General features: G+C 34.1%; 2 protein-coding genes across 2 annotated transcripts; one reads left to right on the forward strand and one right to left on the reverse strand.

Moving 5' to 3' along the window:
- Positions 1-41,960: 41,960 nt before the first annotated feature.
- Positions 41,961-42,794, forward strand: LOC149419684 (uncharacterized). Its single transcript, XM_089637519.1, has one exon. It carries the CDS (start codon positions 41,961-41,963, stop codon positions 42,792-42,794), a length of 834 nt encoding a protein of 277 aa, XP_089493645.1.
- Positions 42,795-55,069: 12,275 nt separating this feature from the next.
- Positions 55,070-118,015, reverse strand: LOC149419685 (uncharacterized). The gene is made up of 5 exons (XM_089637520.1): positions 117,945-118,015; positions 77,551-77,671; positions 72,159-72,282; positions 61,558-61,700; positions 55,070-55,182 (listed from the first exon to the last, which is right to left on the reverse strand). The coding sequence occupies exons 2-5, from the start codon at positions 77,576-77,578 to the stop codon at positions 55,070-55,072; spliced, it is 408 nt and encodes a 135-aa protein (XP_089493646.1). The 5' UTR covers positions 77,579-77,671; positions 117,945-118,015.
- Between the last annotated feature and the right edge of the window lie 9,808 nt (positions 118,016-127,823).

A 127,823-nucleotide genomic window follows, 5' to 3' on the forward strand; every position in this document is an offset into this window, starting at 1 on the left:
CTCTTGTCATTAGTTTATCCAGGAAATTAAATGGTACATGAGAATTGCTAACCCACAATGCTCACATTCCATGGGCGTTTGTAATAAAGTCGCTTAGAATTACCGGAATTAGGTCAGGTCAACAATGAGAAAATCTACTTTTGAGATCGCAGTATAGTTTTCTGGATAAATACAATGATAAAATGGAGAAATATATTTTTTGTAGGACATTTGCCTTGGGTCCGTGTGGTTTTGTGGTTTTGACACTAATGTTATTTGTATTCGCACGCAATCGCCGCTAGATGATGTATATGCGAGTCAATTTGTATAGCGCCGTTTGGTTGAAAAATCAACTCAAGGGCGCAACGATAATTGTGAATCAACAGATCAATTGTTTGCCTCGATGGAACAGGCGTTCGATTAGCGGAAGTTCTCGAAGTTTGAAAGTCGAACGCGACCATTCTCCCTTACAATTTGACCAGCATTTTTTTACACAAAAGTTTTTATTTTTATTCTAGTTACCATATATGTTAACTGTTTTGAAGACAATTGCGACTTAAATAAAGCGTGGTTTATACAAAGGCAGAGTTTTCAATTTACTGCACTTGTTTTTCTTACCAACATACATCCACAGTGCGTTGCGTATACGATAGCCTGTGTCCTTGTTGACTGGTTTCATGCACTGCGTCTTGGAAATAACCGTTGCACCGGTCCCAGTCTCTGCTTACCCCGCCGAAACAATCTGTGTGGTTCAGGTACTCTGTAACAATTAAAAAAAGCAATTATTTTAGGGTATTCAAACATTAAATGTTGAACTCCGCTACCTGTTGAACACACATTGTGAAACCAGGTGACATAGTTGAATATCCAATGTCAACCCTGGTGAAATTTATCAAAGAGAATTGTTTATTGTCAAAGGAATGAGGTAAAATGGGAGAGATCAAAAAAGGCCCATGGCCCCAGTGCTCACAATATAAACCATCTCGATTCAATTAAATGAAAAACAATGCAAAAGCTCGGCTGGGCGTAAAATCAAATAAAATAAAAAAAATAATTTTTATGTTCTAAAAAAAACAAAAAATAACTCGAACCATGGACTTAAAAGTCATGGACAGAGTATTAGTGCGATTTTGGCCATCTTGTATGACTATCTTTTAAACTGATTTGTATGCAAAGTAGTGCATAATGAACTATTATAAATTTTTAATGTTGTTAATGCAGTTGTAACGGCAAATATTTTTTTGCTTATTTGATTAGACTAGGAAAGGGGTACGTCTTTAAAAAATCTGAAAAAACCCTTGACTCTGTGCAGAAACGGGCGGTCCGTTTGATATATCTTAACAGGCGGATTGCAATATTTAGAGCACAGGCGTCAGGTAGGCATGCTGTCCTTGTTCTACCGGTATAACAATGGAAGATGCTCCGAGGAACTAGCGTCATTGATCCCTTTGGCACCGGTGTGCAATCGGGAAACAAACCAAACGTGCACCCAACATTTGTACACGGTTGACATTTGTCACATGATAATTGGTAGCTTCTACGACTTGTTCTTGAGTTCAACAGCTCGGAAGTGGAACGATTTGCTCGCCTCTGTGTTTCCTCCCTCCTACAACATGGGTCCCATCAAGACCCTTGTTAACTCCTTCCTCTGCTCAAAAGGACCCTCCACACAGCACCCCTTGAGATGACATAGGCCCCAAGGAAAATGTTTTTCCTCAGGGTCTTCTGTGTAAAGTTAATGTAAAAAAGAAGTAGGTTTTCTTTTGTGTAGAGTTAATGTAAAAACAAGGAGAAGGTTTTGGTATTTTTTGTACATCTTCCCCTTCACCCCGCTGCTTCAAATTGTTCACGAATTATTCCGTCTATTTTGAAAAAAGTAAATTTTTTGTAGGTACCCATGAGATCTTCTTTTTGTTTATTTTACCACTGAAGTTATTAGCATGTGGACCCGAAGTAATCTCAATTTTCCTTACGTTTGGTGAAATTGTTAAAAAATTTCAATTTCGATATTCTTTGTGACCTTATCTACAAACGTAATTGACTGGTATTTTTTATTTCTTAAAATACTCGGCTTTTTATATCTTAAAAGCAATTATTATTGTTCAGAAAATTTAAACGGATTGTCAAGGAAAATAGCAAGCCAAAGGGGAAAAGAAAAGCAAAGTAATTGGATTAACTATTGGGAAATGTTGACATTAAAATATTTATTTATTTTATCTCGTCTTTTCATACGCCCATGGGTCTTTTAAATTAGGTACATTGTGAAATGATTACAATTTTGTGAATTAGAATTATAAACAACGGTTGCATAAAAGATTTTTTCCATTACAGTGGTTTACAAATGGATAAAATAAAAATTATTGTTATAAACTGAAAATTATCAGAAATGATATCTTAACATAAAAAAGTCTATGTTTGTTTTAAATATCGAATTTGTATCATTAAAAATGTCGATGTCATTGATATATTCATTTGCTTAACTACGTAGGCGAAGAATTGGCGATTTTGCTATATATTTTGTTTGTGAATGGTGACTTTAAAATAGGTCGTTATGCCTAATGTGTCGAGTAGGTACTCTTAAATTGACCTGGCTCAGAGGTTCACAACAGCCGAGCTGTGAATTAACTATTTTGAAAAAGATATATAAGTCGCTTATCCTACGCTGAACCTCAAGTGTGTGTATTTTTAAGGTATTTGATTTAAGGTTTATTTGTTCTGAGGGGATTTTTAACATAAAAGTAATAAATTGGAAGAACTTTCACTGAATTTCCTAAATTTTTTGTGACGTGACCAAATAACGAAATCATACTCTAATTGGCTACGAGCTAATGAGACAAATACATTTTTCATGTGAGGAAGTGAATTAAAGTTTTGTAAATCAAAGTGTTTTTAAAAGTTTCTGAGCATGTAAATAAATGTTTTCAAACTAATGTCTGTAATGTGACTTATGTGGTGTACAAATTCTAGCTTCATCAAATATAACTCAAAAATCTCTATTTTTAGTTAATATCTCTAGATGTATATTATGGTCTATCGCATAATTGAATAGTATTGGAGATTTTGATTAAAGTTATTGATTTAGATTTGTTAATTTTTAGAAATAGATTGTTTGTTACACACCACTTATGCAATTTATTTAAATTTGATTGTAGCTCTCGACAATCATTAACATCGGTAATTTCTTTGTAATTCTTTTTTTATATCATCAGCCAAAAAAATTAATTTTCAAATTAGGGAAGAATCTGCTGAATTAGAGAAGCCAAATTCAGCAGATTTAATTCTCGAGTTGAGCCATGTTTCGGATAAAAAGAAAATATCACTGCTGATGATTGCTGCCGATGTCACTTAATTATTTGCTGTCGTAGTTTTTTGGTACACAGTTTGTAATTTTTGGGACTGAGTTCACGTATTTGATTGTGATATTTGTTTCACCGTTTTTCTTCCTCGTGTCTAGTTTGTTTCATAAATCCTGAAGTTGAGCCCTCTGCAAAATAGTTTGATCATTACTGGCCTTGATACCATTTTTAATTCTTGCACTTCTTTTTTTATCTCATCAGCAAATAGTATAAATTAAACATTGTTGAAGCAGTATGATATGTCGTTAATAAAAAGTAGGAAGAGTACAGAACCTAAGTGGCTTCCTTGCGGTAGGCCACTAGATGCGGAAAATTCTTTAGATTTGGTTGTTTTCACTTTTACAAACTGTTTTCTTTCACTCAGATAGTTAGCAAATCAAATCATCAATTTTGCCTGAATCCCTAAAGCCTTTAGTTGGCGAATTAGTAATTAATATGATATTTTAACAAGTGCCTTGGTGTATTTGGTCGAGAACTAGTTATTCAAATAGTTTGCATATACCTGTTTGAATGCATACTGGATTATACATAGTTTGTACTATCGGTGTCAAAAAAGAGTTAAAAAAGGTCAATAGATAATGTGCCTTACGTACTTGCCCACTCAAATAACAAGAACAGTCAAGTGAAGGAATGGCCATCATTCCTTCATCCAGGAATAGCAACTACAGCATATCTGTTGGTAGGTTGAATTTTGTAAGAAGCAATTCTTCCTAGCATTATTCTCAGTTCATTCTATTCAAAATCCTACAATGAGATTCTTTTCGACAATATGTACTCTATGTATCATGTATCTTTCATACGATTTCAAAATGCTTTAAATCTACGCGTTGCAATTCAAATTATGAAGGAAAATCACCATAAAGATCAATGGTTTGAATTCGTTTTGCAAAATCAATTACTTATTACTGAACTGATGCAGACTAACGAAACTCGTAGAATTGAAAGACGTCATATACGCAATCAATTGAATTCGTTTGATTAATTGATCAATTCTCAATGATCAATTAAGTCGGCTTTGAGTGTCAAAAAATACATGCGGACTGCCAATGTATATTAAAGTTAGTGTATTAAACTCGACACTGTCAATTAAGTCATATTTTACGTAGCCGTTTGACGTTTAGTTCACCAGTGTTGTCATTGCAAGGAGATCTCTAATTAATTTCACTATCAATATCGACTTTGCTGTCGACACGCCTATCGAGCGCAACCGTCTTCGGGAAATAAATATAAAATCATAGTTAGTTAAGCCTATCAACACAACATTTATCGATGTAACCGTGCTAGAACCCCCGACGGAAATAATTATTTCTTTTGGGCGTGTCATCTTTGGAATAATATGTGATGTTAGGACTCTAAACATATGACCGGTCGGTGGCCGAGTTGACATCGCGCTTGTGTCCCACTCGGGCGTAGTATGTTCAATTCCTCGGCTGGCTAAGTCCTCCATCACAACACAAGCAAAATTTTCAGCTTACTGTGGTGGTAGTAGGAGATTTTCAAATAATGTCTGTGTTGTTGTATTGTTGTTGTTATTCGTAACTCGGGAAAGTTTGTTTGTCTTTCTTTAAAAAAATAAATAATAATAATTGTCATGATTATACATAATATATAAAGATCAAACATGTTATTGTAGTATATATAAAAATTCATTCATGTGAAATTCATTAGTTTCCATTTCAAACCTTTATAAATAAAAGTGAAGTATCAACTGATCGCCAAAACAGATGGTATATTTTATTAGGGTCCGAGTGCTTACCGCGGACCTCCATCTGTCCAAATCAGTACGATAAAAAGCGTCGTATAACAGATGGGTCCTAAAACTTGGTTCCTCCTTACCTTACTTTGAAAACAACATAAATTTCAACGCGAGTTCTGCTATTGAAATCAATTACGTTTTGAGATTGAAAAGGAATTCAATACTTCGATACTAAATTGTGAACTAGTAATTCACAGTAGTTTGATTGTAGCAATAGACTTCGGGTCCACAAAAACATGTATCCAGTTTTATCTTAAGGCGATGCACTACGTCATGTAATATTTTGAATCTAACCGCTATCAATAACACACCTTACGTAGATGATGATAAGGCTTAAATTCCCGCTTAACACAATCCATCTTTTTTGATTTATGCAAGAAAAAAAAGTGCCTTTTATTTTATTTTGTGGATTTTCAGGCACAAATATTTAAATGTTTTTCGATCATTTTATAAATAACTTAATTTGCCAAATTACACAATAAAACCATAACCGAAAATGTGTTCGTAAGTAGGAGATTTTGAACTTTAAACAGTTTTCATAGGCCTTTTACATAATTTTTTTCTGTTCTTATAAAAAGACTTAAGTAAAAAATACTCTAAAATTTTAAAGGCTAAGATGTATTCTACTCGCAGTATTTAATTAAAGCATCTGAAACATTTCTAGGCGACCAAATTTTCAAACCAAAATCACGTGATTTTGAATTACTACGTAGTGCATTGCCTTAAATCAAAATTATAGCCAACATTCTGACGAAAAAGTGTTGAAATTTACTAAAAGTAAAAGTGAACTTCTGGACAGTAAAACAATTACTTTATCAAACAATACATCTCTTTCTGAAGCACCCTGAGTCTGAATTTTTTATTGTACGTTCAGACCCGCATTTCATTCGCAAAGAAAATAATACTCCTTGTTCCTAGAAGTAGAAGAAAATAATGACTCGGCGAAAGCAAAAGGATTTATCGACCACCTCCGTCGTAAACACCGAACCTTGATGGAAAATAAGATACGAAATATAACGCTTTATTTCTCATATCGGATATAAGTAGGTTGCCTACCAAACATCATGCGCCATTTATCACACTGAGTTTGTTTGTGAGAGTAACAATGTGAAATTGGATGTCTATAGTCATTCTCGATTATATATAAATGCCTATTGTTTATTTTTTAGTGTATCCACCTACGACACCTACGTGTAAAGAAATTGCCATTAAAATGCGTATATTGCTTGACAATTTTTAATGTATTCATTCGTTAAAATAATTATTAGTTTTGTGAACAGTAGACCTCACGTCCAAAACAGTATATCTCTAATTGTATCTTATTTTATAAATCAAAACCTTAAGGCGATGCACTACGTCGTGTAATATTTTAAATCGAGTCGCTATCAATAACAACACTTACGTAGATGGCGATAAGGTTTAAATTCCCGCTTAACAACATACCCCAGTTTTGATTTATGCAAGAAAAAATCATGGCCAAAAAGTGCTTTTTAATTTATTTTGTGGATGTTAAGGCATAAATATTTAATTTTTTTCCGATAATTTTAAAAATAACTTATTTTGCCACATTATACAATAAAATCGTAATCGAAAATGGGTTCGTAAGTGGGAGATGTTGAATTTTAAAGCAGCTTTCAAAGGCCTTATAAATTATTTTTTTCTGGGCTTTTAAAAAGATTTATGTAAAAAATACTCGATTATTTCAAAGGCCAAGATGTATTCTACTCGCAATATTTAATTAAAGCATCTGAAAAATTTCTAGGCGACCAAATTTTCAAACCAAAAACATGATTTTGCATCCTACTACGTTGTGCGTCGCCTTAATTTTCTTTCAAAGATTCCTAAGTAGGTACTTAAATACGTACCTAATTAATTGTAAACCATGTCAATACTTTATGTAACATGTTTTTAAAATTTCAAATAATGAATTTTATAACTTGTCCAATGAAAGATCACTATCTAAACGAAAATTATTTTTCCAAACATTCTTTAGGCAATTAGGTACAATAATATTGAAAGTTTGGGGATCATGGTGAGGCACGAAATGAAAGGCGTGTTGTGAAGTTCACAGTGTTTATTGAGTCAGTTGCCGTGATGAGGAGATGATGTAGGACAGATGTAGAATATTCCGGTTGCTGCGATGATGTGCTGGTCAGGCGCGGGTCAGTGAGTCGACGCCGGGCGCTGGTAACCGGGACTCGATGACTGTCAGGCACTGGCGATCTGGGGAATCAATACTCCAGTGCTGACGGAGGCCGAAGGTGCGGCGGACCTTGTAGGCAGTTGAACAGGAGCGGCGTAGACCAGTGAGGATGCTGCGTGTCCTCGTGGTGGTCATGGTAGCGTGGAAGAAACGTTGGTCAGAGACACTGGAACCAGGGCGCTTGTAATCTGAGTAGCGCTTGCCAGGAACGGCGATCTGGACAAGGCCCTATGATGATGTCCCGATGGAGTCCATGATGGTACGGGCGAAGCCGGGAATAATGTCACACGCGGGGGCGCGGGGGCGCACCGTCACTCGTGAGATTAGTAAATCGTTGGCGACTGACTGACTCGCTGCGTCGGGCATATTTATACTACACGGCCGACGGCAGCAGTAGGTAGATGGATGGCAACTAAATCCTAGGCACTCGCACAGACTGTATGTTTCAGGAACCTTCGACAGCGCGGCAATTATGCATAGGCCGTAGACTCGAACCTTCTGGCGAGTTCTCGTAATGTGAAAGACGGACTTGCGATGTTATTGTCGTCGATAGACAAGTAGGTGCTTGAAGTACGTAGGTTGCTCTGTTTACGATGCGATTTCGACTGCAGGTACATAATTCGGGAGTAGGTACTAAGTAGGTCAAGCGGTTTATTATTAATTAGTTAATCTAGATTTTTCTCGACGCCACAAAAGAAATTCTAAATAAACACAAAAAATTTTCATTTTTTTTAAATGCATCTCTACTGACTTGACTGACCAAGATGACCATTTTTTTTAAATAGGTACTTAAATTTACTCTTTATTATTAAACTACGAAATTTAAATTTCCATTATTTATTTTGAATTACCTTACGACTGAACTCGGACAGTAAAGTGGCCGTTAACATCTCTTTGTAATCTCTTAATTCAAGTAATACCCCAAACTAGCGGAGACATCAAGAATATCAAATATCAAAAGACATAAAACAAATAAAAAAATATTCTTTTGAATACAGTCAAAATGAAGATGCTAATCTACATAAAAAAAAATAATGCCAATGCAGGGAATCGGACCCCGATCAACTGCTTGGAAGTGAATTTCCTGATGATTAAACCATCGACTGTTCTAAAAATGACTGCATATATTCATTTTAAAATGTTTAGGTATCTACTGGAAATAATAACAATGAGGTTTTTTAATGTTACTTACATCACATTGGTAAATATGCTTTTAAATTTATGAATAACAATCTCTACCCCACCACGCATTTCTGTGGCTCAGTCTGTCTGTGCAGATAGATAAACAATAGCGCGTGTTGCTTTTACGTCCAAAAGATGGTGATGTTTAAAAAAAAACTTGTTTTTACATGTCACAATTGACATCTATATAACATAGGTATATAAAACACACGCGTATTCGAAAGGAAAGTTATGTCAAATTTTCCAAACAATCATTCAAAAACGATGGGAATTGAACCCGCAGCCTTCTGATTGCCAGGTAGTCACCTCGTAGGAGTTTTCGTATTTAACAATGCCTTTCCTACAAAAATAAATTTGATTGTTTCCAAGTGAAAAAATAAAATAAGCAAAAATTGATGAATAAAATACCTATATTTTGTTTAAATTGATACTCTCTCAACGCTTTAACTAAAACTACCAAATCCGTTATACGCGTACCGCTTTTGTCGATCTAATAGTGGAACAAGTTTCGAAGAGATATTAATTAGTACGCAGTAGCGCCTCGAATTGTAGCTATATTTGTTCATTATGGTGTTTGGGATGTTTATTTTGTCACAGTTGATGCAATAAAGGCATAAACTGAATGTCATTACGTGTACTGTTGGTCAATTTACTATTTGCTGAGTTTCCATGTGCAATTTTATGTTCGTTCGATATTTGAACCAATAAAGACGGAACGACTTCATAAATTTATACAACCCTATAACCTTGGAACCAAACTTGTATCGGAGTTCACAGTAGTGTCTTACTATACCTATATCAAGTACAATTTGGCTAGGAGCCAAGATTGACGTTACTGTGGACATCTAACCCAAAGGGTTCACAAAGTCGTAATTTTTAAATTAAATTTAAAGAAAGCCATTATTTTATTGATTATACAAATATTTTTTGTGCGCAAGTTAAAGGTATTTCATTTGATTCATATCACTTGAATTTTATTTCAACTTTGTGGATTATATATACTCCATGAGCTTGAATAATATCATGGTGGTATGATTTGAGATTTTCACGGCCAAAAGAATAATTTTATGGAGATATATTTTCGGGGTGTTATGCCGTGTTACGCTACCTCCTTCTTTAGCCAATTTTTCGGACAGCATTACAGCGTCCATCATCAGGGCAAATGTGTGATGATGGACACAGTAATGCTGTCCGAAATGTTGGCTAAAGAAGGAGGTAGCGCAACACGGCGTAATACCCCAAAAATAAATTTTCAAATACAATGAAACTCATATTGTCGCATTCCGTCATGATATTTATTAGGAAAAGAACACGCGTTCTCGATATATTCTATGACCAATATTTTATCAGGAAATTGCCAGTTTCACATTTTTAACAGGCTCAATTTTCTCCGTGCTCATTCAAAATTTACCGGTCGCGCACCCAGGTCTGTAATCTAGTCTACCTTTATAATGATTATCAATATTATGACCTAACTGTTCCTAAGTATACCTACAGCGAAAAGCTATGCTAGAAAATCTTGTTAAACATTCTATACCCTTGAAGCTAAGAGTCTAGGAGGTAATTCCAATGTGTTCAATTATGTAACACAACTTGAAAACGTATTCTTGATTAGGTGTTACGTGCACATGTACGCTGTTCACGAATGTCTGTTCATAAATTTGCTAAGGACGCATCGAGAGAAGATAGTGTCGGGGATTCTCCGTAAACCACAAAGGGATTGTAATGTTTCATATTTGGGACCTGAGCCCCAACTTAGTTACACAACAGTTTCGTTAGGATAGATTAATTATGATTAGTCTAGTTAGTCATTTTGTGTTAAATGTTAAACTTTGCGTTTTCAGTCAATCGTTACCTCAGTTGGACAAGGTTCTAACTGACATTTTATCAAAAATTACCTATTAATGCAAAACATACAGGCAAAGTCTCAGGGCTGCCACGATCCCGTTGAGTAACTGCCGATTGGCGGGTATCGAGGTAAGCCTAACTTCCGAAACTTTATGCATTTTCACCTTGTACATGCCGACTTGCACAGCAGATCACTTTGAAGAGTACGTTGACTGTCTCGCCACCGTGCAAGCAGTTGCTTATTAAAAAAAATAGTTATTAACGAAAAGGATTACACCAACTCCATAATTATCGGAGATTTTAATGCAAATCCAGATTCACTTTTCGGAATAGAACTTAAATCCTTCTGCCAAGAATATGATCTTATATGTGCTGATACCGAAATGTTACCAGAAAATTCATATACATATATTAGTGACGCACACCACACCACTAGGTGGCTGGACCACTGCTTGGTGACAAAAAATATCTTCAACCAGATTCTAGACATGAAAATATATTACGACGTGGACTGGACAGACCATAGGCCTCTCGAACTTACCATACAAACGGAAGGAATACCAACTACCGAAATATATACATGTATGAAAACTGACCGAGCAACTTGGAATCCAAAGAATGAACGTGACATTCAGAGTTATAATATAACCTCACAAGTTTTTCTACAAAATATTCAACAAGATTTTATATCGAATGAGAGAATTGGCAACCCTGCAATTGCGAACATCGAGGCACTATATACCCACATAGTGGACGCACTACGACACGCTGCGATTGAAGCATTTGACAATCGTAAACAAAGATCACAACGGCATAAACAAATATGTGGTTGGAATGACTTCGTCGCGCAAAAATACGCAGAATCGAGACGCGCTATGATGATCTGGATCGAAAATGGTAGGCCCCATGAGGGCTCCATCGCGGTGGAAAGAAAGTTAAAGCGTGCAGCGTTCAAACTAGCATTGAAAAAATGTCAAAACGACTCCGAACAAATTCAAATGGACAAAATAGCTGGAGCTTTACATAGCCGTGACTTTAAACAGTTTTGGAATAAGACAAACAAACACTGCAACATACGATGTAAAATTCCGTGCAATATAAATGGAGAAACGAACACTAAAGCTATTGCTAACATTTTCGCAGAACACTTCGCCACCTCTTCTCCGACCTCTCCAATCCCCGCAAGCAAACCACCACTGAGTCGTTTAACAAATGAAGACAGCGGCTTATTGATCACAGCAGACATGGTCATTACCGCCCTGAGACAAATGAAAACTGGGAAATCAGCGGGTCATGACGGACTGAGTACCGAACACATCAAACACGCTGAAGGACCGATTTTTCTACTGCTGGCGAGTTTATTTACCGACATCTTGAAGAACGGATACTTACCAACTAATATGACAAGAACTATTATAACACCTGTTCTCAAATCTAAATCGTACCTATCTCAATTGCCACCACCATCGCACGATTATTCGAACGTCTATTATTAAACAGTATCGGACCCAGTCTGGAAACCCATGACAACCAAATGGGATTCAAAAAGCAAACTGCTACCGATACTGCTATTTTTACGGTAAAAAGAACCCTGGAATACTACAGGAATAAAAAGACTACCTCATATGCATGTTTCTTAGACCTGAGCAAGGCCTTCGACAGGGTTTCTCACCCTCTGCTATGGGCTAAACTCAGAGAAAGAGGCATATCATCGGAGGTCATACATATCCTCGACTCGTGGCATAGACAGCAGGAAAACTTAGTAAGATGGAGGGATGATTTTTCCGAACCTTTCCTCCTAAAGAGTGGCGTCAGACAGGGAGGATGCATGTCACCGATATTGTTCAATCTGTACATGGACGAACTCACCGAAAGGCTAAACAATGCAGGAGTAGGCTGCCACATCGGAGGACAGTGTCTGAATAACGTCAGTTATGCGGACGATATGGTCCTGATGGCACCATCTATAAGGGGACTGCGCATTCTTCTGAAAATCTGTGAAGAGTATGCTGAAGAAACAAATATGTTATATAACCCTGCTAAAACGGCTCTATTGGTCATAAGACATGGGCAAGGCCCGAAAAATATTCCTCCAGCTACCTTGAACGGTGTGAACTTAAAGGTGACCGAAGGAACTAAATACCTTGGGCACATAATCACCAGTAATCTGATGGACGATGATGATATTGATAGACAAAGGAGAGCTCTCAGCGTTAAAGCAAACATGCTCAGCAGAAGATTTCGCCTTTGTAGTACCGCAGTAAAAAGGACGCTCTTCTTTTCCTTCTGCGCAACGTTGTACACGTGCGAACTTTGGGCAAACCACAAAAAGAGTAGTATAGAAAGACTACGGGTCCAGTACAACAACGCCTTCCGCACAATGTTTTGTCTCCCCAGATACTGCAGCGCTTCCCGTATGTTCACAGAGGGGCGAGTTCCCGGATATACAGCCCTTATTAGATCCAGGGTGGCAGGAATGAGGGAAAGGATAAGAAGCTCTGGAAATATCCTCACTATGGAAGCCCGCCTCACTCCATCCTCCAGCATTGATGCACACTGGAGAAAAATACTAGCTCCTAATATAGTCACGGCTCCCTAAAGGCTTCAACTTTCTATTATTCTATTATTTTATCATTTTATTCTATTTTATTCTCAATTTATTCTGTTTTCTTTTCTTTGGTTTTCTGTTCTATCTTTTTGTTTTTGATTATATATCTTATTGTATCTCTATATGGAATGTGTGGGACTGCACTAACCTCCCCACATACCGGAATAAACACTTTATTATTATTATTATTATTATTTAAAACGATTTCTTTTGCTCACTTCTAAAAAATAATGTTCATACCATCTGTGTTATATTTTTGTATATGGGTATTAGTATGATAAAGTTCTAACACCAAGTTTTTATAGTTTCCATTTATTTTTCTAACATCACTTTGAACTTTTTGCAATTGCCAGTTTGACACATCCTTATCTAGCCTAACCTAACCTCACCAAAACTGACAATAATGACAATTTATTATTTACGAGTAGGTTAATTTTTTAACCATACTACATCTCAACTGACTTTTGAATGTTAAAAAAATATATAAAATTTATTTATCGGATTGGACTTTCTTTCCCTGCGACCAGAGTCAACCACGCTACCGACCTTTCATATGCCAATCATCTAGGAATGGCATTTATTTCGTATATAAATTAATTGCTGTAATTTCGTCCGATTTCCGAGAAATGAGAATACGTCCGCGTGTGTGTATGTGATTGAAATCGTTGGTGGAATGCATTGTCATCGACAACGCGTCTATCTGCCAAATTTTAGCTCAATCAGATTTCGGAAAGTGGGTTAATTTCCGCTTACAAGATTTGCATTTATTCATCACTGAAAATAAGAGTGAAATTCAAATAGAGATATTTAAAATTACCAAATTTTGCTGTTCGTTCCACTTAAATGCGTATTTATTTTCATCTACTTAACAAAATACCTTAAGAATTATATATTTTGTGTATTTATTATCTGTCCTTTTTAATTTTTGTGACAGTTGAATCATTATTATTTTGTAAGAGCATTGAGTAAGCCTTTTATACAATTTTCAAAGTCAGTATTTTTCTCAACGTAGAAAGTATAAGTCCTTAAAAATAATGTATTTCTAGGATTAAGGTCTAAAGTAGACAATACAATTAATTTTTGATTTCTGTAGAATGGATGAAATCACAGCGAAGTAAATTAAAATTGTATGCTGGGGTAGGCAGAGAGTACGGACAAGACAAATCGGTCTTGGCACATACTCCTCACTTCACTCACATTCATAAATCGTCGAATGAATACATTTCTGCTATTCCTCTTATTAATTTTGACCTGACCCGACTCAAAAATCTGATTCACTTTTTATTATTTTATTTTTATTTTGTGCATCTATATAAAAAGGTTTACATATATTTGTTTGGCTTTACCTGTCTCACTAGGAAATCCGTTGTCGAGACTGATTAGTTTACAAATATTTTATAATATTAAAATAAACTACAATTTTCAATAAAGCAAAAATATTTTACCAAAATTTTCAGGTTGGTAGGTAGTGGTAACAATAATGAGATAGAGGATTATATTTGGGTGAGGTGACTAAGCACGACCTTTTTCGATGATCCATTGTTTGATCAGGATTTTGTATTTGTTAATATTATTCGATTTTCTTGTTTTTTCAGGTAGGTTACTGTGTATTTTAGACGCAATGTATTTGAAATTTCTTTGACCAAATGTTGTGTTTGTTTTAGGTGTTTGTATAAGTTATTTTTGATTTTGTGCCTCGTGTTTATAAATTTTGGGTATTTTCATAAAATGTATGTGTTTTATTTTTAGACAGATGAGTTAAGATAGTCTTTGTCTAAATTAGTCGAATATCTAATACATGGAATTTGTAGAATATATCTGCAGTACCTACTTCTTATTAAGGGAACTTTAAGAATAACTTTCATAATTAATTTTTGTGCCTTCGATAATGAATCTATAGCTGATGGTGTTGCACCTCCCCATGCGATTATTCCATACTCAATGATAGATAGAAAAAGAGAGTAATAAACCATTTTCATAGATTTGGAGTCTAGTATGTTTCTAATGTTTTTGAAGAAATAAATATGTTTTCTAAGTTTATTCGTGATAAATAGGCAATGTGTATTCCTTTTTTTTATTTTTTGGAATAAATTTATTGAGTAAAACCTCAAATTGTAATATTTATTTATTGAAGACAATATTAGCAATTTCTAAACGAAAATCTGAAACAGAAAAATCAGAAAAGGATACGGTCACATCTACGACCGTTGCCTTGCCGGGGCAGCGCTCTACCACTGAGCTAATGGGACCCTATCCCCTTCGGAGATGTAACCGTATCTTTTTCTGATTTTTCTGTTTCAGATTTTTGTTTAGAAATTGCTAATATTGTCTTCAATAATTAAATGTGTATTCCATTTAAGATATTGATTAAATGTAAGACCAAGGCATCGAGCCATGTCTTCCTCAAACGTCCCCGACTTCTTCTCCCATTTACATCGCGTCATATATTCTTCTTATACTCCTTTCTTCGTCCATTTGTTCTACATGTCCAAATCATCTGAGCGTCCCTATCTTAATCTTACTCATTACGCTTACAACAGCCTTGGATTCTTTGGGAATCTCCTCATTTCTCACACAATCATACATGGTTTTACCACACATACGCCACAGAGATCTAATTTATACAGCATTCAGTATACGTTTTTCCTTTCTCTGTCAGTTCCATGGTTCACTGCCATACATCAGGATAGGTATCAGCACTCTGTTGTGGACTTCGCTTCGTTTCACTTCATTGAAATATTTTTGTTAGCGCCAACCGCGTCAAGTCCTCGATTAATGTAGTGACTTGTGATATTGACCTACGTAATATGAATACACCTATTTTTAATTAATTTCTCAAAAGTTATAAACAATTGAAAATAAATATTCTGACTTCTTCAGCAAACTTGATTTGTGGCACAATTTAAAAATATATATTAATCAATACATAAAAGTTTTAAGTAAACATTGAAGAAGTTAGCAATGCTTGCGAAACATGTTGGTTTTTTAAACAATAAAGTGGTTAAAACGAAGTGTTGATTATTTTTAGTAAAAATGTTCTCCGTTAGTGAAATTCGTATTTATCGAGTTCGGTTCGGATTGCCCACAAATGAAGACAAATAGTACACAAATTCTGAAATGAACAACTAAATGTTCTGTTGTTGAAATTTAGAAGTTAGAACAAAAATTAGACAGTTATATAGAATAACTTTCTGGGACTTTAATTAACCAATTAACCACCACGAATTTATCCCGCAGGGGTGGGCAGATATGTTGGAACACCACACAACTTTCTTCTACCACACATTCCTTGTTTCATTACCTAAATTAATCCTAATTGGTATAACTTTTGAAGGTAATACCCATCAATATCAAAGATCATTGAAGAATAAGATAATAACAATAAATCTAAGCGAAACGTAGAAATAAAAGTTTATCCGAGACACTATCTATATTATAAATACATTCGTAAGAATCATTCAAAAATGCTGCAGCCAAAAATATGGGAAAAATTATTTAAGAGTAAGCTACAAGCCAAAAATATGTTTATTCTTGGTACACCTTAAATTGTGGGTAATAGACATTAAAATCGCTTGACAAACGGAGTCTAGAAACGTTCGATTTCAAGCACAAAACTGGTTTTTATTTATTTTGTAAATCATTTTATAAGAAAGCGAAAAAGTCAATCAAGTGAAACTGTCACAGTTAATCTTAGCTATAATACTGTATTTTTTAAAGTTGTTTTCTTTACGCGTTCATGCAATTCAATTGAAAAAAAAATTTGTAGTTTATATTTATATTTTTTATTGAGTATTTTTTTATTTATTTGTATTTTACTCAAGCGAAACGATAGGAAAACCTTCAATTTATCCAAACGCTCATTTTTGGTATTCATAATGTACACCAATTCGTTATAAAGATTAATCAAAATAGTGATTAAGCACTAAGCCTTGCCTGATATAATTGTTGATGCTGAATTTGAAATATGTGATCGAAAAAAACTACTTAAATTAATTTGGTCCCAATAACCGAGCTGGTTGAGACGTTGTCCTGTTAAGACAGATATTCTGGGTTTGATTCTCAGTTGCAATGTTTACCTTTTTATTTTCCGTGTCTTGTTCTGTTTCATGTTTCATTAGGATTTATTTTTATAATATTTTGTTCAATGATATATTATATTTATTACAGAGTAATGTAGGTAATAACACGTAGTATATACAGGTATACTACGTATACATGAGGATATCTGCATTGTGATACATTAGGCACAAAATAAGTATTTGAATATAAATCAAAATAATAAAGCTCATGTGATACACATGAAATAAGAAGTACAATCAGAATACTATAAAAAAATTGAAATACTGATGTGGTAAAAGTAAAAACAAAGTATCTTCCTTGAGGATCGAGAAAATGTTTATCAGTTGTATAATTTCAAACACGATGGCGCTAGTAAGGGGATAGGCTTATAATAGTACCCATCTCAGTAAGATTGTGATAATTATTATTCATTTTAATTAGAATAAAAATCTGGCGGAATGAGATTAATGAAAAAATTTCGGAGGATTGTTAATTATCGCCAATTTAAATGGATTATTGGCTGGATGACTCTTGATTGACTCTTGCTGGTTCTCCAATCCGCAGAATCCAGAGTTGCGTGGTTCAATCCAGTGTGTAACATCAGAGTTTGATTATTTAAAATTTAGTTTTATTTTTAAAAACCCACGTTACAATAGTTTTATAAACAAAAGTAGATCGCGTACGTTAGAGGGGATGTAGTCCTAAACCGGCGGCTGAGACCACTGGAGAGAGAATGAAATATTTGCAGAGCTTACAATGATACCAGTCTCACATAAATGTAGGGAAAAGTAAACGTTGTTATTATTTTCGCGAGATGTAAACTCCCTATAATTCACAATACAAAACTCTGAAAAAAAACATTAAAAACGACATAGAAAACCAATAAAACAGAAATTAATAACTTTAGTCCGCCTCAGCACATATCACCCTAGTGAGGCGTACTAGCAAATACAATTTACTATATATATTATCATATTTTGTATGTACAATGTTTAAGAAGTCGCTATAGTAAAAAAAATATATGTATACCTGCGCTACCTGCGATGGCATGTTGTGTTATAATTGTGTTTTGCATACCCAAATAATATTAATAAATAAATAGTACAGCACAATTTTCAACTGCTCCTGAAGGGCCTAGATCCAGTGAGACTATGGCATCCCTGAATTGGGAGATTTTGTGAGGTTGAAGGTAGTGGGCAGGGAAAGGAGATGAGTTATAGGAAGGTTGGGTTGTAATTTGCAAACTGAGATCTGGCCACCAAACACGGCTAAACCAATTTCCAGCAACATTTCGATTCTGCTTGGTTGTCTTTCACCAGGGCGATACTGAGAGTATCTACCGCTATGAATAAATTGTGAAATAACAAAACTTAATCAGATGTAATTTGCTTGCGCACGCTGAGAATTGAATTGCTAGGATCATATCATTTATATTTGTTAGAACTATTAGCTGGGACTCCGGGGCAATTATAAATCTTTCACAGCCCATATGCTCTGTGTACTAGTAATAAACCGGGGTAATTTATGTCTTACGTGAATTCTAACAATAAAATAATTCATAAATCTTATAATATTCGTTTCGATTTATGGCCATAGATGGCAGGAGTATCTTTATTATTCACATCGAGTTAAATTAATGCTTTATTTTGTTTCGATGGAAAATAATACATTTATCATTTTATTACCATTTATTTATTCATATTATTTTAGAAACAAAAAGTACATACATAGATACAATGCTTTTAAAAAAGTTAACAAGGTATTATTACAAGGATTGGTACCAATAATATTTCTCTTTGAAATATCTGGTAAGTGATTATACATTATAGCACATACTGTGAAAACTACGTAGTTCAATATTAATGTTTTTCCATTTCATTAAAATGACCAAAAATTTGATATTAATAAAGAGATGAAAATGTTGCACAGAGCTTAGTAGGCATCATAATTTAGAAATAGTATTACGTACATAAGTCAAATATAATTAATAATAATCAGAAGAAAATGTAAACAACCCGATTTCTAATATTTTCCTACTTAACCATTTTTCTTTATAACTACCATGTAATTCCTAATTAACTCTCCTCACTCCTATCCCTTATGCTGCTTCATCAATTTTTCTGCCAACTTTAGTTTGCCCCTCCCCCCGCCTTTTAACCTCTCTCTCAATGTTAGTCTATGTATATTTAAGTCAAGTTTATGACTCATCTTGGATAACAACGTTCTAGAAACGTGTAAATTTTCTATTTGATAAAGTGGTGTAAACAAAGTAATTTAACTTTAATTTATTAATTATTCGATTACAATGTAAAAAAACTATCTTTGAAAAAATATTTTTCACAAAATATATAAATATCACCTGTAAATAAGTTTTTTAAATGTAAAATATGTTAATAATGTAGTGAAACAGATTCGACACTCCGAATGGCACAACCTGCTTTCGACATCATATAATTCAATGCTACGAAAAGTTGATAGAATGCATTGTCATCAAGTCATCGAGTCTAAAAAAAAGTCTGGCGAGTTTTAAATCAATCGGATTCATGAAATAATGGAAAGTGGGTTAATTTCCACTTCCAAGATATTGCATTCAAGAAGAAATTTAAAAAATCCACTTTAATGTACTCAAAATTTGAAATATTCAATTTAAAATATTCGAAATTTGGTTGACAATTTGAACAATTCTTAAAACTTCAAAGTTAATTTTCAAGTTCGTTGATTGTTTTTTTCAAGTTCTGTTATTATTTCTGTCTATCAAGCAACTATCTTATAATGATATAATAATAGAACTTAAATAGGACTTTCACAGACCCGAAAATGAACGTTGAAATTTAATGAATTGTTCAAATTCTCCGAAACAACCCGTCCTAAGTAAACGATACTGCACACTTCAAACAAATCATACTGGCAAACGTAACATAATTTCGTTGGTGATTGGACGGGTTGAAAGTTGATTTGTAAGTTCTTTGAAAGTTCTATTTTTGTATCACTGAAATCACAAGAGACAAATAAACTTTGAAATTTGACGAATTGTTCAAATTCTCTGAAACAACCCGTCCTGAGTGTTCTGATAATATAGTTAACTTAACACCCTCCATTAAAACTTCCGTTGCGCTGCTGGAGTTCAGAAACCGGAAGAGCTGGTGATAGGTTTATAATATTATGTACTAAAATTACAGACTGTGTAGTGTGTATTATATGTATCTTTGTTTTGTACCACTGGGAAGCGTGTATGATAGCCCTTCCGCAGTTCTGGGGAATAGACAACCGTGCAAAATACTATGAATTGAATTGTTTTGAAATTTGTGCTGTGAAATTGTTGCTCTTCTCTTTGTCTGTCCGTATCTTCAATGCACTAAAGGCTTTCCAAAGGTATTTTTTCCCTTGTATTTTGCTTGAATCATTTCTTTATCTTTTTCCATAAAAATACTGGTATGAGTTCGGTGTTTGAAACGATTTTTAATTAATTTTGTCAACCCCTCAGCAACGTAAGTAGATATATGCGTTAAAAATACGACAGCAGTCAAGTACAATAAGCGTGTTTACACGTCAACGCGTGTCTCTCCATAGAAATCGTTCTTACTCCGTTATTATTTTAGTTACATCCCTCAAACAAAAACTAAAAGGTCGATTATAGATCAAGCTACACATCACTACCAAGTTGTCTATGGAAATACAAAACAGGAATCTGCTGACAGTCGCATAATTGACACAACATTTTTACCCGCGCAAAATGTCTGCCGGTAGCGCCGCGCGCTTCACATATTAAATTTTTATAAAATATTTTTATATGAAATGATAAAAAAATGAGGTGATAAAAGTGTTTATTACACATATATACAATAGAATAAATATTTTTGTTTACATAATCTGTGATTTTAGTACCATTTTCACCTAAAAACATGACGTGAGTCATTTTTAACCTATTTTTAATGTTTGCGTTCTAAATTTTAATATTACAAATGCTAATATTTATTTGTAATATAATAATTTGAAAGCTTATTTTGTAACTTTTCTAAAACAGTTTTTACTATTCGGCTACGTTCAGAAATGTTTCATTTATAGAGCTTTAATTGTGAAGCGGTAATAACAAAAAGTTTTCGTAAAATGTCATTTCGTTAAAGACAGTTAAAGTGCTTACATGGCGATTTTCGGAGGGGTTAAGGAATTCTATCTTTAATAATGGAATTACTTTAATTTTAAGTAAAACTTCAAATTGTAACATTTAATCATTGACGATTGCCAACATTATCTTCATTTATTAAAGCATATTTTTGGCAGCTATCTTTATTTCCGAATTAAATTGCATTCTGGATGGTGTCTTGAACGTAGACATTCAAATTGATCGATAAGCCAATCAGGGAAAGGGGAATAAACCAAGTCGAAATGCTGCGTGTCTCTCACTTTCTGTGATTTGTCAATTAACGAATCAGACAGTATACAGGCAGTTCGCATTGCAATATCACTATTCAGTGCTCGAAAATAAAATCTGTTCACGATTTACTGGTCCTGTTTAACTAACTAACTAACTAACCATCACGTCGTTTCCATGCAGGGGTAGGCAAATAGGACGTACCGCCAAACAACTCGGTCTTGGCACACACTTCTTGCCTCATTCACATTCATACATCGTCTCATACATACTCTTCTATTATTCTGACTCTTGACATGGCCTGACTCGAGTATCTGATTCACTTGATCGTGCCATGTCTTCCTCGGGCGTCCCCGACTTCTGCTACCATTCGGATTTGCATCATATATCCTCCTTACACTCCTATCTTCGCTCATTTGCTCTATATCTATATGCTCTTTACAACTGAAAAAAATTACAAAACTTTCAAATCACAAATCAAACAAATTTTAGATAAACCCAACAGTAATCACAAGTTTTAATTTCATTGGATACATTTTTCAAATAATTGTTTATATGAACTCATTTGTAATTTTTATTGATTAAATTTTCCTAAATTCACGTTATGAATTTAGGAAAATTGATTAATGATTAATAAAAAAAATAAATATAAATAAACAAATTTTAATATTTAAAAAAAAAATACATATCCTCTAAAGTTATATTATCCGCTTCCTAATATGTGCTAATATGCGTTTATTGTTGTTGCATTTTATTAAGTACCCATTTCATACAAGATTGCCAGCTCGGTCTTTGAACAATTTACTACCAGTACTGTACCTACCTACTATTATTTCGTACCTAATAAGTACATTTTTATTTTTATGTCTTATTTTTTCTAAGTTTAATAACTATTATATTATTTAAGTTATATTTTTTATTTTTTAGTTTGTAATTAAATTTCTTATTTTCTTAATTAGGTATATAGTGTTATCAAATTTATCATCTAGTTTTATAGCTATTTGTTAATTTTTAGCTACATCAACTAGTGAAATTTTACAACCTATAAACCATAATGACTCACAACACTCCCCAACTCAAACACGAGAAATAATTTCTCAATTGAGTTGGGCAATTTTTTGTTAAAAATTTCAAATTTTTTCGCAATCAGCCTCAAAATATCTACATTTGTAAATTATTGTAATGTGTTTGTATATTCAATAAAAAAAATTAAAAAAAATATATGCCCAAGCCATCTAAGCGTCCCTTTCTTAATCTTACTCATTACGCTTACATCAGCCTTGCACTCTTTGCGGATCTCCACATTCCTCACACGATCAAACATGGTCTTACCACACATACGCCTCAGGGATCTCATTTCAACAGCATTTAATCTACTTTCATCCTTTCTTTGCCAGTTCCATGCCTCACTTCCATACATTAGTGTAGGTACCAGCACTCCGTTGTGGACTGCTAACTTCGCTTCTTTGGACATTTTTTGTGTTAGTTAACAAAGGTTAGGGCTTATTTAAAATTTGGTTACACTATTTAATAAGACACTTAGCATCGCCGCGCCAGGTGGTTCAAATAAAAATGAACATGTCAAAAAGTCCCACAATGGACTGTGCTGCAAACCTTTGCCTTACTTCAGCGAACTGTACTTTTCTGCGCAGTGGATGGTTATTTCAATGCGCTCTCTTCGGCAGTCAATGTACGACTGATGTGATAGTTTATTCAAAGCATACTTGAACCCTTTTGCTTATTATGTTAAGTATTATGACGTAGTTTGTCTCCAGCTCATCGAACTGATACCTTGATTTCATGTAAGGGAAAGTCAATTAATTTGATTGACTTGTCTTGAATAAATATATTTATTTTGCCTCGGCTAGGTCAGAATCATTAATTTCCCAGTAGCGACCAATTTTTTCTATTAATAATGATTATAAATTCCAGAGTAATTTTCTTTTGGAATCATTTTCTGCCCATCCTTTCCTTTTATTGTGATTGTTTTTACAGAAGAGATAAAGCGATGTAAGTGTTTTGTTGGCATGTCTTTTGTACCCGAAGAAGCTTTTTTTGTCATTCCGAGAAATTTAATAAAAATTTTCAATCATAATTTTTCTTTTTCAACAGATTCTGATTATCAACTTCATTGGCCTGTATGATACCGAGTCGATATATATGTAGATAACATTTCTAAGGATTTGAGTGATTGTTACAGTAGTCATAAAGTAACTCAATATATTTAGTAAAATCATTACCACTTTGTCACGTAACGAATCGGACACGTTCAAAACTCCCGCGAATTCAAATTAGTCAGCGGTGAGTTGTTACCATTGTCGCTGTGCGCGCGCGCCTGCCTTGTGCACGGCCAAGTTGGTAAAACTGCTCTACGCTCGACACGCCGGCATTCAAATCACCAACGGCCGCCCACACTCACAATCTAGCCTTGGCCCTGTCAACATGTCTGTTTTGCTATCAACCAGGACGCCATGATTAAGCGCCTAAATTAACGGCCGCTTTATACAAGTATTTTCGAAGCCTGTACCTAATTGCTGTGCCTACTCACCATGGAGAAATGTACGCGTAATAGCGCGTACAGTACGGAAGATAACCCTCCTTTTGTGGTTCAACATGTACGCGAAACCTACTACAAATTCATGTAAGCGGATTAACTATCTTTACCTTTTATGTGCCTTTTGTGACTTGAATTATGCCTACATACACGCTTGCCAGCCAGAACCTAAATTATCAAGAGAGATTGTTCCTAACGAAACGCTAGGAATATTTAGGATGTAAATGACCCATCTCATTTGTGTATCTGTTTGTAATTGTGCTTTGTGAATATACTATCATACCCCATTAATGCGTTTCCTTTGACGAATTCGAAGTGGTTTGTTTGGCAATCAGTTCCCCGTGTAAAAGCCGTAGCTGACCTGACGCCTGATGATCATGACCTCAACCTCTACCACCTGAGCTAACGCCGATATGTACTAAGGCACCCTTTTTGCAATGGACCTCTCACAGGGAAATTGCGCCCTTTACAACTTACATAAACTCATTTGTTCTAAGAACGAACAGGGGTTGGAATAGCCGCACTTTAAAGGGCTATTCCACACAGATAAAGTATAAATGAATTATATGGCTTGTGACAGGCGATGCAAAAACACAATACATAACGTTAATTCACAATCAACTTACCGGGAGGAGATGGTGAAATCTGCATAGTGAGCATCATCTGTCAGCACTGGGACGTTTAGCGTGGTTGTTAGTACTCGTTATTTTAGATTAAATTTCGATAAAAATACGTCTTATGATTATTCCGATTAGACAACCGGCGATCGAGAGTTGACAGGACGAACCGTTTTTGTGCAACTGCTCGGCCCACGGCCTCCGTGGATCCAGCTGACATGTGCGAAATTTAAACTATACAGTTTAAATTCTGACGGTACGATTGACTAGTACACAGCCCGTCAAAAGCAATCAGCGTTACGGAACACTCATTCATATCACATTATGCCATTAATAACCTTTCGTGATCTCGGAATAACCCTTGATAGTAAACTACAATATAACCTTCATATACATCAAATCACAAATAAAGCTGCTAAAATGTTAGGCTTCATCATAAGAAACACAAAACTTTTTAATAGCATCGATATCATTAAGCAACTCTACTTTGCCTATGTACGAAGTCATTTGGAGTTTGTATCAGTTGTTTGGTCTCCATTTTACAAAATCAAAGCAATTCAAAACAAATTCCCATAATATCTTTTGAAATTGACCGGTCAGTGGTTGAGTGGGCATAGCGCTTGGGTCTCACCCGAGCGTCGCGTGTTCGATTCCTCGGCTGGCTAAGTCCTCCATCACAACACAAGCAACATTTTTGGCTTTCTGTGGTGGTAGTAGGAGATTTTCAAACATTGTTGGGTTATTCGTAACCCGGGAATGTTTGTCTTTCTTTATAAAAAATTAAAAAATATATACATATATATATCTTTGTTACAAGTCATTTGTAAGATTTAATAATTATACAGGGGCAGCTTCATACAGAGATGGTGAAATCTGCATAGTGAGCATCATCTGTCAACACTAGGACGTTTAGCGTGGTTGTTAGTACTCGTTATTTTAGATTAAATTTCGATAAAAATACGTCTTATGATTATTCCGATTAGACAACCGGCGATCGAGAGTTGACAGGACGAACCGTTTTTGTGCAACTGCTCGGCCCACGGCCTCCGTGGATCCAGCTGACATGTGCGAAATTTAAACTATACAGTTTAAATTCTGACGGTACGATTGGCTAGTACACAGCCCGTCAAAAGCAATCAGCGTTACGGAACATTCCGCCCACCAAAATACAACAACGTGTATTTTAAAGAAAATTTAGAAACCAAACGGGCAATGCTGTGGAACGTTGCGTGAATGAAGAACAGTGAAAAGAAATAAGAAAAAAGAAAAAAAAATATATATTAATAATAATAATGAAAATGATAAGAAAGAATGCGCCGCGGAAGCGAAGATGATTAGTCACATTGACTAGGCAATGGACATAATTTGGTTAATGTAGAGCGATGTAGAGCGTCTATCACAAGAGAAGTAAGCTTAGATTCGCGAGGAAGTAGGGCAGGATGTTTATACTCGAATTCGAGCCCAGATCGAGATAACCTGCCACCCACCCTGAGCACACCGTGGTCGTCAATGAAGGGATTAAGCTTCCGCATTTGTTTCGACATAAGGTTGCCCTCTTTCAAGCGCGTGATATCATCATTAAAATGTACATGTTGAGTGCGTTTACGTTTATCGAACTCGTTCCTCAGAGTGAAGTTCAATTTCGTCGACATTGCCATCGAAAGACGGCCAAGAATCGAATGACTGGATCCGCCACGAAGGCCCCGCCCACCATAACGTGTGATCGATCAGATCGGCTAGGGATTGACCACAAGAAGCGACATCCGCTGGATTATCTCCAGATGACACGTGATGCCAGGAAGTCCCTTCGAGAGCATCTTGAATGTGACTGACACGGTTAGCCACGAAAGTCTTCCAGCGACACGAAAAAGAACGTAACCAGGCGAGCACGATGGTTGAATCCGACCAAGCAAAGGTATTGAAGATCGGAAGCAATGGTACGTATAAATCTTTGACGAATTTTAATAGATCTGCTAGAAGAACTGCCGCACACAGTTCAAGGCGAGGCAATGAAATCTTTTTTGTGGGGGCGACTCGAGACTTGGCGCAAACCAAATATATTTGGACTTTATCGTCAACATCCATGATTCGCAAGTAAACTACCGCGCCATATCCAAGTTCCGAACTATCTGAGAAGCCATGAAGTTGACACGACTCCATGTGAGGGAATGACACCCATCGAGGGATTTTGAACGACTTCAAGAGCGGTAATTGTTTAGTATAACGATCCCATTGACGAACAATGTCAACAGAGGGGGTGTCATCCCACCCAACCTTTAGAACCCACAACTTTGGTACTAGGGATTTGGCGAAAAACGTCAAAGGGCATAGAAAAACGAGAGGGTCAAAAACCCGAGCGACTTCACTGAGGATAGTGCGTTTAGTAAACTCGCGATCGAGGCATAAGACTTCGAATGAAAATGTATCATATCGTGGCTCCCACTTTAATCCCAATACCTTGAGAATGTGAGAGTTATCAACATCCATGGACACCAAGTCATTGAGGCAGTATTCCGGAGGCAGATCGGCGAGTAATTCTGGTTTGTTACTAGCCCACTTCCGCAATTCGAATTGACCTCGTTTGAACAGCTCGATAACTTCGGTTTTCGTTTGTTGAGCTTGTTCTAAGCTGTTACAACCGGTGACGATGTCATCTATGTAAATATCCGAAGTTAGCACACGACGCGCTAGCAGTAAATCATAACCTTCATATTTGGTCAACTGTTTGACAGTACGACAGGCTAAAAATGGGGCGGAGGATACACCATAGGTTACAGTGTTTAGTTGGTACTCTTGGATGGGTTCCGACGAATGAAAACGCCAAAATATTCTTTGGAAAGCACGATCTGGTTCTTGAACCAATATTTGGCGATACATTTGTCGTACATCAACAGTAAACACTACCGATGGTATACGGAATTTTAGCAAAAGCTCCAGCAGGTTCTTTTGAAGCTTTGGACCGATAAGCAAGGTATCATTTAACGAGGATCCGTTCACATCCGTCGCTGAGGCGTCGAAAACCACTCTTAACTTAGTGCTAGCGCTGCTTGGACGAAGAGTGCAATGATGAGGTATGTGATACTTTCCCTTGTGCAAATCTTTTCCAGGAACACGAGTCATGGAACCACTGTGTAAATAATCAGTCATGAAAGCAGAATATTGTTCACGTAAGGTTGGATTTGCTATGAGTTCGCGCTCGAGGGAATGGAATCTACGTAAAGCGATCTCACGCGACCCTGGAAAAGAGATATCCCTTCCCCTTTCTCGGAAAGGCAAGGATACGATGTATCTTCCCGAAGTGTCCCGTGAGTGGTCAGTGTAGTACATTTGTTCACAAAGTTGTTCCTCAGGAGTGAGGTGTGAAGACTGGGGAATGGTGTCTAACTCCCACAGTGGCTGAACCTCTTCGTGGAGCCGGTCTTCGTTAGTAACGATGAAAGAATTCGTTTCATGAGCAGTGTTCGAACCAACTGAACCTAGAAGAAGCCAACCAAATGCATAATTGAAAGCTGATGGCTGACGTGGACCACCATTCAAATTACCAGGTCTCAGAAGAGAAGAGAAAACCTCAGCACCCAAAAGAAGATCAATCGGTCCCGGTTTGTGACAGTCAGGATCGGCAAGAGGCAAGTCTCTCAACTGATGCCACGATGACTTATCTAGACGAACAGTTGGCATGTTGCCACAGATACTAGGCAGCGTAAGTGCCTTGATTTTGAAGAGAACCCGTCCCTTAACACCGATCTCTAATTGAATGATTCCTGACGTGGTTGCGGAAGATTGGCCTAAGCCGCTAACTCTCTGAGAACTGGCTTGACGAGGGATGCCTACGAGCTCCGCAGCACGATCGGTGATGAAGTGAGCTTGACTGCCCGAATCGATCAATGCGCGAAAGGTTTGGAAACGGCCGGACGAATCGCGAATGCCAACATTGGCGGTTGACAATAGTACTATGGACTTGTCTCCTAAGTTGGTGAGGACCTGAATTTTAGAGTTGGAAGAAGGCTCCTGGTCCGTAGACGTCGTGGAGTGTTGATACTGATCTTCCAAAGAAGCGTTTTCGTCTCGATGGAGCAAAGTATGATGTTTTTGCTGACATTTTTGACATGTAAACAAAGATTTACAATCTTTAAGATAATGAGAAGAATGAAGACAATTGAAACACCAACGGTGTGATTGAACAAACTGTAGGCGATTCTGAACTGACTTGAGTGCAAATACCTTGCACTTGGAAATGGAGTGGTCTTCCCCGCAACAGGAGCATTTCAGGTAAGTGGTGGAGTTCGAGGACCTATTTGTTTTAGGCTGTCCTTTCTTAAGATCGCAAAGAAGCGCTGAAGTGCGTTTTTTGGCAGCCTGATTAAAGTTCCGTGCAAGAGGTTTGTCAATAGTACTGCTATCGCGAGTCGAAAAATGTAAGTCTCGTACAAGAGCTTCGCATTTGTTATAAAAAAACTCTTTGAGTTTCAAATATGAAGGCAGGTCGGTAGGAGACTGCAGTTGTTCGAATGCGCATCTTGTAGGTGAATCTAATTTCGACAGAATTAAATAACAAAGCACGAAGTCCCAATTATCTATTGGGAGATCCAATTCTTTTAAAATTGTTAAATCCTCATTAAATACATCGAACACGCGACGAAATTCAAAAGGATCGGTAGACGGAAAATTTAAATTTAGCATTTCCCGCCAACACGTAAATGCGAGTTCACGCGCGTTACGATAGCGCGCGATTAATCTTTGATATGCTTCAACGTAGTGAGCTCCTTGTACTGGAAATGTCCGAATTAACCCTAAAGCTTCTCCAGATAAACATGAGAACAAATACTGCATGCGTTCGATGTTGGATAAAGATTTGTTTTCATGAATCAGAGCGTTAAACATGTCGTAAAATTCGGGCCATTGCTTGACATTTCCAGAAAATATTGGAATGTTTATTTTTGGTAATTTAACGTTTGTGCACGCATTCGCGGTTTTACAATCGACAGGCTGACTGGTTAACTCCTGGTAAATTTCGACAATTTGATAATACATCTCGTCAAAGGTTTCGCGAATTTTATCCTCATCAATTTCGTTTGTGTCATCTAAAGCTAATATTTCCGCGTGAGACGTTTCAAATTCAAGAACTATCTTTTCCAGAGTAGTATAATGCGCTAACAGTAAGTTGCACTTAGTTGCATCGTGCAAAGCGCTTTTTGCTATTTCATGTGTCTTGACTAACCTATTATTCGCTAATGTCCGTTTCCGGCGCAATGTTTGAATGGCTGGGGCCATGTTGAATAAACACGATTGGAAACGTACCCAAAAACGAAACAAAATAAATGATAATAATTTAATCTATTATAATTATATGCGCGGTAGGTCGTAAATACTCAAGCGCTAGGTACCTACCTAATTACTGTTCGAATTGATTATTATTCAAAATTTAAGAAACATTCCACAGCATTATCCGTTTTGGCATAGATAGATTATAATCTTAAAGTTCCCTGGTTTCGGCACCAAAAATGTTCTAAGAACGAACAGGGGTTGGAATAGCCGCACTTTAAAGGGCTATTCCACACAGATAAAGTATAAATGAATTATATGGCTTGTGACAGGCGATGCAAAAACACAATACATAACGTTAATTCACAATCAACTTACCGGGAGGAGATGGTGAAATCTGCATAGTGAGCATCATCTGTCAGCACTGGGACGTTTAGCGTGGTTGTTAGTACTCGTTATTTTAGATTAAATTTCGATAAAAATACGTCTTATGATTATTCCGATTAGACAACCGGCGATCGAGAGTTGACAGGACGAACCGTTTTTGTGCAACTGCTCGGCCCACGGCCTCCGTGGATCCAGCTGACATTTGCGAAATTTAAACTATACAGTTTAAATTCTGACGGTACGATTGACTAGTACACAGCCCGTCAAAAGCAATCAGCGTTACGGAACACTCATTCATATCACATTATGCCATTAATAACCTTTCGTGATCTCGGAATAACCCTTGATAGTAAACTACAATATAACCTTCATATACATCAAATCACAAATAAAGCTGCTAAAATGTTAGGCTTCATCATAAGAAACACAAAACTTTTTAATAGCATCGATATCATTAAGCAACTCTACTTTGCCTATGTACGAAGTCATTTGGAGTTTGTATCAGTTGTTTGGTCTCCATTTTACAAAATCAAAGCAATTCAAAACAAATTCCCATAATATCTTTTGAAATTGACCGGTCAGTGGTTGAGTGGGCATAGCGCTTGGGTCTCATCCGAGCGTCGCGTGTTCGATTCCTCGGCTGGCTAAGTCCTCCATCACAACACAAGCAACATTTTTGGCTTTCTGTGGTGGTAGTAGGAGATTTTCAAACATTGTTGGGTTATTCGTAACCCGGGAATGTTTGTCTTTCTTTATAAAAAATTAAAAAAAATATACATATATATATATCTTTGTTACAAGTCATTTGTAAGATTTAATAATTATACAGGGGCAGCTTCATACTTTAAAATTAATTCACTGAGTGTACGGAGGCATCATAAGGATGCACTATTCCTGTATAAAGTAGTTAACGATAATATTCAATGCCCAGAGTTGCTAAACAAGATTCCATTCAATGTCCCTCCGCATTCAACACGCTCTTGTGTTATGTTCAGGGTTGATCAAAGCAAAACTCTAAGCAGAATTTTTTCCTGAACAGACTACGCAATAATTACAACAGCGTATTATCCAAGGTTGAAATTTTCAGTTGCGAACTTATCAAATACAAGAGGTCCATAATAAAACCTAACCTAACCTAACCTAACCTAACCTGCAGACAAGCAGCCATGTGGCAGCTTCGTTGGACTATCTATACATTGTCTAAAAAAAAAGTAAAATTTTCAGTCAATAAAGGTCAGCTTAAGAAAAAAAATATATATAAATATATTTATTTCTCCGATGGTTTGTGAATAATGTTTATGTCTCTATTGTTTATATCTCTATTATGATTATATCTACAACCTCTCTCCATGGCTATAAATGTATTGTTTTGTAAATTTTTCTTTTTATATAATCTTTGTTTTGTATAAATTTTTTAATTCATATTCCTTTCTAGCTAATTTAAATAACTTATTCCATATAATGCTGTCTCAGTTTAAGTCACAAGGAGGAAATCCATGATTCGTTTTATTTTACTAGGTATATAATACTTATGTACAAACTGATTTGATGTAAACTGTCGATTTCCCGAAAATAAATACATAAAAAATAAAAATATATAACACTTAAATATCAATCTAAATCACGAGACATAGATTCGCTACTGTCTGCTAATATATTGTCGAAACATGTTCCATTATTATCACGTAAACAGCAGTGCACAGGGACCGGATTCTGTACTTGAACGGCGTTCTGTGTTAGAGTCTCAAGTTGGACTAATTGAAGGTAAACGGAGTGGAACCAATTTTTTCGCTTCGTGTCTTATCGAAATATAATTCATCAATTTTGAAATATTATACCAATTTTTAAAATAGCTATGCAATAACTTTATGTTATATTACATGTAGGTACTTTACCGCTCGTCTGGATTATCAAAACAGTAGTAGCTGAGTGAATAAATGCATTGTTTTCCACCCAGGCATCGTGGGTTCATTTCGTCTGTTCAGACCTCCATTGCATAAGCAAAGTTTTACTCGGTTGCCTGGTTATTCGGCAATGTATATGATTTTGATTAAACTGCTGGATTCATTTATTGACCAGTCATTGAAAAGGTGACGCCCACATCACTTCCCGGCACCTCGCAACGTAGTTTGTTTCTCGTAACCCTATCATTCTGTCTACTTTTTCTCATGTCTATGATTTTATTTCATGAAACCTAAACGCTTCCAAACTAACTCCACAGAAGAGGAAGCCGGTTCAAATTATTTTTTTGATATGCTGGGCGGACGTGAACAGTGCGTGGTCGCATTCACAAAATTACGAGAAGATATTATAATATTGTTCAATGTCCTCAATTTCATCGCCCGTTTTGACAATAAATCCAACTGCTATAATGTATTATTTGGATTTGAAGTAAAAAATACGACTGTTGGAAGGTGTCGAGTTACTTAGGAATGTAGAGAAGTACAACTTTATCGCCTGTCCTGGATTACTCTATCTAATAAACTTTAAAATACTATCCAGAACGACTAGGCTTAACGACTAATTCCATATTAGCCGGACGCGCACAAATGCTGGTGTCAGGGTTCCTATTAAAAAAATTGATAATTTTATAATAAAAATCAAAACCTGAAGAAATCCGGCATATTTTTTGATACATATGGTACTTTTGGTAGGAAATTGAAGTCTGTTTTCCAATAAAAAAATTAAATTTGTACATTCATCATTCACTATACTCTTTAAGTACTTTTTTATGATTTATCTCTAAATTTGTATAAAAAAATATTTGAACACTTTAATTTGACATTGAGCATTGTCTATATACAAAATAATTTTCTTTTATACTTTTTCCTTATTTACATGTAAAAAATATTTAAAATTGTTATCTACCAGTCAATCTGTGAGAAATAGTTAAGATGCAGGCGAATACTCAAGTTATTATTTTATTAAATTATCTTTTAATTACTGTCTGTATCTATGTAATCTCCTTTAATAAATAAAATTAAAAAAATCATAAATATTTCTATAGATTTTATCCCATATTCCTCGGACAAAAGTGTTCACCGAACTTAATACAAATGAATTGTAGACTTGTTACAAGTATTTCGCAATTTTACGAAAGTGTTACAAGGTTCAAAATCTCGTGGAAACCCAACTTAAGAAAGCTTAATAAAAACCAATTAGTTAATATAATACCCTCTATGTTCAATGATAAAAGTTTTCTAATTCAATATAAATTATATATTTAATTATATTTGCGGCACGTTACAGAGTGTAAGATACTCTCAGTATCGCCCTGGTGTACGACGTCCATTCATAATTGAAAAATTGCTCAAAATGAAAATTGTCGTGTTTGGTGAAAAAATCTGAATACCCAGGCACTTCCCCACCTTTCTCTCCCCCATCTCCTTTCTATACCCACTTTATTCAGCCTTAAAACATACCCCTATTGGAGATGCCATAGTCTCACTAGTTCCAGAAGATTAAGAGCAGTTGACACTCTTCTGCGGTGTTATATTTCAAAATATAGTAATCAATAACCAAGCAATTTTTCTACAGAAAGAAATATTATTTCTGATATAATATCAATCTGTACCACATTTAACTGTAACTCTAATTGCTCTTTTACAATATTGGTTATATTCTATTTCATCATTTTGTTTCCCCTGTTTAAAATGCACTGTGTTTTGTTGTCATGACAATTTACCGAAAATAATTTGAAAAAAAAAGCAAAGAAACAGAAACTTTAGAGGTAAAACTAAAAACAGACGACCTCATAAAACACCACTAAACTAACCACTTTTTGAGTAAACTACCCCCTTATAAGAGCCTTAACTATTATGTAGAGATTAAAAAGTTGATGGCCCATCATGTGGCGTCCCTTTTAAATAGTTACGACGACCCCTGAGGGATGCATTTAACGTATTATTTCAGGGTTGAAAAATAAGCTGGTTTCAGACCAAGGGTGTTATTAGCCCGAGGTGCTGCCAAGGCGTAGGAGAAAGAAAAACACAAAGATAACATCAAATTTCGCCGTCTTCTTTGAATTTGTTCAAGACATTACTTAATTACTGTCATCATTCTACTGGTTAATTACGGAAGTGTTGTAAATAATATATTCAGATAAAATGATCTTTATTAAGAAGTGAATCAACATTATTCACGAGCGGTTTGATGTCATTTTATATTTTTTTCTGGGAAAGCTTGTCGTTAAAACTTAATTTCACGTCTGAAATAACAGTAATTAGGTCAGAATTCTAAACATGATTATGTTAACTTACATAATATCATAATTTTGCTTATTTTACATCATTTATAAAATTTTCAGTTACTCAATGGAAGATACTCGTAATTTTTTAATGTAGATACATGTCTTGAATTCATCTAGTGGGAAACTCAGCACTAACTCTCACTATCTACAAAAATAAATTCGGTTGTTTTCAGGTGATAAAATATAATAAGTAATTATTGTTGATTGAAATATTAGTACATATTGAATTATTTGGCTGGTTGGGAATAAGCCGACGAAGCTTAGTGGTTCAGAGCACTTGACCGTACATCAGAATGTGTGGGTTCAATTCCCGTTGGTGGCATTTATTTACACTCTAGAGATATTTTTATTTGAATGGATATTCCAGGCGAGTAATTATTGATTATAATAATTAGTTATTATTGTTTTTAGTGATAAACTAAGGTTTAAGAGACAAGGTTTTTTATGCAAAGCACAAAGGATAACGTATTATTTTTAAACAATAATTATTAGCCTGAAACACCTACACAAATTGAAAAAATATTCCGTCCACGGGAATTTAACCCGCAGCCTTATGACTGCCGGTCAGGTGCTCTCTGACGTAGCGCAATTGGTAAAGCACTTGAACTGCAATCTGAAGGCTACGGGTTCAATTCCAGTGCCTGTATTTTTCTCGGAAGATTTTTTTCAATTTATTTAGGTGTTTCCGGCTACTAATTGGTCAGTTAAATATTATTAGAAACTATTTTTTAAAACCACCTATTAAATTTATTTTCACACTGATACTTAAATTGATAATAATTTTTTTTCATTATTTTGAAATCATAGGTACTGTGATGGACTCGCCCTGGGATAAATTTTTTTATTGTTGATTTATTATGGTGGGAAAGAAATTTTCAGTTGGTCTCATGACATAGGAAATTACCAGATGTTGGACAACTGATTTTAAAACAAGTGTTTAGATTTATTATGGTACTAGAGAAAAAAATAGGAACATGCACTGTATCGCCAGAGACCTCCGTGTTGGCAATTGTAAGCCGAGCTAAAATGCTGGTGGGCCAACACGCCACTGGACTGAGGGGAGTCGTGTTTCACCCTTTGAACAAAGAGTTGGACATTTTACTTGAGAAGTAACAATTTATTGGTTTTGAAACGATTTAAATTAATGTGACGGGTCCTAGGGCCGATAATTGATGTGTTCCTTTAGTGCATTTCTGTCTTTTGAATACAAAAAGCATTCAGAATTCAAAAGAACATAAATTAGAAATCGCATATGGCGGTTTGGGGGGGTTGGTTTGGGGAGGGGGAGTCTGGATTTGAAAGCGCGGGGAGACGGTCGGGACAGTTAGCGTTGAAGATCGGAAAGAGGAAGTCGATAGTCGTGGTTAAGGAGCCCGGGCGGATAGGCAGTCAGCGTTGAAGAACGGAAGAAGAAAGTCGATAGTCGAGGGTGAAAAAAGCGGTTCAAGAGAGTCAGGTTTTGAAAACGTTGGGAGGCGGGAAATAGAGTCAAGGGGGTCAGAATTTCAAGGTCTGGGAGACGGTCAGGAATAATCAGGATCGGTCAGCGTTTTAGGATAGTCGAGTCGGTAAAAACTAGGAAGCGCGTCAACAAGAATTAATCGTCGGGACGCGAACGCAGCTAAAGTCATTTAGTGTAGAAGGTGTGGTTTTCTAACAGCATGAGTATTTTACTGCATGTGACTGTGTTTGTTCTTTATAATTATTTGGATTGTTGACACTAAGATGTATCGGTAAGTCTATTATAATCTAATTACTAACACTTATTTCCCTAATGTAAACCAAATAATCCAATTGTATTTTGAAGTAAGGGTATTTAACTTGAGTACTATAGGTAATTATGTTGAAGTCTTGAACGGAAGAACTTGGGACAATGGTCCGGACCTGTTAGCAAGGGAGGCCATAAATCACCTATTGCATTGAAGTGACCGGGTCTTGGCTATTAAAAAAGGGACGAAGAGCGGTTACCCTGAAGCCGCTTTAGATCATTCGACAATAGACATTGTTTATGAGTTAGACAATTTTTTTCTGCAATTTAAAATGATTTAAAAATTCTCCAGTAATAATATTTAACGATTAGGTTATACGGAATTTATAAAATATATTTAATTTAATATAACTTATTCAAACATCACTCTTTTCATTCATTTTTCAATCGGGATAACGCAGCGGATTGAAACTAGCCGCCGAGAGAATGCATCTGTCTGGCATTCCTATTCTATCAAGTGAGATTTTCATTTTTCATAAGTTTGGCGGGGACGAGGTGTACGAATCTTCCGTAGGCTGTCCTATCTTATCAAAGCGACAAAAGCGAAGGGAACGAAATTTGTAATTGGCTTGCCTAATAGGGACTTTTGTGTTAGCAAAGTCGATAACCCTGGATACCGAGATAAAGTCTATTTTCAGTAGAGTAGCGCCGGTTTTTACCCTGCTCAGGTGTGGTTGAGTTATTCCCGTAAAAAGCACCGGTTTCTGTCGAAGGTGTTGGCGGACCAGCCTTAGATAGTCACCCTGAATAGACCCCTGTTTCGAGTATTTTCAGCTGGTGAGAGGACGCTTTCACGGAGTTCAAATCGAAGGGAACGAAAATTGCTGATGGGCTTTCCTACTTGAGTTAGCTGGTAGACGAAGGAACAAAGCGGATAAGGGCTATGCTATTCTTGTCTGGCGTGTGGGGAGGATTTTCTCGCTGACAGAACGAAGGGATCATGACGAATATGAAGTTGTCTCGGCGCTTTCTGACGTCCTTCCTGTCAAATTCAATAAGTACCCACTATAGGAGGAGAAGTCATCCAGAATTAGGTTGGAAATTGACTCCGACTGAAACCGTTTGAGCTGACGGAGATCGGATGATTTCAGATTCACGACCTGATGATTCCAGTATCCCTGATCCTTAGCGCCGGAAGTCGAGGATATCAATTTCTACCATTCTTTGATATTTGAAGCGAACGGAGGGTAACAAACGATAGAGCGAATGACCATGACTTTGAAGTGGGGTAAAATCTCCCGTCTAGGAAACATTCGTTATGTCGGATGGACGCCCTCATCCAAATTAAATATTGACATGACTATTTTGAGTGTGGACGAAAGACTTGAAGTATGTTCTGTATTGTACATATGATAAATATGTGTCATTACCTCTACTGGAACGAGAAGCTGTATAGACTGGAGCCAGGAGCTATTTGGAGTAGCGTGACTGCAGAGGCGAAGTCGAACAAACTGAAGCTGAATTCATCATTATTTTTACGAGCGTAAACCAGAGGGGTGTTCACGGGACTCCCGAACTCCTGACGTTGCTGATGCAAACCACTTCAGTATATGTTTATGTTTGAGGTTAGTAGAGTGGACTCCTAACTTTCGGCATACTGGCGAAGCTCAACTCATCATCGATTTGGGGGAGGTTGACGCGACCTAAACCTCGCGCTACCCACGTGGCCCAAATGGTTCCTGACACCAGGCTATCATGCCACCGGACCGGAGCAGCTTCTTATACCTAACGGTATAAGATGAATCTTCTTCAATCATCATCATCATCAACATCATCATTCACCAACAAGGACCCACATCCCACTTTCATCACCCTCCGGCAGGAGGCAAAACATGTCATTATATCATCTGTCGCTGAGCGATATTCAATTCATTTCTGGAGGTGTTGGGATTGGACCATCAACTTGGCTGCTCTCGAGCTGGTCACGTTGATGGATGGGATTTGGACGGAGACCAATCGAAAGCAACACATGTTTTGTCTCTAGCTATTCCCGAAAATACCTACTCATAGAAATAACTCACAAACTAACAATCCCTAGTCAAATCATTAACTTAGAATTTTGTGCATCTTGAATTGAATTGTCTATAGCGAATTTCATGTACTTGTAATTAATTGTCTCATTATATTAGCACTTTATCGACTGCAGCATCCGGAAACGTTTGGACGAGCAAACAAGGTAGGAAAAGGTAGTTAAAATCAGGGTAGTCGGTCATTGTCTTATTTTCAAACCATACAGAATGTAACACGCCTCATCTAAAAAGAACCAAAGTTACCACAACCAATTAAAAGGATCCTTCAATGAATTAATCCCTGTCGAAACAAAAAATTGACACAACTTGACACATTAATTCGTTAAGATTGAAGGGTTGATAAACCGCGAGAAGTTGCAAATCAAACGTGACGAAAATATTAATGCGTTAAGAACCTGAGGGGAGACGGTGAAAACATTACAGTACTCCTCCATTCCTTTGTTTTATTTTGTAAAAGTTTTTGTTATTTACATAAATATAATAATCACTTATTTTATTATAATTTTATTTTACTGTTTTTTTAATCATCGCTCATTGTAATATTTTTTTTCCTTTAGTACTTATTTTAGCCTATTAATTTGTAAATGTTCATTATATATTTCTACAGACGAAAGGAACAACTGGTTTTCAAATTTTGATGGATACATTTTAAATAGTGTTGTATATAATATGGTAAATGTATATATACCCGAATCGCTTGAGTTTACATATGGGTATTTATTTTATTTAAATTAAAATGGTGCCTCATAGTTATGCAATTATTGAAGAAGATATTAATTTCTGGATTCTGGAATATTTAGGTGTGTTGAGTAAAATTCAATCGTAAAAATAGCTTTCCCGATATCGTTCACTAAATATAGTATAGAATTTCATCTTTTAATACTATATTTTATTTTGTTTCTAAGTAGAAAATTAATTAAATAATTTACATAACGAAAACCTACCTATTTTTGAACATAATTGAAGCTCTAACTTTCTATCCAATTATATTAAATTTATATCCGGAAATAAAACAAAACTTATTTTTAACCTTTTTGATGGGATTAAATTCCAAAAATTTTCTCACCCACTGCTTTGTGTATTTATAGGTTAGAGGAAATTGAGGAGAGATTGGTGTCACAATAAGCCCTTAAACCCAAAAGTCGTCATTGTAAATGTCTTTGTTTTTTTTAAGGGTAACCCTTGATATTTTCATAAATAACCAGCATCCTGTTGAAGGAACTGAAATAATCAAAATTAATATTTTTTTGTTGTTGAAGTCTCAATTATAAATACTGGATATCGGCGTTTGAAGGTGACAGTATCAACAGAAAAATTGTTATTTTCTTCGAATTATTCTATCGCCTTTAAGTATAAATAATTGAGTTTCAAAAAAACATGTTTATCACAAGAAATGTAACCTGGAAAACGTAATCAGTTTTTTTAATCGTAGAGTGGGCGCGTCTTTCCGTAAAACGTTAGTGGGGAGCATTTCGCCGCTCGTTTTCGTAGACAATTTTAAGTAGGTGTAACGGACGTACTGCTCCGGGCTCGGCCACAGCCGCCCCATTTTAAATTTGTTCTTTGTAAAAGTTACATGTTAAAGTTAAATGTATGAAAAGCTTAATTGTTATAACCCCCTGTATGTAAATGTATGTAAAATGTTGTAAAAAGTATTTGAGATCTTGCAATAAATAAAACATCAGAGCTTGGCTATAGGGATACGGGCAGAAAATTACAGAGTGTGAGAGCTGGTGAAATAAAATGATATTCAATTCGGGCACGATTATGAGAATCGTGCCTAAACGTAGTGGTAAAGTTTGGCCACGGCCCGAAGCAAGCGGCCGTGCGCCGTCATAGCGTTACAAATGACCGGTGGTACGCCGTCATTACGTCCCACGGGCACGGTTCTGAGGATCGTGCCCAAACAAAGGAAAGCCGTGGTCACGTTCGACCACGGCCCGAAATTACCGGCCAAGCGGCGGTAAACGGACCGGCGGGGCGCCGCCATCGCGTCTTAACACGGCTCTCGGTTCTGAGAATTTAAGAGGAAGCGGGACCCGTGGGAGCGCGGGGCCACCGCCGGCGTCCTATAAAACGGGCACAAACCCCTTAGAAAGACAGACAGTAATTCTCTCATAAGACGTTTGCAAAGCATTCGATAAAATCTAGCACAACGGCCTCATTTATAAAATGTTGTCTCTTGGTTACCCGTTACGACTCATTCAATTAATAAATAGTTATTTAAGAGACCGTTCTTTTCAAGTAAAATTAAATAATAATTTCTCCACAAAACGCCCCCTTTCAGCCGGGGTCCCTCAAGGCAGCCAACTCTCTCCATCACTTTACAACATTTACTCTAGCGACATACCGAAACCCATGAATCATAACGTTAAAATCACTCAATTTGTCGACGATACTAACATCATGTCAAGTTCTACTGTCGAGGCCACTGCTACACGCCACGTACAGATGCAAACTCTTCTAACCGAAGAGTGGTGCAAAAAGTGGAGAATATCAATCAATCCTACAAAATCCTGCGGCCCCCGAACATAAAACTGTTGGGGGCAAATGTTCCAATGAAAAAATCTTTCAAATACCTCGGGGTAACCCTAGACTCAAAATTAACTCGGAAAAAACATATAGAAGGTAAAGTAAAATCAGCCAATAAATGCTTATCAGCACTCTACCCGATGCTTGGCTAGAAAAGTCGTTTATCAACGGACAATAAATTACTTTTGTATAAAACAACAATTAGACCAATATTTACATACGCCTGCCCCATTTGGGGGTACGCTGCTGTCAGTCACATTGATAAACTTCAAAAGTTCCAATACAAAGTCATTAGACTCGCGCTTAACGCATCCAAATGGTGTAAAATCAAAACAAACCATAAAGACTCCAACATCAAGAACCAGTAAGAACTTTCCAACAGAACGCACGTCAAAAAACTGCTCTTCAAAAATCACCTGAATTCAGATTCCACAATACATAATAATTAATCAATTTATCGGTAAATGATTTCCTGCAGAACAGTAAAGCGAACAAGCTACGTTAGCTAAGGACGGGTTGTTTCGGAGTATTTGAACAATTCATCAAATTTCAACGTTCATTTTCAAGTTCTGTGAAAGATTTTTTCAAGTTCTGTTTTTATTTCAGTTTTGTCAAGCAACTAGCCTATAATGATATAATAACAGAACTTGAATTGGACTTTCACAGAACCCAAAAATGATCGTTGAAATTTGATGAATTGTTCAAATTCTCCGAAACAACCCGTCCTAAGTCTAAACCGTCGCATTTATTCTTATTTGAAGTGATTAGTTCAAGTTCTGTGAAGTGACAGTTTAGTGTTGTCGCCGAAATAAACATTCACTTAACAAAAATAAAAACATACCTGTGCTAAGTCGATTAATATACAAATATTTCACGGTATCTCACAGGCGGAGTTTGGCCCAGTGGTTAGAACGCCCGCTAAATCCGCACCGAGATTGGAAGAACATCAGTTCGAATCCCACACAGATTCCAAAAATTAACTTTTTTTTTTCTCTACGCCATTCTAAATAATCCTAGTGCTAACGCTATTATTACTAAAATATTTCACCCCAATACAAATTGAGCTCGCCATTTCTTTGTTGAGTTTCAGAGAACCTCAGTTCGAATCCTACTGGCATTAAAAAAAAATATATATATATATATTTTTATTTTTTTTTATTTGCACATTTTGGCTTTAGAAAAACATTAACTAACCAAAATGTCTAAATCTCGCAGCAAGGTTTGCAGTTTGAAGAAAACACCATCATCACCTCTATTGACTGAATCTGGCCCCATGGACTCACCGTCGGCAACGCACCAGTCAATAATAAACATTGACACAGACTCCCTTATCAACTTCTTTGAGTTGAAACTCGAAACGATGCGTACTGAAAGTAAACTCGCAGTTGAGGCCATTCATCAAAAATTGGACGCGCTGTCAAATGAGTGGAAGGACCAGTACACCAAAATTATGGGATGTGTAACTGTTCTCCAGGAAGAAAATGCCAGCCTAAGACAGGAAATGGAATCAATCAGAGACGCTCAGGATGAAATGGAGCAGCGTAGCAGAGTGTGTAACCTAGACATTCACGGCATTCCCGAGGCAAAAGGTGAAAATCTTTTAACATTACTGGAGAGAATGGGGTCCATTATTAACGTCCCGCTTCCAAGTGGCGCTGTGGTGGCGGTGCACCGCGTCGCTCGCGGTTACTCGTCGCCTTCCAACCGTCCACGCAACATAGTCGTCCAGCTTACGACAAAGCGTCTCCGTGATGACGTCATCGCTGCGGTAAGGACTCGCCGCGGCCTCACAACAGACCTACTAGGACTTGGCGCTCCCACCACTAATTTTTATGTTAACGAGCACCTGAAAATAAAAAATAAAATACTTTTTGGAAAAACACGTGCCGCCGGAAAAGAAAATGGCTACAAATACGTATGGATGCGGAATGGCAGTATCCTGGCAAAAAGGAATGATCTCTCTCGAGTGATCACCATTCGTCGTGAGGGAGACCTTAACAGAATTAGGACTCAAGATCAACAGAATATGTGACTTCTACAACACACTCGTTACTGCTGCTATCGATGCCAACTCTCTCTCACTATCCTGTACTCTTTTTCACTCGTTTGTTTCATAGAAATTTACTTAATATTTTTGTTTACAGCGCAATACCTCCATTATTATATAGCACTATCATGTCTCTTTTATATTCATTCACATTTTACAATTTTAACATATTTTACACTAAGTAATCTTTTTTTCATAAATAATTTTGATGTTTCATATGTCCTACTCAATGTACCGCTCTCGCGAATGTGGAATAAGTCGAAGGACACACTTACACTAATAAAATGACCTCATCATCTTTATCTGTTTATTACCAGAACTGCGGTGGTATTAAGACCAAAACTCAGGAGCTACTTATTAACATTTCATCGAATAACTATGATGTTATAGTTCTAGTTGAAACGTGGCTAGTAGCAAGTGTTAATACGGCTGAATTCATAGATTCACGGTACACGGTGTTCCGACGAGATAGGGACCGTATACTTACTGGTAAGATGGACGGAGGCGGTGTGCTAGTAGCAGTGCGCAAGGAGCTCTCAGCTTCCCGTCTCGATGACTGGGAAAAAAATCAAATTGAACAAATCTTCGTATCTATTCCGGTAAGGTCTCTCAATCTCATCATATGTGCTGTATACATACCTCCTGTCTCGCCAACAACGTTTTATGATATTTTCTCCAAAAACCTAGAATCCGTTTTTTCATCAGAACCAAATAATATTTTTTGTGTTCTAGGAGATCTGAATCTACCTACTCTAACATGGTCATTTTCTGAAGGCTACAATCATGGTCTTGCCTCCTCGAACACGGCTACATCGCATACCTTGCTTCAAACAATGGCATTGATGAGCTTACTCCAATATAATAGTATACCAAACCACAACGATAAATTCTTAGATCTTATATTTTATAGTTGCGAAACAAAAGTTACACATAGCGACGACCCTCTCCTTTCAGAGGATAGACACCATCCAGCCCTGAAATTTGAAATATCCTCCGCGATTCAATCAAAAATTAAAAACAACAAAGAGCGTAGGCGAAATTTCAGGAAAGCTGATTACGCGCAAATTAATAATGACATTGACTGTATTGATTGGAAGTCTGAAATCGCAAATTTATCAGCAGAAGAAGCAGTAGACCAATTCTATGTAATAATAAACAATGTAATTGATAAGTTTATTCCATTACTGGCACGACGAAATGAAAAATTTCCCATATGGTTTACCCCCGAACTTATTAGGCTATCACGGAAAAAGGACAAAGTCTGGCTCAAATGGAAGACATACAAAGGTCTTTCTGACTATCGTGAATTTTCCTTCTTACGTGCAACATACAAGAAGTTGTCTATTGAATCTCGAAAGATATTTTTTGACAACGTTGAAAGTTCATTGCAAAACAATATCAAAAGTTTTTGGTCATACATATCCTCATTAAAGTCGTCCGACGGATATCCTGCTGCTATGTCCTTTGACGGACGTGAATCTAATAATGCCCAGAAAATCTGTAATATGTTCTCTGAATTCTTCAAGTCAACATTTGAACCCTCCTCCGTCAATGACACAATAGACATTGATCAACTTGAATCAGTTCACGACTCAGGACTTGCACATATTCACACGATTAAACTAACGAAACAAGAAGTGAAATCAAGTTTAAAGTCGCTAGACATAAACAAAGGTGCAGGTCACGATGGAATTCCGGCGTTTTTCCTTAGATCTGCTGCGTCGTCACTGTGTGTGCCGCTTACTATAATATTCAATAAATGTCTGAGTGATGGGGTTTTCCCTGGCAGGTGGAAGCTGGCCTACATCATACCGGTCTACAAGGGTGATTCGCGTCAACGAGTGGAAAACTACAGGCCAATATCCATTCTCTCAGCGATCCCTAAACTGTTGGAAAGACTTGTCCATACTAATATATATCCTCAGCTTGCTGCCAAAATTACAGACCAACAACACGGGTTTGTCAAAGGCAAATCTACCGTGAGTAATCTACTTATTTACTCTAATTTTTTGTTTACTAGCATGGATCGAGGCCATCAGGTAGATGCAATTTACTGCGATTTCAAAAAGGCTTTTGACAAGGTTGATCACCTTATTCTTATCAAAAAAATTATGTATAACGGAATTAGGGGAAACTTATTACGTTGGTTCATCTCATATTTAACAAAAAGACAGCAAGCTGTATCGTTACGAGGACATACTTCCGTATGGGAACCAGTTACTTCTGGCGTACCACAGGGATCAATCCTAGGACCGCTTTTATTTATACTTTTTATTAATACAGTTTCTGAATGTTTCATGCATTGTTTATTTCTCTTGTACGCCGATGACATAAAAATATTTGCTATTGTTAGAAATTTAAATGATTGTCTGCTCATCCAACGAGACTTAGTAAGGTTCGAAGCGTTTTGCAATGAAAACAAAATTTACCTAAGTTACAATAAATGTAAACAAATAAGCTTCACTAAAAATCATAACGCTATTATACACAATTATTATATAGGCAACTATTCACTAGATCGTGTATACTGTATAAGGGATCTTGGCGTACTTTTTGATTCCAAACTTCATTTCGATGCGCACATTAAAAACATTGTGAATAAAGCTTACTGCATGCTAGGCTTTGTTATCAGAAATAGCCGCGTATTTCGAAAGCCTGAAACCTACCTTCTGCTTTACTATACGCTGGTCCGTTCTCAACTTGAATACTGCACCTCAATATGGACTCCACTTTACGATATCTATAAAGAAAATATTGAAAGTATCCAGAAGAAATTTCTGCGTTACCTCAACCACAGAATGAGCGCACCTAAACGGGGATACACAAATATGCTCTCGAAATATAACGTCTCCACTCTTACTAACCGGCGAACTTACCTTGACCTAATGACCTTGTTCAAAATCTGTAACAACTTTATCGACTGTCCTGGCTTACTCAATCTAATAAACTTTAAAATACCACTCAGAACGACGAGGCTTAACGACTTATTCCATATTAGCCGGACGCGCACAAATGCTGGTGTCAGAGATCCAATCAGAAGAATGTGCGAATTGTATAATAAAAACCAAAACCTGAAGGACTCCGACATATTTTTTGATACATATAGTACTTTTGGCAGGAAATTGAAGTCTGTTTTACTATAAAAAAAAGAAAATGTGTACTTACTTCATTCACTATACTCTTTAAGTACTTTTTATGATCTATCTCTAAACTTGTTTACAAAATATGTGTACACTTTTATTTGATACTGAGCATTAACTATATACAAAATTTTTACCTTATTTACATGTAAAAAAATATTTAAAATTGCTATCTACCAGTCAATCAGTGAGAAATAGTTAGGATACAGGCGAATTCTCAAGTTATTGTTTTACAAAATTATCTTTTAATTACTGTCTGTATCTGTGTTTTCTCCTTAAATAAATAAATAAATAAATAAAAAAATAAACATTCCGTTGATAAAAGATTTTATTGTCACTCAGGCAACTAAGTTCTATTTTTATTTTTTTTTTATTTTTATTTTTTTTATATTTTTTTTTTTTTTTTTTTAAACTTCCGATTTAGTTGTCCGGGTTAAGTCTTCCCCAAAGGAAAAACTTAACCCTTCCACTCACTTTTCCACAAATGATCAGCTAGTCAATCAACACTATGTAAGTGCATTATATAAGTAAAATAAATACAAAACAATACAAGAACAACAACACGTCAAATCACCAGATATCAAATGGGAAAAAAAATTCACCGTCTCCAGATATTTTCATATCAGAGGGTTCGGCTCGGTAGAACTTCTAACAGGGCCTATAAATCCTACTGATCCCTCAACATAAATATTTAAAAAATCTTTTGTTATCCTACATGTATTCAAAATGACCGACTTTTGCATCTTTATATATAAATTTTTTGATAGATCTAATACGCCTAAATTTTTAATTAGAGAGCTAGGTATAATGCCAGTAGCCGAAATAACGAATGGTAATATTTTTATAGTCTGAGAATGCCAAATTCTTTTTATTTCATTTCCTAAATCTGTGTATTTTCTTATTTTTTCACTAACAGATTTTTGAATATTACAGGAATTTGGAATAGCAACATCAATGATATAAGTTATTTTTTTAATTTTGTCATGTAAAACTATATCGGGTCTATTATGACTAATCGCTCGGTCTGTTAGTATAGTTTTATCATAATATATTTTATAAAATTCGTTTTCTAAAAATGAATTTGGTTCGTATTCATAATATGGTACTACATTACGGCAGTCAATCAAGTTATGTTTAATTACCAAATTTTGGTGAATTATTTTTAAAACTTGATTGTGCCTAAATGTATACTCGGACGGTGCTAATATAGAACATCCCGATATAATATGTTCTATAGTTTCCGGAAAAGCCAAACATTTTCTACACAAATCATCAATTTGATTTGTATCTTTGATTATATGCTTTCTATAATTTTTAGTATTAATGACTCTATCCTGAATTGCAAGCATAAATCCTTCTATTTCTGCGCTCAACTCTCCAATACTCAACCATTTGTTTGACTTAATTTTGTCAACATACGTTTGGTTGAGATAATTGAAGTGTTTTGCGTATAATATTATTATTGGGTTTATAAAAACAGTTTATTTTTAAACAAGTTCTGCTGTGTAATTATTATTACGCGTGACAGCTGTTTCGCCCTCTGAAGGCATTATCAAACTGTTTTTATAAACCCAATAATAATATTATTGTATATATAAAAAAATAAAATGGAGTTCTACAAATTAAACTTAATAACAATAAAAAAAAAAACTAAGTTCTACGCCGGACTATCCGGCCACTCTAATCCTACGATTACATCGCTCGCGAAATATAGCGAACACGAAAAATTTAAATTTAATAAGCCAAAACAAATACTCCGAAAGGAATAATAAACCTGCGCACATAAGCAGTATTGTATTAAGTAACAATTAAAAAAAAACAATTGCAATAATAAATAAAAGTAAAGTATCTAAAGATAATCCTTAATAAACAATTACGCTAGAGTCAGTAAACTCATGTTTAGGAACTCTTTAAAATAAATAAAGACAAAGTCAAAGTCAAAGTCAAAGTTAAAGTCAAGTAGAAAGACAGATAGCCAGCAACCATCACCAGCTCTACAACTCTCTCTCTGCCCAGCCTTCTACCTCGCTCCAACTTCTGCCTCTACTCGCCTTCTTTACTTCTGCCCCTCGCCTCACCCCGGAGTACGGACCAGACCCGGACTCAGCGACAAGGACAAAAAGCAGCAATTGGACCAGGGGCTCTATTCCTGAATCGAGGGCGCTCGTAATCGCCGTCGAAAGTACGTACGTTGGTCGTCGTTGCTATTCCCGAAATTGGTCGAAGGTACATACTTTGACGCCAAACGTCAAAAGTCATTCCACACAACATCTACTGGGTGCAACCAGTAGAAACAGGGCAGCGAGTGGTAGGTTGTTGGCGTTTCTATGGAATTGGCTGTCAAAATCTAGTCTAGCTGTCAATTTTTGTTTTACCGCGCGGATTCCGCAAATGTAAAAGTGGGTGAAAATTTCCCACTTACTAAGTCTTTATCGGAGCTTACAAGCTTAATTAAGAGTTGCTTTTGGCAATTTGTAATATGTCCCGCAGCCATTTCTGTTTTGTATAACGAATAACTGTTGTCTGTTTGACAGTCACACCATAGAAATCCCAAAAACATCAGGAACATAGACAATATTCACAGGGGTGCCAATATAATCATCTCTTCTACCAACTTCGACCGTTCGACGCTCAAGAATACGTAAAATTGAAACATTCGAAAAAGTTAGTCGCGGCGACTAGTAGTTTTTCACTCGAAGACGGCGCATACGAAAACGATTGATCGTTTAACTCCAGAATCGCAGGCCAGCTCTACAACGGTTACAGAGACGGCCCGTTCTACTCCTCCACGCCACTGAAGGACCACATCTTCCGCCTCCACGGATTGGGATCACCGGCCCATTCACAGTCTTGTGTATCTCACTTCTGTCTGATACAGTAGGAATACTGCAATTCAATTAATTTATTTTCTCAGGATTTAAGTAAAACACAAATAAAGAATTACAAATCTACATATTTATTGAACTCTGCACTTTGGTTTTCAGTCGACTTTATAAAATTTAACATTTTAATTTACCTTTTATGGTATCCTACATTATCCGTCTATAATATTTATAAAAATGGAAAAAAATAACAACATCAAATATTTTTTAAATCTACACGATATGCTTTGGCGAAAAAGTCTTCACATAAGTATGTGCAAATGTTCACTGCACAGCAATTTTGAGCATCTGCAACACCCTTTTTTCGTGCACCTTTTTTTCTTTGATAGACATATTATACTACATTTGCCTTCATTATTTGAAGATGATGCTTGTTCTATACGAACAAAGCGAGCAATTTGGTTCCTCAGAGGAATATTTATAGTGTCTACAAAAGACCTTGCGGTCATATATGGCTTAACCAGTACCACCGCAATCTCTTTCTAGTACTGTCAGCGTAGAATCAAGTGTTCAGTATTGGCTTTGTAAATTATTTGGCTTTTTATACCCGCAGTATTCATAATTTAAAAAAACAACCTCATTGGCCTCATATATCAATGCATTATCCGGCTGGATAATGCATTGATCCACTTGGCCCTCAAGCGGGGCCAACGGACTCCCCTGTTGGCTCTTTCGGGCGCATATAGGACTGTGGCTAATGATGCATTACCGGTTCTGGCTGGTACACTGCCGATTGACTTGGAAATAAGGGAAGTTTTGACAAAAAAGGCATTGACAAGAGGTAAGGCCGCTGTCCACCTGGGAGTCGAACTGACACCCGGTGGAGCGGTGTCCCTTCCTGACTTATTGAAAGCCATGCGAGATAGAACGCTGAGTGTATGGCAAGAGCGATGGGATAGGTCGACGAAGGGTAGATGGACTTTCTCTTTCTTCCCTTCAGTTAAAAGCAGAATGGAAGGGGCGCACATAAAACTGGATCACTATATGACGCAATTGGTGTCCGGTCATGGGGAGTTCAGGGGGCGGCTACATAGTCTCGCCTTGTCTCCTCATCCGAACTGTTCATGTGGTGACACTAACCAGACAGCCGAGCACATTCTGTGGCACTGCGAGTTGATGAAGGATGCCCGAGAGGAAATGTTGGATGGCTTGAGAGGGATTACAAGACCGGCATGGAATGCCGATCTCGTGTTGAACAGAGAAAATTTTGAATGCTTCAAAAAGTTTGTAAAGTCCTGGGTAGAGAGATGGCCTGTGCTTAGAGTTGCTGATTTAGATTAAAATCATCTTTGTTTCAGGTGCCAAGCGTATTGTTCCTGTCACTCCACGGTTACTCCTCTTATAACAAATTTAATATTGTTTATGCGCGATTGCTTTATGTTTTATTTTTATTTTTATATACTCATTGGTTTTACTTTCTTTGTCTTATGGCATGATCGCAATGCATTTATTATTTTATTTGTTTGTTTTATTATTTCTTATTCATTTATTGTGTATACTGGCTTTTTACACCGTTTTTGCCAATTCTTTACACTGTTTTTTTTTAATGCACATTCTTCCTTTTATTTTTGAATTTAGGCCTTATTTATTTATTAGGAACGCGTTGATAATGATAATACTGTTTCTTTTTGTGTTTTAGCTCTTTATTACTATGTTAATCTTTTTTTCCCTTCTTTTTTTTTCTATTATGAACGGTCAATTTGTTGTTGATCACAACTTATTTTCTACGTTTGTTATTTGCCTTTTTATTTGTTACTAACAAATTGGTTTATGAATAGGTTGTCGAACTGAACTCTATCGTACTGTATTGTTCATTTCCCCACCACGGGGGCGGATAGACCCTGTTCCTGCATCCAGTAAGGTGACATTAATCCGGGGCGGCTGTCCCACGAACCACGGGTGCCTCCCCCGGCATCATGAGCGGGCCTGGGGAATGTTTGCGCGAGCCCGGTCCCCTTCCGTCCTGCCTCCGGTGACCTGAGGCTCACTTCATTCCCTAGGGTCTTTGGGAGTATCTCCCCCCCCCTCCCCCCATTTACATTTCTTCGAGGGTACTCTCGGAAAACTGGCTAAGGGACGCGGGTGCTTGGGATCGTTGTGGCCAGGCCGCTTGCCACGCTCATTCTTGCCGGGACCGCCCCGTGATAGTGGGGTAAACTGCCCTCGATACGCGGCTTGTATATTTTTATGTTTCAATCATACTTCCACTTATAAAATTTGTGCTCCTTATTTATTATTTAATTTTAGATGCCAAACCACCAGGCGAACACATTTCATATGTGTTCTTATTTTGTGTTACTATTAATGTAAGTATGCATACATTATTTCGTACTAACAATCATGCATGCAGGGACATTGGAGGGTCTAGATTCATTTTAAAATAAATGTAGCTTCTTTTTACAAAATTAGAGTCCTGACGTGTGCGGCTAAGGAGGTTAAACAATCAGTTTCCTCACACAGCCGTCGGGAAAGGGTGGGTCCCCCTCCAATGGCCTCATATACGTAAATATGAATTTTGTTGAAAATTCTCGCATGGTTCTGGACACGTATGCTACACTGAAATAAAAGGGCTTTTTTAGTTTTTACAATAAATGTGTCATAAGATAAAGTCTACATTTCAACTTTGTAAATAAACAACTCTTATTTACTCAAAGCATAATAGAATGTCCAATTGCTGTAGACTTGCGATTATAATTATACGTAATAAAACGTTTACCTTTCCATTCTACCCACAATACTGTAATTTATTGGAGAACTAAGAGTGTCCGACTACTTATTAGTTTCTTTATTTAGGAGTTACTACTATAATACCCATAAGTAATTTTTATATTTAGTTTTAAGTATCACTTGTATTTTTCATAATAAGTGAATAGTTTTCATTTTGAGAAAATAAATGTATTAAACCGTTAATAATATAGAGCACAATTTTTACTTGCGTGAGTAGGCGCGTAGTGAGCAAATCGCCGCCGGACGACACTTGATAGTAACAACCTCTTTCTCAAGCAGCCCCCTGAATACCGATGGCGTCCAATCTTTCGGCACGGGTTGCGAACGATAGTAGGGGCAGCTACTAAAAAGCGCAAAGTTTACGCGCAATAGATTTAAAAATTATCAACGTTTTTATGCAGATGGCGGCAAAATGCTCATAGCGCGCCCACTCTAGGGTTAATAATATATTTACTAATTGACGCTAACCCGGCGTTGCTGGCTTTTCTCTAGTTTTAATAAATGTCCATGTACTAAATATATACAAGCCTTCCGCAAGAAATTTCATAATTGATTGTGAAAACCCTATCAAACAGACAGACGCGGATAGTGAATTTGTTTAATGCTATTTAGAGCTAACAATGTATTGTCGCCATTACGAATTTACAAAAAGTTTATCAGGAAACGGCCTGTAATCCATTTTTTAGATCATTATGATCTGGGATGTTCTCGAACGTTTCCAAACATTCCACAATATTCTTGAATGTTCCGGGATGTTCTGGAATGTTGTGAAATGCTTTCGTATACTTCTATCTCTACTATTTCAAAATTGTCTAAAACAAAGTTGCTATCCGCGTGCGTCATTTTGTGCTCTTACGTCTTTTAAACTATGCAACGGATTTTAATAATAATTTCACTATCATCTAGAAAATTTCTTCCCAAAGGTTTACATATATAATACAGAAATAACGGACCATGTCCAATCACAACACATTACATATTTCGCAAAGTTAATACAAGAGAAATGTTACAATACAGCACAATAACAAAAAGGATAACGTTAAGTAAAGACAGGAACAAGGTTTTGACGGAGTTTTTCCACATCAATACAAAGTATTACTTCGTGATGAATGAATGACTGACAAAAACCGTTAAATCTTACAGTAAAAAATTCAAGGTCCTCACTTGAGTTGACATTGAAAAAAACAACTTACTTATAAACAAGTTCTATTTTGTTATTATTTTACGCGTAATAACTGTTTCGCCTTCTATATTTAAATCGAATAATCACATTACTGAATACATAAAAGAAAATCATAAAATAGAAAATTGAGCCCTTCAAATTATACTTGATAACAATAAATATCTAGTTCGTTGTTCAAATTTTACCAATATATTAAATTTGTGTTCATTTTCTCACTCTATCATGTTATAAATAATCCCCTGTAGCTGTTGCTCCGAAATAATTTCTGTCTGAGAACTCATTGTCCCGTACGGCTTTATGAAACTACCTACGGGTGAACCTTTAAGCACATAAATATCATTAAGTATTCCAGATTATAAATACAATTTCTGACGATAAAATAATTACTATTACGAGAGTTGCCTTATTAAAGAGGTCAAAGTAGGCAACTAGTTCAAATGGTGGAGATTTATAAAATAATTGTTTTCACGGGATATATTCATTGCCTTTTACAGAGATATATATATATTTTTTAAATTTAATGTTGTTTTTCTGATTCTTTTAATTAAACAGTAATTTCAAGAAAGTTGTTTATTTTATTAAATAAACAATAAATTTCTTTAATATAGTAGACTAAAACAAAGTTTTTTCTTTGTAATCAATAATCTATGCAAAAATGATTACATTAGAATATAAATTTGACAGTGATGAAGAGTGACAATTTTCGACGTCATACCCAATTTTCAACTTGGCGAAATCTTAATCGGTCAATCATTTGAAAACAATATCACATTTCTAGCGAACTTCATCAATCTTTCTCAGTATTTTTAAGATATTATAGATTAATTTTGGAAGAGACTGAGTGAACAAACAACAAATGAACAATTTTGTTGTTTAGGCATTTTAATCGTTAATCAAAATTTAACATATTTTAATCGGGAATAAAATTAGGATTATATAATATACAATAAAAAATAATTGCATGGTCGCAATCAACTTTAGATGACATCAGAAAGTGTAAAATTAATATAAGCTGTGAAAATCTGATATAGAAGAATTACAAGTACAAACAAAACATATAAGTAGACATTGTTTCAATTAATATTTATTGTAGCGATAGTATAGCCTCCTTTTACCTACCTTGCTCGAGGTTAAATAAAAGATTCGTCACCTCTGCGTTTGTATTAACTTCGTGTATCTAGGTACAAGCGAGTGTTTGAAAATGCTCAGTCCTGGTATTACATTTGGAACGAGTAGCTCTTGTTTAGTAAATCATGGTTGTCTGTGCTAACATTTGAAATTGTGAAGATATACTGATTAAAGGAGACAGAAAATTTTCTACGAAATCGGGGTTACCTTTTGTTCCATTCGAATACGCGTGTGTTTTTATACACTTATATTATCGACCGGTCGGTGGCTGAGTTGACACCGCGTTTTGGTCCCACCCAGGCGTACGTAGGGTGGATCGCCATTGTATGGAATTTTTTATTTTTTATAATTTAGTTTTCGCGGGGTGCGGAAAAGATGCTCTAGGTACATACAATTAAGCATACAAAATATCAATTTAAAATTTTGATAGCAAGTACTGCCCCAAAGCAGTTGAATTATTTAAAATCTGGTAAAAAATTGTCCTTTGTAAAACAGTTTTGTGTCAATATTAATACTTTAATTTTTACTTTTACATTTCACAATGATTAAAAATATTTGCGCCTTAAATAATCATATTAAAAAAATGTGATAATATTTATTTTCCCGCGAAAATTTGACAAATTGCCGAGTCCACTTTCTCGCGCCTCGCTCGCGCACCGCGCATCTTTAGATCAACCGTCCATATCTCGCAGTACAGTTTCTTTGAAACGTTTTAACTCACGTTGATCTTCCAACTGACCAACATTACTTTGTTTCATCTACTCCTTCTTCTTATGTAATAAATCCAACAGACAGTGGACTATCTGTTGTATCCAGAACATTGGATCGATACAGTATTTCTGATAAGGCAGGTGCTGCTATCGTCTGCGCTACATTGCAAGATATTGGATTAGTGACAACAGACAATCTAACAAACGTGATCTATCGTTATAAGATTCGACGTGCTCGTGCCAAAATTAGGACCACATTGACTGCCATCAACCAGACCCATTTTGATTTGTGCATTTGCATATCGTTTGACGGTCAAAGGATAAAACATTAATCATGGAGGATGGACGCAGAAAAGTTGTGATAGAAGAACATATCAGTCTTTTGAAAGATCCTAGCTCACAATACATTGGCCACATGGGCGTTAAGTTCGGCGATGGTAAAATAATAGCTCACAAATTGTTTGCATATTTTGTGGCAAAATCCATTGATTTAGCGTGCATCGTGGCTATCGGATGTGACGGAACAGCAGTTGATACTGGAACTAAGTCTGACATTATTCGACTTCTTGAAGGAAAGCTCCATCATCCACTTCAGTGGTTGGTCTGTCAGTTACATGCTAAAGAGTTAAGTTTGAGACACCTTTTCGAATACCTTGATGGATTGACAACAGGTCCTAGAAGCTTTAGCGGCCAACTAGGAAAGTTACTCAAGAACTGTGAACATCTTCCTGTTATAGAATTTCAAGCAATAGAATGCAACTTACCTATGAACCTTACTTATGAAATTACAAAATCTCGTGACGACATTAGCACAGACCAGCTTTATTTATTGGAAATGTGCCGAGCAATCGCCGAAGGACAATGTAATGAAAACTTAGCGAAAAGAAACCCGGGTAAAATCTGTCATTCGCGTTGGTTAACAACAGCCAATACTATTCTCCGACTTTACACATCAACCAAGAATCCGACAGAAATCATGTGATATTGACTGAATTTGTGCTTAGAGTGAATGCTACGATATGGTTTAAAATAAAAAACACAACCTTCGAGACAACCAAGAGCAGACTTTAACCAGCGAAACACCTCCACGAAACCATAAAATTGTCTCGTTACCTTCCAGAGCATTTGAAAAAGGTGGTAGATCCCGTAATTCAACGCAACGGGTATTTAGGCTAAGCAAAAATATACTTATTAGTATGTTAAACGACGAAGGAAGACAGATTAGAGAGTTGGCTCTCAGACGGATTCTAAGTATCCGAAAACTTACGTTGGGGTTCTCTCCAATAAGAGTATTTAAGCTACCTACTTTTAATTTCAACGCAGAAGACTATATTGACTTGATCTACTGGGAAAAACCATCAGAAGCACCTCTTACAAAACTGATATCTAGCGAGACAATAATTGATGCCATTGCAGACCACGAAATTATCGAATCCAACATTTTGTTTAAGTTCCGATCGATGCCCTGTCACACGCAAGCCACGGAAAGATGCATCAAAGTGGTAACGGCATCATGCTCTGCTGCTTGCGGCCCTGAAAGAAGTGAAGGATGGATACAAAACAAGATAGAATCTTGTCGTATAATGCCAGTATCGAATTCAAAGAAGGACTATAAAATACTATAACTTTTATGATTTTTGACTATATTTTTTACCAGTGTTTGTGATTTTTTGTGTAGCAATGATACTTTAATTGTTTCTTGATTAGTAGATAATGTTATTAGTAAATGAAAAGTTAATTTTTTTTATATTTTAACTACTTTTATTGAGCAAAGATTAAAACCTTCTTTTTCTAGTTTCACGCTGTTTTTTTAAAATTTGAATTGACTTGGGGCAGTACTTGCACTCGAAATATCTTAATGCTGTCATAATTACTTTTAAAAGTATCCCCATAGAGCATCCATTCCACACCCCGCTGCTAAGAAAAACATAAAAACAAAAAATCGATCCACCCTAACTGGCGTAGTGTGTTCAATTCATCGGTTGGCTAAGTTGGCTAAGTCCTCCATCACAACACAAGCAACATTTTCCGCTTACTGTGGTAGTAGGAGATTTTCAAATATTGTCAGGTTATTCGAAACCCGAAAATGTTTGTCTTTTAAAAAAATAATAATTTGTAAATAGCGCTCTCTGTTGGACGTTAAAAGAAATACGGGGTGGGGTGCAGCTAGTACAAAATATATCGATTTTTTGCTCACAATCGAACAAATGGTCAACAAGGAGCTTATCGAGCTCCATACGTGGCTTTATTTTAAAACGGCAACGGTTTTGAACGGCATTATTTGCAAACAACAAACACAAAACCCAAAATTGAAATGGATTCGAATGTTCAGGTTTTATTTATCTAACTGTAACTACCACAGGAATATGCGTTTTGATGTATCAATGTCGTAACTTCAAAACTTCTTCAATGAAGGTGTTAATATTTCAAGGAACATTTCAAAGTTCTGCTAGGCAATTAAATTATTCTACGTAGCTGTGTGTATTTTCAATTACAATTTACTGAGACACCTGGCGAGAATATTAAGTACTGGAAGGTATATTGAATAAAACAACACTGGAGAAATCCCACAAAGTGTCTGAAATTCAATATCTACATTCAAAAAGCGTTGTTTCTAAATACAATGAAAGACCGAGGTCCTGTCCACATTTCTAAAGTTTTTGTATTTCATATCAATAAAAACCACAATAAAACTGTTGTTTTCCTCAATCTTTTTGTACAGTAGGTTACAAAACAAAATATACTTATGAAAGAAATTATATGGTTTTCTCGTGTAATATCGGGTGAAGCCAAAGATATTAGAAGAACAATATCTTTGGGTGAAGCCATTGAAGCCATCAAAACGACTTGCTGATATTTATCTTGCGATGAAATGTGGTTTTACGAACCGGATAAACCGAACAGATATCAAATTATTTTGGAAACTTCGGAAGACACATTTTCAACATAATTATGATGGGGCATTATTAGTGATGAAGAATATGTTTGATTTGATATGATAGTTAAAATATAGTTTTTATTGTCATCTAGGCAGTTAATTAAAATTAGTAATTTCGGTTGTCCTTAACTCCGGTTTAATGAAATATGGGCTTTGAATTTAAATGTCATTTTCACAATTGGAACTGATTGTGGAAACAATAAATTCAGACTCGGATAAGTACGAACTTTATTTTACTTTAATTAATTAATTTAGTTCGGGTTGAATCTTGCGATCATACATGAAGATGTAACCAATAAAAATGTGCGGTGAAAAATGAAGACAATGTTGGTAGTTCTTATTCGAAGTATGATACAGTTAAAAGTGACCGAGGAGGATAGGGTCCCATTAGCGCAGTTGGTAGAGCATTGTCCCGGAAAGACAAGGGTCCTGGGTTCGAGTCCCAGATGTGACCGTTTCCTTTTCTGATTTTTCTGTTTCAGATTTTCGTTTAAAAATCACTAATATTGTCTTCAATATTTAAATTAATTTATACTTTTAAATTTAAAATGTGTATTTCATTTGATACATTTTTTGAGTTGTGTCGTATTTTTTCAAGTTTACTAACGGAGTTTTATCGAAAGAAAATTTTCTAAGGTTTCTAAAATTGCCCATGTTTGTTTTTGAAAAGCAACGATTCTAAGGCAAATATGTTTTTTTTTTAAATAATTTTGCACAAATCCTACAATTTTCATTTCGCATGATTTTCACTGGTCTACGCAATATTTTTATGTTGTTTGTTATCTGATAGAAGTCATGGTTTACACCAAAGTCTAATATTGAAAAAAAAATCTTTGTTATCTCAATAATATAATGAATTTTCTCCCAGAATAAACTGCTTAAAAATCGTAAAATAAGTAACGTAAAAATCTTTCAAATGGCTTTATTCACTATACATGAATCAATAAACAATAAAATAAAGAAGATTGCTGTAAAGATTTCGATTATTTTTTGTAGCTCTATTTTTTCTTTCCTTTCAAAATTTCCCAGCAGAAATATCCCAAAACAAATGTGGAAAGAGCAGACTCAAGCTTTGGAACGCGATATCGCATTAATGTCAGTTCTTTTTGTATATTTAAGTCACATTTCAGAGAAATTTTAAAAACAAATATACCCAAGGGAATTTTGTTATTGTCGTAATTTAAAGTAATATTTATTTTTGGATTAGTAACTATATTTTAGATGTTTCTCGTCCGTTCATTGTGTAATAACATTTATTAAATGCTATGTTTATATTTACAAACTCTGATGACCTCCATGGTTGAGCGGTTTTGTTCTTCGGCTACAAATCTAGGAGGATTCGAGACGCACTCTGTGAGGTCCTCAAACGACGTCTGTGAAAATTCGGGAAAGGGAGGGACACCAGTGTACAATTAAATAAGTTTATCTAGGATCACTACATAAATAAAATAGCACTTTATGAGGCTCAATAAAGGACAATTAATTATTCTTCTCTATTTATTGTTACTCAGCTGAGGATTGTGACCCCCCACTCTAAATACCCTGCTGAACCGGTCTCCATCCATACTCACGGTCCTGCTCTGCAGGCCGGCCATACACCTTCTAGTATTCTTGTTGAGTATACCTGGGCAGAATTTTGCGCTAGTATACTTGTCGAGTATTCATGAGCAGAATCTTGCGCTGGTATACTTGTTGAATATACCTGAGCAGAATCTTGGGCTAGAATACTTATCTAGTATACCTGAGCAGAATCTTGGGCTGAAATACTTGTCGAGTATACCTGAGCAGAATCTTGCGCTGGTATACTTGAGCATGAGTAGGACGAATATTGCACAAGTTTCCTAATGTGTACATTTGAGGGAGAAGAAATTTTTGGAACGCGTCAAGAAGTTTTTACTTATTATATGGAGCGAATGTCTGTTCACTGATTAAATTTATTAATAAATATATTTGTAAATATAGTTATTCTTATTTTTAATAGCATAACGGCCAAAGCATCATCAGTGTATGCCGTGGATAAAATTAATGGCCCACACAGCACAACCGCACAGTGACCGGTCTAGAACAAGACAGCATGAAAAAATTACTCTTGTCTTCTATAGCATATTAAATGATATTTTATGAAGTGTCGTAATTAAAAAAAATTATCTACAGGCACTGACATTTCGGCTGTAATAGAATTACTTTTCTGAGGGCACTTTGACTGGGGAATTATTATAAAAACTATTTAACTGAAATTATTCCAAGCTGTACATTAATTATCTAGATGATTGTACCCATGTGAGTAGGCAGAAATTGATTTGAAAAGGTATTTCAATAAACGCTTATATTTTTTAATTTACCTAATCACAATTTTTAATTTTTTCAAAGGTTTCACTATCGAACTAAATAAATGCATATGCGTTCTCATACATGCGAACTACTTTAATTCATTTGTAAAGTATAAATATGAAATATTCAAAACTTATATATAATTTGTACTAAATACTATCTTTTTTAAAAAGAAAAACCAATAGTAAAATACCAATACTATCTTTTTTAAAAAGAAAGACAAGCATTCTCGGGTTACAAATAATCTGACAATATTTGAAAAACTTCTACACACAGTGAGTGGGTAATGTGTTGTGATGCAGAACTAAGCCAGCCTAGGAATTGAACACACCAAGCCTGGGTGGTACCTTAACCCCAGTAATAAATTTCCACAAATAACATTTGAAAATTATTTGAAAGTACTTAAAACATAAAACCGAAGAATTTGAACATTTCAAATACTTAAAATATAAAATTACCTTTACAAAATACGTTTCCAAAAAATAAAAAAAGCGTACTGGGATGCAGTCGGGTGCAAATCGCGCAATATGAATAATAAATAAAAATAAGATATTCTTTCATTTGTACACCAAATTCGTCTGGGATAAATATAGTAAATGTCTATTTCAATCAGAGTTTTTTTAAATTTTCAAATTAAATACCACGTTCGCTTATAAAATTGATTTTTTGTATATACTTTTGATAATACGATTATCCTTAAAAAGTAGATACATACTCGTAATAAAATCCTTCACAACATTTGAATCCACAGCAATATATGTTGAAAATTGAAGCACAACGGTAGGAAATTGTTATTTATATACATCTCACTACCTCCATTTTGGTGACTCGCCATTGCTCCTGGGTTATGACTAATTATGTAATCTTTAGTATTTTTCTATCCGGCTATCCCTTAACGTGATCCAATAATCGATTTAATAATATCGTGTATGACTTTTGTGGAGCTGGCTTGTTCTACACGGTCTTCTGCGAACCACCTTCGTATGTTGTTCATCAGAACTGACACCTGAACATTTAAATGGCCACAATAGTATAAAAACAAAATAATTTCCAAATAAAAATTGAATAAATGTAGATAAAGAATAAAAACGTAAGGTTTTTGTTATGATAGATGTATATGTTGGGTAAGGTCGAATCCACGTAGAGCACACTTTTTATTGTTTTAGCATATGTACATTATGTTAAACAAGTAAGAGTTGCACAACGCATAAATGAAGTCTAAGCAGAGCTATTAGATTTTTCATTCTTCTGGGCGAAATAAATTATTAAAATTAATTACGAAATAAATTATTACATTTAGTGATTGATGTGTTTAATACTTCAATAACATCATGAAGATCTTTTCCCAGATTCTTTATTTGGCAAACGGAAGTGTAAATACAACAATTATGATTCCGTGCTGGAGTTATCGCAATAATACGGTAGATTTTGCTTCTAATTTCCCAAGTCTTCCACTCCAGTATACTTGACAACAAAATTTAAAGGTGTATGGCCGATCTATAAAGAGCCGCGGAAACCGTGACCGTGCCGTGATCAGTACAAGTATCGGTGATATTCCTCTGTTTCTCCTACTTTCTACTTTGTCAGCGATCATTAACGAGGTACGAGTAAGTTGTGTCAAAGTTTCCAAAGTGTCCAGGTTTGTTTAAATATGAATGCAGTTATATCAAAAATAAGATATAAATGTGCTAAGTAAGCAAAAGACTGACCTTTCTTGAAGTCTCCCTCAGAGCACAGCAGACCCATGAAGAGCTTGGCGCTGGCCATGGCTTTCTCCGCCCTCAGCCGTACCTCCGTTGTCAGACAGGCACGGTTCCACTTGTCAACGCACTCCATGCCCATCTTGTAACTTCTGCAAAATAAATATACACTAGGCATTAAGTACCACCCGTAATAATGACGTTCTGTTTATATATTAACCCCACACATGAGGCCCCGATGAAAAGAGTTTCCCTCAAAGCCTCCGTGTCTTTTTTGGAGATGAAACACAGAGTAATGAGTAATAAGTATTTGTATATTTTATATCAATAATAATTGAATGTCACAGGTAAGAAAAAACTAATAAAAATCAAATAGTAAAACCAGAAACCAGAAACTGGAGTTGAAAACTCTACCTACCCAGTTAAATGCCGATTGGATGAGATCGACATTTATTGCGTATATTAACTGCTGTAATGTCATCGAATTTCAAAGAAATGCTTATTTCGTAATTGTAAAAAGCATTCACTTTGTGGCTCATCATAATTTATAATAAAAACACATAAATTTGTTTTTGACCACGATAGTTTTATTTTCACTCTACCGGTTTCGGAAGATCCCTTCCTTCGTCAGGAGAATATTTAAAACTAATCTACTACACAAAATATTGACACATAAATACAAAAATGTTAAGTGTTTGAGAGAGATGTCGACAAAGTGGAAGGGGTAATTACGGGAATTCCAGGAAGAACAGAGCGGTTAACTGGAAATATGTCAAGAATAGGACTATAAGACAGATTAATTTGGTTATTTATTATACTGGAGTTATTATTGATGGCTTTTCTGATTTCAAGTGCTTCTAAATTATCTAATTTTTTGCCTTTATTACTACGGTGAAGAATTTTAACCCCTGTATCTTTACTAAAAGTATGATCGGTGGAAATGAGATGATTGGCAAACTCTGAAAAATTATTGTTATTTAAACATCTTAAATGTTCGGTGATTCTAATATTTATATTTCTAGTTGTCTTACCTATGTAGAACGATTGACAATCATTGCAACATAGTTGGTAAATGCCTGAGTGGCTAAATTTGTGATCTTTATCTTTAGTATTTTTAAGTAATTTTCCCAAGTTGTTATCAGTATAGAACGCGGGTTTAATGTGGGTAGGCAAATTTTTTGTACTAAGTGAAGAAAAATTGGATATGTATAAGATTTTACGCCATTGAAAGGGATTTATGATTTTATTATTAGTTTCAGGTGTACCAAATAAAAATGTATTCGTCGAAATGAGTTTAAGTTTCTTATTCAGGATTTTATCAATTAAGTGTGTCGAGTAACCATTATTTAGAGCAATTTGTTTTATTTTTGACAGTTCAATTTCGAAATTAACAGCTGATAGTGGGATTTTTACTAAGCGGTGTACCATTGAATGATAGGCAGAATGTTTGTGTGATATCGGGTGGTTTGACGTGTTATGTATAGTTATATCCGTGAATGTCGGTTTACGATAGATGTTAAATTCAATTGTATTATTTATTGAAGTTAGTGTTAAATCTAGAAAATTAATCGATGCATTACTGCCTACCTCTACAGTGAATTGAATTTTTTTATGAAATGAATTTATAAGAAGAAGGAATTTAGTTAGTTGCCGCTCTGTTCCCGTCCAGATACAAAAAATATCGTCTACATATCGTTTCCAAGTGAGAACATTATTTAAGAGTGATGACTTACAATTAAAAATCTTATTTTCTAAGTTATTCATAAAAATATCTGCCAAAAGTGGGCTAGTAGGAGCTCCTGACGAAGGAAGGGATCTTCCGAAACCGGTAGAGTGAAAATAAAACTATCGTGGTCAAAAACAAAATTATGTGTTTTTATTATAAATGCTTATTTGTCCGCGTGTGTGCTCGTGATTGCCACCACGAGTTCTAAAATACAAATAAGTTTTCTGCCTTTTAATTCTTTAGACAGAAGTTCTGGTAAGTGGAATTGTTTTAAAATTAATTTATGCGCCATGTTATGTTCGAACCCATCACCACATTGTATTACCAATTGGCAGAAGGCAAAGAACGTCATTCTAAGTAAATTCTTATTAAGAATATGTCTATAATGTATTGTTATGATTTTGATAATTATAAGTTTCGTTGATTTATCTTTGAGAAAGTTAATGTGAATTAATTATTTTGTATATCTTTTGCCTTCCCTATCTGCGCACTTTGAATTGATTACCAAAAGCCCCCTTGAAGGGTGAAAGACAAATACAATTAGAAAAAACTGAAATAAAGTGCTTGGGACGTTGGCCTCCAGCCAGATGCTTTGTAATTACAGGTTTAAACTCGACTGCATCTGCGTCCTCATTTTTGTAATGAGTTTTGTCACATTTTGTGACGTCGCAAAAAAAATAAGTAACTCTGACAATCTTCTCAGACTCCAATTATTCTCTTTTCTACTGTAGGTAAATTTTACTGTAACATATAGGTAATGATAGTTTGTGTAAAGCACACAGTTTCTGATCAAAGCATGTATCTTCAATAAAAAAAAAAAAAAATCTATATATGAATACCGCACAAGAGTCCCAACTGCTTCCAACCGTCCTGAGCCAGTGAGACTATGGAATCTCCAATTGGAATATGTTGTGTGGCTTAAGGCAGTGGTGAAGGAAAAGAGATGGGAAAGAGGAAGGTGGAGGAGTGCCTGGCTATTTAGATCTAGTCACCAAACTAAGCAAAGCAATTTCAAGCAACGTTTCAATTCTGAATGGTGGTCTTACACCAGAGTGGTATTGAGAATATCTTCCACCCTGGAACATGCCACAAGTATAATTTATTATTTTTATTGAATAAATTGCGCAAAAACACGATTTTAAATTTTTTAACACATGAAAATACCAACGCATATCGTATATTAATTTAATATTATAAATAAAACTTTGGTACCAAATTTATTGATTGTCTGAATTGTTCCCATAATCGGTTAAAATTTTAAAACAAATTTAAAAGTAATCGGAGTTGTTGTTTTTTTTTTTTTTTTTTTTTTTTTTTTTTTTTTTTTTTTTTTTTTTTTTTTTTTTTTTTTTGGGAAAATCAACAGATTATTTACATATATAAGAATAAACTAAATAAAAAAGATAAAATCCAATAACAGATTTTCACTTAAAATTATAATAATAATAAAAAATATTAAAACAAGAAACTAAGGGTTCTGTACCCGTGGCCTGAGAAATTTACAAAAAATACAAAATTGTAAATAATAAATAAAAAATAATAACAGATCTAGGAACACAAATAAATTAAAATTTAAAGTTAACTGATATACTAATATACTAATAACCAGATAAATTACAAAAATTTAAATTTAACTGATATACTAATAACCAACTAAAATTCAAAACAAAATGTATTGTAAAATTTCAACACAGCAGCAATCAATAAAAGCACTACACAATAGCAATAATAACAATATAATAAATGTATACCTACAACTAAATTGAACATAAATTGGAAGGTAAGTAACTGGAAAGGATTCAAAGCAATAACATGATAACTTCAAGTAGAATATTTAAAATTATTTAATGTTAGTTATTACATATCTTTTAAAGGTTCCTAAATTACTTGAGAATATGTCCATATCATTAAAATTCTTATTAAATATACTACAGGCTCTGAATATAAACGCATTTTTTCTTATATTAGTAGAACATTTATGGAGATGAAAAAGTGATTTTTCTCTAGTTCTAACGCTCGGGACTCTAAAATTAATTTCAGACAGAAGGGGAGAACAATCAATAAAGCCATTGATAATTTTATGGAGATATATTATATCTGCGGAGTCTCTTCTAGTTTTTAATGGCTTAAGTCCATAAAGGTCCATCGAGCTGTTTACGTCAAGGTTTGAATTTAGTTTGAAATTTAAATGATGGACAAATTTTCTTTGGATGGCTTCAATGCGATTTATGTAAATATTATATTGAGGATTCCATATGGGAGAAGCGAATTCAAGATGACTGCGAACATCAGAAAAATACAATATTTTAAGTGTTATGATATTATTAAATTCTTTTCCAATACGGAATAAGAATCCTAGCATTCTAAGGGCTTTCTTAACAATCATATCAATATGAGCCTCAAATGTAAGTTTACTGTCAAGTATAACACCTAGATCACGAATTTGTGTAACTTTTTTGAGTAGTTGGCCAGCTATATGATAATTATGGTCAAACTTAATTTTATTTCTAGTGAAGGTAATTACATAACATTTAGAAGTGTTCATGTTGAGACGATTGCGGATACAATAATCATTAAGCCTATACAGATCTTCTTGTACTTTAAAGCAGTCAATTATAGAATTAATAGGCAGGAATATTTTCATATCATCAGCGAAAAGTAGAACATTTGCATAATTAAAGCATTTTATAATGTCGTTGATGAAAATTGTAAACAGTAACGGTCCCAGGTGAGATCCTTGGGGCACACCTGAGGGTATATTTACAATCTCAGAGATGAAGCCATTTATTGTTACTCCCTGAGTGCGCCCATTAAGATAGGAGACTAACCATCTATATAAATCCCCATGAATTCCCAAAGCTAGTAATTTGGACAAAAGAAGACTGTGGTCAATTTTATCAAACGCTTTTGAGAAGTCTGTATAGATTACGTCAACTTGGATTTGATCATCCATTGATTTAGTAATATTTTCAATGAAAATGGCAAGATTAGATACAACCGATCTTTTTTTCATAAAGCCATGTTGGTTCACGAGTATTACAGACTCGATGCAGTTATATAGTTGTTCATGAACAATTTTTTCAAAAATTTTACTAAAGATTGGTAATTTAGATATCGGTCGATAGTTCTGGACATCATTTTTAGCCCCAGACTTAAAAACAGGTGTGATGAGAGCACTCTTCCAACGATCAGGAAAGATACCTTCTTTCAATGAGGATTGAAAGAGCAATAATAGGGGCTTCGAGATTACCTTGCTACACATTTTGATAAAGAAAGCCGGAATTTTATCACTACCCGCACCCAGTGAGCTAGAAATAGTATCGATTATTTTTTCTATTTTTTGTTTTGAAACTGATACCGAGGAGATATTAACTTGATTGTCAAAATGATAGTTGGTAGAGTGTACATCGGAAATAATGTTGTAATTAAAGGTGGAGACGAAATGCTGTGAGAACAGGTTACATATTGCGAAAGGATTTTCAGCAGTCACTTCGCCCAGTTTCATAACATGAGGCAAACCAGAATTATTTCTTTTTCCTTTAACATAAGACCAAAAGTTTTTAGGGTCACGAGATATATTAAGTTCAGCGTTTGTTATAAATTGTTTAAGATATTCTCTAGACAATTTCTTTTGCCTTGATCGAAGGATACAGAATTCATGGTAGTCTAAAGGATTGGACCACCTTTTCCACATTTTAAACACTTTATATTTTTCCTTAGTCAGTTTTATTAGGGCTGGACTAAACCAATAGGGATAAGAATTATTAATATGAACTTCCTTTGACGGGACGTTTAATCGAATGATTTCATATAAAATTGTATAAAAGCGGTCAATAGCAGTATTGGTTGATAGGTTTAAAAATTCTGCATCCCAATCAATACTACTAAGGACGTTATTTATTGTTTCATAGTTAGCTTTCCTAAAAAGATTGATTGTTCGTTTGTTGTCCACCATAGGAGTTTCCAGAGATATGTTAATGTCAACAAGAATGCTTTTATGATGTTTACATTCAGGGATGAGATACTGGTCAGTATTTGATACAATTACAGGGATCGAGCTAAAAACAAGGTCTAGGTATGTATGATTATTATTTGGAAAGGTGCAGTACTGTGATAGATCAGTAAATGAAAGGGTGTCAGATAGTTTGGAAATAATTTCAGATTTAGAGCCATTCGTAATTTGCATACTATTACCATTACTTAAAGACCAGTTAATTTGAGGTAAGTTGAAATCACCCGATATGACAAAATGATCATCGTGATGTAGTCCTCGAAGTTCACATAATTTATCCATGAATTCATTTATATTTTGTGAGTGATTGACTCCTGGAGGTATGTAAACACAGCATAAATGAATTTTTATGAAATTATTAATCGTAACAGTCACCCAGATGTCTTCAGCATTCGTGTTAAAATCCTTACGTTCATGAGCTATGAGGTGCTTCTTCAACGCAATCATTACTCCACCTCCTCTTTTTTGCTCATTGCGATCGCGCCTAAATACCAGGTAACGGTTGTCAAATAGCTCTTCACTAGCAATACTGTCTACAAGCCAAGTTTCAGTTATCATAATAATATCATAGTTGTTATTGGTAACATTAAAATAAAATCTATCAGTCTTAGAACGCAGTCCAGTCACATTTTGATAATATACATTCAACATTTTAGTACATTTAGTTGATAAAATATATAAAATATAAGACTGATAAAATAGTTGTAAGCATGTTCTAGTAAATTATAAATATTAGAGTGGTGTTGTAGTAACGCAAGCAGAGTAATTGTAGGATAATTTGGATTAAAGTTGGTAGTATTAAAAGAGTTAGTTGTTAATATTATACAAATAAAGAAAAACCAGTACAAAGGATGATATTTTAAAGTAGGAAAAAAGATAAGGTAGATAGGAAAAATAAATTGATAATAGCTTATAGTCACACGAGACGATGCTAAATCTAAGAAGATTATCAGCAAAAAACCTGAGTCACGTCAGATTCCAATGTCACCTGAATAATGGGACTAGTTTCATTTTTGCGTATAAATATTTTTCCGTATTTGATCCATCTGAATTTAAAGTTTTTATCCTTGCTTAAGTCTCTCACTGTCTTGAAGAGCGCACGGGTTGCAGCAGTCAGATGCTCGTTGACATAAATTTTGGAGTCCCCGGGAAGCTTCAAATCACTTGAGTTGAGACTGCCTTTCTTCCTTATAGCAGCAAGAAAGTTATCTCTACTGCGGCTGGCTGTGAACTTTACTACAATTGGACGAGTAAATTTAGGATTTTCTCTGGGTAATTCCTTGACCCTTGTACGAGAGATTCCATCAATATCATTTGGGAGAACATCAACACCTGCCTTGGCTCCTAGCAATTTTATGATATCTATTAAATTTTCATTTCTTTTTTCCGGTATGCCAATAATTTCCACGTTATTTTTTAATGAGGTTTGCTCAAGACGGTTTAATTTGGACAATACCAGATTATAATTAGTTTGAAGTTCATTGTTTTTGACTTCGAGGTTATTAATTTTGGAGTGACACTCTCTTAGCGCATCATTCATTGTTTTTAATTGCATAAACACTTTATTAATTTCTTCTTTAATTTCGTCCTTAAACAAAATTAGTAAATTACCAAAGTCTGGCTCTGAACCAGCCTCAGCAGCGGGGCTCTCTACGGCAACATTACGTTTTGACTTAGTACCCGCTTTAGTAGGTAGAACAGACATTATGAATAGGTACTGAACTGTCAAGGTTATGAAACAATGAATTGTAGCACTCTGTAGAGTCAACGAAATCACACGATCACTTACGATGTACAATATACAAGTGGAATAATTAATTACGCAACAACTTTTTGTGGAATTGATCACTTTTATAAGCCCAAATAAACATTAAATTAACAACGATTTTACAGTCGACCACTTGGTTCAAGAGTATTGTTAAGAGTTCATTGAATCGTAGTTACAGACAAAGGCGCTTGCAGGCAACTAATGGGTAAAAATGTGGTGCGTGGTGAAGTGTTTGAATGAAGATGAGGCGAGGGTGTGGAACTACAAATTTAAAAAAAAGAAATGAATATTTTGAGTAAAAAATGTGCCAAGGAGCTTACTGATCATTTTTTCACCGAGCCGTTCGGGTTGTGTAGGTCAAGACGCGTAATTTGATACCCATATCGTATGTACGGTTTTTGCCACCGACATTCTTCAAAAGTTCCAGCGAGTTTTATTTTGGAAAAAGAATTGCTCAATTAACACGCAAAATTTAAAAACTTTTAAAAATGTAATATGTATGTTTGCATATGAATGAAACAATGAGCGTGTGACCACAAATGTATTAAAATGTATGTATGTTTAGAAAGAAATGGATATTTTGAGAAAAAAATGTGCCAAGGAGCTTACTGATCATTTTTTCACCGAGCCGTTCGGGTTGTGTAGGTCAAGACGCGTAATTTGATACCCATATCGTATGTACGGTTTTTGTCACCAACACTCTTGAAAAGTCCAAGGGAGTTTCATTTTGGAAAAAAAACATTTCTGTGCTCCTGGTAGATTACAGCGTCCTCGAGGTAATTTTTTGACAATTGTATCTTCTTTAATTAAAAGTAAATTAGAAGTTTTCACACAAATACAACTACAAAGAAAGCTTTAGACAACGCTTGAGAATTATATTTATATTTTTATTTTACATAACTCTTGGCTTATTATGAACTCTCTCTGAGTGAATTGAAAAAAGCATTTTATTTACACGATAAAAATAAGTATAAATGAAAAGGATTTTGACATATCAAAGAAGCAAATTATTATTTTTATTTTTCAATATAGTCTACGAAAGGGTATTGCACAACAGATTTTAAACAAAATAATAATAAATAAGTAGCGACAAATCATTTTTAAATAAAAAGAGAATAAGCTGGTACATACAAATATAAAGTCCATTTTATTAAAAATCCTACAGAACAATATCTCAGAATTTTCTTTGAAAGATAAAACTACTTCCAGTGGAAATAATTATTCTCTTGTAAACTTCTCGCAGAGCAGAGGCTGCGAGAACAATATTTACTGTAAAATGATATATTTTCTTTTAATGAAACTAACGTTGGTTAGTTCTTGAAATGAAAAGATATTTAAAAAATTCACATGTTAATAATTTCAAATAGTTTTTTTTTAAATATACTAATGATATTTTTCACATTAATTGTTATTTAATGTTTTTCGGTCTGGTAATTCACAATGTCATTTACAACGTAGCATGAAAGCTTTATGATGCTTTTACTGGAAAATGGAAGATGGAGTTTGTCGAATAAAATGCAAATAATCTTTGTCTGTAAGTAATCGCATTAGCCTGCCATTACCCTGACATGTAAACACGTTTCAAAGCCATATTTTTAAAGACAGTTCCTTGTGAGGGGTAATCATGATAATTAAATAAGGGTATCTTAAATCAAAATGAGTGAATATAATTAAAATGACGACTGTTTAATAAGAGAGACTGTGTTGAAGTAGACATTTTTGTCGACTTTTTGTTGTTTTTATCTAAAAATGTATAACTTTTTTATTCTATGTATCATGTACTACACCATGCAAAATGTAAAAATTGTGCAAAAGCTCATCAGGGCGTTGATAACACATAAATAAAAATACGTAACTCTGGTTGGGCTAATAATATGATGTATCACTTATTTCTTCAATTGTTTAACATGTGACTATTGCCTCCCTTTGTTTTATTTGTAACTAGCTGTACCCCCCCCCCCCCCCCCCCACGCGTTGCTGTGGCTCATTTTGTCTGTGAGAGATAGAGAAACAATAGCGCGTGTTGCTTTTACGTCTGTAGATGGCGCTGTTTAAAAAAAAACATGTGTTTACCTCACAGGTGACATCTTTATAATAAAGGTATATAAAAACACACGCGTATTCGAATACAAAGTTGTGTCAAAATTTCAAAGCAATCTTTTTTCAAGAAAACTTTTTGAGATTTAGGATTTTAAACAAACTTACATTTATTTATTTATATACATTTAATTGAGTTTTTATATACTTATATAACTTTTTAAATTTATGCATTCATTTACAGATTTTTGGAATTTGATGTAGGTACATATTTGTATAAATACTAACTTTTTAAATAATTGAATTATTCTCACGTATGTGAGAACATCTATAAGAAGTCTGCATAAATAAATTTAACTACATACCGGTATGTAGTTTTAACAGACTTTTTAATCTGAGCTTAAAGTGGGATAGCAAAATTTGACAGCGTCATTTTTCCAATTTAATAATAAATCAGTACATACAAACACGTATATATATATTTAAAACAATATTCGTCTACCGAGTAAGTTACTTTTTCAAAAATATTGATCGCCTTGTCTTTGGTTTTGAAATGAGAATACGCTTAGCTCCTACCGGGATGTGATTTATCCAGTTCTTACCTCTTCCCATCTGCTGGAAAAGTATTTGAAATATAAAACAATGGCAAGAAAATATTGCAAATTAGAGTGCACTTGTTTTGAAAATAGTAGAAGGATTTGGAACTATCTTGGAAGCAAGTTATTGGTGTTTTTCGTGTACATAATCTCGTTGAAAAGTAAAAAAAAGAGTGTTGGCTATCTTGTAAGTGTATAATATTGTTTTAAGTAATCATTCGTATTGTTGTGGCGATTAATTACCTCGAGGTATTGTGGTGGAACTCACTATATTGTGATTGTGTTGTGTATTCCTTTGCAGAGATACCGTGGTAAGTGATTGGTCATCTCGTGTTCCTTTCTTCCATAACTTGTTTATTCCTATACATGCTATCACCCAATTCCAGCAAATACCAATTCAATTCAATTAGTTTCGTTTGAATTATTTACAGTCCAACAATGGACAGCAATTTACAACAGTAATGGACCAACCTGCACAGTTTATTGACTTGTTCGAGGGACGTGGGCAGACCCGTGTTGCCTTCTAGTGGCATTGCTGCCAAACACGCTTTCAGCTCTCCCTTGCATTTCTCTTCTGCGCCCGTCGAAGAGAAAACTGAAAAAAGAAAAAATTATAGTATTTTATTATTTTCAAAGACAATAAATTTATGATTTAATACTAGTGCAGACCATATGCAAAATCATGGGTAAGTCATAGACGCGCTATTGCGTACTAATATTTCATCGTAACTTGTTTTACTATTATCACGCAAGCAGCAGTGCGTGATGACCGGATTCGGTACTAGGCCTTAGGGCGTTGGGAACGTTGATGTTCAAATAGAGCTAATTAAGGTAAAAAACGTAGAATTTTTGTTTTCATCAGTTCCAATTATGTTGATATTAAGTATTTTATGGCTTATCTGAATTCTCCAAACAAAGACTAATTTATAATTTTCAAAATTAAAGTTGTTCAAAACAAAAATTGTAGAGTTTGCTGAACCGAAGCTACAGACGGTGGCGCAACTAAAATTAGTATCGTTTGGAGAACGACAAATTAACAAAACTTAACTGAAATTCAAATAGGTACTATATTTTTAGGAGTGTATGCGTGAAATTTTAGATAACAGTTATTATATACATTTTCTAGGTTGGTTTGTAATATATTTACAATTGCATAACTTTTGACACAAATGCAATCATATTATAACTTTTTTTTTAAATTTTTCTTTAGTGTCGAATCGCACACAGTACTGTATGTACAATTAAACGCACAATTCATTCTGTTCCTGACTGCGGATTTTATCAAACCCCTAGAGGTCCTTCCGTGTTCGCTCACCACCTTCAGGTTTAAATTTCAATATTATTAATGTGCGTTGATTGATTTTACATATACTTGTATACTTTATTGGCATCCTTATTTGATCCACAATACAACCCATATTACTTTTTCAAAAATCAATTTCCAACGTCGTTATTTTGAGGTTTATCTCTTTTTATTTTACTAATGACCACGTATGTATTCCTTACGTTTGATGTTTATTTAAAGAAATCCCCTAGACCTAGATCATTAATTTTATCGCGTAGTTGACTATTTCGAATAAATGTTGCCACCCTTCTCCAAAATCTCTAAGGCTTGTTTTGTCAGCAAAACGAAGGTTATTGATCATTTGGTTACTTGTCACTTTTCAATAACGCCTGATATTATTAGCAAAGGACCCTTATTTTATCCCTCAGAACTTTGATATCCAGCTTCGCACCATCCCAAGTTTATTCATAGATTCGGAATTAAATTATACCAAGTACAACATAGATTTTGATTTATTACGTTGTTTATTCCGTTAACGCTTCCCCAGACTAAAATTTATAAAGTCATAATTTTTGGGTCTTGACGCTTTTCGCCACGTTAATAACGTCACGTAGCCAAATGGAGAATTAATTATAACAAAGTGTAAATTTTTATGGCGAAGCTCTGCTAAAATTCACGTTGAATATTATTATGTGTACGACTAATTCTAGAAGAAGAAGATAATAGTAGTTAATTATAACCAATAACTTTTAGAAAACTTCAATAGGTATCCCATTTAAAAATCGGACATGTTTATCGTAGACACTATCTAGGTTACAAACCAACTCTTTATAACTTTGAAATCATTCAAAAAGATTGCTGCCAAAAATATGGGAAAAATAAGTTGTGAGATAATATTATCAATTTTGTATTTTAAAAATGAGATCGACAAAAACGGCCTATAATAATTAGATCCCAATGGTTTAAAACGTTCTCCCGGTAAGACAGATATCCTGGGTTCGATTCCCAGATGAGACTGTTATATTTTTATTTTTCTGTCTTGTTCTATTTCATGTCTCGTTAAGATTTATTAGTATTATCTTCTTATTCAATGATATATTACGTTGATGGGCATAACCTTCAAATTTTTTAAAGAAAAGTTCAAAAAAAAATTTAATGTGTAATTTTATTAACTTGAAAATAAGCAATATTGGAATTTAGACAGTACAGAATCGGCAATGGGATGTCAATTTGAAACTTAAATATAAATGTTAAATATATTACATACATAAAAAACAAGTATATATAACATGTTTATAACTAAATTCCAATATTTATTAATTATCAAGTTAATAAAAGTTTGTTCTCGAACGCGCGTTTAAAAATGCCCTTATTGTTTGTTTTATTTGATTTTAAATATATACCAGTGTATTAGTAATTGAATAATTTATCCATTTGTCGTGTTTTCTACTCATGTGATTAAAAATAGCGTCGATTTTCAATTTTTTCCAAACCAATTGCTAGCGTCTTCTAGATGTATGATTTATTGAACAAAATAGAGCAAGAATCGAGATTATTCTTATTGATAAATATATATAGTGAATGTATCTTTATAGTATACCAGTTCTTTGAAAACATTTTGATAAAATTGGAGTTAAAGTATTATTTAAGATTTCTACTAACGGAAACTGTAGATCGCGAGAAGGCTTGAAAAAATGTTTTACCAAGGACAGATAACTTTGGCACATTTTATTAAAATATGCCAAAACTTCATAATTTTTATTTTATTATGCATTTTTTTATATTAGCTCCACACAGGAGGGCCTGAGGTAAATAATTCCCCTCAGGGCCTATATAGTCTTTGGTGATGCTGTGTTGAGGGTATCTTTAGGAAAGGAAGGGGAATAGGTTCAAGAGGAAAGGTATGAAGTTGAGTAGGAATCTGGGGGTCCAGGAGTGACGGATTTTTTAATTCATCCATTCCACTGCGGTGCAGGAGATGTTCTGAGGTCATAAGGTCTCCTTCAACCGGCCTCTCTCGATTCGGCCTATCACGCAGTTGGTGGGCAGACCCATTTGTCACCAGTACCCGGACAAACCTCACCCCATGAACCCGGGCAACCCGTCACCAAGTCACCAATCGTAGCGAACTACAAAATGTTGACTTCAAAAATAAAAGGAAAATATTACTTATTATTTTTTTTTGGTAAGCTAATGTTTAAGACAAGATTTTTTATGCATAGCACAAAGGGTAACAATTTTTTATAAGCAATAATTATTCGCCTGAAACACTCATCCACATTGAAAAATCTCCTGATAAAAGATACATGTTGGCGTCTTGTATCTTTTATCAGGAGATTTTTCAATGTGGATGAGTGTTTCAGGCGAATAATTATTGCTTGTAAAAAGAAAATATTACTGTTTACATCTGGCGTCGAAAAAATCTGCAAATTAGCTAGTTATTTAAAAAGAATAATTTAATTCTTATACAAATCTACAGTTTTATTTTAAGTTTTATGAAATATTGCACCCTTGACTTTCAAAACAAGAAAAAGTTCACTGTCTATACGATATATCTAAAAACCTGTTCCATGATAACTCAACACAGTGACAATTCAATAACACTTTTAAAAAGTGATATAAAGTCATTAGAAACGATGAAAAAAAATTAAACCTAACCTAACCTACTTAACCCAGTTAATAAAGTTTTTGTTTCATCACTTTCCATAACTTTATATATAACTTTTAAATGAATTATCATTGTGACGATTTATCCTGTCACCGGTTTTTGGGGTGATAATAAAGTCATATAAAGTCATGGAAAGTGATGAAACAAAAACTTTATTAACTGGGTTAAGTAGGTTAGGTTAGGTCTTAAATTTTTTTTTCATCGTTTTTTATGAGTTTATATCACTTTTTAAAAGTGTGTTGAATTGTCACTGTGTTGAGTTATCATGGAACCCTAAAAACCACCTCAAACCCCTTTGACAACCAGTGGCGGCTAATGACTTATGAGTAAGTAGTTACTAGATTGCTAATATTCCAAAAAATGGTGTTATTTATGTTGTTGAAGTTGAAAACGATTTTTTTTCGAAAAATAGATTTTTGTGTGGATATTTTCAGGAAATCCGTGCAGCTCACAGGTAATCTGAAATTTCCTGAAAATCTTCATACAAAAAATCGTTTTCAGCTACAACAACATCAGAAATGCCATTTTTAATAATATTAGCACCCTAGTACACCCAAAAGTCACGAGCCGCCACTGTTTACAACCCCAAAAAAAAACTTTGATACTTCATGATGAAATTTTGACATAACATAACATGACGTCCAAATTGGTAGAAATTTACTTTCTTTTTCCAAAATCGAAAAATTCTCTACTTTAGCTAGTTATTATAAAAAATTCAACCATCTCTGAAATCGTTTTAACAATTTGAAGCCTTCTGTCAGTACAAATTCGATATAAGGGAGACTTATTTTTTTCTTATAACAATGCTTTTATATCATCTACCTCATTTTTCACTTAAAATGTTATTTTCTTAAGTAAAATTAAACTATTTTCATGATTTTATTTACTCATTTATGTAATACTTCCGTATTAATTTTGAACGAGACTACTTGAACTGCTTTATCTTATATTTAATATCACAAATTATTATTGACATCTATTTATATACTTTGAAGACAAAACAGTAGTTATTAATATATCAAAGCAATGAAAAGGCAAATTAACCAGTATTCTCAATAAAATCATTACTCATAAATTCGCTACGCTTATTCCTGAATAGAAAAATAAGAATCAATAGTGGAGTCAAACACAATCAATTCACAATGGTGACTCTTCGATAAAATTACACACGTTACATTCCTTTTTAATACAGTTGAACGAAATGATAAATATTATTTTCGTATTAGTTTTCGGGACAAAGAAAATATTTCATTATTATGAGTTAATACCGTAAGACTAAGTTAATTTTAATAGATTTTCACGACAAATACATTTTTGCTTAGAATAATAAAATGTTTCTTTATGGTAGTGTCAAAAAATGTTGCCATTACAGGAAGCTAGCTTTCCGCTCTTAATTTAGGAATGCATTTCATTTTATTTAAGTAAGTACCTACAGTTTTAAGAGGTGCAGACTAGGTCAAGTAGGTCAAACGTGATTATTTCGTAATCACAAAAATAACGTCGGGTTTTAGTGGAAAATTCATGTCTTTGATTAACCACTTCAAGAATAAAATCCGTCATTGGATATCAGTTTGGTTGGAACTGAGAAAATATTCGCATTTAACATCTATTTTATTGCAGTTTTCAAAATGCAATTTTGTTGATATTTACTTAATTAAGTGGGTCGAACCACTCGTTGTTACAGTGGAATGATTTGGTCGAAAATCGAGGACCTGGTCTGACATAATCAGTCATAAAGCATTATTATGATGCAAATTGAGTCTGAAGAATTTAAAAAGGTTAATTGATGAAATAATATGATCAATACATGAAAGAATTCTTTATTATTCTTATGTATTGTATGTATATACTTGAATAAATATGGATGAAACAAACCTATAAAAATTATATTTAATAAACAATGTATTTACCTGTTAGGAGTGATATCAGGAGCAGCATTGTTGATTTGTTGAAGGCTCACTTTTAATACTTTTATCGCAGTCAAAAAATAAAACACTTTACATTGAACTTTTAAAAATATTATTTACATCACTGTAGAAAGAATACACAAAGTGTTAGATTTACAGCCTTAATAAAAAAAAACAACTTCATTAAAGTGTGTATATTACATATTGTGTAAACACTGTGAAAATTTAGATTCTAGTTGGTACTAATAAAAATATCTTAAGCTGGGCTCCGAAAGAACTGGAAATGTTTTTGACAATTTTCCGCAGACTGACGCGTGTAATTTCGGTCTTGAAAAAGTTATGTTATTTTGGACACATTATTCTGCAATTGACTGTTACTGCGGGAATGTATTTAGAATTCTATGAAAGCGATGTTTTTTTTTAGTAATGTGGGTATATTTTTTTAAGAATGTGTAGATAATTATAAATAATAGAAATTAACGTTTATATTGCGTTATCAATGAATTTAATATCTCAATTATGTTGTGGTTGTTCTATGGGAATTATTATAATATTTTTTATTCTATAAACGAGATTAAAATTGAGATGACAGTTTTCTCAAATATTTTCTATTTAAAAGGAACGTGTTTCCAGTTTTTCACTCAATTTTTCAACGTATGAAGAAAGAATATGCGTCTGTTTTTCAACTTTTTTCATGTTTGACATTGAAATATTCCAATTGATAAATATCAAATTCGAATTCAAAAGCTTAAATCTAAAAGGTACTTTCATCTAGTTTCTTAAAATGGTATTTTTTACGACGTCTTCTAACAGAAGAAATATATGGCACATTTAAAATACATTTGAAATATTCCGAAATTCAATGAGAAATTTCAAGTATATACAACAGATAAACAACCCTCTTTGTGTTTGTAAACAATACGTCTTTCCATTACCTATTTTAAAATTTTCCATATTAGTAATTTTTTTACATAATTGGTCGTTAATCAATTAAACAAAATTTTCACCACGTTTTTCAATGACAATGTCAGTATCTATTAACTAAATAGAAAAATAAGTGTGAAGATTTTATCCGTTAAACAATACAGATTTCGATACCTACCACATTTTGAAAATTTTAGTGTAATACGTTTATTTCGATGTTCTCGGTATTTCAAAAAAGGTTTAATATATTACACTCATTGTGATAACTAATCGTAAAAACGAACATAATTGTGTTAAATGTTTGAAATTTCAGCTCTATTGTGATAATGACCAGTAAGCTACATAATCATAAATTTAAAATCGCGAGATATTTTCGTTCCAATTTTGAAAAAGGCAATAAAAATAATTTTCTGTGAAAATATTATACTATAGGTAAGAACCAACTTTATCGCTTGTCTGAATCATTCTTCACACAAGCAGTTCTAATTTTGAAAATGACCATTAAATTCAAAATAAATTTGAGTTCATTGAATATTACACATTTCACTAACCACCGACATCCGAAAAAAGTTTGTTCGAGGCGCGCATATTTCAAATACTTCTTTAATATGCTGGTGAATGTTATAATGAAATATTTACAATCAATCAAATGTTAGATTTCGTATCTATTAAATGGTTCAAAAGAGGATCGCATGAGTCTCTTCAAGACCCATAATCACTCATTTCTCTCCCTTCAAGACCCTCCACACAACATCCCCAAAGATGGCAAAGGCCCCGATGGAAATTATTTTCCTAAGGGTTTCCTCTTTGGGGTTAAAGATAAAAAAAGAAAATGTATACGACAATTTTCCTTTTCGAAATTATGACGAAAATTCGAAGATAACATTATTTTTTTATCGAAGGGAAAGTTAGATTTTATTTTAAACTTCTGAAACAGACAGAAGCTTGTTCTTTATATCCAGCCCTCACCTCACAAACTAAAAACAAAAAATGATTCTTAAATAATTTAGGAAAGAAGAGTTTGATGTTGAAAACAATGTAATCATTTTTCCCGCCACTCTTTTTTCTTACAGAGACTTCGAATGCATTGAGTTGAGCTGGATTTTTTTCGACACGTTGTTAGTCCGTATAAGGATTTAGTAAGTAATTGGTCTGACCGACTAACCACGCAAAAGCATTAAATCCCTTTGAAGATTTTTCACGTAAAAGATTCAGGAGAATTCTGTTGTCGGCAAAAAATATGCCCTTTGCGGAAAAAACGCAGAGAAATACGGCAGGTCAAAAATTTGACGCGATAGTTCAGCATTTGGATATGAAATCAGTTGTTACGCTCTATTCGTTTCTTAGGTATGCTTGTTTTTTATAATTTTTTTTATTTATTTGTATCTAGTGCAAACATATCAAATTTATTTTTTAATAATTCGACAACATTATTTTTTTGTAATTTGGAATCATTTGTAGACAGTTTCATTTTTCTGAAGTAATTAGTTAACTTTGTATTTCTAGCATTTTCCGCCAGATCAAGGTCGATATGACAAGCTCTCAATAATTTTGTCTTCGGAGAAAATGTGCTTTACTTTTATTTTTTTACTGCAAAACCAATGATTGTCAAAAGAGTCACTATCGTAGGGAAGCGGATTCATTCAATTTTCCGACTCACTAAAGTATTGAAAGAGGTTACCTTCATTTCTAATAATAATAATAACATGGCATTTATATAGCGCAGTTTAGTGTCATTTCACTAATCTTATTAATCCAATCAACTTAAAATATAAGTGAAAAATTACTAACTATGACGTTCTAAATTTAGCGCCTTTTCGTAAAAAAATGACCTCAAGGGCGCTCTACATATATATTTATTGAATAATAAATACAGCTGGCTTACCACTAAAATTCATAATAACTAGTGACTTACACCTAATACTTATTTCTAGTGACTTACGACTAAGGCCCATAACTGTTCAATAATAACAGTTTATTTACAAATAAATTCTGCAGTACAATTATTATTACGCTTGACATTTTAATTTCTCCTTCTGAAAGCATTTTCAAACTGTCTTATTGCCTTCAGAATGCAAATCAGCCGTCACGCGTAATAATAATTACACAACAGAACTTGTTTAAAAAAACAGTTCATTTTTTTAACAAATTTAATAATAATGATTTTGAATATATAAAAAAAAACATTTAATTAAAATGGAGTTCTATAAATTAAAGTTGATAACAGTAAACAAAAAAAATATATAAATCTCTAGCATTATTATGACTGAATCGCAACATTTTAGCAGGTTTCTGATAGTAATAATGACATTTGGATGATTTATATAGCGCCGTTTTTGTGTAAAATCGGCAATGAAGAAAAAAATCAGAAAAAGATTCACTTAGTAACTAAACACAGGACCTTAGCCTTGCCGGGACTTTGCTCTACCACTGAGCTAACTCGACTCTAACCCCCTCCGTCATAGATACTTAACTGTATCCTACTTCGACTCAAAACTACCAACATTATTCTTATATTTATTGACTCCTATCTTTATGTATGATTGCAAGATTCTTCCTGAACTAAGTGCAATCTAGATAGTGTCTTCGATAAATACATGTAATTTTATTTTAATGTGCGACATCTATTTATTTTTCCACAAGTGTGAACAAAATGAACATATATATAAATATTTTGATTTTTTTTGAGTAACCACATGAGTAAAACCTCAAATTTTAATATTTAATCATTGAAGACAATATTAACGGATCTCAAGTGACCGAAGTAATATTTCTGGTTTTTGCGTTATTTGTTCGACTATTGCTTAATACTTGCTCGCATTCTTCTAGGGTCTGCGTCTAGGCCATGCGTCGCATGTTTTGCGGTTTCAGGACCGAGCCATTGAAATACGTCAATATTAGAAATATATTAAGTTCACTGTTGTCTTGCAAAACACCACGAGCTCTTGCATAAACCTATTTCTAAACATACAACATAATTGCTTACAGTGTGGGGTATCATCAATAATTCATGTGACAATATCTACAATCCCAAGAGAAATTTCGTTTGCAAAATTCTATAATCTAAACCACGCCAAAGAGCAGTGGTTCCAAAATACAATATATAAAGGACTTGCGGGATATGAATTGTGTGTGTGAGGTGTGGCGTAGTTGGGGAGGGAAAAGAACTATTCACAATACACTGAGGGTTCTTTGAAAGGCTAAGTAAACACGCTCGTTCATGTTCGATGGTTTTACGCTGACTCGAACATGTCTCAACGTGTGTACCATCTTGCTCGATGATTTTTTGTTCAATATCGAGCTAACGCCAGTTCGTTGCGAAAAAGATTCAAGGGCCGTAATTCTTGCTCGATGTTCGACAGAAATTTAAGATTTGACATGAATTTGACTGTCTTGTGTTTAGCTGCTCGATCGTGTGAACGCTACGACGAGCTTGCTTCCAAGTCAACATGTTCGATCGAGTATAGGATGTTTCCTATTAAGCTGGTTAAAGAAAACATTACTTACTTGATAAATGCTCTACAATTTATTTCTGCGATGTTTTATGAGGTTTTTATCGACTAGCCTCTTAATTTCCCAAGCCTATGCTCGATCTTACGTTGTCTGTTTCTTGTTCAATCAGTGTTTCAAGATGCGTGGTTTTACATTGGTTTCACAGTATTTACGGTCATTTATCCCTCTATTTTTTCACTGGTATACCGGTCAAAAAAATGTACCTTTGAATGAAATACGCCTTTGAAATATGGATCGCGTGAGAGTAATCCCAAATTGAGGAAAGTATTTCAGTGTGGGCTTACAATGTCTCTTCAACTAATTATTATATTTGTCAATTAAAATAATTTTTATTTGTAGAAAATAAAAAAAATCATGTGAATTTAATTAGGTACATACTTTAAATCCTGTAAAGTATAAAAAAAAATACTCTAACATATAAAAGTTATGGGACAGTTTATCATCCTTTTATTTTTTGCAATAATATCTACAGACATAGAAAAAATACCGTGGTCTACAAAGAATTGTTTGGTCAAAAACTTCTTTAAATAAATTATCTCATTTCAGTTTCAACAGAGTCACAATTTTCACATCAGCGCCACGTTTAGCAACGAGATGTCTTCGGCAACTTGCACTTGATACGCAAGAATCCTCTCCAGAAGTAAGCAAGAGCGTCGTGCATGGCTTCTACGTAGACGATCTACTTACAGGAAGTAATGACCATGACGCAACAACTCAAGTATAGTAAAAATTAAATAGTAAAATCTGCATGCATGTTTAACTCTAATCATGACACACTTAAATTTCAAAATGCTACATCATCTAATCATCTCTTACTAAAATAAATCTTTTGTAACATATCACAAAACAATTTGACCGCCTAGTTGTTCCAATAAACAACACTGCGAAATTATTCATTCAGAATCTGTGCAATTGAAAATCAACTGGGACTCCGACGTTCCAATTCACTTCACTGACTTGTCTCAAAACGAAACCAACCAACCTGATTATGTTTACAGAGAGACAGCTCCGTTCAATGGTTTGTTAGAATCTTGGAATAAATACAGAATTCTTTTTGTTGTTGTTTGTACATGTATGTGTCTTGTTATTTTGTTAATTGTTCAAAATCCTGATTATTGGAAGAACAATTTATTATTATTTTCTAAAATATTATCGCAAAAGGGTAATTTGATAAAATAGAAGAGTGAAAAAATAGAACATGATAAAATAATAGGTTAGATGTGTATGCGTGTGTGTGTGTGTATAAACTGCATATGTCACTCAACTGTGCTGAGTCAGCGGGAGCCAGTTGGCTGCCGCCTCAGCGTTTCGAGGAGTGAAAAGTGCGAGAAGAGAGAGAGAGAAACGTGACGTCACGTATCCCCAATAATTAAGTAAAAGTTAAAAAAAATGATTCGTTAATGCTACGTTTGGTATCCAGGTGTATCTGTATTTCTTTTGTACCACGTTTGTATAGTGAAGGTGAATCTGATTAGCAAGTTTTAATGCTATTAATATTTTGAAGTAATTTTTCATACGTCTAGCTACCGGTACTCTGAAATTTACTCACAGTTTGGTGAACAATGTCAAAGAAGAGAAGAATCAACCTAATTTTCCGGAAAGCAGTCAAGTTGTCATAGGAACACACGGACTAACTGGCCACTGGAGTGGATGAATCAGTGAAGTGATTTTATTAGAAACCTTTCAAGCAAAATGTGTTCATAGATCTGACATACTTAAAATATATTTATTTGATGTTTTCAAATCATCTGAAATTCATTTTAAAATTATTAGTGAACCAATTAATTATACATTTAATTTACTTGAATTTGTGTCGTAGTCTCAATGGACTTTTTGTACTCTGCGTGTAAAAATGTTTTTATAAAATATTTTTACACGCAGAAATTTTATTAACATGAAATACTAAAAATCTGGTCAAATTGTTCGTTTTACTGTTAAAAACAGGACTGCAGGCCTTGAACATTACAGGTTCTTAACAAAGTAGAAGTTAAAAGCGAATGTTTTATGAGGACGGCGGAATACAAATATTGATATCGATATTGACATACTGATGCTGTCGCATTCCGTCATAAAATTTATTAGGAAAAGAACACGTGTTCTCCGTATATTCTGAATGCCTAATATGTTAACCGAGAGTTGTCATGCTGTCATTTTTTTATAGGATCATTTTTCTATGTTTATAAACTTATAAATGATTAATGCTAAAATTGAGAGAATTATGGCAAAAATGCTACGATTTACTATTTGCGAGGCGGGTATGGATACCGCTACTCCGGGAACCATTTATTGGATAACCAACACCTCTGCCATATGTCACGCCAGTAGTGGTTCGCTACGTTTGGTGATTTGGTCAGAAGTGGTGCCCCGGTTCATGGGGTTAGGTTAGTCCAGTTCTTGGCGGCATATGCATCTGCCCTTAATATTAACGGAATAAATTAGCAAATAATTATAAGAAATAATTAGTCGCCTGAAATATCAATACAAATTGAAAATATCTCCCGAGTAAAAATAAATGCCGCCAACGGGAATTGAACCCGTACCTTCTGATGTCCGGTCAGGTGCTCTGAACCACTAAGCTATGTCCATATCAGATATTTCAGGCGACTAATTATTGCTAATAATTATTTGGTATCCTTTATGCTATGCATAAAACCTTATCTTATAAACATTACTTTATCACTTAAAATTATATTATATCATTGGTGTGTGGAAAAGTTCTGAGTCTGCGATCTGATCAGCTGCCGACTAAGAATCACGATAAATAAAAAAATTACAAACATTATCTTTCTAAAGATGGTTAGTTTGTCTTTAAAAAAAGTTATTTCACATCTACAAAAATATTTTCAGACTCGTGCTGGATGCCAGCTGTTATGTACCAATCAACATGATTAAAAAATAATATTGCGTTCCTAATTCATCAAAGGAATTATTCATTTTACTATCGTAAACACAAAGCCGTCATAAGTTTTTTTTTATTTCTTAAAAGAGACACACTGAAAAAGAGAATTGAATTATTTGTCCCAAGTTGCCATTGTAGGTAGGGTAGCAATTTGAATTTATAAGTTGGTTCGACCGAACGTAATGTTCCCGGTGGGTCTCGCGTCCTCGGAGTGTCGTAAATATGTTGGCTATAAGAGCTTCCTTCATTTGAATAAATAGTTAAATTCTTTGAAATCTACCTTTTCCACGAATAAAGAAAACATTGGCATTCGCTGTTGGCTTTTGTATGTGAAAACTGAATAAATATACTCCATGGCTGGATGATTAATGAATATAAATTTTTTTTTTGGGGTTAGGTCAGAACTTGGTTAGAAAGATGGATTTGCCTAGTTGCAGATGTCTAAAGGTCGAATTTTGATTTATCTGTTTCCTCTGGGTGTTGGCCAATTATTTTATTTATTTATTGAAAACTTTGAGGGATCAGTTAGAAACATTACAAAAATAATAGACGAATCGTAAAATTACAGAAATACAAATCAGATACATTCAGAACTCTTTGGTTTGATGCAAGATGGAGAGGTTTTGAACATGTCGGAAGGTTATGTATTGGCAGCTATTACTATGCCGAGTAGGGCTACCTCCCGCTTTAGTTAACGTTTCGGACAGCTTTGTAGTGTCCATCGCCATGGCAGATGTGTAATGATTTACAGATGTGATTTCATATTTTTACTGATGCTAGACTCTTAAAGAAAGAGGTAGCGTAACACGGCATAATACCCTACAAATAAATCACTATAATACTTCTGTCAGTGAATATTTTAAATCATGACTAAATTTCGGTTTGTTAAGTTATGTGATAAGTCACGCAATCAGAATCAATTGATTACCGAAATTTATGATTGCGTGTATTGGTGCATATTTAAATACTTCCGACCTTGATTTATTACCGAACATCACCGAGAAATCGCCATCTGTTTTGCCAACGCCTAGTGAGATACTGTCAACAATTGAATACGATCATCGAAAATATATATTCGCAAAGTTTTCACCATTCTTTTTATAATTAAAAAATGCAGCATTTATTATTTTCACGTTTAATTTGTAGAAATAAATTTTAATGGTGATGGAGGGGTTGAAGATTAGTGGGGGGGGTATATAAGACGATGACACCTCAATGTGACATGCAGCGTTCAGTACTAATTGGTTACAGTCATTCATTCACATTACGTCTCACCTCTCGCCTCACACTTCATACTTTAACATCTCACTTGAGGTGAGACACCTTAACACCTCATTTTAGTATGTGAGTACCTCGTACAAACTAATTCTGAAATTACGTTCTGCCCAACACTAATCAAAATAACAGAGGAGTATGTATGATACGACGTATGAATATGAATGAGGCAAGGAGTGTGTGCCAAGTCCGAGCAATTTTGCCATCCGTTCTTCTGCCTAAACCTGTGGGGAAACGGCGTGATCGTTAGTTAGTTAAAAATTGTTTATATTTATGTTAATTGTAGATTTGAAAACACCTGAATCACGAGCTCTGGCTTCGACGCACAGTTTTTTCCGCATGAAAATTCAAGTTAAAGGAGATTTGTTTTTGTGCAATCCGCCAATTATTAATGTAAATTTATTAGTCAAATACACTAATAATTAATGTTTATTTTTTAGCCCAATACATTATATTTTAGTGCAATCCGCCACTTAAGTTGGTGCAGGTGTAATCCTTCGGTGTATAAAAGCATTAGCTCTTTAAATACAGCAATTACGAAGACGCGGGAATTTTCAAAATAATTTTTTTATTTATTTTTATCTTCAAATTGGCCACATTTCGACTAGCGCGCGTTTTGCAAATTAGCCAAGATGTGGCCAAATTAGCTCCAGTAGTTAGTGCATTCAGCATAGTCGAATAATGGTACAATATCTTTTTTCCCACATTTCGTTATTGTTATTGCTCAATAATAAAGGTTTAGAGATAAGTGTGTTGAATGATTGGGTGTAGCCAGGTAGAAACTGCAGATTAATTGTAAATTCGATGCACTTTGCAAAATCGTTCCTAATACGTTTTACATTTCAGTTACAGCCTCTTTCCCACATAAATTGCTATCGGCATGTACGAGTATACTGCCCATATAGTCTAATCTAACTGTGAAAAGACATAAGCGCATTACACATATAAGAATAGAAGAAAATAACCATGTTTTTTCACAAATCATATTTCATGGACTGTCAGGATAGTTGTCCACGGAGACCTACCCAAAGCACGTTTAAGTGAATTAATGATTTGTGACGTAATTTACAAAATAGTGTTATTATGAGATGATGAAATCGCAAGAGTATTTGCCAGGGCAGAAATGATGTGATGTTAGTGACGTAATTCAAAAGATATTAATCCCCGAGGACTTACGAGATTTTCGTCGAGTTACTAAGTTTTATCGTCATGTTAATAAGATTTATCAGATTCATGATTTAATTAGAAATATTTCCCTTTCGTTTAATTACAAATTCAAAAATTCATTATAGAGTAATTTGTCACGACATTTTTTCGGTTTAAACCACAAAAATACCACTTTGTACAAAACTGTTTTACATGAATGTTTTGTAAAGGTTACTGTGACTTAATTTTTAATTCGTTTCATATAAAAAATAATCAATTAAAAATGACAAACCTTGACAAATCGAAGGCAACGGTGGTCGATGACTTTTTAGAAATTTCTATTGTTAACTTTATGAACATCCTAATATACCTCATGGTAAAAACATTACGCAAAATTACACAAAAAGACACAAGTAGTGAAAGGTGTTTTATAATATGTGATTATATGTTTTGTGGAAAAATGTTGAACTGTTCCTTGTGAAACATGATGACTATGATCAGTCCAGTGCCTCGAAGACCTCCCTTTAATTTTCCAATCACTATTTTGGTCAGCGACCAAGTGCGAAATTCGTGTGAATGAATTATTATAATATCCCCAGATATGTCAATAGCCTACTTTTGAATGCCTGACTCCACCAGAATAGATAAATTCATACCAAAGCCGTCTATGGAATGCAGAACATTCTTTGCTAACGCCTCATGTTTGAGGGATCTAGCATTTTCATTTCACTGACTCTTCAAAATTTCATTATAAGATGCTAATCGATTTCTTTTATTCCTTTCCCGCATATTTGAATAGACATTCGAGATTTGAAAATTAAAAGAATATATTTTTTCGAAGGAAAAAGAGGGTGCTTTAAAATATCATTCACAAAAGTGTCCGGGGTAAAGTACGCTTACTTCGGGGGAATGATTCTACACAATATTACAAGCAAAAAAGATCGGTAACTTTTTTCGATATTCAAACGTTTTAAGGTAGTTTTTAGGTCAAAATTTTGTATGGGAAAACGAATATTCTTCTACAGAAAAATATTTTTGTGTGGGAAAAATAAGCTGGATTTTCGTAAAAAGTTATTTAACTTTTTACTTCTACAATCGTGTAGAATCACCTACCGAATTATGCCCACTCATTGCGTGGCTGGGCGGATTGGGAGATACTGGTTGAAGGAGACCATTTTACCTCTCCAGGACTCTCTCAGGACTATATCGATCCATCTCTTGAACCGCTGTGGGTGGAATGGATTCATACGTGCATCACTCCTGGATACATTAATCCCCAGATTCCACCCTCATCCCTTTTTCCTTCTCTGGACTACCTTTACTACCCTTACTTGAAAAAACCCTAGGCATCCCCAAATATGTAATCTAGCTGTTTAAAAAAAAGTGTGTTTATATATATATATTTCTGCGGTCTACATTAATTCTGTTATCGTCCCTTCCCTGTCAATTCCACGCATCTCTCGGCAGACATCAAATTAGCGTTTTAGGTAATAACATATTATATATCTTACAATATTCACAATTTTCTATCATTAGAATTTATTTCATATTTCCTTTACGTATCGTAACGTTCCGACGATGAACCCGGCAATCAAATCTCTGATTTAGGTACTCCCATTCATAAAACACGAATAATTTCTTCTGTAGAAAAGCAACTTAATACGACATCCTCTGAGATAAATTTTTGGCGCAATTTTACTGTAATAATTATAACAAGTTGTTTATCATTCCCTTACCTTTATGACAAAATCCTCGCAGTTTCCATCAGCGTTAATTTCAGAAAGCGCACGCTAATTACATTCATATCCGATTAACAATGTCACGAAAGACAGGGAGTGCTCATTACGCGACTAACAAGGTACCTTACAAGACCTAAGTACCTGACAAGCCGCACAATAGAGGTAGATCTTTTCAATGAGCCATATTCGTAAGACTCCCGGTAAACCGTACCGCGTCCCAATTGACCTGTTACTCTTTTTTATCAGGAGATATTTAAGAAAAATAGCGCTTTTAAAATTATCCAAGTATTAATTGATATTACACAGTCAAAGACGTGAACGGAGTCTGACAGTCCGACATCTTGACTTGGACGTATGTACCTATACCTACTAACAACCCAGCATATTTTTTCACGTGATACGAGGTGGCATATCGATACTATGAGTCCTACAAACATTCATTTGCTGGGAGCTGGGAGCTGAAAGCTGAGAGCCGTAACAGGAAAGCAGTACAAAGAAGCCGCATCGAGCGAACACAGTATCGCTCATGCCCTCTTTGCTCACAGCTCCCGTTTAAGGCGAAGCTTAATGCTAAATCACTATTTTGATTAATCTTTATAACGAATTGATGTACAATATGAATACCAAAAAATATACTTAAAATATAGATAAATTGGAGGTTTTTCTATCGTTTCGCTTCAGTAGAACACAAATAAAATAATAAATTACTCAATAAAAAATATTAATGTAAATTACTAAAAAAAATATTTTTTCAATAGAAATGTATGAACGCGTAAAGGAAACAACTTTAAGAAAATACAGGATTACAGCTAAGATTATCTGTGACAGTTTCACTTGATTAAATTTTTTGCTTTCGTATAAAATTATTTACAAAATAAATAAAAACCAGTTTTGTGCTTGAAATCGAACGTTTCTAGTCTCCGTTTGTCCAGCGATTTTAATGCATATTACCTACAATTTAAGGTATACCAAGAATATATAAATTTTTGGCTTCTAGCTTCCTCTTAATTGAGCCGTTGTTCAATTGAGTCGACTCTTTGAGGCGTTCGAAAAGATAGAGCTGATACCGTGGCTCCCGCTCTTAATAAAATGAGTCATTACCCATCGCTACAGTACACGTGTGTCTACATAATTAGATAAACGCCTAGAGATAACACTATTTTACCGAATTACACAGTTCTTCTGGATAAAAAGGTGTTTAAAAATCACATTTTCATGGTCTCTGTAGTCTTGGCAAGATCCTACTTAATTTTTTGATTCACTAAATCATGCCATGCTTCGTTTACCAACCATTTATAACTATCGCGTCATTTATTAGATTATGTTCGGTAAATTCCTTGGGGAAGAATGTTCTTAAATGTGTTTTTATTACATCTATTAATTAAATATATGTTTCATATTAAAAATCTTTGATATTTCCCGGTTGATTTTTTTCACCAGAAGTATCAACACTGTTTATCAGCGGTACCGGTGCTCTACGAGCTAGTTGCAAGTGTTTCGCGAAATGATGAAATTTAAATTTAATGCTATTTCATCTTCGTATTTATGGAGGATTAAATTCAATGCTGTATATTCAAACCTCACAGTGCATGATTATTATTGTGAGTTGAACAAATGATGGCTAGATGGTAGCACTAGCGTTCGCAAGGAACATACGGAAGCAGCTCGGAAGGAAACAGTTGCTGTGACCAGATTGCTGTCGAATGTTCATACAATTCTCCTTTGAATAGAGATTAATGAGAAAAGTACCAATAATACAGAAATAGAAAATAAGTAAATTACTTATTAGCATATTTTCATAGAAATATTAATTAAGCACCATCCTTTTATCATATTCCAGCAATTAAAATCTGAACCGTTGTTGAGAGGTTAAGTTTGACAAAGGAAATCATTTTCTTTTCTTTATTAGGTACGCTTTAACAAATCACTCTTTTCCAGATTATCGTTGAAAGTTCCTACCCACGTTGCGTTACGATTCATTTTGTTTATTACCTACCTTACATTTGCATAAGTCTATTTATAACATGTTTGTGATATAAGTCCACTTTTCAGGTTATCAACTGGTGCCTGAACTAGTGCCTGGTGACTTGAGGGTTGGAAGTCAACCAAGAACTCTTCTAGGTTCAAAAAATTTTGAAAAACGTTTCGGCAACACAACATCATGCGTAAGTTTATTGTGTTAATTAAATTATGGAGCTAAAAAATACAGATCATGAGACATTTTGAAAATTTGTTATTATATCCTTGATATTTACTACAGACCTAGAAAATTTAATATATTTAAATACAGTATTGTACAAACAAAAACGTGTTTAATTTAAATGGAATAGATTACAATATGTGAGAAAAAAATGTTGTTGCTCCAAATGTCGAGCCACTGAATAATAACCATGGAACGGGTCTGGCGTTGCCACCATCTTGGCAGCCATTTTTGTGCCACCATTTGGACAGAATATTTTTTTTGTATGCTAAGTCCTCTCTTAAGTATTTTATTTAGTAAGGAAACCCGGAAGAAATGCCATTCAAGACAAAGAATTGAGAGTTTTTATTTCAAATAATAGACCGAATGTCGGTGAAATCTATAAGGGCCGAAAAGATCAGGTATCATTGTATAACCTAAAAATTTTTTCTGAATTTGGAGAAAAAATCAAATTGATGTAAATTTCGTTTTCTTTGGGTGTATAAATTCATGAAAACATAAACCTAATGCTCAGGCAATATTTCAGACCATGAATAAGCAAGTATGCAACATATAAAATATTACCCTCAAAAGGCTCATTGTTAGTCACCGATCTGCGTATAAACTATTTATCATCGCACCTTAGGATATGACACCATTTTGAAATGACACGTCGTAATTTTTCAAACGCTTTATGCTAAAATTCTGGAATATTTTCGCAAAATAAAAACAAGATAAATTGACGAAATTTTAAATTGTGTACACAGGTAATAGGGGCGCTTAACAAACACTCTCTAGAAGTGTGATCCATGTTGATTAGATAGAAAACTGATGTCACCTATTTACATAAATAAAAAAGAATTCTAAGCCCTAGACTAGCTAATGACATTGATAATCTGTTCCGGAAAGGATTTTGATATTTTAAAATAGTTGTTTGACAATTTCATCATAAGAAAGGTCAAATTGAAACGCTCACAAGTATCTTTTCTATACGTTTATTTCTTCGGTGTGTAAAGGTATAGAATTTAATGACACTTATGAGGATTTTCATTATCGCCAATTTAGCCGGGTTGTTGGCTGAATGATTCTGTGGTTCTCCGATCCCCAGAATCCAACGTTGCGTGATTACTCTCGGTGTGCAATAATGAGAATTCGGATATTTCCAATTTACTTTTTATTTTAACAAAACTCACATTCCAATAATTTTATAAACAAAAACAGATCACGTACACTAGAGGAGATTTAGGGCTAAGCCCACGGCTAGACCGCTGGAGACAGAATTAATTATTTGCCGCGCGAGGTATCACGCGCAGGTTTACAATGATACCAGCCTCACAAGAATGTGGGTAAAAGTAATGTTGTCATTATTTTCGGGATATGTAAACTCTCTATAATTTACCCTACGGAAGGTCGGCATAGTGAAATTTGACTTATTATCACGGGGAACAGTGTAGTTAGAACGGCCTTAGACCGTGTTTAAGACCGGCATAATTATAACCACTCTGAAACGGCACATACTAATTTATTTATTTATTTATTTTGCTTTTACTTTATTAATATGTATTTACTAAACTAGGTTTTTTTGCAAGTTATACTTGACATAAATAAATTTGTATTACATTTTTACCTACTCAATGTGATATTATTCCTTAAACTATAACTATTAATTGTATCTTTTTAAATAGATTTATTTTAATTTCACTTTTGTTTTCGTAAATGAATGCAAATCTTGGAAGTGTAAACCAACCCACTTCTCGACACATCATCGACATCCAATCCAACATTCGATGACAATGCATTCTATTTACTTCGGTGGCAATCATGTATACACGCGGAAACACACGCATTTCTCTGAAATCGAATGAGATTACAGCAGTTAATTTATCTGCGAAATAAATATCATGATTCGTCGACTCTAGTTCCCGTGTAGAAAGGTTCAATCCTAAATAAAAATAAAAAAAATTTAAATATTTTTTTAAAAAGATGAATTTTAGTAAAAAAAATAAGTTTTTAGCGGGTTTATTTATCTTAATTCTATATTTTAAATGTGTTTATCTATTGTTTACATGTTTCACAGAATTTGAACAATGCATCATTATTTGCCAGTTGATTCACAAAACTGATCTTTGCAGATACAGTTAAAATGTCTAAAAATATATACAAATGATTTTATAATTTCTAATTACTTTACCAAAATAGCATTTTAAGGGTGTGATGAGACAACAATGCCTACTTAGTTACGGTAAGTATAATCAAATTTTACCCATCGGTAGATTTGTGTACCTCCTTGTACGTTTAGTAAAGCATGAGGCTTAAAATATTACATTTTGTTGGTTCCTTACCTTTGTCTGCGGTGCGTGGTTTGAAGGACAATGAAAGCTCAATAAAGCTCTAGCTTCTTCACAAAGGTATTGTGGTTGTACTTTAAGGGTAGAAAATCTCTGAACCTTCAGGTCGGGATCGGTCAAGAACCGGTCACATGACAAGCATGAAAACCCCCCACGTAATTATTCTTGACATTTCAAACATGTCTTGTGAAATTGACAATACTGTCAAGAAAACTCAGTCCTTCCTATTCATTTTCCTATTGCTTCTGAAAACTGTATTTTTTCATAACACATTTCTAGCGTTTTTCAAACGGAATTTTTTTTTAATTCTCCGCTTTGCTTAATTTTGCTATTCGTTATTTAGTGTGCCTATTTCCTCTTTCATATTTATACTTCAAACACTTTAAGTTGTCCAGTCCCGAGAAGTGGTCGGAGCCAAAAGGTATGTACATTATATATCAATTTTTCAAAGGAAAATTATATTTTCACTATAAAGTTTTTTTTTTTTATATATCAGATATTTGTTTATGTGTTTAGAATTGAATGAGACACAAATCGGATTGCTCGAAAAAAATATTATAAAAAGTTCTGAAGGTAAAATAACACCAACTGAAAAATTTTTTAAAGAAAATTTCCAAATTAAAAAAAACAGATTATGTTCTTTTGTACGTTAACGTCCCTTCTTCCCTTTTCAATTTCATTTTTGGCTCATAAAATACTACATTAAGAGTGGTAAAGTTTTGTTTGCTTCATGCTGCCATTCCTGGATTACGAATAATCTGACTATATATTTGAAAATCTCCTACTACCATCAGGAGCGGAATGGTTTTTGTGTAATGATTGAGAAATTAGCCAGCTGAAAAATTGAACTCACGACGCGGTGCTCGAATGGGAACCCAACACGATACCATCTCAGCCACTGACCGGTCACAGAAAAAAAAATAATCAACTCTGTGCATATGGATAGACATTTTTGTCAACATATTTAATCGACTCTGTGCCTATTGATGTCCATTTTAATCGACATATTTAATCTACTCTGTGCCTATTGATGTCCATTTTAATCGACATATTTAATCTACTCTGTGCCTATAGTCCAGTCAGTGGGGGATAAAAAAGGGCTCCACCTTGCAAAAGGTTAGGTAGTAGCGATTTTCACATATGTTGTTAAGATTGGGACTCTAAAGAAAAAAAAAAGTTTTCGACCTTGGGGGGGTCGAGCTCGACCCGCCATCTTGGATTGAAGGTGCCAAAATTTGGTTTTTTCAAAATAATTATGAAGTGGTTGATTTTACAACCAAATTGTTCAAAGCAAACTTAAAGACAACTAAATTACCTACATTTTTTGTAGAAAGTTTTTTTTGTAAATCTAATTAGGTAACGAGTTACAGCGGTTGAAAGAAGAAAATTTTGACAAAAAATTGTAAAACTCCAGTTTTCTTGATAAATTTTGTACGAACATATTACACAACATCATTTTAACGTATTTTTACATTACAATATACTTATATAGCATCATCCGTGTGCTCGATGACGTTGATTTGTTATAGTGGGATCCTAGTCTAAAGCTTCCTTAAATTCGAACTCGCCCCATTTCCTTTGTCGCTTTTCACTGAAGAAGGAATGCGCAAAGGTACGAAATCATCATTTTATGGTGTTTTCGAACAACTTCCAGAAGGCGAGCAACTTGGAGGTAGCAAAATTAATGTTGTGGATGGAGGATATCTTTTACATAAAGTTGTATGGAATCGGAATGATTATTTTGGGTCAATTTGCGAGAAATACGTTCACTATGTAAGAAATCACTATGGATCACATGCAGTCATTGTTTTCGATGGATATCCGCTTGATGATGGTGAAAAAAATACGAAAACCGCAGAAAGACTTCGCCGATCGAAGAAGCACATGTCTGCAGATGTTCTTTTCGATGAAACAATGCCAGTTCAAGTTTCACAAGAACGATTTTTAGCCAATGAAAATAACAAAGTCCGTCTGATTTCGATGCTTACAAATCAATTTATACAGGATGATTTTACAGTTAAGCAGGCTGAAGAAGATGCTGATGAGTTGATTGTCAATACTGCGATTTCCTTGTGTTCATCATATGACGCTGTTTTCATTATTGGCGAAGACGTTGATCTCCTAGTTCTGCTGACAGCATTAGCACCACCCAAAAGTAGTATATATCTTCGCAAACCCGGGAGAGGTAAAACTTTTGAAAGACTGTATTCCGCGAATAGTGTGAAATACAAAGAGGCGGCTGAGAATATTCTGTTTCTTCATGCCTTTAGCGGCTGCGATACAACATCGTCCTTCTTCAACCAAGGAAAAACAAAATTTTGTTCGTTTGTGCAAAACGAAACAAGACTCAATGCCATGATAGGAATCTTCAAACAACATGATGCAACACCAGAAGACATAGCAGTTGCAGGAACACTCTGTCTTGTTGCTTTGTACGGGGGTGACATGGATAAGGAAACCTTGGAAGAAGTCCGCTACAAACGTTTCGCAAATTCGACAACAAAAAGCAAATTCAATCTTGCCTCTTTGCCACCAACGAACGACGCTGCACGGTACCATGCATTTAGAACGTACCATCAAGTCCAAAAATGGTATGGAATCCGAAAAAATCAGAAAACTGGGGCTGGAAACGTGACACCAACGGGCTTGTTCCAGTAAGAATGACAAAGAAACCAGCACCCGAGACTTTATTAAAATTTATTTCATGCAATTGTAAAAAAGGATGCGGCGTTGCATGTAGCTGCAGGAAAGCTGGATTGAAGTGTTCTATTGTATGTGGGTGCTGTAATGATCAAACATGCCGAAATTCGCCAGAGGTTCACATCGATGTCGAGGACGAAGAAGAAGAGATTTTGTCAATGGAAGCCCAGAATCTCAGTATCACAGGAAATGAGTTAGATGATGACATTGATGACGAAGACTGTTATTAAGTAACATAATTTATAGTAACATAATTCATAGTAATGTAACATAATTTCGAAATCTACCATCGCTGGTATATCTGTGGAGTAGACCTACTGGGGATACCACAATAAAAAATGCACCATGTTCTCGACCTCATAGTGGTATGGAAATGAGTTATCAAAATTATTATAATTATGTAATGAATAACCCGAAAAAATTACAAAGTTGGGAATTTCATCATTTTTTAGAAAAATATTCACATTTCCGCCACTGTAACTCGTTACCTATTAGATTTACAAAAAAAAACTTTCCACAACAAATGTAGGTAATTTAGTTGTCTTTAAGTTTGCCCTCAACAATTTGGTTGTAAAAACGACCACTTCACAATTATTTTGAAAAAAACAAATTTTGGCACCTTCAATCAAAGATGGCGGGTCGAGCTCGACCCTCCCAAGGTCGAAAACTTTTTTTTTTCCTTAGAGTCCCAATCTTAACAACATATATCAAAATCGCTACTACCTAACCTTTTGCAAGGTAAAACTCCCCACTGACTGGACTACTATGGATAGCCACTTTTGTCATCATATTTAATAGATTCTGTAACAATGAATGGCCACTTATGTCTATATATTTAATCGACTCTGTGTCTATGGATGGCTACTTAAGTCAATAAAAGGTAAGCATTTATATGAATAACATCATATATAGTTCAAAATGGAAATGAAAATACTCAGAAGCGTTCTCGAAAATTCCGATATTATAAAAGAGAAAGGGTTTTTTTCTGAAATAATGTCCTGATTATTTATTTCTGTCCATTGTTACGATTCCACGAAATGCAGAGTAATTTCGTTATTCATGATCCAGAACGCTCTTTAACAAGAAAATAATATTCACACCGACTTAAAATACTGTCTTTTGAAAAAAACACGTCTTTTAGATTTTATGCTTAGTATTTAATAAAAAAAAGTGGCTGTGAGTAGAGTAATATGAGAAAGCCTTTGCCCAACTTCCGCTGAAATTTGGTTCACTGGATGAAAAACATTTCAACATCCTGTGAACAACACGTAAATGTGCTCTCTCTTGTGGTTATAAAATGGAATATATTAAAATATGAATGTCTCAGGGGAAAAGGGTTTGCAAAATCTTTTCTCTATTGATTTAAAAAAAATAAAATGTAATAATGTGAAATTACTTTCATTGAAAAATTCTCTTTTCGTATTTAATTTCATATTTTTTACAGTTCCATGATAACTCAACACAGTGACAATTCAACACACTTTTAAAAAGTGATATAAAGTCATTAGAAACGATGATTTTTTTAAAATTTAAACCTAACCTAACGTAACCTACTTAACCCAGTTAATAAAGTTTTTGTTTCATCACTTTCCATGACTTTATATAACTTTTTAATGATGTGATGAATTATCATTTTGATGATTTATCCGGTCATCATTTTTTACATACCTAAATATATAAGTATTTATTTTACAAATAAAAATGGCATTATTATAACATATTTAACACAGTGCAATATTAATTGAATATAATTACTGCTCCTCACCATAAAAATACAAGGTTCTTTCTTGTGTTTGGTGTAATATAAAGTATTTTATTTTTGAAATAACATTTAATATTTAATTATTGAAGATGATATTAGCGATTCCTAGTTTGTCGATATGGCAAGGGTCCTGGGTTCGTTTTCGTTTAGGAATCGATAATATTGTCTTCAATAATTAAATAACATAAACTAAACAAAATAGTTACTCCCCACCGTAAGGATACAAGGTTCATGTGTTTGGAGTAATATAAAGTCAACACAGTGTAACTTAAAATAAACGCAATAGTCCCTCCTCTCCATAAATATTATTTATTATCAGAGATGTGCTTTATTTCAAATAAATCCATTTCAAATGGAAATGCAAAATGCAAAATGGGTATTTTCCATTTTGCATTTTAAATGCATTTCTAAAAACCATTTTGCATTTTGCATTTTAAATGCTTTTCTCAATGCATTTTCCATTTTAAATGCTTTTTTGCAACATTCTTCCTACTATCTCCACCCATCTTTTTTTCATAAGCCCAAAATATCAGTCGGTCCTCAACCTCGCTATGAAAGATAATTTCCATTTGTAAAGTTGCTCCCCGGTAAGAGCCCTGGAAATTGAGTGATACCATTACAAAAAATACCGATTCAAATACTGAACATGGGGCCATGACGCTGTAATATTAAACGTTAGATAGCAGTTTCTATGTTTTTACGTTGGCAACATTAGTCCCGCGCAAATTTTTTGTGGTTTCATAATATGTAGTGGTGTTTTTGGATTTATCATCATGTATAATGTTTGTTCTACATTGATGTCCATTATTATGACAAAATTGTTTAAAAATTCTATAATTATTTTAATTGTTTGACCTGAGAAACCATTTTGCATTTTCAATGCATTTTGAAAATGGGTATTTTGCATTTTGCATTTGAAATGCTTTTCTAAAAACCATTTTGTATTTTGCATTTTCAAATGGAAAAGTTTTGACCCATTTCCATTTTGCATTTCAAATGGTTTTGGGTACCCATTTTGCACATCTCTGTTTATTATCCTGTGTTTGGTGTAATATAACCTGTTAATTGTTTTAATATAAATACTTCCTGGAGTTTGAAGCTTTGTTTATTACTACCGGTTTTGCAGTGTTTTGTTGGTGTTGCAGTAACTTATGTAAAAGATACTTAAGTTAGGTATATAATTATCAATACAAAACTAACCCAAAAGATCTCGGTAAATCTCATCCATTTCCAAAATATTATTATTTCTTGTCATGTCCCTATCGGTAACCCGGCTTTCTCAATCAGAATAATACTATTTTATCCGTAACGTGTTTTTTGATATCGTTCGAACGTGTTAAAAAACATATTCTTTATCTATTAACCATTCAGAAGGCGAATGGCGAACGAGAAAGCAGATTGATATTTTTAAGTTTTTAAGACTTTTTAGAAGATAGTGAGAATGGTTCATCGTATTTGAACTTGCTCCATGTTTGCACGAATTTTGTAGTTTCATGTCAAACCACATGGGAACGTATGCTCTCATGAAAAACATGGTCAAAATGAACAATTTATCTGATGGCATTACGCTTCCAATACAAATTTGCAAGATACAACTAGATGGAGTAAGCCACCGTGCTTGTGACACCACTCCTGGACTACCGGGTTTCTTTTGGCAAGATCAGTGTTGTACCATCCAACTTAATAATCAAATGTCATAGAAGCACTTCGTTGCAATGAAATATAAAGAACAACCACTGTACTGGACAATGTTTCTTCATCATTTGAATCACACCATCGGTTAGATATTCTTGTATTAAACTTTACAACCAATTGCAATTGTTCAAGTGAAATGTTTTGAATTTCAAAATATTTTTATTATTGCCTTGGTTATGTTACCGACAGTGCCTGACCTAGGGGTAACATGCGTCAAGAAATGAGAACCCGGTTATACAATTAATGAAAGATACGGGTTCATCAATAAATATGTCTTTTTTATATAAACCAAAGTCATATCCTTTTGACCTTAAAAAAATCCACTTTATCCAAAGTCTTTGATATCATGAATTTAAATCTGGTACGTAGTTGTGCGTCACGCAATCTATTACTTTATTCGTTTTATTCTTAATGATTATTTTAAAGTTATAAGATGGCAGGAGCGATTGCTAGACCAGATCAAACCGATAACCGAGAACTGTAGAAGACGGAGATTTTCTGATGGAGAGGCAGAGTCTTAACGGCCTTGGTCGACAACAAATACAGAGGGGCACGCGGCCCAGGCGTAGGCGGGGTTGGGGAGTACCGGCGGACTTGTCATATAAATAAAAGCTTTAGATTTTATTAAACACGATCGTATAAATAAACATCATTTAACTGTACCAAAATATTTTATATAAAGACTGAAAACATCGAATATTTAGCGTGTTTTCTCAAACTTCAAAGGACCCTGAAGATAAAGGGAGCCCAAAGATTTAATTTTTTTTTAATTTTAAAACTATATTATTTTAATGCTTTAGATACAAGGACAGCTTTTCGTTTCGTTCAAAGGAATTCCGAAGAAAACAAATCGGCCCACATTAACCTACAAAAATATATTTAATATGATGCTGAAATAAAAATTCTATTTACGCCAATGAAATTCGAGATGACAAAGAAAAGTATAGGTAATGTAATTCCAGTCAGGTGCTTCACAGAAATGAAATGTGGGCCGAAAAATTCCCAGGTAAGAACTTATTCTACGTGAAATACAGCCCCTAGATAGATTTCTAAGCTGTGTTTTATAGTTTTCCTCGGAACTTAAATAATTTGTATTGAACATAAAAGGAAACACCGAAAATATAAATCTATATCTACAAAAATTCTTTAGCTTGTGTATATGGAAACATTGTTTTTTTTCAATTGAAAAAAGAAGAAAACTTGAATTGCCTTCCATAAAAATTTGAATGGAAACAAATATTCCATTGAACCCAACAGACTTGCGCTCTACCTCACTTACATATGCCTGACATCGTAGATCTCCATTTGAATTTCGTAAAGGTTGTTTTGTTTTGAAAACTCAAGCCTCGATTGGGCAAATATTTTGATCACGAAACATGCACATTATTGTAACTGGAATTTCAATATTCAGAAAAAATGCCTGTTATTGAAAAGGTACAATTCTCCGTTTTATGAAAAATTAAACATGCCAACGTGTGAATATAAATTGATTATGAGATGTACGACCATTTCAAAGTTTTTTTTATTTTGTTCCAATCAAATTTTCATTATTGCAGTTGTGAGAAAAAGCTGGCGTATAGTGACATATTTAACAAAATTTGAATAAAACCTTCACAGACCTGAAAATTAACTTCGAAATTGTTCAAATTCTATAAAACAACTCGTCCTCAATGCCACAAGGTTGAAGGATTTTTAAAAATATTTGACGTACGTTACAATAAATGGAATTGACATATTAAAATAATATCTGTCTTTTCTTTCGTGTGTGGCGCTGACAAACAATTTCTAAAATACTCGAAGCGTGCAATTAATATGAAAACGGCTCTAAATAATTCAGAATTTACTTACTATGAAGATATTCCTCTATTTCCAATATTTGCAGGCGGAAGTATGTAGGTAAGCGATTGTATTTCATCTTCTGACAAATCAAACCAAAATACATACACAAGGAAGTAAAACAATCGGAGCGTACATTTAATTCAGAGAGAGCTGTTAAAATATAGAATTTACTTACTACGACGTTCCCATTTTTTGCCAATAATTTTGGGGAAGGTATGTAAGTGATAGTGTTTCGTATTCTGACAAATGTTCTGATGTCTGAACCCAAAATAGACAAGGAAGTAAATGTCAATGCTCAAGAAAGGTATATAAGTGATCATGTTTCGTATTCCGACAAATGTTCTGACTTCTCAACCCAAAATAGACAAGGAAGTAAATGTCAATGCTGAAGGAAAGTATATAAGTGATCATGTTTCGTATTCCGACAAATGTTCTGACGTTTCAACCCAAAATAGACAAGGAAGTAAATGTCAACGCTCAATGAAGGTATATAAGTGATCATGTTTCGTATTCCGACAAATGTTCTGACGTCTCAACCCAAAATAGACAAGGAAGTAAATGTCAATGCTCAAGAAAGGTATATAAGTGATCATGTTTCGTATTCCGACAAATTTTCTGACGTCTCAACCCAAAATAGACAAGGAAGTAAATGTCAATGCTCAAGAAAGGTATATAAGTGATCATGAATCGTATTCCGACAAATGTTCTGACGTCTCAACCCAAAATAGACAAGGAAATAAATCTCAATGATCAAGAAAGGTATATAAGTGATCATGTTTGGTATTCCGACAAATGTTCTGACGTCTCAACCCAAAATAGACAAGGAAGTAAATGTCAATGCTCAAGGAAGGTATATAAGTGATCATGTTTCGTATTCCGACAAATGTTCTGACGTCTCAACCCAAAATAGACAAGGAAGTAAATGTCAATGCTGAAGGAAGGTATATAAGTGATCATGTTTCGTATTCCGACAAATGTTCTGACGTTTCAACCCAAAATAGACAAGGAAGTAAATGTCAATGCTCAATGAAGGTATATAAGTGATCATGTTTCGTATTCCGACATTGTTCTGACGTCTCAACCCAAAATAGACAAGGAAGTAAATGTCAATGCTCAAGGAAGGTATATAAGTGATCGTGTTTCGTATTCCGACAAATGTTCGGACATCTTATGCCAAGGAAGTAAACTTTAATGGCCAAGGAAATTTACATAAAAACCTACATAAAATTCCGATACTAATGGGATAGTCATACAATGTTTAGGGTAAGCATTTTTTCGCCGGGCATAACCTTAGTTTGAAAATAGGTGTAAGTAGAAATACCAAAACCACTGTTACGGTAAAATGGATCTTATCAAAAATTTCTAACTAGTAATTCTATTGACAGTAGAACTCGTGTTAAAAAAGCATATATTCTCTTATTTAATAAATCAAAAACCAAGAAAGTATTTAAGTACCAAGTGGGTTCTTAAATACCGAACTTCTTAATTATAAACCATAAATATTTCATTTAACTTTTTTTTGTTCATTTCAAACAAGGAATTATACAATTTGTCCGAAGAAATGTTGTCAAAGACCATAATTATTTTTTCACATTTTCTTCAGGCCGGTAGGTACCATAATATTGATTAATCCCAAGGTTCTTAGAACATGTAAGAATACAATATTTTTCATTGAACCTTGGATTATTCTGATTTACCAGTTCGTACTAGAAACCACGATCATGCGAACTCTGGCGGGATAAAAGATAATATCCAAGACGGTCACAACGTTGAACTGGATCCGGAACGTAACAAACAAATTAACAGATAGATGAAACGCCAAATGGTCGATTTAAAATAAGACTCCGCAACCAATAACCCAAAATCAATAACATTTATTGAAAATGATTTCAATTTAAAATGTTAAAAAAATACCTCGTTTTTCATAAACTAAACACAAAAAACAACACGTAAATAAAATTTCGTGTTCAGCTTACGTTTGTGGTGTGACATTATATTATATCAGTGTGTACTTAATTGTTCATGTAGGTGTTAAAGTGTGATAAACTGTTTTTATAAACTGACATTTATCGTGCTTAGGCTGAGACAATATGATATGTTATTGTTGTCTTTATGATAACAATTGTATAGTGGGTTGAGGAATATTGTACTATAATTTGTAATGCGTAGTAATGTAATAAAAAAGTATAATGTCGTATTTCACGTCACAATATGTTTAGGTGTTAATTCAAAAGGTAAATTTCTAGTTGTCTCTCTAATTTGTTAACAAAAATATACCTAATTATATTACAAAGAAAATTGGCAATATTTGTTTTTGAAAGGCAATAATCACGAGGCAACTTTTGTAAATATTTTCTACTTCACAAATACCACTATATAATATTCATTAGCACAGACTCGTGATTTTTCATGGGTCTGTGCTAGAGAATAACAATAGTTTTAAATCTATTTGAATTAATAAATACTAAAAAAAATACGTAGACGGAAAATGTAAATAACTTATTATTGTAGAAAGCAATCACTTTGTTGTTTGACATATTTAATAAAATAAAATACTTTTAGTTTTAAAGCCACTAGCTTTAATAATTTTTAGAACCGACCGGTTTCGCTTTACTCAAGCATCTTCAGGGTCCAAAGTATTACTAGCAATAATATTCTAGTAATAATTTGTACCATGAAGATGCTTGAGTAAAGCGAAACCGGTCGGTTTTAAAATTATTAAAAACTCGTGGTTTTAAAACAAAAAGTATTTTATTTTATTTTATGTAAATAACTTATTCAAAATCTCTCTATGAATGATTCATGTCCGAAATTAAGTAATTTAGGTACTTAAAAAAATTACCTACAATCCTAACCTAATGTAACCTATATCCTAGTTTTTTCATCACTTTATATCACTTTTCAAGAGTGTGTTGAATTACTAGTAGCCTGAGTTGCCCGATTACCATCATATAAATATTTTATAAAAAAATTACATTAGTAATCCAGTTAAAAACGGGATGGCAGGCAAATTCCTGGTAAACTTTTAGTAAATTCTTAATATGAACACGTCATGCACCTGTATTTGCCTTGATAATACACGCACAATGACAAAATGCGGAAATAATAGGATTTTATGGACTCGTGTTCCGACGTGGTTCAAAATTATGCTTTGATTTGAGCCGATATTGTTTATTTACACGTGTCAATTTTATCTCTTATCTTCTACCTGGGTCACACATGCTGAACCAAAGATAGGTATTATCTTTTTCAAAAGTAGGCACAACAATAAAGTATTTACTTTGAAAAAAATTAAGACGAAATACTGACGTCTTACTAGTCTTAGCACTTTACTGTGCGTTGAAATGTGAGGAAAATACATTTATTATATTAAACAAAATACACTAAACAAACTTTATCTGAGGGTAAATACTAAGGGTAGAAGAATTATTCCCAATAAACGGAATAAAATTTCGCTCTCTTTGTTACGTGAGAAAAACTATTATTTTCGTTTTGATTTAGGTGCTAGTAACTAGAATCAAGCTTTTATTGTTGAGAATGGGAAGTGTTTCATTAGTAGAGATAGTATATTAAAATACCGAAAAACCATGGCGTGCCTTGACATGATAATTAATTGGTAATCGACAATAATTAACAATTAATTACCATGTCAAGGCACGCCTTGGTTTTTCGTGCCACGAAAAACCAGAGCGTGCCTTGACATGATAATTAATTGATAATCGACAATAATTAACGATTAATTATCATGTCAAAGGACGAAAAACCAGAGCGTGCCTTGATATGATAATTAATTGATAATCGACAATAATGAACTTCTGTTTCCACTAAGAGTTAGGTTAATGTCTCTATTTCACGCAAGCTTATAATTACGTTGTCTTTCAAAAGACGATTGTGATTTTTTAAAAACTTTCATGCAAAACCGCACATACCCAACTGCTCCCAACCGTCAGGAAACAGTGAGACTATGGCATCCCCTATTTGGCTATGTTGTAAGGCTGAAGATAGTGAAGAGGAGAAAGAGCTATACGATATGGGAATTGAAAGGATAGGAAGTACCTGGTTATTTAGATCTATTCGCCACGCACGGCCAAAGCCATTTTAATCAACTTATCAATTCTAAAAGGTGATCTTACACCAGGGCTATACTGAGAGTATCTTCCACTCTGGAATGTGCCGAAAATATGCTGTTTATTATTTTAAATGAGTAAATTGTGAAATAACACAAAAAATAAAATAAAATTTACTCGGCACACCGGGATTTGAATCCGCGATCTCCGGCTTGCAAGTCGAGAGTCTTACCCCTCGACCATTTAAGCAGTTGATTTTTTAAATTTTATTTTCAAAAAAATATTAGTTAACGTTTTTACCACTAATATTATGAACCTTGTTTTTATATTTTTTTATATATATATTTCATGTCTGTTCTAAATTAACGTTACTTTTGTTTATTTAAAAACTCTGATAATATAAATAAAACAATATTTTTTTACCCGCCGAATTTCAGTGGGTGTAATTTAAGTAGGTGTAATTGTTTTCGTGTGCAATTTCATTTCTTGTGTAGTTCTGGCAATGGTATGTGAAATTTCGTTCTTACATCTCAATATCAGTAGATCCGGCGCTGGTTCTTGAACGCGTAAAATCGCTAGTTTTCTTTAAACAGTAATAGAGCAATGTAGCTTTGAAAATGACTCCGTCCCACAGGGACTAACCGTATTTAGATAAGATGTGATGATATTAATATCTGCTTCGTTTAGCATCCAGCTTTCCTCTAGCCACTTATTACAGCCCTTTTGTTAGAAAATATCAATGAATATAGTTAATATTGATGACTATTCTGTCGACGGCGTCACCAAATAGATTTAGCTTAAAAACCAGACGTTATGCAAACATGGCATTACTTAGTTTCAATATAATTCATCACTCTATCGATAGCCCGTTCCTCTTGTAGTGCTACGGCGTATACGTGCTTGAAACTTTACAAATAGTCGTCACCATAACATGTTCAAGATACTACAAGGCAGAACGGATGTTCTAGAACAGCGTAAAATGACACGAGGAATGGTGCTGTGGAATGAAATTTCTGAAACAGTGAATGTAATTAATTCCTCTTTGAGACTAGACAATACCCTAAAATATTGACAGAATTTTAACGACGTAAGTGAAGCAGCCCAAAACAGATAAGTGATGAAGTGGTGTAAAAATAAAATACGGCGTGCGGCTCTGCGTAATGGACGCACCTACGGTCGACTTTGCCCTAGCAGGTCTAGAAAATCGACCTCTCCGTGGAGATTCCTCGAAAAGTTACTTATTCATCGCCAAAAAAAAATTTATTGGTAAGGTCCTGTTTTTATTAATCTTAAATATAAATAACTTACGCCTGTAGATCCCTCTAGAACCATTTAAAATTTTAGTAATGCGTTTATCAGAAAAATTAAAATGTGAACCTCGAGCGAATCCTCGGCATTACAGTCTTATATCGCCATAACACTAGAACGACCGGGTGCTGCTCCATATCAATAAATACCGCGACCGTCATTTTGACGGCTGGCCATATAAGTGAAATTTTTTGTTTAGTATAAAATAAGTAAATCAATAATTAATAATTAATTGCTTTATGTAATTAGGTAAAAATTTGTATTTTTTTTAAATAATCACTCGGAAATAATTGGCGACTTGAAATACGTGCGCAGAAATCTACATGAGATAGAAAACAAAATAAAAAAAACATTTGCCAATCAACGTACAGATTGATATCGAATAATATGCGATACCGAAAAAAGAGAGAGACAGATTAGTACTATAATTTTGCTAGGTGGAGTGGATATATATTGTAAGCTCTGATAAAAAAAGTTGTAAACCAACCAAGTCTTCAGCAGGCAAGCTCAGTCTTTTTAGGAATAAATCATTATATTTCCCATATAAATAAGATACGTAAGTACATGTTTTTTCACCATTTAACAAGAATCATAAAAAAATAATAATACAGTATTGTCACATTACATCGGGCAGCCGTCCGAATGACGGCTACGGTCCTTCTAGTGTTAAGTAGCCTTAAGAATTTTTTCGTATAATTATCCCAGATCTTATGTGTGTCAGAATGAGAAAATTGTGCTGTAAATGGATCAATAATCATTTCCAAAGATAAACGAATGTTTAAGAGACAAGGTATTGTATGCATAGCACAAAGGATAACATATTATTTTTATTCAATTCCCGTCGGCAACATGTACTTTTGCTTGGAAGATTTTTTCAATTTATACAGGTGTTTCAGAATAGTAATTACTGTTTCAAAAAATAATATGGATTAATAATCTGTCGTACAATGGTAAAAAATATATTAACAAAAAAACGATGGATTTTATTCTTTGAAGTAATGATAATAGAATTAATTTTCAGCATTATGTCCAATCTGCCAATGCCTCCAGTATCAGCATTATGTTCCACGTATATTTCATGTTAAAGGAACGAACCAACCGCAAACGCCGCGAGCCTCAAAGGGTTAATTCCTTTCCCATGATTTGTGGTTCGGCTAACAAGTGTATACGTAAACTAATACAGCTAGAGCATTATTATTAAAGTTGATAAACAATCCGAAAATTTCACTGATCTTAGAATAGCCTTTGTAGCATGCAAAGTAAAACTTTCCCTCACTAAATGAGTTGAGATATAAAGAACTTTTTACTGTTTTCTTTTCATTTTATTCGAAAATGCGAAAATACGAAAATCTCACCCGGAATATTTTATAATACGGTTCAAAGTTTTTACAAAGTTAAGGTCTTTGAACAGTCAAAACAAAAGTTGGTAAAAAAAGTGAAGTTCTAAAGTGTTTTAGCACTCTGAAAATATTAAAGTTAAGGCGATGCACTACGTCGTGCAATATTTTTAATTGAGCCGCTATCAATAACAACCCTTGATGGCGATAAGGTTTAAATTCTCGCTTAACACCATCAGCCTGTTTTGAATTACGCAAAAAAAAAAACATGGCCAAAAAGTGCCTTTTATTTTATTTTGTGGATGTTCAGGCATAATATTTAATTTTTTTTCAATCATTTTATCAATAACTTAATTTTTTACACTATACAATAAAATCATAACCGAAAATGGGTTCGTAAGTAGGAGATTTTGAACTATAAAGCAGTTTTCATAGGCCTTATACATTATTTTTTTTCTGGGCTTATTAAAAGATTTATCTAAAAAATACTAGGATTATTTCAAAGGCCAAGATGTATTCTACTCGCAGTATTTAATTAAAGCATCTGAAACATTTTTAGGCGACCAAATTTTCAAACCAAAAACACATGATTTTGAATTACTACGTATTGCATCGCCTTAATTTATTTGTATATAATTAATGCCTTTTGGCTTTTACATACGATACTTAGAATATAAAAAAACATGAATAAATAATTAAGCAAAATTGAGAACCTGTATAATTAAAATGAAAAAAAAAAAAAATTTACGGAGTTATTTTTATAGAACACTGGCATGGAACATTATAATGTGGAAAATAATTATGACTTTGTAACATTCGAAACCTGGAAATGCTTGTAAGTTCATAAATTTTTTAAATACTTTTACCACTATTTACCACAAACTTTTTTTAAATCGACAAATAGGTTCAAATCAGAAAACTTAGAAGCAACTGAAATCAGAAAATCCTTAAATAGTAATTCCAGTACTAATTACCTCTCTAGCATTTATTTTTCCCCCGTAATCACCCTAATTATCCCTTCATATTTGTTTCGCCCGTAATCCCAATAATCACCCCTTCACATTTGTTGACCTCTCTGAATAGTTATGTTTATCGGTCATTATTTTGTATTCTATGTTAGTTTTAATAATCTCTCGATAAAAGAAGGTCCCTATTATCAGATCAGTAGTGCAATAATTATTAAAATAGAGTTATTTTAAAGATATTTATCCATTTTGCTCCCAACCATCTGAAGCCAGTGAGACTACGGCATCCCCAACTGAGGTATGTTGTGAGGAAAGAGATGGAGAAGAGGAAAGTAGAGAAGTATCTGACTATTCAGATCTGGTCACCAAACACGACCAAAGCTATTTCAAGCAACGTTTGAGTTCTGAATGGTGGTCTTACACCAGGGCAATACTGAAAATAACTTTAACTCTGAAAAGTGCCGCAAATATACGATATATATTATTTTTAATAAATTTTACTTGCGCATGCCGGAATTTGAACTCTCGACTTCTATCTTGCTAGTCGGGAGCTTTCCTCTCAACCACGGAGGCCGTCAAAATGTGTTGTTATTGTAGAAATAATTTTGTTTGTCTTAGTCACCAAATACCCTCGAACGGTGAGATATCATGAAAGGGGCGAACCATTTTTTAAAATGAACTTAACGCAACTGTTTTCAGTACACAGATTAAGCGATATAGCTTTTAAATTTTCTTTAAAAAACACAAAAGTTATAATTTTTAATTTGATTAACCCTAAAAAGATAAAAAGTATGGTTGTCTCTTTTATTATTTTAATTACAAAACGTAGCATCTTGTCTGTCTCAGTCAATTCAGTCGTCATGCAGTCGTCGGTTGGAGTTAGCTTACGTGAGACAGCTATGTCGCAACGGCAAGTACTCTGAATACCTAGATATGGCTATGATATACGTCCGCGAGACGTATGATTATTTATTGTGAAATTTTGCTAGTCACATATTTTGTGTAGTAAAAAAAAGACTGGTAAGCATTTAGTAATAGTAAAAAGTGTCAAAAAGACAAACTATTTAATAAAATGGTCTAATTTTAGAAGAATTTTTTTTTTTTGATTTACAAATATTTATATATTTTTTTTAGGGTAAAATTATCTAACTAAAAATGTTATTAAAAAATATGAGCTAAATTAATTACAATAAAGTAATGCGTAAAACATAAAATTTTCTAAAAAGAACGTATATATTTTATATTACTTAAGAATGCAGTTGAATACGTCTCTGGGACGTATGATTTTTTAAATGCGAAAATTATTATCATTCTAGTGTTAATACGATAAAATAGTTAACAAAAATGTTTGGTGAAGCCGAGTAATAAACCAGTAAATACTCTAAATAACAGATGAAATTGTACAAGTTTTGCAAGGATTAATTATGAACACTTTCCAACAAAGTGCGCATTTTATTTTGTTTTAGTTTTTGTCGCATAACTTTATTCTGCAGAATGACCGAATTGCTTTTCTTGGCAGATATCCAAACCGCTGAAAACGCAAGAAATCGTTATTGATATCGTTAGGATATTCACAGCAGTGTTTTCAGTTTCAATAAACGTTCCCAACACTCGCTTGCAGAGCATTAAGTCAATAATCACGAGCATTAATGTGATGATTATTGTATTTACTTCGAGAAATTGAGCACATGGCTCAGATGTTCGTGAAACTTGTGTAAATTGAAGAACATGAAAGTAAACAAAACGCAGAGGTATGAGATTGATGAATTGGTGAAAAATTATGCGATTAAAATTAAACAAAGTGAAATGAATTAATGTGTGGCAACGCAACTCGTGTGGTTCTTCTTAATTACTCCTCTAAATATAATAATAATAATTGGATAATTTGTAGAGCGCCGTTTTTGTGAAAAATCACCTCAAGGGCGCTATATCATATATTTTTAAGGGTAGTTTTAACAAAATGGCGCAAAAAAAAATAATATTGCTGAAAGTATGCGTTACACACGTTTATATATTATTTTTGTTAAGAGATGAGGGTTGTCTAGGAATTTAGGGATCTAGATATATATTAAGATATGAGGGTTGAGTAGGAGTCTAGAGATAAGTGTATCAGGAGTGACGGAATGAGGGATATATATCACTCCCACTGCGGCGCAAGGCGATGGAATGAGAAACCAGTTGGAGAGGACAAAGTGTCCCCCCAAACCAGTCTCTCTCTCGATTTAGCATGCCAGCCGGTAGGCAGGCAGCTGCATTGAACCCGGACACCCCTGCTAAATCACAAAACGTAGCGAACCACTTGCGGTGACCTACGGCAGAGGCGTTATCAAATAAACGGTTTCCGGGCGGCGGTACCCAAATCCGTTTCCAAATATATGGACGATTAGTTGTATTGTACCGAGCTTTTCATACTCTAAATAATATTTGCCTTAACTCTAACATTGACTTTTTTTCAGATTCACTGCCCAAATTCAAACGTGGCATCATGTCAATAATTTAAACTGTTCAATGCGCATACATACAGACACACACACAATCACACACAAAAACTAACTTATACAATACACACACACTTATATACTACACACGTCACCTGGTAATAAAGGAATAAACATACCACTTAGCAGACATTACAAGGAAACATATCGTAAGTACCCAACATGAAGTATCTTATTCCTGTATATTATTTCATCTCTGTAAATTATGTACTGTTTGTTTCTATAATATAAAATAAAATAAATAAATTAAGTGTTTGTCACCGTAAAATTACTACGAATGTACAACGTTAACACGAGTAAAAGTTTTTTATTTGAGGAAAAGACAAGTTAACTATCTATTGATAAAATGTCACCATTTAAGGGACGAAGATAATCATCTGGCCACGGAAAGGCGAGTCGACCCAAAACTAGAATCCTGCATCATTTGTCGCTCAAGCTTTTTACCTTACAAAAGAAGAAGAATGATGTATTTAGAACAAGAAATAACCAATTATTTTATAACGCCATCAGAAAACGTTATTTTGCGATCTGATTTTTTTAAATTCGAATATGAACATATGTCAATACTGAAGCATTAGATCAATTAAGGTTAGATTGAAAAAAATATCACAAATCATTTTACGTTAAGTGTTTTGATGACAATCTTCCAAGCTTTCAATTTAAAAATTTAGACCTTGGCCTCTTTCTGTGCGATTGTAAATGTGACTTATTTTGTCTAGAGTACGAAAGGGACGCATAAAATATGGTAATCCGTTCACGTAGAGTAGATGTACGTGGGATAGACGGGAGACTAGTGTCAGGCAAAAATGTCACCTCAAGCTACCGTAGTACAAATACTAAATATGTAAACAATTTTATTTATCCTATATTCAATTTTATATCCTGCAATTCACTTATAAGTATTATTTTATATGGCAGACAGGGTATTATTGCACTTACCGCATTGTTAAGCTGAATTAAAGAGACATTTTTTTATTATTATAACTATTACTCATTTTAACTCTCATTGCAAATTTAAAACATTAAAAATAAATTTTATGCTTTTTAATTTCAATTTTTTTAGAGGGAATTAAATATTTTTGGGTAACGAATAACCTGACAATATTTGAAAATCTCCTACTACCACCATAGTAAGCGGAAAATATTGCTTATGTTGTGATGGTGGACTTAGCCAGACGAGGAATTGAACGTGTGACGCCTGGGTGGGACCCAAACGTGATGCCATCTCAGCTACTGACTGGTATTCCTATAAATGAAATCAAATATGTGAATTTACAAAGTATAGACACTCATTTTATCGATATTATCTGAAAGGCGAAATATATTTGATATTCGATTCTTGATTTGAGGCTCTGAGGAAAATAGTTTCCCTCGGAGCCAATGTCATCTTTGGGGGTGCTGTGTGGGAAGTTTTGCTAAGCAAAGGAAGGAGAAGATGTAGAGGAAGATCTGGGAAGTAAAAAGTGTGAGGGGTAGGTAGGAATCAGGGGGTCATTGTGTCCAGGAGTGACGGACTTACCCCCCCCTACTGCGGTGCAAGGCGATGAGTCGACAGAATCCTGGAAGTAAATAAATCTCCCTCAAATGTTCTATTCAAATCCGGCCCACCACACAGCCAGACGCATCCGAGACAATCCTCACCCCAGGAGCCCGGTCACCTCTGCTAAGTCACCAAACGTAGCGAACCACTTGGGGTGACCTATGGCAGAGGTGTTGGTTATCCAATGATTGGTTCCCGGGGCGGCGGTACCCATACCCGCCTCCCAAATCATATTTATTGTATAAAATTTTTAATTCAAGATTTGAAGGCCCTTGTGTTATTAATTAGTTGTCATTACATGCACCTTCGAAGCATAGATTGCACATATAAAGTTTTCACAACAATATCTTTATGTCACAGACTTAAGCAATGAATTAATAGATTTCGCTGATATTTTCGTTTTAAATTTTGGTAAATTTAAAAGAAAATTAATTCATCACTTAGTAAACTTCAATAACGACATATCATAATTTACGCACATTCTTAAGTATTTATAATTTCTTTTTTTTAAATATCGAGGGTTCTTCAGTTGGCGTGTTATTAACTTAAGAAGTATACTGCATTTCATGCTTTATTATTTATGTTATATTGTTTTTATTCTTATTTATGATTTTAGTTATTTTATGAAAATCTGTACAAGAGTCCCAACTACTCCCAACCGTCTGGAGCCAGTGAGACTATGGCATCCCTAATCGGGTATGTTGTGAGGCTGAAGGTTGCGGGAGAGGAAGGAGGTGGGTAAAAGAAAGGTGGATATTTATCTGATCACAGCCATTTTAAGCAATGTATCAATTCTGAATGGTGGTCTTACACTAGGGCGATACTGAGAGTATCTGCCACTTACTACTTTATATTATTTTAAGAATTAATCAAATAAAATTTAATTGCGTACGCCGGGATATGAAACCGTGACCTTCGGCTTGCAAATCGAGAGCCGCCCTCGACCTCGGAGGCTGTCATTTGTCATATTGGTGATTTCTTCGTTATATGTATAAACAGATGTAAAACGACGCAATATAAACAGACAGAAAAAAATGCATACCTATATTTTAGTAAATAAACTATGTGGATGAACTCTTCTAATATCTTTGGGATGAACTAATGAGCATGATTCTATCGGTTTTATAATATTGTACTGTGGGTATCTAAGATAAATATCAACACAAGTGAGATTACTCACCCACATAAATGCCACAACTTTCTTGCACGTATAAGTTTTGGAAGAATCTGAGATCCGTATTTAAAGTTCTGTTCAAGAAGTTTTATTTCTCCCAGTCTTACCAGATTGGATCAAATTAAATATTCTTTCTTAGAATTTAAGATGAATCCAATAAAATTCAGGGAAAAAATAAACTTCAAGAGAACGACTAGAGAAGTATTATCTTTTCTCCCCGAGGTGCTGAAAATGAATAAAACTTCCCAAATTAAATAAAGTAGTGGTCCCTAAAGTGTCACTTGTCAGTGCACTGAAGAGATAAACGGATAGAACCCAGAAGTAAACTCGTTCTTCTTTATTTACCTTAATGTATAAAAATGACATGTCAGTGTGTTCGTGCACGCTAATCTCCGAAGCCGCCCAACCGATTTTAATGAAATTTTGTGAATGTGTACGGTTGGTTCCAACATGAAATAAAGGATAGTTTTGAACCCGTTAGGTGACGCTGTTGTCAAGATCTAAAATATTTATAGCAAAAAACTGCCCCCCCTTGCTTTCAAAAACAGTATTTCACTTTGGAATACGTTCGTAAACAGGGAATATTTGATGACGTGATATCTAGACCCGAGGATTTTAAAAATTTCAAACTGATAACTAATACTTTCGTGAACAGATAAATAATATAATTGACTGGTCTAGAGCAACGTTTTATTCGTAAGCTGGTTTTCTTTTCATCGGCATAGATGTATCACTTCTAGGAATTTTCTTTCAGTGTATCTAGGGCAGTGAAATGTTAGGGATGCTTTTTGGGTTCTGTTCTCACCATTAAAATATTATGCCTCATTTCAATCGGACAATGGTAATAATATGACGAATGGGAGAAACCCAGATTTTTCAGTTGTAAAGAATGATCGTGGTTATAAAATAAATTTCAACAATGGAAAGTGTATTTTTACTTGAGAGAAAAGTTCTTTCAGTAGAACCACAGTAAAAAAAAAACATTATTCAAAACTGACAAGATTTGAATAAATTTATTTTTATTTTTTATTTATCTTTGTAATACTTAAATGTAAAAAACATTTTTTATAGATCAAATCTTATCATATTATAAGAGAATCTATAAAACAGAACATGATAATTTTCTTACTGAAGTTGCAAAAAATTCTTCAGTTTTCTTGGGCTATACGAATTATGTGGATATTAAATTTTAGGTAACAAAATACTTACGAGCGCTGGCTTAATGAAATTTGGACAGTCCTTTTCATTGTAGAATCTCTCGGTTAACACAACTATTTTTAGCTTCTAACGACTTTTTCATTGGTAGATATGGCAGGGCCGTTAGGGTGATTTGTTACAAAAACGACGCTACAAAAATTCACCAATATATCCATAATTATCAATGTTTTTCAACATTATGTATATTATTGTCTTCGTTAAACCATTCTTTTGACTATAATAAAGGGTTTAAATACTAGCAGAAAAATAATGTCGATACCGATAAGTAAGTGAAAAGTTACGTAATTCTTTGTTTTATTTATAATATATTTTGAAGTCATAAAAACATGGTTACAAGAATGTTCAAAAAGCATATTTTTATGTTCAAACACCGCAGGAAAATTATAGTGACGCGCGAATGTTTTCTGCTTTGATTGAGTAAATGTAAACAAGCGTGGTTTAATACCATATTTTATTTCATACGGTATTTTTCAAATCGTAAAAATATTGCAATGATGTCTTATAATATCCTGGTTGAGTTGGCCAATGTTGATAAAAAAAAATTTAAATTACAAATTATAGTAATTAATAGTCAAATACGACTTTGAGGTGTAAATTAGAATTTGTATGTAGAATTAACACAAAACTTGGTTTGAAAATTCGATGTTCACAACAATTGTAATTCTCGAGGGAACAGTTGGAAAAAATGTTTTTTTCTACGAGAAAACTTTTGTTCAGATGATAAATGTTTTAAAATTTTAACCATATATTAAATAACGTAAATTGATGTTAGCATAATTTAGTAGGTTTAGTAAGTTAATTATCACGATTTTTGATTAAATATCACCGAAGTCTTAATAAAAACAGATCTTAAAATCAAAAATCATTTCGTTATTATTTTGGTAATCGAAATAAAAATTCCTAAATATAATGGATTCGAACAATTACTTTATCAGTAAATTAAAAATCGATTACATTAGATTTAATATAATTTTTTTTGTGATTTATCAAGTTTTTAATATCCGTTGATACTTTTGTGTCATTATTTCAAAGAGAAAAAAATGTGTTCGTGGTTGAAAAGCATTTTTTGTACCAAAAAAGTGATTTTTAATCTGTTATACAAAATCCTATAATATTATGGGTCTACAAAGAATTATAAAATAACGGGAAGCTTTGACTTCCTGAAACTATAGGATATACATCAAAAGTCAATGTTTATCTTTAACTTTGAAGAGGATACAATATTTATAAAAATAATTAGAAAAGATTATAGTAATAATAATCATTAAGTCCATAAATTATTATTGCACCTATGTAATAATGGAACCATATCAAAAAAAATATTGTATATAATTATTTAAATCTGGTAATCTCTACACTGTATTATATTTATAAACAGCTAGATTATTGGCTTCCGTGCACTTGGCAAATTACATTTTTCTCAAACATTTTGTTTTTATTATTCAAACAATCTGGAATATTCAAATTATCTCTAATATGTATTATTTTTCTACTCACCCTTATTCTGGAGATGCTACTAGAAATAAAAATAAAACCGGGAATCGATGATTTATATTCCTGGTTGTGTTGAATAAATTAATACCTACTTGTTATGCTGATTTTTGATTTAATTTATTTTTTCGATTGGCTAGAATTTTTTGTGCGATGTTAATGGGATACTTTCCTTTTATATTTAGATTAAAAACAGAATTTATGGAAATTAATGATTTGGAAAACAGAGTTTGTTTCTAAACGGAAAAGGAATGTGCAAATAAATGGAAAATTTTTACGTTGAAAAATTATTAAAATATTAATTAGCAATATACATAATTTAACTTTTCCAGAGCAATTTCAAAAGATTTTTACAGTAGAAATTAAAAACATTAATTCTTATTATTATAATTTTTTTAAATAATTATTTTAATTTTAAAATAAAATTACTGAGATACAAATTTAAGACATAATACATGTTTTAACGAACTATAATTGATGCCCGTTCGAAGCTTTATTAAGGGATAAATTTTACTTTTTTTTTGCATTCAATTTTTTGGTTTCTTAGTTGAAATGATTTTTTTATTAAAATAATTGTATTTAAAAAAAACACTTGAACGTAACCTCAGATACCATAAAGTGCCTACAACGTTAACATTGTACCTATGGGTACATTAAGGGATCATTATTTAATATGCATTTTTTTATGAAAATGTTCAATTTCGAATTAACATATTTTCTAAACAACAAATATTTAAAAAAAAATATATAAATATTTTCTTGCGAAAACTTCTTACAGACCGATTGAACTTTTTGTAAGTTCGTAAATTTTCGTTAGATTCCGTTAGAAGGACGATCTTCCGTTAAAAGCGACCAACCGCCACACAGTTGTAACGGCAACTGAGCTTGCGAAATCTGTGAGCTTTCAAACAACCAAGGGAAAAGCTTTCCAAATCAAGTTAGCGGATGTTAAATAAGCTTCTGAGTATAAAGGGATGTTTCTATTCAACCGCTAATCGTGTATTCATGAACAAACTTTAAGTTACTTGTTTACTTTGGCGATATAATCTGTTGAACTTAGTCTTTTGACGTTTCGGGATAGTTTAGATAACGAATATTATGTTGTTATATTATATTAGCTTTTATTATCGGTGACCGAACTTTGAAAAGCTGTTGATGATACAACTTTTTCCTTATTATCTAATAATGAAATATTATTTATTTATTTGTTAGAAACAAACAGCTTTTACATAATATTCAATGAAAGATATAAATATACAAGTTGACTGAAGTCAAGCCACAGAAGTTTCTTATGCTAAAGTTCATTGGAAATTAAGTTTTAATATCTTAAAATTATTTTAAACAATAAGATTTGATCAAAAATTAGACGTCGTGTTTGGAGAGAGTTAAAATTATGAAATTTAATGGATTCGGTATAATTTGAGAAGTGTAAGTTTAGTTTATAATTTATGTCTTCTTCTAACACAGCAAACTTATTTTGTGGCACCATTTTAATTGAAATTAATAAAATACTTCGTTTTTACCACTTTTATTGTTTATTAACAACATGTTTCATGAGCAACGTTCACTTCTTCAGGGTTTTTTATTATGAAAAACTCTGAAGAAGTGAGCGTTGCTCATGAAACATGTTGGTAATAAACAATAAAAGTGGTAAAAACGAAGTATTTTATTAATTTCAATTATAATTTATGTGTTTAATTTTTTTTTAAATTCTTTCTATTCTTTCAATATGGGCTTGGTATAAAGGAGTCCAGATCGGTGTACATTGTTCCAGGTGGGGGCGAATATATGAGGTGAAAAAGGAATATAGAGTGTTTATGTTGTGGAAGGGTTTTGCTATGCGAATTATAAATCCGAGCATTTTATTGGCTTTGTTAATGATGTCATCAGTGTGTTGGATAAAGTTTAATTTAACATCCAGTGTTACCCCAAGGTCACTGATATATTTTACTTCATTAGATATTTTTCTTGAAATTATAAGTTTTTAAGTTCCTGAAACATACGCTGTTTTTTGAAGATAACGTCAATACATTTGTAGAGAAGGAATGGTAATTAAATGAAATTCCCTCCTGAAAGAAAAAAAGTCGCAAAGTAAGCTCCAAAAAATATTAAAAACATATTTTGTACTATTATTTAACTTGTTGCATGAAAAAAAATCACAGTGTATCTTTAAATGCAACTTACGCATTTGTCAAAAGATTTTACTCTATTTTAAACAAGTTTATTTTATTAAATATCTACACGATTTCGGATATTTTTATCTTCTTTTTTTAATATGAGCGCGCTCCCTCTAACATTCGTATTCACATATCTCCCTTTCAAACCATCTTCTTCCTTTCAAATAAATATTATATTATGAAATTCCACAAATTTTTTATGAACGCGATTTTATTTTTAAGTTCTTTGATGTTTTTATACAAAAGGCTTTTTTTAACATCCCCCTAACGAAATACGAGACTTTTGAAGTTTTAACGGAGTTTTTAAGATGTTAATATTAAACGGCTGATGTCCCATTTCAAAAAGTGTGGTTAAAAAATATTCCACTGGCAAAAACACTTAAAGCTTTATTCGCGAAATTTGACCACGCTTACCAAATATTCATTTACCTACATCAAATTATATATTTATCTTTTTTATTTGATTTATACCATTTTTATATAAAACTGGCCGCTTACACATAATACCAGATTAAATAAATTCATAGTTTATTATAAATATGTATTTTCTCAATTTGAGAGAAGGGTTTGTTGGATAAGCAAAACTTCTGTCATAGGTCGCTCCAGGTGGTTTCCTACGTTTGGTGACTTGGCAGGGGTGCCCGGGTCTGTGGGGTGAGGTTTGTCTATGTCTTGGTGGTGAATGCGTTTGCCCAACTTCCTCGTGGTGGGGCTGGATCGGGAGAAACTGGGTGAGGGAGACCTTTGATCTCTCCTGCCGGACTCTCTTAACCCTCTGCACTGCAGAGGACAGGTGGATTCATATCGACGACTGAAAGGACAATTGAAGTAACCAACTATTTTTAGATTTTTACACTCTGATGCAACTTTACTTGAAAAAAAAACTGCATCGATCTATATACCCAAGGTTTATATGCGATAAACTTTGAAACCCAATCCTCTTCTTACTGAAACTTCGATTACACACTGATCCCCAGATTCCTACCCACCCCTCATACCTTTTTCCTCCCCAGAGTTTCCTCTCCTTTCTTTCTCTAAAAGGCGCTTCACATAGCATCCCCAAAAATGACAAACTCCCTCAGGGTTTTTTTCCTCGGGGCTTTTTATGTGAGGAGATAATAAGAAAAAAAATGTATGGCAAAAAATAGAGGGACAAAATGAAACAACTACAACAAATTAAAATAACAGAAAAAAAGATGTTGGATATTTATGGTATCATTGATTTAGTTCAAGAGAAACATTTTGGAACATCCATATTATTATTTTTTTAATGATAAACTAATGTTTATAAGACAAGGTTTTATGTGTATAGCACAAAGAATAACCAATAATTATAAGCAATAATTAGTCCCATGAAATAACAATACAAATTGAAAATATCTAAAAATGATAATATTTGGCAAGTCAAAAATATTTCACCAACAAATGAAGATTTCATATGTCTCGACGCCATCTTGTGAGAAATTCAGCACTAACAAAGCCTTTCCTACAAAAATAAAGTTGGTTGTTTACAGGTGGAAAAAACATAATGAGCAGTAAATTAATTTAAAATTTTCACGGCCAAAAGTATTTTTGTTATTTGTTTTTTGGGTGTTATGCCGTTTTCCGCTAACTTCTTCTTTAGCCAACGTTAGGGCAGATGTATGATGACGGACATTGTAAGGTTGTCCGAAACGTTGGCCAAAAAAGGAACTAGCGCAACACGGCATAGCACCCCAAAAACAAATATCAAAAAAAGCAGTAATTGTTGATTGAGGTACTAGTAAATATTGAATTATTTGGTGGGTTGGAAATAAGCCGACGTAGCTCAGTGGTTTCAGAGCACCTGACCGGACATCAGAAGGCAGGGTTCGATTCCCGTTGGCGGAATTTATTTTTACTCGGGATATATTTTCTATTTGTATTGATATTTCAGGCGACTAATTATTGGTTATCTTATAGCAGGGCTGTCCAAACCACGGCCCGCGGGCCGCATGCGGCCCGCGGTTTAGATTATTGCGGCCCATTGAACCTTTTTTTAACCGACTTCAAAAAAAAGTCCGGAAACAGGAATTGATTTTTTTAAGCTCCTCGCTGAACGTTTCCCGAAACTGACGAATTTCGGGCAAAAAATGGGCTCGATGATGGGCAGTACCTGCCTTTGTGAAAGTGCATATTCAACAATGAAGTTTATTAAATCGAAATACAGGTCTTCATTGACAGATACTTCACTTAAACATGCACTGCGCCTAGCTACCACTAGTATTGAGGTTGATGTTGACAGAATTGTAAAAGACACATTAATGAAAAAGTAGATAATAAAATAACGATATTACGTATTATTACCAGTATTTTATTTTTATAAATATTTTGCGGCCCACCAATGTATTTAGTCTTTTTTATTGGCCCTGGGTCCCATCTAGTTTGGACACCCCTGATCTTATAGTATTAATACCCTTGCGTATGGACGATGTAGGCCCTCTGGTTGGTCGAATTCAAATTGTCTGTTTCGGATAAATTTTGCATAGGGGGTCTGCAGGCAAAAAAATACCACTCTGCCCCTCAAAGGTTCATTTCGGTTTGCAGTCGACCGGATACCAAAAAAAATAAGACTTTAAAGATTAAGACACGATTTCATACTGAAATAGAATCGCCACATGTAATACGATATTTCTTCAAAAATATCGTTTCTGCTCATACAATTTTTGGATAATATCGAAGAAAATATATTTTAGAAAGTTCATGATCCATTGGATTAATTACATTACAGTGAAAATTATCCACAATTACGTGATTACGTTTGACGTTTGACGAAAAAAGCACGCGTTCATTCAATATGGCCGATACGCACCGCGTCAATAGATAGCCGACAGAGCGCTTCTCTGGCGGTGTAAGAACGAACCAAATGGCTGGCGCGAATATTTAAATATGCAAAATTACTTGACCATTAACAAGCGTTTTATAAAAAGATTTCTTCTGGAAGTTTATTTAAACTTTGCAATGGCATCTATAATATTATTATGCGATCGTCTGGACGGTCTAGGCCCTCTGATTGGTCAAATTCAAATAATTTTTTCCGGTTAAATTCCGCTAACTTGAAAATTAAGACCCAATTTCATACTAAAATAGGATCACCAGATTTCTTCAAAAGCATCGTTTCCGCTCATATAATTTTTGGATAATATCGAAGAAAATATGTTTTAGAAAGTTCACAATCCATTGGATTAATTACATCACAGCAAAAATTATTTACAATTACGTTTAATATATTTGAAGAATCAAACATTCCAAGGTTCCTTAAAAATTTCAAACCCTCCTTTACCGGCCGCTGGAGTAGTTTCCCTATTGACCGACAGAGCGCATAAGAGCGATATACAAATACGTACAACTTCATTTATTCAAACAACGGTAATTATTTACGTGAAACTACCGTTTTAATACGCATTTACAAATAAAACAAACATTTGATTCAACTTAATGACAATAAACAACAACTCTTTGCATGGACGATTTTGAAAAATATTGATATTTAATATTATTTACGTAAATAATAATTTCGCATTATTTTGACAGAACACCGATATGATATACGCGGAAGTATAGGCACTGCCAACCCAATAAAATAACATGAAAGACAATCGGAAGATAGAAACGCTTCGTTGATTGTAAGATAAGCCAACAAATCTCTAATCTGACATGTACTTATATGTATAATAAAACAATCATTTTGCCAGGTATAAATATTTATATAATATATATTAAGGTATTATTCGGAAACGCTGGACAAGGATAATACGAAATATTTTTAAATAAAACCTTCGGATTTACCTTAACTAATATAGAAGGAATCTGAATGAATTGTTTAATTTTAAATTACGTAAAATTAAAATTCGCTCTCGTTTTATTGGATGACAGCCGGAATAATTTCTATTGATGATATTTTCTTTTTTTGGTATTCCTGATATGAGTGGCTAGAATTTTTACCATTTACTCTATGCAAATATTATTTTGGTAATTTGGTTTCTTTTACAAGTAAGGACATATTTAAAAAAAAGGTTATTATAGGGTAGGATAGGTTAGGTTGGGTTTTGCTACGTTAGGTTAGATTAGGTTGGATCAGTATAGTTCAAGTTAGTTTATAGGTTAGGTTAGATTAAGTTGGATTATTATAGGTTAGGATAAGTCAGGTTATGTTAGGTTAGGTAACGTTAGTTTGGGTTATTATGGGTTAGGTTAGGTTGGGTTATTATAGGTTAGGTTGGATTTGTATAGGTTAGGTTAGGATAGGTTAGGTTAGGATTGGTTCGGTTAGGATTGGTTCGGTTAGGTTAGGTTAGGTTAGGTAAGATTGGATTATTTGGCTCATTTCAGGAATACCGACAAAAGAAAATGTTATCAACAGAAATTATTCAAGCTGTCATCCCATACAGCGAAAGCGAATTTTCATTTTACGTAATTAAAAATTAAAAAGCTAAAATTAAAATTTTCCCAAATGCTGTTCGATTCCTTTTATAGTAATTAAGGTAAATCAGAAGGTATGATTTAAAAATATTTCGTATTTTCCGTGTCCAGCGATTCCGAATATCTACCTATATTAATTTACCTTTAGCCATTTAGGCAATTATTCGGGAAGGGTAAAGTTTTACCCGAACAACTGTCATTCTTATTATGCCTAAACTCCTTCCTGTTTCGTGTTTTAACAATATATACTCACCCTCTCTCTGTGAATGACCTAATATCTACCTATTAAATATAACTGTTGTTAGTATAACTTAAACTGGGCGAAGCCCAAGAAAGTGCCGCCCGCAGGGCCTAGCAAAAAAAACTCGCGGAGCGGGTTTTTAACTGCTAGTCCATATTATTATCTCTGAATATTATATTTTCTGAACATAGATTTAATAGATATCTGCCCACCAAAGTTTTCGACCCATTAACTGATTTTATATTTGAGTCCGCAATTAACCATTATTTGGACTTGTATCAAAGCTAACAGAAAATCGAGCGTAAATTTTGTTGGAAGGTTTAATATATATTCTTAGTAAAATTAGACCTAGTAAGTGTTTGATTTTACCTGTACATCATTAAAGATCCCTAAAGTTCATATAAGGCAAGGTCGGTCAATGTAAATGGTTAGAGATGATGAATTTGGGTTTTAAACGATTAGTATGAAGTGAAATTTCAGTCGATCGTTCCTCAAATAATCGTTTTCCTGAATGTATCTTATTTCTTCCAGTCCCGAATTAATTTTTAAAAAATTGCAATAATAGATCGCATCGATCGATCTTTGCTCACGGGCGCTTCTGACTGAAGTTAAATATTCATATGGGTTCGAGTTTTGAGCATTTAAACCAAAAACTATCTGAGGGGCTAAAACGGAAATGCCTGGAATGAACTGCCACATGATTTAAGAATGGTCACAGACTCGACAAAATTCAGAGTCACACATAAAACAAATCCTTTTAGACAGTCATATTATGTATAAAATCAGAAAGAAAAATGGGTAAAAAATTTAAACAACTAAGAATTTTATAGTGGTTTGTTTTTGGGGTATAATGCCATGTTGCGCTATTTCCTTCTTTAGCCAAAGTTTCGGACAGCATTGCAGTGTTCATCATCAAGGCAGATGTGTAACTATAAAATTGTAAGCTTTTAAATTTTTGCATTAGTTAGTTTTAAATAAATACACAGAGAAAAATTAGTATTGATGATTTATTAAAATCCTTTTAAAAAAAGGAAAGCAATCCGTTTCCCAATAAAATTTTAGTACTTTCCAAATATATCGCAACACTTGTTAATGCAGCCGCGTTTGTCTTTTAATATACAGGGTTTTCCAATAAGAGGTGTTATTTTAAATAGCCCGCTATTTCGGTAGATGTTAATTTTGAAGCTGTCATTTTTTGACATTTGACAAGTAGAAACTACGCCATTAATAAAAATGGAACGATACACGCTTCAACAACGCATTGAAATTATTAAAATTGACTTGAGTGAATCAAATGCAAATCATCTTGAGTGATGAGGCCCATTTCCACCTCGGTGGCTTCGTCAACAAGCAAAATTGTCTCATCATAATGACCAAATGCGAAAATATAATGATTTTTATGAACACGTGTTCCGACGTCACGTTAATGCGTTACTTTTTTACGAAAAGTTAAACATAAAATCATTAGTTTAGGGCCTGCAGTCAACGGCCTCCGTGGTCTAGGGGTAAGGCTCTCGACTAGCAAGGCGAAGGTCGCGGGTTCAAATTAAAACAATACATAGTATACTTGCGGCACGATTTAGAATGGAAGATGCTCTCAGTATCACACTTGTGTAAAACCACCATTCAGAATTGCAATGTTGGTTGAATAGACTTTGGTGACCAGATCTGAATAACCAGGCTATCCCCCACCTTCCTCTTTTCCATAATATAAGAAACTACGTAGCTCTGTTTATGTTACCAAAGTTTTGTAATTTTCCTAGTATCACATTTTTCCATCTTGCAAGGTGGAGTGTCTAGTTTCCATTTTATTTCTTTTAAACATTGCTCTTGTTTAAGAGGTTGTGTTTTATTTTCTTTTTGATTTTGTTTTTTTTTTTTATTTAGTTGTGTTATTTAGATGTTCTTTGTTAAATAAAAAAAAATTACATGTCAAAGCCCAGCCGGGCGTAAATTTAGAAATAAATAAAAATACTACCCTTTCTCCCTACCTTCAGTTTCACAACATACCCCAATTGTGGAAACCATTTTCTCACTGGCTCCAGACGGTTTGGAGCAGTTGGGATTCTTTTTCTGTATTCATATAAAAACAAACAAAAAAGTCCAGTTTTTAACAGTATTACGAATACTTTGATAAATTTGTATATTTTATATAAGTAAGTTAACTCTGTGTACACATTCAGATATTCACAATGCACATGTAGGTATTACGGTTTGCAGAATACTAACTTTCCTCCGAATATCCTTTTAGTAAGATAGTGAACTTACAAATGAAGTTAACCCACAATTGTGTCAGGGGCAATGTTTTGGTAAGCGATTTAAACCTGTATGCCAAGAGAAAGTCAATACATTTTTTAGAACAGAATCGCATGCACTTGAAACACTTTAGAGTTCATTTAACATTCCATTTTTTGTTTCACTCAAAAAGGGTCTGGCGTTCCAACTAGTTAAAATTATTTAATTTTTCAAAAATTATTCAGGCGGGTAAAAATAAAAAAAGTCTATTAATAGATATTATTGATTGATTTCTTTTTACATCAGAATGTTTTTTGTAAATAGAATTTTGTAATTAGATTGTTACATATGAAGAAATCAAAATCACAGAACTGCCTAATGCACAAAGGATTAAAGATGTATGATGAAATTCCTGAAAGTTTGAAGAATGAAGGAAGAATGAATGCATTTAAAAAGAAATATTATGATTATTGTAAAAATATTTAAGGTTACCAAATGAAATATTATCTTGATTATATGAGTTTATATTCAAATGTTGTATGAAATAACTAATAAATAATAAAAAAACGTTTTCTCTATTACTCGTAGGTCCTGAAACTTCGAAACTAATGGGATATAGATGCTTAAATCTTGTACATCTTCGAAATATCCAACACAGGAAGGGTAAAGTATATTTTATACTCCAGGAGATAACTCATCGAACGTCCGAAAAATGCGATATTGAAGATGATATGGATAGAAATAAAAAACTCAAAATATCTTGGACCATTGAAATTTAAATGATCCAGTAGAAAATAATGGAAGACGTAGCAGAGGAAAACTGCACTTCCCGGCTTTGGAATTTATTTACAAATCAGCTTCTGGTGCAATTCCACTGTTCCGAGCGCATATTCGTAAATACCCGGCGCGTTATCCATTCTGGATGTTCCAGCAGTGCTCGGAAGCTCATCATGATAAGTCAACTGTTTACCTTTAGGGTAACAATTATTAGATGAAAAAATGTAACAAGCAGTAATTGTTGAATGAAACACTAGTATATATTGAATTATTTCGCGGATAAGAGATAAGCCGCCATAGCTCAGTGGTCAGAGCTGTCGACCGGAAATCGAAGAGACACGGGTTCAAGTCCCGTCGGCGTCATGTATCTTTTATCAGGAGATTTTTCAATGTGGATGAGTGTTTCAGGCGAATAATTATTGCTTGTAAAATAATTGTTACCCTTTGTGCTATGCATCAAAAATCTTGTCTTAAAACATTAGTTTATAAAAAAATAATAATATTTACCTTTAGGTGTTTAGATTAATTTATCCAATATGCGGTAGGAGATGTACCATAATTTGGTCAAACTTTTTTATGTGAATACTGCACAAGAGTCTCAACTGCTCCCAACCGTATAGAGCCAGTGAGACTACGGCATCCCCAATTTCAGTACGTCGTGAGGCTGAAGCTAGTGGAGATGGAAAGTGGATGGAATTGAAAGTGTGGGAAGTACCTAACTATTCAGATCTGTTTACCAAACACGACTAAAGCCATTTAAGCTATGTTCAATTCTGAATGGTGGACTTT

The sequence above is a fragment of the Hesperophylax consimilis genome, chromosome 11, assembly GCF_061612785.1.
Source record: "Hesperophylax consimilis isolate HC1 chromosome 11, BYU_Hcon_1.0, whole genome shotgun sequence".
NCBI classification, from domain to species: Eukaryota; Metazoa; Arthropoda; class Insecta; order Trichoptera; family Limnephilidae; genus Hesperophylax; species Hesperophylax consimilis.

Excerpts from the sequence above, each read along its gene's own strand:
- LOC149419684 (XM_089637519.1), top strand. The coding sequence starts at position 41,961 with ATGTCTAAATCTCGCAGCAAGGTTTGCAGTTTGAAGAAAACACCATCA.
- LOC149419685 (XM_089637520.1), bottom strand. The coding sequence starts at position 77,578 with ATGCTGCTCCTGATATCACTCCTAACAG. Across the intron at positions 61,701-72,158 it reads CAAGTCAATAAACTGTGCAG|AAGTTACAAGATGGGCATGG; the intron begins GTTGGTCCATTA and ends TTTATTTTGCAG. Across the intron at positions 55,183-61,557 it reads TGAGGGAGACTTCAAGAAAG|ACCAACCACTGAAGTGGATG; the intron begins GTCAGTCTTTTG and ends TGTAACTGACAG.